Genomic DNA, 114,467 nt, shown 5'->3' on the forward strand with positions numbered 1-114,467 from the left:
TGCGTTTATTTAAACATGACCTGTGATCTAGCAAGTGGTCTATTTTGGAGAATGACCTGTGTGCAGCCAAAAAGAATGTATATTTTGATTTTGTGGAGTAGAACACTCTGTAGACATCTATTAATTCCATTTGTTCAAAAGCTTGGTTCAGTTCTAGAATTTCGTTGTTGATTTTTTTGTCTAGATGATCTGTCTATTTGTGATAGTTGGTTATCGAGGTCCCCCACTACATTTGTATTAGTGCTTATTTGGTTTTTCATGTCCATTAATATTTGTTTTGTATAGCTGGTGGCATTTGTATTTGGTGCATGTATGTTTATGACTGTCATCTCTTCCCTTGGATTGTTCCCTTCACAAGGATGTAGTGACCATCTTTGTCTCTCTTGATTAGTTTTGGTTTGAAATCTGTAATGTCTGCCAATAAGATTGCTACCCCTGCTTTTTTCCAGGTTCCTGTGGCATGGAGAACTGTTTTCTATCCTTTTACTTTCAGGTTATGAATATCTTTTTGAATTAGGTGTGTTCCTTTTTTTTTTTTTTTGGTACCATTTCTTTTATAGAGCATATTGTTGGATTTTGCTTCTTAATCCCTTCTGCCAGTCTATTTGTTTTGATTGGTGAATTGAGGCCATTAACATTGATGGTTATAATTGATAAATATTGACTGATTCTTGTCATGATATTTTACTGTCGTTGGCTCTTTTATTTTTTATTTTTTCCCCTTTCCTTTTAGTTTCTGCCTTGCCTGGTGGCTTCATTCTGTTGGGCCTCATGGAGTTGTGACCTTCATTTTTACTTTTTTGTAGGATATTGTTTAGAATTGTTTGGAGTGGTGGTTTGTTGTTCATTAAATTTCTCAGGTGTTTGTTGTGGAAGTATCTAGTTTCCTCATGGATTTTGAAAGATAATTTTTCAGGATACAACAGTCTAGCTTGCAAGTTATTTTCTTTTAGGCCTTGAAATACTTCACTCCAGGCTCTCCTTGATTTGAGGGTTTGTGTTGAGAAGTCTGCTGTGATTCTGATGGGCTTTCACTTGTAGGTGATTTGTTTCTTTTCTCTAACTGCTTGTAGGATTTTGTTCTTCTATTGTGTTTCTCAGATTTTGACTGTTATATGTCTAGGTGTAGCTTTTTTTGTATCATGGCTAGTTGGAGTTCTATGTGCCTCACTTATCTGTATGTCCAATTCTCTACTTCTGTCTGGGAAGTTTCTACTATTATTTTTGTGAACAGTTTTTTTTTTTATATCATTTGTACTTTCTCCTGTTTTTTTGTGGACTCCTATGAGTCTTATGTTATTCTTCTTTGCATGATCTAGCAGCTGCTGGATTGATTTCTTATGGTCCCTTACTATTTTTAAGAAATCTCTGTTTTCATGGTCACTAACCACAATCCTCTCTTTCATATCTGATATTCTACGTTCAAATTCACTCAATCTGCTGTGAATACTTTCAATGGAGTTTTTAATCTCATGGATATCTGTTTGAATCTGTTTCATGGATTCTTTTTTCTTTCCTATGTTGTGCGATAATGGTTTACATTTCTTTCTTGTGCTGGGCATTTATGGCTTCCAGAATGGTTCTGAGATCATCTATTTTTTAAAAATCTGTTTCTGTTCTAGAGCCTCTAATCATGTCTTTCACTCTGCTCACCATCTCTGAAGTTATCTGGGAAATTATTTCTGTTTTGAATTTTTCTAGGGCCTCATTCATCTGTTTTGTTACTTCCTGTGCTATTAGTTCAGGTTGTCCAGGTGGCTGATTATCATATTTTTCCACTTCATTTCCCCTCGAATTTGCCTTGGTGAGCTGGAAGTCTGTGTTTTTGTCCTGCCAAGGTGCCTTCTCATTTTTAATTCTGTTGTTGGTACTGTTTTTTGCTTTAATTCCTGGGCTGATTCTCTAATATTTCTTATTTTGAGTATCTTTATTATTAGTGTTTAGAACCCCTATGGAGTGATTGCTTCTTAGAGATATCTTCCAGGTATAGCTGGACCTTTTTGGCTTTGAGTCTGTAATAACTCTTGGGAAATCTCATTTTCAGTATACCAGAGAGGACAACTGATTAGATCAATCACAACATCTTAGCTCAATTGACACAATCAGCATCAAACACAGGTTAGAAAATGTGAATGTGGTAGCAGTTAATCTGTCATCTTTATCTGGGCAAGCTAGATCAAAATCTAGGGCCAGCCCAAAATATGTTTGTAGTAAGTGAAACCTTCAGTATAGCAAATTTACCCTTTGGGATAAGGATTTAGCAGGGGTTGGGGAGAAAGTGGCAGAGAGATAGAGGAAGAGGGAAAGGTTAGAGGTCAGGCTAGAGGACATGAGAAGATCATGCAAATTGTGGGGATCTGTTGAAGACCAAAGGAGAAAGCAGGGGGAAAGAACAGAGACAAGTACTGGACAAACTGACAATAATAGGGAGGCTAGATATTGTATTCACCTTCCTATAACAGTGATAGTAGAGGGCCGGGGATTTAGCTCAGTGGTTTCACTGCCTGCTGCACAAGCGCAATGACCCGAGTTCGATGCCCAGTACCAAAAAAAAAAGTGATAGTAGAGAGGACAGAGAGACAGAAAAAATTCAGAGTGGTACAGGAACAGGAACAAAGAGGGAGAGAAATTTAGAGCCAGAAGGGATAGAGAGAGAGAAAAAGAAAAGAAAAGAAAAGAAAACAAACAAACAAAAAAAGATCTCCTCAGGATATGTCTCTGCTGTCCTGGTAGGCAATGTGGGCAGCAGTGTTCAGGTCTAAGTTGATTAGTCTCAGCAAGCCACCTGTAGTCTACTGAGATTCAGGCTGATTTCTGGCTGCAAGGTCCAAGGATTATCCTCTGCAAGGTTCTACTGCAGGTTCCAGCTGTCCTCTACCCTATATGAGTCCAGAATTTTATGGGAGGTGCTGATCCCACCAACTTACCAACCATGATGGTCCAGTGTGCTTTTCTTGAAGAGTTTTTCTTCACTTTCCCAGTGGGCTTCAATTTTCATTGAGGAGTGTCAGAAAGGCCCTTTCTGTTGTTCACTTCTGCTCTATCTTCTGGGGCTCATAACCATGGCCTTTATGTTCCCCCTGGCACCTCTGCTCTGTGGATTCAGATGCTGTGCACGCGGCTTCTGTGCTACATGGTGTCTGGTGGGGGGCGGGCTGCTGGAGTCTGCATGACCAGGTGGTCTCCGGTGGAGATAATCAATTATTAAAGAAGATGGTTTGTTTTGGTTCACAATTTCAGAAGTTTCAGTCCCTGGTCATTTGGCCTTGTTGCTTCGGTCTGTGTATGACATGACAGGAGCATTTAGTGGTAGAGGCCTGTTCATCACATGTTAGCCAGGAAGCAGAGAGAATGTTATGGTTTAGATCTGAAATGTTCCCTCCCAAAGTCTCATGTATTTGGAAGATAATTGGATCATGGGAGCACTGTACTCCTCAGAGGATTCATCCATTGATAAGTTCAGTAGTGGAGTGTACTGTTAGAAAGTTGGGCCTGGCTGGAGGTAGGTCACTAGAAGTCTGACCTGGAAGGGTGTATCTTTGCCTCCAGCTCCTCCCTTCTCTTTCTGCTTTCTGGCTGCCATGTTTGAGCAGTTTTGCTCCAGCATGCCCTCCGACCATGCTGTTTCTGCATTGGAGCCAGTCAGTCAGGCTCTGAACCATGAATAAATCCCTCCTCCATTAAATTTTGGGTGTTGGGTATTGTGTACCAGTGACAATAAAGTGACAAATATAAAAATTGATACCACAGGTAGGGTTGCTGTAGTGACTGTGCCTGATCACATGGTTCATAAACCTTTGGAACTGGTTTTTGAGAAGAGTATGGAAAAGTTTGAAGATGCAGGCTGGAGAAGCCTTAGAATGTTGTAAATAGAGCCTGATGAGTGATTTTGGTTAGAAGTCAGAAGAGCAGAATGCTGATAAGAACATGGAGAGTAAAGACCAGGTTTCAGTTGGGAGTAAGCACTTCATAAGTAGTTTGACTGGAGCCCATGTGTATTACACCCTGGGAGAAAATTTTTCTTCACTTTGCCTATGTCCTGTGACTTTGCAGGAGACCAAGGGTAATTGATTTGGTGGAGGAAATTTCAAGGAAGCCCAATGTTTGGGCTGTGGTATAGGTACTGTGGACTGCTTTTTGCCAGATCTACAGTGAGAATCAGGACCAAAAAGCAGATGTAAAAAGTTTGCTGTTCCACCAGAGAGGAAGCACCTGCAAAGCTGGGGATTTGGAAAATGGATACACTTGGAAAATATAATGTTGAGTAAAACAAAACAGACACACAAGCTTAAATATTGTATGATATCTCTCATTTGAGTGAGGCAAAGTATAAACAAAGAGAATAATGAAGGATGCATAGAAAGGAACAAGGATACGGGTCTCTTGCAGTAGGGAAGTTGTCCAAGGGAACAAGGGCAAGGGGTGAGGAGGAGGGGAAGGGAAGATAAGTAGAACGAAAATATGCCATGTACAGGAAGCTAATAATCCAAATGAATGTAAACATTATATTTCATAACATGAACTAAGATTAATAATACAGTGGCAACAAGAATGAAAATTGGGATAAGGGAATTAGACAGGGGTAAGGGGAAGGGAAGGAAAGGGGGATTTAAAACAAGAAATAAGGTGTAGTATGTACATATGCCCACTCCCCAAGATGATTGATTGTAAACTGCATGTGCTGCAAACATGTACTAATAAAATAAAACAACAACAACAAAAAAGTTGGGGCCATGGAGAAAGTAATTACTGAAAAGATTAGCATTAAAAAGAAGCCAAGTACTTTGTATTAGGACAATAAGAAAGATGCTCAAAAGCATCTCAAGAATCAGCTAGACCCCACCCATCACAGGCTCAAAGGTGTAAACCTTTCATTTGAGAAGAGAGTCCTTGGGACCCCTGACTGAGAAGGGCCACCTAAGGAATTGGTTCCCTGGGGTTTGGTTCACAATGCTCAGCCATCCAGGCACTCTGAGGTCATTGCAACCATGATCCAAGGAGGCCTGGCTACTGCTTGAGCTGGCAGTAGAACCTAGTATCATCCATGTGGCGGTGGTTTTATAGGCATAAAGAATACAAAAGTTGTGGAATTATAGAGGCTTTCACACAGGTTTCAAAAGAATGTCCGGAAGGCCAGGCAATGTGCGCCTGAGAGGGCAGTGCATGAAGCCCTTAGAGTTAAGCTGAAGATGCCATGGAGACCTTGGGAAATTGGATATGCCAAGAATGTGGAATGCATGCTGAGGAAAGCTGCAGGCAATGAGGGGAGCCAGCCCAAGAGACAAGCCAGGTAGACTTCAACTGCCAAGGCACCCAGATGTTGGATTTAACTTTCTGTTTCTTTTTTTAAATGTATAACTTTATTATCATTCACTAAACATACACATATACAAAAATTAAAATTATTCAAAGAAAAGTAATGCAAGGGAAAAAACTATAATAATATTTAAATATAATAGGACTCAACCAAAGCAAAACTGAAAAGTGCGTAAACATTTTTCCATATAATTAAAAGAAAATCTCAAGCATTAAGAAGACATCAAAGGATGTGATTTGTTTTAGAAAGATTTTCAAAACTAATTTTGAACAAATAGTGGTCTGAAAAAAATTCTAATTAACTAGTAGACTCCACATAGGCCAATTTTTTTAAAATTTAAATTTCAATACAGTCATGTGACACGTGATGAAATATAATCTGAGAAATATGGTTTTAGGCAATTTCATCCATGTGTATCACAAAGTACCACACAGAGTGCCAGCTTCTAAGTGCAAACTGAGAAGGTATACGTCAGTCACCTGTGATGGCCCCTTGATGTTATCCAAATGCGCAGTTAAACACGAGATACATGAGGCTACCACTGGCATAGCAGGACACTGTTTTCCAGTAAACTCTTTTATATCAGTAGGATTATGCTCTAAAGGATGAAAACCACAGCATGTTATGATGAGTACCTAAAACAGTAACAGTCATTTATCACACTATCAAGTAATGTGTACCGTACATAGTTGTATGTGCTTCTTCTGGAAACACACACTTCTGTCCTTTGATCTCAGTGACTCTGCCTTCCTAACCCACTGATGAGCTCCAGCCTAGTCTCTATCTACATCTCTTCCTATAGTTTTAAACACAATCTATATATGGATTCTTTCCAGATTCCAGACTGTAACCTGATCTCTCCCCTTCCCCTCCTGCCACCCCTACACCTTTGGACCTTTTTTCCTATTTCAAATTATCAATTATTCATTTTAATCATTTTAATCCTTATTTACATTTTCAGTTTCTCACACTAGAGATACTATTCGGTATTTACATGTATGTGTCCTATTTATTTCACTTAAGAATATGGCCTCAATATGCATCCATTTAGCTATAAATGTCTCTAGTTTCTCATTCTTTACGGCTGAGTAGTACTCCATTTTATAACCTCTCCCCTACATCTTCTTTATACAGTTTCCAGCTGATGGGCACTTGGGCTGTTTCCAAGCTTTAACAATTACAAACTGTGCCACTACAAACATGGGTGCGCATATATCGCTGTGGTATGATTCTTTTAATTCTTTTGGGAAGATACCCAGCAGGGGGATAGCTGGGTCAAATGGGACCTCTAAGCCTAGTTCTTTGAGGTATCTCCGTACTGACTTCCACAGTGGTTGCACCAGTCTGCACTCCCACCAACAATGGAGAAGGTTTCCTTTCTCCCCACAGCCCCGCCAACATTTGTTATTGGATGATTTCTTGATAACAGCCATTCTTTCTGGGGTGAAGTGGAATCTCAGTGTTGTTTTCATCTGCATCTCTTGAATGACAAGTGATGTTGAACATTTTTTCATATATTTATTTGCTGCTTTTACTTCTTCGTCTGAGAAATGTCTGTTCATTTCAGATGCCCATTTTTGAATTGGGTCTTTGAATTTGGGAGGTCTGATTTTTTTCAGTTCTTTATATATTCTAAATAGTAGTCCTTTGTCTAAGGTACAGCTGCTGAAAATTTTTTCCCACATTGTAGGTTGTCTTTTAGCCCTGTTGGTGGTTCTCTTGCAGTGCAGAACTTTCTAATGAGATGAGATCCCAGTTGTTGATTCTTTCTGCTAGTTCCCGTGCTACTGAGGTTTTGTTCATAAAGTCTTTTCCTATGCCAGTGTCTTCAAGAGTTCTACCTAATTTATCTTCTACAAATTTAGTGTTTCTATCTTAATATTTATATCTTTAATCCACTTCAATCTTAGTTTAGTTCATGGTGGTAGGTATGGGTCTAGTTTTAATCTTTGGCAGGTTGAAATCCAGTTTTTCCAACACCATTTATTAAATAGGCTATCTTTCCTCCAGTGAGGGTGGTTGGCTCCTTTGTCAAAGATGAGGTGGCTGTGTATGTCTGGAGTTGTTTCTGCATCTTCTAATCTATTCCCCTGATCCTCGGGTCTGTTTCTTTGCCAGTACCATGCTGTTTTTATCACAGTAGCTTAGTTTCAAGTTGGGGATTGTGATACCCCCAGCCATGTCTCTGTTGCCTAGAATTGCTTTTGCTATTCTAGGTCTCTTCTTGTTCCAAATGAATTTTTGGATTATTTTCCCTAGTTCTGTAAAATATATAGTTGGAATTTCAATCAGCATTAACTTTCTGTTTGATTTGTACAGGGGCTCACAGCTAAGAGTTTGCCTTGAGTCAGAAGAATCTTTGCACTTGGACTTTTCAGCAATGCTGAACTGTTAAGACTTTGAGAACACTTAGAGATGGACTAAATGCATTTTGCCTAATGATATGGACATGAATCTTTTGGGGGCCAGGGACAGAATTTATGGGTTAGATCTAAAGTGTCCCCCCAAAGTCTCATGTGTGTGGAAGGTGATTGGATCATGGGGGTGGTAATACTCATCAGTCAATTCATCCATTCCAGATACTCAAGAGGCTAAGGCAAGAAGATGACAAGTTTCAGTCTAGCTTGGGCTACTTAGCAAGACCTTGTCTCAAAATTAAAATATAAAAGGGCTGTGGATGTAGTTCAGTTGTAGAGTACAATGGTACTTAAATTCACAAACTTAATTCATTCTATGATTCTGGAAAAGATGGCTACTTTCTTGTTCCTGCAAGAAAGATGGCTGTGGTTGTGTTTGTCACCTAATGCAGAGTTTGCAAACAAAACCAAAAATTTTCAAATGCTTTTGTTTGTGAACAAAATTGTTCTCAAATGCATTCATGAACTGAGGCACCACTGTACTTTTTTTTTTAACTTACCACTGTACTTACCTAGCATGCAGGGGACTCTGGGTTTAATCCCCAATACCACATATATACACACCAAAGCAAAAAGAGCAAAATTACAGCAATAGTTGAACTCCCTCCCTCCCAAGTTGTTCATATGTCAGGCTAGTCATAACTCGAGGATCCACTGTAATTAAATTTTCCTCTGAATAATTAAAACAAATATCCTCAGAAGAGCTACAAACATTCAAGGAATAATAATGACAAGACAGAATTTAAAAATTAGCCAGGCAGGTACACTGGAAGCAGCAAAGAGATTCCCAGAGAGATTTTCAGGAATATAGTGGAGTAGAAATATGCAAAGAATTACAATAGATTACTGATGAAATAAGAGCTATTGAAGACAAAGAAGAACAAAATATGAATAATTGACATTCTTGAATAGTCTTAGAGGCTATAATGAAGCTTAACACTAAAAACAAGGGGCAAATATTTTTTCCTAAAATACTGTTAAGGCTGGAAAGGCACATTGGATCCCAAGAGGAATAGATACAAATAATTTAAAAGTTAGAAATATCTTGGTTTATTTACTTCAGAGAAAAAGTCTTTTTGGCATTTAGTCTCCTTTCCTATTACCACCAAAACCCAGAATGAAACCCCACCTATATACACATGGATTTTGTGGAAAAATTACTCTTGTGCATGAACAGAAGAGAAAATATAATCACAATAAATTACTTAAGGTACTGCAGAACCTTTTTTACGAGTCTCTTCCTTTGGACTCAGAGGCACTGCTGTTTTCCCACATGGTGTGGTTGCTCTTCATGTTCCTGAAAGCAGGTGATGCACTTCTCAGTCACAAACTCTCCACCAGCATCTCTGGCAGAGATACCAACATCCATCAGGCAAGTGTGGTACTGATGGTCTATGGAGCATCTGTGGAGGGAGTTCAGACTTCAGTCAGGATTTGTTCTTCCTTAGTTGGTTCTTGATGTCTTTCTGACTGAAGTCTGTTTTCCTGTCTTGTTACCAGGAATATAAATTTGCATGTGAAGAGGTCTATGGCTATGTTCTATATCAGGTTGACTCTTGAAGGGACACAGGGGAATCATGCACCCTTGTGGTGTATCATACCACTTCTATAAAGTATTCACTGTCCTTCCCTGTGACAGGACAATTCATCTGTGGTCACTGACATCACATTGTCATAGGACTTGTTTTGGCCAGTGGAAGTGAAGGGTGTCATTTCCTAGCAGAAGTTTTAAGAGCCACCATGTTGCCTCCAATTTCCTTTTCCCTCTCTAAGACCAGCATGCCCCACACAGGGGCTGCTTCTTTAGCAGGGGTCCTGGAAATGAAGACAACATAAGGATTATGGCCAAAGTCAACTATTACGAATATGTGATATGAGTGAAAGATAAACTTGAAAACAGCTGAGGTTGTTGGGTTGTTTGTTACTGAAACCCTGGCTTAAACTGATGTACACAACTCTCTAAGTTTAAGGGTCTTAGGTGCTGGTTTTGTTTGTCTTTTAATTTTTTGGTACTGGGGATGGAACTCGGGACCTCGCACTCGTTCGGCAGGCGCTGGAAGCACTGAGCTAAATCCCCGGCCTTTAGGTCCTGGTTTTGTTGGGACCTCCATGCTTTTCTGAAGGACTTCTGATTTATGCAGGACTTGGGAAGGGCAGCCAAGGAGTGATTGTTGATTATCCTTCCTTTATGTAAGATTCAAATTCAAGATATTTCAGATAAGCTAGAGTTAATGCAGAGTGACCTTACTTAAGATGTGTTTAAAACAAGTCATTCTGGACTATTTAGAAACTCATTCAGATACTTAGAGTGTATGGCTGAGTTCTAGCCTGGTTGTTGGAAGCCAACATTTATACCTGTGTTCTCAGGAAATGTCTTTCAAATCTAAGGTTAGAAAACCTTAGATTGTTGGGACCGGAGGTAAGGCCTTGGTTTGGGATATTTTAGTAGTTCTCAGTAGGAAAAGGGTGAGCTGGAGGGATGGGTAGGAGAGAGAGATTATAGCTTTGAAAGGTTCACACTTGTTTTCTTTTTTCTTCACAATTCAAGCTGATGGAAGTTATCAATCTATGGATGACAGCTTTTCTTTTCCTGAAAGCAGAAAATTCAGCATCTGCAGACTGCATTTCACTGGAAAAGTGGCTGCACTCAGAATCCACTCGGGATCCAGCTGCAGTTGAGTGTGGGTGGAGCCAGCAGTTTACAGCAGCCCTTCAGGGTGTGTAGGCTGCTATTTCCTCCTGGGATGACCTGGCCAGGCCCTTTGAGCACAGTGCTAGAGGAAAGGTAGAACGAAGCAGTTAGTTGAGCCTTGGACAGCAGACAAAGTAGGTGAGGAGACAATAACACGCTGGGATGGCACAGAGCAGGGAATGGAGTTTCTTCTTCGAATTTGCGTTAGGGTGGGTGAACAACAGAGGCCCCAGGGAATTAGTTCTGGCCCTCAAATTTTAGGTGGCCTCAAAGACTCCCCCCTTCTTCCTCTAGAGTAAACACAGAAGGGATAGAATCAATCTGTATAAAGCACTTGCCCTTTAAGGACAGCAGCTGGGGGGATATTGATTTTTGTGAATGAAATTGCAGCGGGTAGAGGTGACCAGCCTGGGTCACTGGTGGCCTGTTATACACCATGGCCCCTCACCATGTTGTCAGGGAGACCTTGATTGCTTTGAAAGGGAGGCTATGGAAGTAGGAAAGAGGCACAGGAAGGAAGGCAGTAGAAGTCGTGCTTCTAGAAGGAGAGATGGATGCTGTCAAACATGGAAAGAGGTATGCTGGTTATGGGGGATTGGTAACTTAGGGCAGGGATAGGCTTCATGGGAAGATGGGCCTGAAATTTTTCTCTCAGTTGTGCCGGTGCTAATTTTGCTTGAGTGGACACAACCTCCCTAAGCCACTATTATATCAAATACAAAACAAAAAGAAAATGAATGGTGCCCAGCTTTTGCAGAGATTGCAAGGTATAAGGGCATTACTTCATACAAAGTGCTTAATGCATGGTTGCGTGCATACTAAATGCTTAAGCAGTGCTATTGAGTATTTCAGTTCCTAGCCTTATCCAACAGAAGTCAAAGCAAAAGATTGTTACAATTTCTGTGCAAGTTCTTACATTAAAATAAAGTAAGAAAGCTAAAAAGTAGGTGAAAGGGTCTTTAGGTCAGATTTGGTTATTAATAAGTGAGTATAAAGAAGTTATAATCAAGAATACAATACCTGGGCAATAAGCTTTGGCAACAAAATACCACTCTGGTTGTGTTGCTAGGTGAAGTGGAGTTGAAAGCATTTTCTAAAACATGATGGCAGTTAACATCCACAGGAGTGCCGGAGAGTATGCCTAGAAATGGGAAGAGTGTCATTCATTGTATTTTCATAACTAGTAAAGCTATGGAATTCTCCTTCTGTTCTTGGCTTCTCCACCCGCTTCACACATCTAGCTTTGCATATGCTTGACAGCAGTGCCGACTCTCAGCTTTTTACAGCAGCATATGCTGCAGTACATGTTGCAGACCCTGCCTCCCCAAAGCTGCTGTCCTGTGGGCACCAGGACAGCCAGGACAGGATCCCACACCTGCGATGCAGGCTGTCATGAAGCAGGCAGTGGTCCCTGCAATCAGAGCTCTGATGGCTCCGGAGGCAATGTCACGCTTCCTGGAAGGAGCCATGGATGCTGCAAAACATGAAAAGAGGTATTTAAGGTTATTGTTGAGGTTACTGATTAGAAACCCAAATCTGTAGCCTCTGAAAATTGTTCTGGGACTGGAGTTTCAGGTTTGTTGGAAAGAAACAAGTCCTAAGCTCCATCCAAAGGGCTCATGAGCATAGCAAAGCAAATAGGTTGAAGTTGGGCTCCACCAGGGAGATGATGGGCAGCCCAACAGTCCCCATCTGCTTCTGCACATGGCAGACAGCACTGATGAGCACAGCACTTCCCATCAAACTTCCATATGCCCTAGGGATATTTCTTGGGTAGCCGCTATAATCTACAGGCATCAACTTGTAAGGTGTACTTTCTGTGCTGCCTGTGGGGTGGCAAAAGTGTCCATACTTTTGAGCAAATCTTCCCTGAGGTTAACCTGGGTATTTACAGGAAAACTATACTGCAGAACATGGATAAGAAAATACAGCTGAAAACTTTCTGCTGTTACAGGGCCATTTTCCTTCTGACATGAGTAATGTTACAGAGCAAGATGGAGATCCAAAGTATGTTTTTGTCACATCTGTTGGTAAAGAATATTCTTTCACTTACTGAGTCCGCCGATCACTATTCCTAGGGAACCGAAATTGGCGAAACCACAGAGGGCATAAGTGGCAATTATCTCCGAACGAATCTGTAAGCAAGCATAAATACTGCTGTGACATAAACTGCCTCAGCCTAAGAAATTTGATATCCCTGCTGGGCTTCACATTGCGACTACAGAATCAATAGCAATAAACATGCTGTCCAATACCACTGTCCATGGCTTCCTGGACTCTTTTTACCTCCTGCCCTGGAATTTCAAGGGAGAGTGGCAGGCAGCTTGGTGGATTCAGACTCTCTAAAGGGCATATGGAATTGGAAGCATTGGCTTCTAGAAATGCTACTTCCTGCTTGTTAACAACTTCTAACATTCCATATGACCTGGCAACCTGTTATCATGTGCCAGGCATGGTATTAGTTGCTGGAGATACAAAATTGATCCTGGAAAATATTTGCATTATGTTTATTTGACAAAGAACTTATTCAGAATATAAAAAGCTATAACTTCTATAAACTTCTATAACTCAATAAGAAGACAAACACTCAAGGAAAAATGGATCAAGAGGTCAGACACCTCACAAAAGACATATATAGGGCCAATAAACGCATGAAAAGATAGTCAACATCAGGGAAATGCAAATTTAAAAACACAAAGAGATACCATTAAGTTTAGAAAAAGACTGACAATACTAAGCATGGATAGCAACCGGATCTCATATGTTGCTGATAGGAATGTAAAATGGCACAGCCTGTTTTTGAAAGTGTGGCAGATCCTTATCAAGTTATACAAGCACTGCTTGTATGACTCAACAATTTTCCTGTGAGAAATAAAAACACATGCCTGTGAAGAGGCTACGTATGAATATTTATGGCAGCTTTACTCATAATAGCACCACACTTTAAAACAACTTCAATAGGAAAACAATTTGTGGATATCCACAAACTGGAATACTGCTCTATAAGAAAAAGGAAAATAATTTGTACAACAACAGGCATGCTAATGGGTCTGCTGATTGAAACATCATTGACTGCCTGGCACTTGGTCTTGGGGTGGAGGAGTTGTTGACTATGAAGGATCCTGTGGGAAATTAAGGAAACCTGTTAGTAAAAATGCAGTTCTCAGACACTGGAACTCATTTGGCCTTGGTGTATACTTACCTCTTTCCCCAGCTCTGCCTGGCCCTGGGAATGTCAGGATGCCCACCTGGGAGTGAGGGAAGGGAAGTTCTTTGACAAGGCAGTGGGGAGATGGAAAGTGGATCTGGAAACCTGTGCACAGGCCCATGGCTTCTATCTCAACAATCAGGAAGTGCTGCTTGGGTGAGACAATCCTCCCTCAGGCAGAGGGACCGACTCTGGGAGGCTCCGAAGATTCAAGGCTGTTGTTCATCAGAGGCATACCCAATCTGGCAAAAATGCCCCCATGATTGGGGCTATCATTTTCTTTTCTAATATCTCCAAAAATCTATAATTTTTTTCAAAGAACAAACTAAACACTACCTTTATAAGTACTGTTGTACTTTTATTTCCTTGTGCTTACTGGATTTTTGAAAGATCACATTCAACACTCAAGTGATCGTGGTAAGTTTTTTGTTGATTTTAAGGTCCCTCTTCCCTCTCACAGCTTCTGAAAAGTCCTTTGTTAGTATTTTTGTAAGAGGTGCATATAGCAGGCAGGAAAAAAAAATTGAGCATTGGTGCAGTCTGCTCTTCCTGGAAAAGGCCATCAGGCCCCTACTCTATCTAGTGCTTTCCATTTAGTTCAATTGGCTTCAAAAATGGGCACACTTATTATTAGAGACTGTGGGGGCAGAGAGATGGCATATGGAGCCTGTGGTTCCTTTCTTTATCCGGGGATCTGGGTGGGGAATATACACATGTGGCCATGAATGGTTTTAAAAGAAGAAGAGGAGGCTGGGGGCCTTAGTCCACAAATGTGAAAGGTTATGTGATGGAAAGACGCACTGCACTAAGGAAATACTAATGATAGGCTCAGTAGCTTCCTTGTGTGCAACCAAAGATGCTACACATACAAGAACGACCACAGCAGCACCACTTCTAACAGCAAGAAATGGCTAACAGTGTTCCTCAGCAAGGGGCAGCACAGTTAGACAAACTGTGATATGCTATGCAGCAGAGCATTGTGCCATAGGCATGGATGTGGAAAGGTGTTTGGTATGTGCCACTGAATGCAAACAGCAAGGTTAAATATGCTGGGGCAGAGGGGAAAGGTGGCAGAGAAATAGGGAAGAGGGCCTGCTTTTCCTCTATACCTTTTGTAGTTTTTGTTTGCTTGAGATAGGGTCTTGCTATATAGTCCAGGCTGGCCTTGAACTTGTGGTGATCCTCCTGATTCACCTCCTGAGGGCTGGGATTACAGGTGTGCTCTCTTATACCTGGCTTCCTTTTGTACACTTTGACTTCTATATTAGGGCATATATTACCTGTGTTACATAGTATGTAAATGTACAAGGTATTATGTTTAAGAAGGAGAAAATAATGCAGTAACAAAAGGGCTCATTCTCTGTATGTGGGTGCTAATGTACATTCTGATCTCTTACCTTAGATGGACTTAAGCAATGGACATAATTCAAGGATGTCACTGGGATTTTGTCTCTGGGACCAACATGGCGAGCTTCATCCTTGTAGCAGATGTGTCTCAGGATAGTGTTGGGACACATTCTACCACTCATTAGTTGGGAGCAGAGATCCCCATCTTGTTGGTTGGAAATCAGGAACGTGGAGTCACAAAATGCTGTTCTTCTCATGACTCAGCAATAGTGGGAGCTGTTGAGCTTGTGTACATGTATTCTGTGCAACTGCCATTGGCTGGGCTCATCCCCAAACTTAAATCAGCTCCACATTCTGTCTCTACCTTCTTAACAACCCTTCCAGAATACCGCTCAGCTTTGCCAGAGAGATGCAGGTCTCTTGGCTTAATAACAGAATTATTTTCTCTTCTGGCAACTAGTAGTAGGGGATAGAAAATATTTCACTTAACTTAGCCTATTGTTTTCTTTTGGCTGGGAAACAAATCGGTTTGGGTGGGATCCAAACAATGAGGCTACTTGGCTTAGAACCACTGAGGTTACTTGAGGAATGAACATGTGAAAGACAAGAAACCCGAGCCCTGTGCCTAACAGACTTGTGGGTGCAACTACACCCGGCCGCACAACAGAAGTCAGTCCTCTCCTGGAGTTGCCTGCGAGACATGTGAATGGATGGAGGAAATCTGAATGTTTGGTCTTTGGGAAGCTGAGGGGAGGTGCTGGTGTTTAAGGTGAGCAGGCTCAACACTCAGGCAGGATGCTTTTCCTCCACTTCCTTTTTAAAACTTAATACCTGCTTGGGACATTAGCTTCGAAAAGGTTGTTTCAGTGAGTTGTGGTGAGAAATGTTCACAATTCCATTAGAGTTGTCATATGTGACAACCCTGTTCTTCAGGGGGAGAGAAGTTGGAGATTCAGCTGCACAAATGGCCTCAGCTGAATTCCTCATCCCTTCAGAGGCCAGAGGGATGTGAGCATCTCTTTGTAGACTACTGATCTGGTGCTCTGACATGATTATAGGGTGTTTGACTCAGTGTGTTCAGATCACAGACCTGAGCTTGTTCATTCTCCAATCCCTTTGGATGGTAGTGGTAGTGCCTTTGGCACTGAGAGGAGAGGGTGGAAGGTGGCAGCTCTGGGATCTGCCTGGGGTATTTGTGAGCGTATTTCTAAGTGTGTCCAGGTAAGTCACAGAGGTGTGGCTATGGAGTCTGTCTGGTCCCTCACCCCTTCCTCTCTGGCACTGCTCTGCTTCCTGGTTGCCTTGAATGAAGCATCTTTTTCCTGCCAAGCCCTTCTGGTATGATGTTTCTGCCTTGCAGCCAGCCAACTATGGACTAAATCCCCTGAAACTGTGAGCCCCACTATGTTTCTCCTCCTTAAAGTTCTGAGTATCAGGTGTTGTGTTCAGCAATGGGAAAGCTGACTAATAGTGTTTTACTTTCTCTTGAGAATGGCCAGGCACTATATTGCATTTATGCAGATTCTCAGAGCTCATAGCAATCCTGTCAGCTGCAAAGAAAAGACCTTCATGATAATCAGACTACCAGCTCCATGAAGACAGGGCCTGCTATAATGCAGAGCCTGTGTATCCCCAAAGGCCCATGTGTCAAGGCTTGGCCCCAGACCTGTGGTGTTCCTGGGAGGTAGGTTTCGTGGGAGGGTGTCAGGGCCCTAAGGGCACGCCCTTGCAGGGGACAGAACAGACCATGGGCTGAGACCTTTGAAACCATGAACCAAAACAAACTTTTTTCATTTTAAGTTGACTACCTTAGGTATTTTGTCACCTAGTTCAAAGCTGACTAACCTCAGTGCTGTGGCCCTAGTACCTACCACATTGCATGTTGATTCAAATGCACAATGCATTTAAAAAATAGTTGTTGACTTACTGTTTCCAGTTCCAGCTTATGTGACTCTGAGTTTGTATTTATATCCTTGGGAGTAAACCATCACAGTGGATTTGCAGCTCCTCTCCTGTCCTTTCCTCTCCTCCCCTCTCCCTTTCTTTCCTCCATCCCCCTTCTCCCTCTTTTGCTGTCTCTCTCCTTCTCCGCCTGTCTCCCTGGTACATACATATGCATAGAAACACACGTACAACAGAACTGAAAATTATGAGGTGCTATGAACATTATGAGCATCACAATGGGTAGTTGTTTTGCTCTCTGATATAACTCAAGTTATAGTGCCTGACACACAGAAGCATAAGTAACTAGTTGACATATATGTGATGAAGGAGTGCACAGAAAAATTGGGATATTCACTCACTGACATATATTGCTGCACCCCATTCACAAATTTGGGTCCAGCCTCTTTCCTCAAACTGATCCACTTGGAGAGGTGCTCATAAGCCACAAATTCATTGAAGAATGTCTTATAACCAATGAGCTTGGCAACCATAAAGCTATCTTGCCAGTCCACTCCCATCATGAAGGAAAAAGGCATGAAGACGTAGGAGCATATTATCTGCAAAAGACAGAAGTAAATATTTTGTTAGAATAGTGATTTGCTTCTAGTTCTTCTGCATCATCTTCAGTGACAAGGTTGTTCTTATTGCCTCTGTCCTCTTTAGGCAGAAGAAATCGCCTCATGTTCAGTTGCCCAACGTTATCTATCAGGAATTGGCATCGTCTGAATACAGTTTGTCTTCACCAAACTCTTACTGAGGTCTGGTTCCCAGGGTAATGATGCTGAGATTGGATTAGCCCTCTCTGGAATGGATTAGTCCAGAGATACTAGGTGGTTATGAAGAGGTCAGCTCCTCCATCCTGCCCCTCTCTCTCGGTGTGCAATTGCTTGCCTGCTCTGCCTCTCTCCATGTGTTCAGCAGCACGGCCCCTGACAGGAGTCAGGCTGGTGCCATCTGAACTTCAACTTCTTGCCTCCAGAACTGTGAGCTAGATCAACTTCTTTTTAATTTTTTTGGTGTCCAGTCAGATGTTCTGTTATAGTAATAGCAAACTGACTAAGACAGGAGCCAAGGCCAGAATGGTCATTTGAAGCTGCCTGGGTTCTTGGAGAAGGGATCAGGAGATGTCTGGGGGAAGGAGAGAGGAGATAGAGAAGGGGCAGGGTGCTAGGTGAAGCCCAGAAGCTTCTACAATATGCATAGTCGGGAGTTATTGTAAACAGACAGGCAGAAACAACACAGAGGGAGGAGGTGTGAGAGAATTATACCTCAAAACTTAGCTGCGGGAAGTCAAACATGTTTCCAAACCAGGACAGGGCTGAATTCACAAAGGACAACAGGGCCAGGAAGGCGATGAGATTTGCAGCGATGTTCGCCACCAGAGGGATTGACGAGGAGGCTCCCTGTGCTGCAGCTTCTAGGAGATTCCTTGAATCACTTTATTGAAGGACAGCAATTTCAGAATTACCAGGGAGTGGTCAGTGAGTGGACACCAAAAGTATAAAAGGGCAAACCTCAGGCCCACACCTTGGTAAAAATCTTCACCCAAATCTTGGAAAATCTTTGGGGCTTAGAATTGCTGACTACAGGTGTTGGGCAAGGAATATCTAACGGGTTATATTATTATTATTATTATTATTATTATTATTATTATTATTATTATTTCTGGTGGTGCTGGAGATTGAACCCGGGGCCTCACTCATTCCAAACACTCACTCAACCATTGAGCTACCTTTCGGCCCCAATACTACTTTTGAAATTTGGGCACATGATAAAATATTACAGGTATACAAATTATGGGTTAAAAGGAGCTACCAGAGAACATTTATAAATATCCATGGTAAAAACACCATCAGTTCAGTGAAGGCCTGTATTGCTGTCACTTCATTTAAGAAATGAAATGTCACATGACCTTCGAGTCCCCATGGGCTGTTGCCTGATCTCCCCACTTCTCTAGTCTCTGAGGTAACTGCTTCCTGAAAATCTGCTTATTAGTCCCTTTACAATTTTCCTGCATGTCTGTATCCCTAAACAATACATTGTATCATCCTGCATGACTGCTAACTTTATATTGGAATCATACTACAGGCTGGGTATCATTCATCTGAAATGCTTGGGACCAGAAACATTTCAGATTTTGGAATATGGAATATTTACATAATGAGATATCTTGGGGTGAGATGCAAGTCTAAACATATATACCTTATACACATGGTCTTAATGTAACTTTGTACAATATTTCAAATAATTTCAGGCATGAAGTAAAATCTAATAGTGTGGAATTTTCTACTTGCAGCATTGTCAGTGCTCAAAAAGTTTTGGATTTTTAAAAAATTTTATTTTATTGGTACATTTTAGGTATACAATACAATGACATTCACCATTGGAAATTTGCACCTTTACATTATCTCTCTTGGATCTTATTTTTCCCCCTTTCCTTGCCCTCCTTTCAACTCTTCCATCCCTCCCTATTTATAAAGACTTTGTTTCCATTTTTTCATTTTCTCATATTAATTCCATTGCTTTCTTTCTTTTCCCCTACCCCACCCAGGTCCCCTTCCCCTTTGCTCCTTTCCTTCCTATTTCACATTATCTATTATACTTTTCAGTCCTTATTTAGCCTTTCAGTTTCTCACACTAGAGAAACTATTTGGTATTGACATGTGCGTGTAATATATATTTCACTTAAGAGTATTGCTTCAATGTGCATCCATTTAGCTATAAATATCTCTAATTTCTCATTTTTTATGGCTGAGTAGTACTCCATTTTACTGAAAAAACCACATTTTCTTTATCCAGTCTCCAGTTGATGGGCATTTGGGCTGCTTCCAAGTTTTAGCAATTACAAATTGTGCTGCTATGAACATGGGTGCACGTATATCACTGTGGTACGATTCTTTTAATTCTTTGGGGAAGACACCCAGCAGGGGAATAGCTGGATCAAATGAGACTTTCAGTCCTAGTTTTTGAGGTATCTCCATACTGATTTCCACAGAGGTTGCACCAGTCTACACGCCCACCAGTAGTGGAGCAGGGTTCCTTTTTCTGCATAGCCCCACCAGCATTTGTTAGTTGATTTCTTGATAGCAGCCATTCTTACTGGAGTGAGGTGGAATCTCAGCGTTGTTTCTATTTGCGTCTCTCAAATGACCAGTGATGCTGAACATTTTTTCATGTATTTATTTGCTATTTCTACTTCGAGAAATGTCTGTTCATTTCAGATGCCCATTTTCGGATTGGGTCTTCAAATTTGGGAGGTCTGATACTTTAGAGTTCTTTGTAGGTTCTAGATAGTAGACCTCTGTCCGAGGAACAGCATGTGCAAAATTTTTCCCACATTGTAGGTTGTCTCTTTACACTGTTGGTGGTTTCTCTTGCTGTGCAGAAGCTTTTTAATAAGAGATCCCACTTGTTGATGGTTTGTGCTAGTTCATGGGCACCTGAGGTTTTGTTCATAAAATCTTTTCCTACACCAATGTCTTCAAGAGTTCTACCTAACTTCTGTTCCATCTGGTTCAGCATTTCTATTTTAATATTTAGATCTTTAATCCATTTTGATTTTAGTTTAGTGAATGGTGAGAGATATAGTTCTAGTTTTAATCTTTGGCAAGTTGAAACCCAATATTTCCAGCACCATTTATTAAAGAGGCTATTTTTCCTCCAGTGAGGGTGTTTGGCTCCTTTGTCAAAGATGAGGTGGTTGAGTGTGTCTTGAGTTGTTTCTGCATCTTCTAATATGTTCCACTGGTCCTCGGGTCTGTTTCTCTGCCAGTACCATGCTGTTTTTATCACAGTAGCTTTGTAGTATAGTTTCAAGTTGGGGGCTGTGATACCCCCTGCCATGTCTTTGTTACCTAGAATTGCTTGTGCTATTCTGGGTCTCTTTTTGGTCCAAATGAATTTTAGTATTGTTTTCTCAAGGTCCTTGAAGTATGCTGCTGGAATTTCAATTGGGAATGTATTGAATCTATATAGCAGTTTTGTAAGTATGGCCATTTTCACTATGTTGATCCATCCTAAGCAGGAGCAAGGGATTTCCATTTTCTGATATCATCTTCATTCTCTCCTTTCAGTGTGCTACAGTTTTCAGAAAAGAGGTCTTTGATTTCTTTTGTTAGGTTGATTCCTAGGTATTTCAGTTTTTTGGATGCTATTGTGAAAGGAATTGTTTGCCCTATTTCTGTCTTAGTGAGTCTGTTGTTCTTGTACAGGAAAGCTATCAATTTTTGTGTGTTGACCTTGTATCCAGCTTCTCTACTGAATTTGGTTATTAAGTGTAAAAGACTTTTGGTGGAGTTCTGGGGGTCTTCTATATACAGTATTATGTCATCTGCAAATAATGATAATTTAACTTCTTCATTTCCTATCTTTATTCCTTTTATTTCTCTCCCTTGTCTAAGTGCTGTGGCTTGTTTCCAAAACTATACTGAACAGGAGTAGTGATAGTGGGCATCCTCATCTTATTCTTGCTTTTAGTGTGAAGGATTTCAGTGTTTGACCATTTAGTATGATATTGGCTCTTGGTTTTTCATAGATGGTTTTTATCAGATTGAGGTAGAGACCATCTATTCCAATTTTTTGTAGGGTTTTAATCATAAATGAGTGTTGAATTTTGTCAAATGCTTTTTGTGCATCTATTGAGATGATCATATGGTTTTTGTCCTTGGCTTTATTGATATAGTGTACTACACTGATTGATTCGCATATGTTGAACCATCCCTGCATCTCTGGGATGAATCCCACTTGGTCAGGGTGTATGATCTTCTTGATGATCTTCTGCATTCTATTTGCCAGTATCTTTTTAAGGATTTTTACATCTATGTTCATTAGTGAGATTGGCCTATTGGTCTCTTTTTCAGTTGGGTCTTTCTCTACTTTGGGGATCAAGGTGATGCTTGCTTCCAGGAATGAATTTGGGAGTATTGCTTCTCTTTGCATTTTATTGAAGAGTTTAAGCAGTAGTGGCAGTAGTTCCTCTCTAAATGTCTTGTAGAATTCAGCAGTGAAAGCATCAGGATCTGGGCTTTTCTTAGTTGGTAAGTTTTTAATTGTGTTTTCAATTTTATTGATTGATATTGGGTCATTTAGAATTTTTAGGTCTTCTTCGTTCAACTTTGGTAATTCATATGTATCTAGGAATCTGTCCATTTCTTCTGTGTTGTCCATCTTATTGACGTATAGGTTCTGGAAGTAGGTATTGATGATCCTCTGTATTTCTGCTAGGTCTGTTGTAATTTCACCCTTTTCATTCCTAACTGTATGGATTTGGGCCATCTTTCCTTTTTTTGATAAGGTTGGCTTAGGATTTGTCACTTTTGTTTATTCTTTTGAAGAACCAACTCTTGGCCTCATTGATTTTTTGTATCATTCTCTTAGTCTCCATTGAATTGATTTCTCCTCTGATCTTTATAATTTCCTCCCTTGTATGAGCTTTGGGTTTGTCCTGCTCTTCTTTTTCCAGAAGTTTGAAATTCAGCATCAGTTTGTTTAATTGGGCTCACTCTGTTTTACTAATATGTGTATTCACTGCTACGAATTTCCCTTGTAAGACTGCTTTCATTGTGTCCCATAGATTTCAATATGTTGTACTGTCCTTGTCATTTGATTGAAGGAACTGTCTGATTTCTTCTTTAATTTCCTCTGGGACTCATTGGTTATTTAGAAGTGTGTTGTTCAATTTCCATGTGTTTATGAAATTTTTTGAGTTTCTTTTGCTATGGATCTCCAATTTCATCGCACTATGGTCTGATAATATACAGGGGATAACTTCAATTCCTTTGCACTTACTTAAACATGTTCTGTGTGTGAGTATGTGGTCTATTTTGGAGAATGACCCATGTGCAGCTGAGAAGAATGTGTATTCTGATTTTGTGGGGTGGAAGACTCTGTAAACATCTGTTAAGTTCATTTGTTCAAGAGTTTGATTGAGTTCTAGTATTTCATTACTTATTTTTAGTCTAGTTGATCTATCTATTTGTGACAGTGGGGTGCTGAGGTCCCCCACTACAATTGTATTAGTGCATAAATGACTTTTCATGTCTGTTAGTATTTGTTTTATATAGTTGGGTGCATTAGTGTTTGGTGCATAGATATTTATGATTGTCATCTCTTCTTGTTGGATTCTTCCCTTTACAAGGATGTAGTGTCCTTCTTCATCTCTCCTAATCAGTGTTGGTTTGAAATCTACTTGATCTGTAAAGAGGATAGCTACTCCTGCTTTTTTTCAGGTTCCCGTCTCATGCAGTATTGTTTTCCACCCTTTAACTTTCAGTCTATGAGTTTCCTTTTGAATTAAGTCTGTTACTTGTATGCAGCATATTGTTGGATTTTGCTTCTTGACCCATTCTGCCAGTCTATTTCTTTTGATTGGTGAATTGAGACCATCAACATTGATGGTTATAACTGAAACATATTGACTTGTCATTGCCATGACTTTTTCTTTTTGTTGGGTTCTCCCCCTTTACATTTAATTTCTTGTCATGCCAGATGGATTCATTCTGCTTTGCTTCCTGGGGTTGTGATCCCCAATGTCTGTTCCTAGGATATTGTGTAAAATTCTTTGGAGTGCTGGTTTGATATTCACCTAGTTCCTAAGGTGCTCTTTGTCATGAAAGTATCTTATTTCTCTATCCATTTTGAAAGATAGTTTTTCAGGGTACATCAATCTGGGTTGGAGGCTGTTTTCTTTTAGGGCTTGGAATATGTCGCTCCAAACTCTTCTTGCCTTTATGGTTTGTGTTGAGAAGTCTGCTGTGATTCTGATGGGCTTTCCTTTGTATGTGATTTGTTTCTTTTCTCTGACTGCTTGTAGAACTTTGTTCCTCTGTTGTGTTTCTGGAATCTTAACAATTATATGCCTATGTGTAGATTTTTTTTGATCAAGACTATTTGGAGTCCTATATGCCTCCCTTATCTGTATGTCAAGCTCTTTTCCCCTCCTTGGGAAGTTTTCTGCCATTCTTTCTGTGAAGAGATTTTTTATGTCACCTGCACTCTCTCCTGTTTCTTCATTGAGCCCAATCAGTCTTATGCTATTCTTCTTTGCATCATCTAGCAGTTGCTGGATTGATTTCTCATGTTCCCTTTTAATTTTGAAGCAATTTTTCCTTTCCTGGTCACTAATTGCAATCTTATCTTCTATATATGAAATTCTATCCTCACATTGGCTCATTCTGTTGTGTAGACTTTCAATGGAGTTTTTCATCTCCTGGAAATCTATTTGCGTCCGTTTTATGGGTTCCATTTGTTTCTTATGTTGGGATTCCATCATGTTCCTGAGCTCCTCTCTAAATTTATTAATCATGTCTTGCACTAGGGGCACAATTTCTCCTGTTATCTGAGAAATTATTTCTGATTTCATTTTTTCCAGATCCCCTTTTGTTGCCAGTTCAGTGGGTCCAGGTGGTTGAGTATCAGAGTGTTCCATCTCCTTTCCCTTTGGGGTTGCTGTAGGTGATCTGGAAGTCTGGTTTTGAGACTTATTTATGTGTTTTCTCATTTCAACTGGGGCAGGTGGAGCTGTTGGTGCCTGCACAGATTATCTCCTCTGAGCTGGGAGAGGTGGGAAGGGCCCAGGAGCGGAGGTAGGGATGGTGGCCCCAAAACCCTTTCCTGTGGGCTGGGAGCAGTGGGAGGGATGGTGGCTGGGAAGACCTTTCCTCTGGTCAAGGAGCAGTGGAATGGTGGCTCAGAAGCCCCTCCCTCTGGGCTGGGAGCAGTGGGAGGGATGGTGGCCTGGAAGCCCCTTCCTCTGGTCCAGGAGCAGTGGGACAGAAGGTGGCCCAAAAGCCCTTTCCTCTGTGCTGGGAGCAGCGGGAGTGATGGTGATCAGGAAGCCTCTTCATGTGGACCAGGAGCAGTGGGTCCATGGCTCAGAAGCCCCTACCTATGGGCCTGGAGCAGCGGGACTCATTACCGTGTTCTGGTGGTCTGGTTTCCTCCGCGTCTTTGTAGTGTGTAACTAGGTGGCTTTACCGAGGAGTGGGGGAATGTGTCCAGTGGATTGTTGCCAGGGCGTGGACTGATTCGGCGTGTTCTGCACAACTTGGGACCTTGGTAGGTCGTGGGCAAACCTGTCTGTCTGCAGCAGGGTGATTCGGTGTCTTTCGTGTGACTGGGGACCTCGGTAGGGCATGGGCAGACCTGCCTGTCTGCAGCAGGGTGATTTGGCAGCTTCTGCTTGACTGGGGACCTTGGTAGGGCATGCACAGAATATTAATCATGTCTTGCACCATGAGCACAATCTTTGCTGTTATCTGAGTAATTATTTCTGATTTCATTTTTCCCAGATCCTCTTTTGTTGCCAGTTCAGAGAGTCCAGGTGGTTGAGTATCAGATTGTTCCATCTTGTTTCCCTTTGGGGTTGCTGTAGGTGATCTGGAAGTCTGTTTTTGAGGCTTGTTTATGTGTCTTCTCATTTCTCCGGGCGGCGGGGGGGATACTTCTGGAGCCCATGAGGGTCACCTTCTGTGCCCTAGTAGCTTGGGATGGCAATGGGGGAGCTTCCTTCCAGGTGCTGGGACCAGCTGAGCTTCTCTGTGCTAGGAGCCTGGGATGGAGGTGGGGAGCTCCCTTCTGGGTGCTGGGACTGGCTGAGCTTCTCTGCCCTAGGAGCCTGGGATGGTGCCAGGGGAGCTTCCTTCCAGGTGCTGGGACTGGCTGAGCTTCTCTCTGTCCTCACAATTTTAAATGAGCTAGAGGTTGGGGCAACATGTAGCAAAATGTGCAATTAGAAAACCACTACTTCAGGGCTACTTTAAAAATGCAGGTTATTAAAAAGGATGTTGTTTTCTAAGCTGCTAATTTAATGAAATGGTTAACATATATATCAGAGATTGGAAACACCTTTCTTTAGGGTGTTGTACATTATATGTAGCAAATGCCTTCAAATGTTAGCTGACTAGATTGGTGATACCAGTTTTCCCCTTTTGCTATTCCAAGTCCATTTGGTTTATTTTGAAGATAATATTTTAGTACTTCAATTGTAGAAGAAAATTATATAATTTTCTCTATACAGAGAATAACAACCAAATTTACTAATTAAGGAACCATTTCAGGAATTGTTGGAAGGTGATTTATTTTATAGCAACTATGCTTCAGTTGCTGTGCAGTATGCTGAGAAACAATCCACGTCAACTTCTGAACATTCAATTTGGAAGGAACATTTGTTTGATGAATATTCAGTTAAACACTTGGGTACAAACTCTTGCTAGAAGGTCAGATCTCTGCCATTTATCTTGGAATGTTAATGAAGACATTCTACTCCTTCTGTTAACTCCACACACTTCTGTGCTTGGATCTGCAATGCGATGATAGACAAGGCCAACACAGAAGGCTTTCCTTTAGAAAATATGTTCCTGCAGTGACATGCCTTAAGCTGAGCTTTTAGTCTTTCAAATTTTAGGCCATTTTTCCTTTCAAGTTCTCTTGAATGAATGAATACCAGAGTTGAAGAAATTGAAAGGCATTGGTAGTTTTGACTTTCCAACCCACCTTCTTCAATACAATCTTTTCCATTCACATCAAGTCTGAAACCGTGAACCTATACTGACTTACCAGATCAAGTCAGTTGCCAATGGGACACAGTTTTGGTCTTCTTTTGATTTTACAGCCAAATTAAAGCAGCTCAGTCTAACACACCCAAAATGCTTGGGCTGTTCCTTTATTTTAGACAGGAATCTGTCCAGTAAATTCACAGCTGTAGAAAATGTCTCTGTATCAAAGCCAAAGAACTGTGACTAAGAAGATCTTTCACTTCAAAGTCCCTCAGTCTTGCATTCATTCTAAGGCCATTATCATGTACAGATTCAATTAGTCTCAAGCCACAGACCTTTAGCTGACCTCTAGCCTCCTGTTCCAACAGGGTATTCAGCTGGTGTAGCAGTTTCTGGGAGTGAGTTGCTGTCATTACTTTTATCATCTTGGTAGAGACTGCGGCTCCTTGGCATGATCACCCTCCCTGGGGCTGCTCTCATCTTGCCCCACGATATTGGATACAAGAGGCCTAGGAGGCAAGGACACCCAAGGGCAGAAGGGGAGAGGCCCAGGGAGGGAAACTGTCATGAGTGGAGGTCTCCTCAGGGCTATACCACCCTCCTCCCACCTGGACCAAAGTGAAGAGCCCTTTTATTTTCTTTAGGTTTGTTTGTTTCTTGTTTTTTGAGACAGGATCTCACTATGTACCTCAGACTGGCCTTGAACTCACTACACAGCCCAAGCTGGCCTCATGGGAATCCTCTTGCCTCAGCCTCCTGAGTCCTGGGATTGCAGGGGTGTGTCATCACAACTGGTGCCATTTCTTAATATATGAAAGACCTTCAGAAGTGGTTATCCTACAGGTTTTCAACAGTCTTAAACCAAGGCTCAATGAACACTATGCTGTATTTACAATGAAGTATCTTTACACTGAACAGTTAAAACATTTTAACATCCAGGTATTTAGCAAGGTTTTCCTAAGGTGTTGAAACAAGATGTTTTTGGTAAAGTCTAAATAATCACTGGGAATTAAATTTAATTTCACAAGGCACTGTGCTTTCTTCTTAGCAATTTTTTGCTGTGCTTTGAAGTTGGACTCCACCTAGTTATGCACTCAGCCTGCATAGTCAGATAAGCAATGTGTCTGCTTACCCATTTTCCATCTTCATGGCACTCTTAAGAGTTACTTTGGGTTTTTCTGTCTCAGGCCAGAAGAGTTTAGCAACAGCCAGTGATGCAGGAGCTGACATGACTGAAGCTGTTAACAGGTGGGTGGATGACACCTGCGGGTGCAGAAGACAGCAAGCAGCAGGGTTAGATTTGCTCTGCATTCAGAGGAAGACTCCAGAAGTTTCACATGGGGAGATGGGAAGGGTTGATTCTATACCAGAAAGCAGCCTGTCTCGATGAGCCAGACCCTGACATCACCCCGAGAATCAGGAGAATGGGGGAATTCATGTTAATCTGACACATCTCTGGAGAAAAGCACAAAACCAAAATCTGACCCTTTCAGCAAATAGCTAATCCTGCAATGTAACCATTTTCAAAGATTCCTCAACCTCAGTGGTGTAGTTTGAATGCTCAGAGAGTCTCCAGATCCTGCATTTCACTATGTCATCAAGTGAGACTGGCAATGCGGGGTGGAATGACCATGGAAAAAGGACTTCTGATCCCCAGAAGCTGGGATCTCCCTTTCACCTTTTTTTGGTCTCCTGAAATCCTTCCTCCCTTTACACAGATCCATTTGCTTTGATCTGTAAATTGTTTCTGTTTCCTTCATTCCAAGCCCACTTTCTACCTCACATACATTGTTTCTAGATTCTCTTCCCTACAGTTTTACAATTCTTGGGTCCTTGTCTGCCTTGGCTTCCCAGGAATGCCTAGCACATTTTTGAAGGCAGCATTCCTGTGGTAGGGGCAGAGAGAATCATTGGGAAATCCAGTAGTACGGCTTATTCCTATGGCACTCTTTGCTTCTTTCTTCTCTCCATACTAACTGGCTTTTCCAGGCCAGAATGAAATCCTGAGATGAAGCCACCTTATCTTGTAAAAAGTCCTCATTATTGGAGTAGCACGATGTCGACTGTATTATGACATTTCTGTGTTGGGGGCTCCATCAATGTGCGGCTTGTAAGCTTCAAACACGGAGACACCATATATCAGCTTTCCTCTGCCTCACGTCAGATTCCACCAATCCTCAAACGTGGCTCTACAATGGAATCCGAGGTGTTTTTAAAGATAGTGCTGGCCTGAGTCTTAGCCCAATTCTGGTTTAATTACTCATGGGTGTGGGCCTGGGACTTAGGGTCTTTAAAAGCCCCAGGGATTCTAATATGCAGTAAGGGTTGGGAATCACTGGTGTCGATCAGGGATCCCCAAATTCTTTTCTGTAAAGGGCCAGAGACTGAATATTTGTGGTTTGTGGCCCACAACTGCTCAACTCTATTGTACGAAAGCTTCCCACAATAAGTGGATAGGAATGGCTAGTTTCCAATAAAACTTTACAAAAATAAGGGTTGATCTGGATTTGGCCCAGGGCCATGGTCTGCTGACTCCTGGTTTAGTTCATCTTTACAAATGTCAGTAATAGTTGTTTTTCTTTCACAGATTTAATTTTTCAGCCAAAGTAAGCTCATCTTATGATTTCACTTTGCTGTGGTTGGATATAATTCACAATTAGGTGGCAGCAACATGAAAATGAAGCTTCCAAAGTCCTTGGGGTCATTGCATTTAAATGTCAGTGCAGCTGCGATCAATTTTTGGTATACTGCAAAAAGGGTGCCCTCTTGGCCTCCTTTTCCAACAGCAATGGGAAACAAGAAGGAAGGAAAGAAGGAAGGAGAAAGAAATTGAGTTTTGTATAAGTTAATTCCCCAAGATTCTTACCCCAAAAGAAATGTAAGCACCCAAGACACTTCCAGCAATTGTAGCGAAGCCAGCTGTCATAATAGCATGGAGCTCTGACCTGGTGACATGTGGTAAATAGGGTCGGACCAGCAGTGGAGACTCTGTCTGGAGACAGAGAAGGGTGAGTAGAATACATGTTACCTTTTAAATCTACTAAACATTCCATTATCTAAAGCCATATTTCTAAGAGTGAACCTCAGACCAGCTCTATCCTTGTCACTAGGAATTTGTTAGAAATGCACATTCTCTGACTTACTGGATCAGAAGAGGGAAGGGTCAGCAATTTGTATTGAAGAAGGCTTCTAGATGAATCTGATAAATGCTTGGGCTTGAGAGCATGTGCCTTGGACATCTGGGTCACCTGAATTCTAGATGAGTGCGCATATATGGTCATGGGCAAATCTTGCCAATTATGAGGCTAATTCTGCAGTGATTCCACCTGGCCTGGGAAGGGGCCTTGGGAGGTCTTGGTACACTTTTCTAAAGGTTGGCGAAGTAACTAGACTGGTGGACTGGGGGCTTCTAAGCCACCATGACTTTCAGTCTCCCAGCTTCATCTTCACATATGCTCAACCTGTTTTCTGGGACCTCATGGGAATAGAGTCACAAGTATGTAAAAAAAAAATACCTGCAATGATAATGATGAGTACCCACAGGCTTTTTCATAACTGAGAATCAGAGACCCTTCTCAACGGGTGAAAAGAAGCCGCACAGAGTATAGCTGTAGAGGCTTAAATTTCATTAAGGAGGACAGGCAGCCTGCAGCGTGGGGCTCTCCATCAATAATAACTGTACTTGTAGCATATTGAGTGTCAGACTGAGCACCACAGAAGCATGTGTGCAATTTTACAATATTTTTCCTCATTATTTGTAATTGTTCTATGAGGTTGACTGTGTTGAGCTTCAGTTTATAGATTAAATACAAATCCAGTACATGAGCCCCCTTTCCCTGCAGATAGTAGCAGTCTATTCAAGATGGTGCCCTAATTAGTCCTCAGAGACTCTGCGACTATAGCTATAATTTCAGCTCCTAGAAAAGGAAGTATGTTCCCCTTCAAGCTCCCCATTAAGGACAGCTCCAGGCTAGTGAGATGGGCTTACCAAGAAGGCACAGCCTGCTGGAACAGTTATAACCCTGAGGTTATAGCCATGCATTTTTCTGGATGACTTGGTTTTCACTTCAAGCCCCATTTCCTTAGGCAATGGCACTGGCAAGTATTTGCATTTGGCTTCATGAGTGTGCAATTCCAGTTTCCCTGAAGCTGTGAGTCCTGAGTGATGACTAGCTCATTATTGCTTACATGGACTTCAGGCAAAAGAGCATTTATCCATGTGATGGATCAAGATAGTAAAAATTGTAGCCTAAAGGTTCATCTCTGAGGAGAGGAAGAAACATAAAAGCATTTTTCTTTAGGCTCAGCAAAGACAGACTATTGCCCAGTTTAGACAAGTTTCGAATGAGAAGTATCTATACAGGTGCACATTGGAGGGAAGCCTCTCTTAGTGTCCTTCATTGCCATAGACATTACAGTATACTTAAAGCTACCTGTTTCATGTTGGTAGCTTCAAGAAAGTGAAATCCTTTTGAGAGAGAAGAGCTTCTAACTTCTGAAGAGCTGAGCAGTGACTTCAGTAATTCAATAAATTCAGAAAAGATCTGTTGAGCATTTATATATGAGAAACCATGTATCTTAAAAAAATGACTCAATTGTCCTTCTTTGTGTAAACTTTCAAGGACACAATTCCACATTAGAGTACCCAGACTTGAAAAAGATCTCTCTGACTTGTCCTGGAACCTGGACGTTGACTCTTCTAGGGATTCCTTATTTTACACCATTTCTCCACACCAAAAGAAAAGACAGCACCATGATATGCTCTTGGTCTGTGTTTTACAAAGAAAGTATCTCGTTTTAGCAGCTGTTTTGCTTTGCTTTGTTTTTTGCTATTACAACTTACTTGTCCAACAAATATATTGCCAGCAGCAACTACAGACTCAATAGGAGATGACCCCATAGTAACTAGCATTGTCCATCCAACCTAAAGGGAAGAAAGGGACAAAGTCAGTGAGAACTGTATGTATACTACAACAACATTCAAGTAGGGATAAGACTCATGAACTGGAGTGAAATGATGAGGCCTTCAGCAATTGTTGGCAGGTTAGAATGAGATGTATTATATAGGGTGTGATTGTAAGTGGAAAGCCATCCTGTCACCTTATTGCCATGCACATTATAGTATAGAATGTGAGGAGGAGGAGGAGGAGAATGTACACAGCAGGCTAGTCACATCCTCCTATTGGAGCGGGAAGTCTGTCACTGTAAATACTTTTAAAATGTTTAAACCCACAGTCAGAGAATTATGATCCCTGAAGCTCTGACTGTGATTCTGCTGCCATTCTGGTTCTCTCTCCTATCTTTTCTTTCTGCTTAAACATTTTGATTAATTTAAAAGGATCACAGGAGGCCTGTGGCTGACCCCCAAGCTCCACATGCCTGCTCTGCTCTCATGAGCATCCAAACTGCCTTACATATTTCCTAGTTTCTGATCGAATGTGAGGTTAAGATTCAGTTGCTGGGGAAGCAGGAGTGAGGTGCTTAGCAACTTTCCTCCTTCTCCTTCCTCTTCCTCTTCCTCTGCTTCCTCTTTTCCTCCTCCTCCCTGGCCTCATCCTCTTCTTCTCCCTCCCCTTCCTCCCTCCCCTCCTCCTTTGTCTCCTTCTTCTCCTTCTTCACAATGGCATGCCTATGTAACTTCCTCCAGAGTGACACAAGACTTCTCGCTTTGATTGTCTGGAACTACCAGATCAGGAGCATCTGCCTTGGTAACCTCCTGAAGACCAGCATGGCTGTGGTAGGCACAGCATGGATAACCATGAGGAAGGGACAGCACTATCTTCCCCTGGCAGGTGTCTGATCTCAATTCCTTGCCTGAAGAAGTAACTGCTATGATTACATGGGGTTTCCAAGGGGGTGTGAATCAAAGCCCTGCTAGAAGTCCCTGAGATAAAATTCCCTTTATGGATAAAGGGGTTTGAATCTAATACCTTGAGTGGGAACAGATGTGAATCTTTGGAGAAAGAGAAAGCCTCCTTGGAAATGCCTGGATAAAAACTACCTCAGACTTTGTACCTGAAGTAATCAGCTCTACGACACCCGTCACCCAGTCCCTCCCAACCCAGTACCTTTCTGATGATCCACTGCATGAGTCCCAGGTAGTACAGCATGGACATCACTGTGCTGAAGAAAACCACAATGGGCAGGATCTAGGCGTTGGGAGCAGGACACAGGGATCAGGATCAGTGTCGACTCTCCTAGTATCACAGGTTTCCTATTAGGCCTCCTCCCTGCCTCCTTTTCTCTGACCGAGATACCCTAACAGTCCTGAAAATTCTTCTCAAAGAACAACACGCTTACCAGGCAGCTTTCTTCTCTATCACCTCTTATCCTGATTTCTTCTGGATAGGCATCTTGTACTGCGGCCCCCAAAGCTCACATGTATCTCCAATAAATACACTGCAGTGTTTGGAGCAGGGTGTTTGGGAAGTAGTTAGGGTTAGATGAGAGCATTAGGGTGGGAACCTCTGGATTTGAACTGAGGTTTTCAGAAGAGGAAGACAGACCCACATGGGGATTTATCTGCCTCACCACAGGAAGACCCCTGCCAGTTAGGCTCAGCAGGAAGACCCTCACCCATGCCAGCAACTCGATGTCAGACTTCTCGGCCTCAGAGCTGTGAGCTAAATAAACTTCTGTTCTTTATAAATTATCCAGTCCCGGGTATTTTGCTATGGCTACAGAAAACAGACTAACACAAGTGAATTTCACAGGAAACTTGACATTTTGGTTTTTCTCTTCTATGATGAACTCTTCTTACTCAGTGAAAGAATGTGATTTTGAATGGATCTGTAATGCCTGATCATCAAACTGAAGGCCATCAGCAAATATTCTTAATGTTCTAGTATTAAAAAGACACGACTGTCACCACTACCATAATCAGGAGAGTGTCCTGGGTCAGGATTAATTGTGAGCCACCCAGATCCTTGTTTGTAGTAGCTACACAGACAAGTCAAAGCATGATAGGTGCTGGCACATGGTGCCTCCTATAGAGTAAGCATTTACTCTATTACAATCATAATTATGTTACCCATAGACGTTTGAATCACTAAAATCTGATAAGACTAGCTTAGCTCTGTGAAAGAAAAGTTGTACTCTCCAGGTCCTGCTTCTCCAGTGCTCTCTGGGGGTCTTCACCGCAGCCCATTTCTACAGGGAGCAGTTTCTAGCCTCATGGAGCACCTGGAGCTGCAGCCATCCCTGCTCAGCCCCACCCTGCTGCACTCCTTGCCCACTGCTTCCCTGAGGATGGCCACACACAAAGTACTGCCAGGGACATGGCACAACCAAGGACAATTTGTACAAGATCTAATTTAGAAAAATCTATCCATAATATGTACTGAAAGTCATTTTGTTCCAGTATTCAGAGTGCACTCACTGGAAGCCATTTATTAGCTTTAATTGGTAGGCAGAGCTTTTCTGAAAGCTTGATGCAGTTAAGGGGGGTCATCCAGGAGTTCCACACTGGCAGAAAGAACAGAGGCCTCTGTCTGGGGTGGTGGGAGGGGTGACAGGGGCTGAGATGCTGCAGAGCCTGGGCCAAAAGTTATACCTTCTCTGAGACTTTGTGTTTCCCAGTGCTGAATTCAGTTCACGAGATGAGCAGATTTCTGTCTCATTCTATAATCACTTGACCTTTTGGACATGGCTTAATTGTCTCCCCACCAAAGCATCAAGGTTAGAAAAGAATCATATCTTGATCTCATCATGGCACATTTATACACATATTAAAAGGTCACACTTTACCCCACAAACAGGGACAATTGTTATGTGTTAATTAAAAATAAAAATAAGTTAACTCATCTTCTCGGGTCGTTCTTTTCCCTGAAGCCCTAGACACTGTTACCTATAGGATTTTTCTGAAGTATCTCTTGCAATGCTACACCCCCCTCCCCAAATATTTGATGAGTCCTTACATTCTTTAGATAGTTCCCTTAATATTACATAGGAGTAACACAGTGTAATTAATGTGTTCAGTCCACCAATTTCAGATAACATTGTAAATGAAAAATAGTGTCTACAACAAGCCCAGAAAGCATATACCTGGTTTTTGGCGTGTAAGGTTCTGTCTGTATATCTACAAAGACTGAGAAGCTAGTGAAAAGGCAATGACTACATAGAAAAAGGGTTGGGATTTACCTTAAATGCGAAGAAGTGGTCTGTGTATTTCTCACCAAAGACAAAGACAGCACCAGCATCAGTGTACCCCAGGAAAGTCTGAGCTCAAGAAAAGAAATGGGATCATTACAGCCACTGAGGTAGGGGTCACAAGCCATAGGAACACTAGATCTTGCAGAGCACTAGAACCAAGCTTTCTCAGACCGGGAGAATTAGTGTCTTCAGCTTTGCCCCTCCAGTGCCTGGCATGGAAGTGTATTTTTGAATTATAACTGCAGACAGATTCCTGTCATTTCTGACATTCAGTCTGACTCCAGGACACTGAAAGATAGGTTGAGTGTGGGAACAGAGGACATGGAGAGTATTAGTTACCACTGGATGCAAAGAATACTCTGGGTAACTGTCTCAGAAGTGTGGCAGCCTGGAGCAGGATGACAGGCAACAGCCACTGGGGATGATGCGTGGATGACATGGATAACTAATTAGACAGATTAACATATTTGACATAAACAGGTATTTGTCTAATTGATAGTAGAATTAAAATTTGGGTCAAATATTGCAAGCAAATAGTCTTAAGGACTATAACCAAATATGAAGTGCCCTGTAACAGTAAAACATTCTTTTGAACCACTCACCTGAACTTGTCTGCCCAGCCAATCAAAAGCAATGAATCCAGGCTTAGTCCTTAGGATTAGGAGACCAAGAACAAACTGTATCCCAATGCCCCAGCAGACAGGTCTCCAATAAACCTACGTAGAGAGATGAAGAGATCTTAGGGAGCCAACGCTGGCTCCCTGCAGGGGTCGCTGTTTCCTGGAAGCACCCTCAAGATGGCTGGGAAGTCCCCCACCCCCTTCATTAGAGGCCCAGGGAGACATGAACAGAGAATCACCGCCCCCCCCAGCTCTTTTAATTAATTAATTAATTTTAATTTTGAAACAAAGTATTTCTAAGTTGTCCAGGCTGGGCTCGAATTTGTGATCCTCCTGCCTCAGTTTCTCAGAGTGCTAAGATTCCAGGAGTGTGCCATGATGCTTAGTTAAAAGATTCTTTTGACAGAACCATATCTTAAGAATCTTAGGATTGCTTTTCCTGTCTCTGAACCCGAGTGGGAATCCTGTTAGTCCTGCCTTCCCAAACTTTCCTATGTAATCACTATGCCCTGGTAAATACTTTAGACATAAAGAGTAATCTAAGAAGCATCATTAATATTTTAGAATGATAATGGCTCAGATGTCTGTCCTAGTCATGTTGCAAATATTATATACGTATAATTACTTCTCTTGCTTGGAAAATGGAAAAGCAGAATATCATTTCTCTGTGTCCAAAGTTTGTTGATCTGACAACTTGTAGATGAATGAAGTGAAATTCTGACTAATCAAGGGGCTTTTGTTTCATTATAAAAATGAACCAGGACCTGAATGCAGACCCATGGAGAGCAGCAGAAATAAACCATTATCTGTTTTCATCTTTGGTGAGAAAGGAGTGTCCTGAAAGCAACTCTGGGAGCGAAGGCATGGACATGGAGAAATCCACTTGAGCAGGGCAAATACTGTAATGTGAATCACATGAGGTGAACTTGGTCTCTGATTAACATTTTTTCCTTGAGTTGACTTTTAGCCCAAAAAGTCTTCCAGAGCTTGCCATTGGGATTCATTAGTGAGCACCTCTAGGTCTCAGAATTCTTGCCATTTTATAGTTTAAGGCTAACAGAATAAGGATGAAAATGAGTTCAATGGGGGAAAACTGTATTAGGACAAATTTTTGGAGTAAAAAAGCCCACATTGCAAATTGGACTTTGATAAGCTGCATTATCCAATGTAGAGTGTTAGATAATTTACAGTCTGGGAAAATCTGTATCAAAATGAGTACATTCTTCTCTCTGTGTTGATGGAGGCAGGGGTTGTGTGAGAAGAAATTAGACTGACAGGAAAAGGGCGAGTTGCTGGTTGTGTAACTGGAAGATATTGAGAATGAAACATGACACAGTGCTTTGAAAAACCCAGAAGAAGGGTACCCTTTCCACCTTGAGTCACGACAGCAGAGTAAGAAAGACACTGGATAGTATAATTCTTTCACATCATTTTGAGCAATTTGCACCTGGGAAAAAGAAAAGGCAAAAAGTATCCCCAAAAGACCAATTTTATATTTACTCTGGTTGGGTGCTTGGAAAACAGAAATAACAGGACAATGTACATCACGAGCCCACCGAAGGACACCAGATGCTGTTGTCCCAACTTGGCAGTGTCGAGGATCAGCCAGAAAATAATGCCCAGGATCAATAAGCTCCACATGACCCTGAAGAACAGAAGGGGCATTGGCATGACTTACTCTACTAAGTTGAACACTGTAAGGAGGTTTGAACTAACAAACAAAAAACACTAACAAGAGCGGCATGCCCTGGCACGAGAAAGCCGTGCTTTCAGAAATCACAACAGACCATTTTTGGTTGTGGCTATAATGGAAAATAGCCCCCAAATTAAACAATGTGTCCCTACAACTTAGGCACTTCTCCAGTTCAAGGGTATGCAAAAGGTCAGAGAGGGGAAAGGATGTTTGGAGAGGGCAGCCTGGTGATTTCTTTTGGAGAACTACTTTGGGGGGATTCTTCACCCCAGGTTTGAGATTGGTGAGGTGCTACCTTTTTCCTTTTAAGGGAGAACCTGAAATGTGTTCTCTGCAGTTGGGGGACCACAATAGAGCTGAACTTTAATTGGGGTGACTTTCCCAAGGGGGGAGTCCAGTGGACACATGCAGGCTAACTCACTGCTCGCATGGCAGACTAGAAAGGCTACTGGGTGGGGACTGCACCATCCTGGTTTGTTAGGCCAAGGATGTGTAAAGTTCCCTTGTAGATCCCATGTGGGTCTTGACAGAGATAGGCCTGGGACCTACCTACTAGGGCTGTTGGAGGGAGGCAAGGTCCATAGTGCAAGGCTGAGCACAAAGCCCTGAGCAGCCACTGCAGGACGTAAGGTCCTTTGGGAAAGAGTGTCTTTAACAACTCTCAATGCTTCTTCTCAAGGAGATAGGACAGTCCTGAGCCTGATTTTTCTCCTGGCTGTGAGACTGGTAGAGAAACAGGTAACAAGGAGAAAGAAGAAATGCAAGCCAAAGCTGGGGCAGAAAGATGTTTGGTCAAGCTCATAGTTTCCACTGTTATATGGGATGGCGCATCTTAATATTAAAGCTATGTCTGTGGCCGCTGGCCCATTAAGTAGGAGTGAGCAGCACGGTCATGGGATTTTGCAATTTTTATACAAAGTATGGGATAGCTAGCTCCCACTGAATAAAATGGAAAGGATGACAGATGAAAAATTAAGTTGTATTTTGATGATAATCTATGGGGTCATGATTTTAACATAATAATTGCACAAAAAGTAAAGGGCTAGTGGTCCTCAATATCAAGGCAATATTTTAAACCCTAGTTCTTAGGAGCAAAAGGCATAGAAAAAATAGAGAAAATTAAAACCAAAGTTAAAAGTTATTGGGTTCACTAGTCAATAAAGAAATGCCAATAGAGATACGAGTTCACATCAAAATAGATAAAAAAGGTTTATATTCACCACAACACTTAAAATAGCCCAAAAATGTAAGTGACACAAATGATCAACCATAGAGAAACTACACATTAAAAGAGACAAAGATTGAATATATTTTATGATCCCATTTTGTAAATATATTTTAAACAGTATGTATAATTTGTGTAAGAAAAATATATGACACAAAAAAGAAAAGCTATTTGTGGGCATGTTATCAGCAGTCTCTGTCATTTCTACATATAGACCAACTCTTTAAATAGATACTGTGATTAGGTGGCATTCATGCTTCTGTGCCCTCTCCTCTTCCAGGACAGACATTACTGATTGATCATGATGCCACCCACTAACAGAAGGATAAAGAGCTGAAGCTGGGCCTGCGATGACTAGCACCTTGCACTGCCCTCTATCCTTAATGGCTTCTTGACATGTAGGCACAGAGTTGTCTCCAATCAGCATATGAAGGCTATTAGATGCTACCTCTTGGACATTCATTTAGCAGCACTTGAAGTTAGGGTGGTTTGTAGAGATACTGAATGCCTTGCAAATGGGTCATGGCCTCATCTAATCCTAGACTTCCTGTCTATCAAGTGAAGGCATTATAGTGGATTACTCCTGAGCTAGCTTCCAGCTTCAATATCTTACAGATGAGAAAGCCATTTTAGAACACATATTTGAAACAGTGTTGGGAAAGACTAACATCCCTCTCAACTGCAGTAAGAGAACCGGCTGTGTTACCACTTCATCCAGAACCAATGGCTGTCCAGAAGCTGTCTGCCCGGAGATAGGATTTCATCAATTCGATGTTCATATCTGGCCATCAAGTGATCCCAGAGAACAAAAAAGATGGCTGCCACAGTGATTACGAAGAGAGGAAGGGCTCTGTGAAAGTTCAGCACGCAGGCTGCAATCACCATGACTAGATAACCTGTCCAGGAGGCAAAGGAAGACACTGAACACCACCTGGCTCAGGCAAGGGGAGGGCTCATCAAGAACTTACTCCGAGCAGGGCTGCTTTGGTTTGGGCACTGGATTCTCTCTCCCTTTCCCCCACCAGAGCAAGTCCCTAAGACTCTATGCTAAGAGGAAAGGGTGCTGGGTTTTTCCTACAGGACCTTCTGAGTTCTTGAATGCTGATACTTGATCATTGGCTTCTCACTCAGTATGTATGTATGTATGTATGTATGTATGTATGTATTTATTTATTTCCCCAATGATGCAGATTCAGTAGGTGAACTACTATGAGAGAAAGGCCAAGTATTAGAGCAACCACTGGCAAAGAGGCATTGATTTTCCTGGTTTGCAGCTCAGATTTGGCCTAAGCTTGAATAGGAAAACAGACCCACAGTCTCTAAGTGGCACAGACCCTCAGAGGAAGAAGGGTGGGGTAATAACTATGGTGAGTGCTTTTGAAGAACAGACTATAGGATAAGAATAAGATTTACTATTCTTAAAAGTCAGTAAACAAGGGTCTGCACATTAAATCTGGCTAACTTCTTGTTTTGTGGGTAGCAAGTACAATTGCATTTTAAAATTTGTATTTGTATTCTACAAATGAAGTTGTACTGGCACACAGCCATGAATGTCTGTTATATAGTATCTATAGCTGCTTTTTTACTATAGTGGTGGAGTTGCATAGTTTTGAAGGCATACTCAAATACTGCCAAGGCTGAAATACTATCTGACCTGGTATAAGGAAAGATGACCAACTCTGCTCTTTCCTGTTCCAGCTCTCTGAGCACCAGCAATACCTTGAACAGCAGTATTAGAGTAATGTCTGTGGGAGTAGAGTAATGTTGGATGGGAGTATTTACACAGATAGGAGTAGAGCCCTTTGCTTCCCAGGGAGTGAAAACAAGAGACATTCTCTTCCTGCTGTCAGGCAAGATGAATGGCCTACATGGCCCTAGGTTCTTATCATGTATTCACTTGCTGCAATTAGGCGTCTGCCCATTACCCAGTTTTCCAGATTGCATTAACCAGTGTACCTCCTCAAATCCATACCATAAAGACAAAGGTTATGATGAGCCCCAAGAATAGGGGAGGTTCTGTGGCTTGAATGTTTCCCCCCAAAATTCATGTATTGGAAAGTTAATCCCCAAATCATATTAACATTGTGTTTGGTGATGGGGCCCTTGGGAAGCAATTAGAATTAGATGGAGTCATGAGGGTGGGGCCCCTTTATGGCCCTGATGGCTTTATAAAAAGAAGAGAGACTTGGCTAGCACACTTGCTCTAAGCCCTCTGCCATGATATAACACAGGAAAAGGCCTTTAGCAACATTGGCATCTTGATATTGGACTTCCTAGTCTCCAGAACTGTGAGGTAAATAAACCTCTATTCTTTCCCCAATTACCTGGTCTGTGGTATTCAGTTATAGCAATAGAAAATTGTTTGACACAGTAGGTGGCTCACAATTAACTCCTGGCCTCAAAATAGGGGCCAGGAAAAAATATGCACATTTCCCTGCTGAGACCTGAGTCTTAGAGCTTCATGGTTTACTTCCCTGGATGACTGACAGAGGTTCAGGGAAGGGAGAAGGTTTATTTCCTTTCCACAGGAAGCTAATACTTGGGGGGGCCCAACAAGAGAAGAAAAGACAATGGTGTTTCCTTTGATATTTACCGACTAATAATATGCCCCAGATGATGTACCGAAGAGTGGTTTTGTGCTTTCTACAAAAATCACAAATTGTATAGTATTTTCTTTCCAAATATCTGCAACACAAAAGCAAAAAGGCAGGTAGACGTAAACGTTCAAAATGTGAAATAAATGGGCATGCTAAGGCTAGATTCAGCTTTGTAAAACCAGCAAGCAAACAACAAACACATTCAGGAGGCATGTGTCTTACAAAATAGAAAAGGAAAATTCATTTTATTTTAGACTAAAATCGGCTCCAGCTTGGATTAACCTTCACTGAATGAGTGTGCCAAGCCCTGAGGGGTTAGAGAGGTGCAGGAAAGATGCTCCTGGAAGCAGAGCGAGAAGATGAATCACTACCCAAAAGCTGAAATAAACCGCAGGAGAGTGCTTCTGAGTAGGAAATGTTGGAATATATCACACATTTAATTACAGGTATTATTGCCAGAAACTTTCATTGTTATGTATGTGTGTGAATATGTGCACTGAGAATTATAAATATTGCTCTAAAGACACTGGGTGAATAAGAGTGGAGTAAAGACCAAGTTTTTTTGTAGTCTAATTTGGGAAAAGTTAATAATGCATTACCCTTGGATGCAGAAGTGGTAGCAGTGGAGGGTGACATTTAACAGGGTACACCTATCTGGTGTAGGTTGGCCTTATCAGATGTTTTAATTGCAGGGAATGTCACAGTCCATTAGAGCAATCTGACTCCATAAAGTAATGGAGCTGGTGAGACACACTTGGGCCGTTTGGTTATCTGTGCGGAACAGTTCCTAATGCCGTGGTGGTTGTTTCAGCACCACTAACATCAGTGAAACCTGAGTCTGACCACTCAAGAGAATTTCCCAGCCTCCTCCTAGTGAGAGACTATATAGTAAAATGGAGGCTGAGCTCAGGGCAATTTCTGAGGAAGTATATATTCCTGATGATGTATGTGTGACAAGACCTCCTAACCCTAATTCTGACCCACTCCAGGGTAATCTTCTGAAACATAAAAACAAAATTTCTTGGAGATATAGGAAGAAAAAATTTAGAAAATGGACAAATATTGTAGAGTTAATATTACAGACAGCTAAGTTATATAGAAATTAACAGGCAGTCAGTGAGGGATCGGGCATTGGAGGGAGTCAGTGCAGATGAGATGCATCACAATTGCGGCTGGAGGTGAACTGAGGCCTCAAGCTGGAGATGCAATGGCCAGAGATAAACAGCAGCTTGAGATAATACTGTCCCTCAACAGCAGCTTGAGATTGTCCTGCCAGAGAGGCATCAGATACATAGGGGGGTGACCAGAATATCCAGACCCATGTGCCCATCCCTTTCCAGAGATGCCTCTGCTCTTTTTCTACTTTAGAAGTTATAAATAAGCTTAAGTTAAGGATGCTCACCGTATAACCTCCCTATGTGCCTCGCTTCCCTATTGGACCAATATTAGCTAAGTGACTATACTTGGAATCCTACTGGTTGATTGTAGTTTGACCCATAGCTACCCACATTGTGATTTTGCTTATAAAATATCCCTGGACAAAGAGTCTCTGTGGCAACCCCTTTAGGGACCCATCCTGTCTCTCAGGAGCTTTCTCTCAATAAACCTTTCCTACTTTTCACTTCCTTTGTCCTCCAAACTCATCCTTCAACATTTGGGAGACACAAAATTGGCACATCTAACATCTAGCAGGTGTAGAGTTATTTCCCTGAGACATTAAGACAAGAGTACCAATCTTGGACTAGCAAACAGGCTGAAGTTCCAAGCTGTCTTTAGCTGACTGACCTTGGTTATTTCTCTAAGTTTCACTTTCATGGTCTGAAAAATAAAGATAATAATCTTGCTTCCCCTACCTTGTGGGGTTGTAAGGACTTGGAACACCTTCAAGAGAAACAAGGTAAGAGCAACTGTTTGTTGGGATTTCCAGTGGATTGAGTTTAGAGAAATCAGTTGCTATTGATTGAACTGAGAAGATGAATTAACCGCTTTTGTATAGACTGGAGCAACTAGTTGGTAATTTACACCTTTAATTAGAATACTGTTCTGGGTGAATTTAAATCTAGATATCGGTTCCCAAGACATCAGCAGGCTCAACTGGCCATATCAATCATGCTAGCATTTCATTAAATTTTTTGAAAACGGTATTAAGTGGGTGAATGGGAATGGGAGTGGTGAAATTTTCTAATAAATCATAACAAATGTTAAAAATAGATGGAAAAATAAAAGAAATAGGAGGTAGGCATGGTTATCTTCTTGGTCTAAAAAGTCTACCCTTTTGGATGCGTGTCTTGGCCATCCTCCACATCTTCGTCTTTGTTTCTTAGCGAATCCTGATCAATTGTGATATGCTCTTCCCCCTGGAAATCAAATATTGGAGGAAATAATCAGAATCCTGGCAAGTGTGTGCACTGATTGCCTTTGCTCGAGATTGTGACAAAGAATTTTCAGTAGGGCCTTTTAATTATTATGTAATATGGCTCCTATTATCTACAGCTAGTTATCTTAGTTACTTTGCTTTCACTGCTGAGACAAAATACCCAACAATCAAAGCTAAAGGGAGCAATTTATTTAGCTCACAGTTTGTAGAGGTTTCAGTCCATAATCAGCTGGCTCCAAGGCAGGGTGTCACAGCACGCAGGCATTGCAGAGGAGAAACAGCTCATGCTGGACAGAAGGTAGCAAAGCAAGCAAGAGGCGACAACAGCTCTTTTATCCCTTATATCCTATCCAGGATACTTAAGGGCAGGTAGCACTCAAACCCTTAATCCTAGTGCCCTTGAGCCTAGAACTGTACCATGAGTCAATTCCAGGGTCACACACTCTAGATGCAACCACCTCTGAAAAAGCCCCACCTATGACTACATGAGGCTTTTGGGGGAAATCTAAACACAAGCCATAACAACAGGATAGACATTTTTTCCTCTTATAATCACAAGAGATTCAGAATCACACTTATCTCTCCCTTTCTTCCCAGAGGAGCCACTGACTTTTTCCTTTTCTTAAGGGAACAGTCTCATATTTCTGCTTTTTGCTCTTGTCTCTGTCATAATCATTCAACACTAGTTCTATTTCCAGGCAAGTGCTAAATGAATTAATACCAGAGTCTGCACAAATCTCCCTTTATATTATGACAGATCTAGGTTCCCTAGGACTGAGACCAAGGCTGTTTTTATTTTCCTGGTAGCTCAAGGCTTGATTTGCAGATACGAACACCAGCTGGCACCTTCAAGAGCCGAGGAACCAACCTCTCCTCAGAGGATAGCATGTTCCTGTCATTTGGGCTATAGCAGAATGTTTCCTTCACCTAGCTAGCTCTTGCTCTAACTAAATGAGCACGGTATGTAGCTGGACCATATTTCCTAGACAGTGTGAGCTCTCAAACATCCATGACCCATCCTGTTCCCAGCATGGCACAGAGGTTTCCTCCCTGTCTTCATTCTGCAATAACGCCTCACTAAGCATTTGGCTGTTGGAACCAACAGTACTGGGAGCTGGGGTGGAGGTATACAGCTGGGGTGCTGGTTTGAAAGTGTGCTAAGAAGTGTAAGGCCACGGTTCAGCTTTCATTTTCTGTCACACCCTGTGGCCATTCATTCTCTGCACTTTAAATCATGGAGATAAATCATAGCATGCTGGTGAGCTGAAAGGATCCTCAGATATCACGTAGTCCTTCCATGCAAACTCTATTGCACTTCTAATTCAAGATTATTTCTTGTTTTTTGGGATGGAACTAGGAAGGTGAGAAGATAACTGGAAAAGAGACTAGCTGAATGCAAACTGCAGAGGCTGAGGACAGAGGCAGAGATGAGTCTTATTTATTTATTTCCATCTAACATATAGCTTGGCCAATAAAATATGATAAATATTTGATTTAAATGATTCAATTGCTGTTTTCTTGCAGTGAATGCACCCAGATACCTACTGTCTATGGGTTGTCCAGCATTACTGTTGTTTTGCTTTCTTTTCTCAATTCTTTATCTTTTAAAAACAACACAAGACTACTACACTCATAATCATAGGACATGTGTCTCTTCCTCTCACCACTGACCACTGGAGGGGTGGCCTTTGGTGCCCACTTCCTCACTTCCTGTTCACCACCTAGCCCACTGCAGTTTTCTACTGAAGGTTTCTGTCAGGGTCACCCAAGGTCTGCTGTGGCCAGACCAGGTAGCTATTCCTTATTTTTCACATTCCTGTTTACAACTGTAAAATATCTAACCTTTGTGTGTTTTTGTATAAAACAATTAGAAAAGGAGACTTTTTAAGAACAGTGTTAGGTCCCCAGCAAAACTGAGCTGAAAATATGGAGATTTCCCATATACCCTTGAACCTATCCTCCCCACTACAATGTCCTGCACTGGAGCTGTCCATTTGTCACAGCCAACGAGCCAGTTCTGACACATCAGCATCGCCCAGAGTTGGTTTACGTTTAGGTTCACTTTTGGTGTTGTGTGATCTGTGGGATTGGCTTACTACTGTCTAATGACATATGTCCACCATTGTAGTATCATACAAAATAGTTTCATTGCCCCCAAGTCTTATTTATCTCTGCCTCTTCCCTGATTTCTGGAAACCACTGATCTTTTTACTGTCTCCCTAGTTAGGCTTTTTCCAAAATGTCACATATTTGGAATGGTACAGTCAGTAGCCATTTCATATTGACTTCTTACATTCTGTAACATGCATTTAAGGCTTGTGTAGTCCTCTACATGGCTTGCTGGTTTGTTTCTGGATGTACCAGTGTTTATTTATCTGTTCACCTGCACAAAGATATCTGGGCCACTTTTAAGCCTTGGCACTGATGGATAAAGCTGCTATAGACATCTGTGTGCAAGTTTTTATGTAGTTTTCTTTTTAATCATTTGTAGAATATTTAGTTACATGAACACTTCTTACAATATATTGAGTGAAATACACACCTGATAATCTGCATACCAAGTAATATGGGTAGTATAATTCCAATGTAGATCACACATGCTGAATCCCAAGATGCAAGTTACAGATTTTTTTTTCTTGAATTACAGGTCAATTTTTATTTTCCAAAGTTTGCTGGAATAATTTTCCATATTTTCTACTGTAGGCAAGTTACCTTTTTATCATGAAAAAATTTTCCCCAGAGTGGTGCTGTTGTAGGCACTCAGTTACTTTTAAAAGGATGATCTACAAATGAATAATTATTTGCTCATTTAGCAGCAGTAAGTTTTCTTTCAATTAAATTCTATCCAGAATTCGACATATAAATGAAATAAAACAAGCCCTTCAGACTGGTTCAAACTCAGGTGACAAGTACTTCAGGGCATGATGGACACTGCTTTAGAACCATCTCTGAGCTGACTCCTTGTCTGCTTTATTTACCTGAAAATTCAGACACTTTTGTCCCAAGCCACATTTTAGGTGGCAGGGTCTTACCGTGTGGGCCAGGCTGACCTTGAACTCCTGAGCTCAAGGATCCTCCTGAGCTCAGGGATCCTCCTGACTTGGTCTCCTGAGTAGCTGGGACTCCAGGAGAGCAGCACTATGCTTGGCTCTAAACCACTATGGCTTGGCTCTAAACCACTATGGTTTGCCCTGGGTTTGACGTTCCTGGGGGAACTCTGAGGACAGGTGTATGCAAACAAAACCTCTCTGTTTGGCATGTTTTCTTCATGGCTCTGTCTCACACACTCTAATTACCACTTAGTTCCTGCCTCTGAGGGCCTGCTGCTGCCACTTTTTCTGTCCCACAGAGGCAGGTAGGTGCCTGCTGCTGCACAGCGTGACCATGGTGATAGTCCCTCAGCCAGCAACCAATCCTACCTGTCTGGGGCTTCCTTGCTCCCCGCTTGGCACAACTCTATTCCTTATTGAGTTGCTTCCTGATGTATTCTGGTTTTCAAAGTCTCCATCCTAAAAAAACAAAAGTACAGATTGCAAAAATAAAATGTCAGAGCTCAAACACAAACATCCTTTAGTGAATGACACCTAGAAGAATGCTGAAGGATGAGACACACGAAGATTAGATGTTTAGAGAGGCATTAGATTCAAGAAACTGCTATTAAGAAACACAGATGAGCCAGGAATGGTGGTGCATGTCTGTCATCCCAACACTTGGGAAGCTGAGGCAGGAGGATTGCCACAAGTTTGAGGCCGGCCTTCCCTACTTAGTGAGACTGTTTCAGGCACACAAAGAAACACAGACAAGGGAGGCATGGTGGTGCACACTTGTAATTCCAGCCACTAGCAGGCTGAGGCAGAGGGTCACAAGTTCAAGACCAGCATGGGCAATTTATCAGAGACCCTGTCTCAAAATAGAAAAGGGGATTCATCAATACAGTGACTGCCTAGCATGTGTTTTTGAGGTCCTGAGTTTAGTCCCAAGAACCACAAAACAAAACAACCAAAAACTAAACCAAAGCACACCAGCAACAAGAGTGACACAGATGATGTTTGCTTTGCTTTGTTCTGATGGATGAGATGGGTCTGTCTCAGTTGGAGGACCTAGGACAGGTTCCCCTCTAGGTCAGGCAGGTGTGTGCTACCAAGCACAGCTGGGTCCTGGGGGAGGACTCTCTTGTCTACCATATCGCACAGGGTTTCGCCTCACAAGATGAAATGAAGTGAAGCACAGCCTCGGAAATTTTACTCTTAGAGTCTAAGACTTAGATGATGGTCTTATGAGATGTTAATGTGTTTGTTTTCGTTTAAAGCATTGCTGCTACCAATGAACATGTGCAAATATCTCCTTTTGGAAAGTCATCTTGATTTCACTTTCAGGAACTAAAGTCTGTCCTGACCCTTCAGCTGCAGTTTCCAGATGTGACAAACACCTGGGTCTTTGCACTTTGATCTTTTTGCAGTGTCTAGTTCAGTGATGATGAAACTTTTAGAGCTTTCAATGATATAAACAGCCTGCTGTGGCATTTGTGCCATAGGTTCTTTACCACTGGTCTAAACTTTCTTCCACTGTGTCCCAACTTGCCTTTTCTAGGGGAAGGAGACTGATAAATGGTGTCAGGGAATGCCCTCTGCTGGCCTAAAGGTTGTGATCTCAGGGGGATCAAAAGTTTGAGGAGAGCCTGGACAACTAAGTGAGACTTTGTCTCACTTATATATATATAAGAGGCTGAGGGTGTAGCTTAGTAGCAGTGTGCTTGCCTGGAATGCATGAGGTCCTGGGTTTCATCCCTAACACCACAAAGTAAAAAGAGAAACAAAAGCAAAGAAAAAGACAAAAAGAAAAGATATGTATGATTTTTTAACTTTAGAACTCTAGATGGCCCCAAGAATCTAGATAATATCACAATTCCAATTTGTATTACCTTTTCCACTTAACAAAACACAAGAATGTGTCAACATGTATAACACCTTATGGTACACACATGATTTATGCACAAAAGTATTCTCACCATATTTCTTTCCTATGTTATAGCTGTTTATATCTTTCTTTGGCATAGATCTTTGCACATAGCAGACACTAACCATTATTGAACTGATGAGCTGATGAGCTATGGTGATTTTAATGTCATACCACTGTCCCACCAGTGATTTTAATGTCATTGTCCCAAAGCAGTGACTCTGGGCACTTGGCATAAGAACATGGCAGAGAAGGAAAGTGTGTACAGCATGCGAAGGTGACAAAATGTTGCTAATGGCTAAAGTTTACCAACGGAAACTTAGGGATGCATTCTGCTATTCTACTTGGGCGGATGCTTAAAATGTTCCTTAATGTCAAGTTAAAAACAAGGCTGAATCCAAGTTGCTGGGAAAACAGGACCCAAGTAATTGAGGGGCTAGGCTTCCAAGTCCCTCATACATGTGTGTCTTTGCTGCTTCTCTGTGTCTGGGACAAAACACTGGACACCCACAGCTTAAAGGAGGGAAGGCTTATTTTGGTTCACAGTTTCAGTCCATGGCTCCAGGGCAGGAACGGCATGGTGGAAGGGCCTGGCAGAGAACAGCTGCTCAACCCTTGGCAACCTGGAAGCAGAGAGAGAGGGAGCAGCGGGGAAAGAACACACCCTTCTGGGCCACAGTGCCCTGCCATCAGCCTCTTGTAACCCAGTCCAGCCTCCTAAAGGCACATCTAGGTACTGAACTCACTGGTGGATGAATCCACCTACATCCACTCATCTTCCCAACACATGTGACCTGGGGGACACTTAGCTTTAGACCTAGCCACATCTCCCCATCCTCCACCCTCCTACTCACAGCACAGTCTGTAGTTAGGGTTCTAGTTGACAATGTTCCAGCTCTCAGAGGAGCTTCCGCTTTCTTGGTGCAGATGACTCTTGCCACCTGGTGGCAGGACCTGGAACTTTCTTTAAGGAGCCGATGGACCCTGCTCTTTTGAAGCTGATGGTGTGGAAGGGGCCTGTGTACTCCAGGGCACAGAGTGTGCTCCTCTCAGGGCCAGGGAAAGCTCAGGCTGTGTTGCTCCAGTGCCAGCCTTGAGCTTTTCGTGTTTTCAGTAAGGGCAATGTCTCCCATTTGAGGATTTGCAGTAGAATGAGGCGGTTGGTGTGGGTTATTTGTGCCTGGAAAACGAGCCTTAAGAGGACTGCAGGATACAACAGTCTAGGTTGGAAGTTATTTTCTTTTAGGGCTTGAAATACTTCACTCCAGGCTCTCCTTGATTTGAGAGTTTGTGTTGAGAAGTCAGCTGTGATTCTGATGGGCTTTCCTATGTAGGTGATTTGTTTCTTTTCTCTAACTGCTTGTAGGATTTTGTTCTGCTGTTGGGTTTCTGGGATCTTGACTATTATATGTCTAGATGTAGATTTTTTTAAAATCATGGCTAGTTGGAGTTCTATATGCCTTACTTATCTGTATGTCCAATTCTCTACCTCTGTCTGGGAAGTTTTCCACTATTACTTCTGTGAAAGTTTTTTTTTTTATGTCAATTGTGCTTTCTCCTGTTTTTTCATGGATTCCTATCAGTCTTATGTTATTTTTCTTTGCATCACCTAGCAGTTGTTGGATTGATTTCTCGTGGTCCCTTACAATTTTTAAGAAATCTCTATTTTCATGGTCTCTAACGGTGATCCTGTCTTCTATATCTGATATTCTATCTTTAGATTCCCTTAATCTGCTGTGGATACTTTCAGTGGAGTTTTTGATCTCCTGAATATCTGTTTGAATCTAGACCCATACCTATCACCATGCACCAAACTAAGATCGAAGTGGATTAAAGATATAAATATTAAGACAGAAACACTAAACTTGCTGGAAGACAAGTTAGGTAGAACTCTTGAAGACATTGGCATAGGAAAAGACTTCATGAACAAAACCTCAGCATCACGGGAACTAGCAAAAAGAATCAACAACTGGGATCTCATCTCATTAAAAAGCTTCTGCACTGCAAAAGAAACCACCAAGAGAGCTAAGAGACAACCTACAATATGGGAAAAAATTTTTAGCAGCTGTACCTCAGACAAAGGACTACTATCTAGAATATATAAAGAATTGAAAAAAATCAGACTCCCCAAATTCAAAGACCCAATTCAAAAATGGGCATCTGAAATGAACAGACATTTCTCAGACAAAGAAGTAAAAGCAGCAAATAAATATATGAAAAAATGTTCAACATCACTGGTCATTCAAGAGATGCAGATGAAAACAACACTAAAATTCTACCTCACCCCAGAAAGAATGGTTGCTATCAAGAAATCAACCAACAACAAATGCTGGCAGGGTTGTGGGGAGAAAGGAACCCTTCTCCACTGCTGGTGGGAGTGCAGACTGGTGCAACCACTGTGGAAATCAGTATGGAGATACCTCAAAGAACTAGGGCTAGAGGTCCCATTTGACCCAGCTATTCCCCTGCTGGGTATGTTCCCAAAAGAATTAAAAGAATCATACCACAGTGATATATGTGCACCCATGTTCATAGCGGCACAGTTTGTAATAGCTAAAGCTTGCAAACAGCCCAAGTGCCCATCAACTGGAAACCGGATAAAGAAAATGTGATTTTTTAAAAATAGAATGGAGTACTACTCAGCCATAAAGAATGAGAAACTAGAGTCATTTATAGCTAAATGGATGCATATAGAGGCCATACTCTTAAGTGAAATAAATAGGACACACATGTGTAAATACCGAATAGTTTCACTAGTGTGAGAAACTGATAGTGTAAATAAGAATTAAAATGTTTAAAATGAATAATTGATAATTTGAAATAGGAAAAAAGGTCCAAAGACTAAGGAGTGAAGGGAGGGGAAGGGGAAAGGAAAAGAGGGAAAGGAAAAACTATGAGAAAAGAAAAAAACAAATGGAAATGAAATCTATGTAAATAGGGAAGGGTGGAGGAGGTGAAGGGCACACAGGTAATGGGGGAAAAATAAGAACCAAGACACATCATGTACAGGTACAAGCACTCAATGATAAATGTAAACAAATTGTATACCTAAAGTGTACCAATAAAATGTACCAATAAAATTAATTAAAAAAAAAAAAAGAGGACTGCGTTTTTGTTTCTCTGAAATTGGAGTCCTGGGGCATCAGTAAGGGGCTCACAATTGTCTCTTAGCCCATGGATTCTTCCCATGTTTTTAGCAATTCAGAGGATAGCACAAGGCTCTGGTCCTGCCCTACAACCTGTGACCTCTCAGATCAGAGCCATGACTCTCAGGATGGCGAGAAGGGGGTAGTTTTATGAGCATTCTAAGCAGTGAACAGCACACCTGGGTAAATTTCTGCTTTAGTTGCTGGGTGTGTTAAAGGTGACAGCTCTGGCTCAGGACCCTTTCGAGGGCAGGGCCTTGTAGCTAGGAGGACACTGTGCCCGGAATTTGGTTCCCAGCTGTTTCTGACCTTGCATTTCCTTTGCTTCTAGAGCCACAGGGGCTGCTACAGGGAGGTGCAGGGGCCCTTTCTATACTATGTTCTTCCCTTCATTGGGTTTCTAAATCCATCATAACTTCTAGAACACTGAGGTTGCTAAAACCACCTCCCCCCTGGGTAGTGTCCCCTTCTAAAGCATTTTAGCTGACACATGGCCACCCAGGAAAAGCTACATTTCTAAGCTTCTTTGCAAAGTGGGTTAATCAAAGGGGTGCCTCATGAGGCTTGGAGAATGTTCTCTAAGAGGTAGCTGGAAGCTGCTCCTGGTAGCTTCTGTCTTGCTGCCTGGTGTGTAGACAGCTCTGTTCCAGGCCCGGAACATAAGGACTGATTCTGGGGATGCTGAGGGAGGTGCTGGGAGGGCTGGGATCCCGAGAGCCTGGAGTGGCCACTCACATGTTCTGTGTTGCTTTTACCCTGATTTGTATCCAGATGAAACCAGCTTCTCCCACATTACTTTTGTTTTGGACTTTTATTTTGCCTGAATGATACAGTCTTAGTAATACAAGATATTACTTTAGACCTTTCGCAAAGCTTTGTATTTAGTCCTCATACAAGGCCTGTAAGGCAGGATCTGCGCTCTTCAGTTTTACAGATGGAGAGACAGAGGCAAAGATAAGTCAATATTTGGGTTGCAGAGCCAGAAGCAGCTGAGGTGGGATCTGAGCTCAGCCTGCCCATCCCGCCTGTATCGAACCCTGGACTAAGGAGTGTGGGAACACATGGCAGTAGTTTTCCAGAGCAGCTGAACCAGTGCCTCTGCAGCTTTGTGGAACACAAATGGTATGCGCTGCAGTTTGAGCACAGTCTGGCTCCTTCACAATCATGCTGATTGAGTCCCTCTTATGATTCATTAGGAGATGGGATGAGGTGGGTGGAGCTGTAAGAGGTGATAGGTGAGTGAGTTAACCCCTGGTGAGATTAACTGGGTATCTCAAGAGTGGGGCTGCTGTAAAGACCAGTTAGGCGTAGCACCCATGAGCTCCCTGTCTTTCACCACACGATGCCCTGCACTGCCTCCAGACACTGCCAACAGGAAGACATGGCCAGATGTGGCCTTGTGACCTTGGACAAGAACTGAGAGCCCAAATAAGCCTCTTTCTTCATAACTTACCTAGCATATGGTATTGTTATTAACAATAGGAAACAGACTAAGACAACATAGAACTGCTTCCCTTACCTCTCCAAAAAAGTTCCCTAAAGTCAAGCTTTGGGTGATTGAATAAAAGTGTCAGAAACACATCTCTAATTTCTGTTGTTTTTGAGCTTCTTCAAGTGATCTAATTTTTCTGTAATCACTTCCTGGATATGCAGTAAGACTAGAATAGAACAACTGCCTCAAGTGGTAACTTAAAATTCCAAAATGCAGTACAAATTGATTGTGGGAAGTGGGCCTACCTTAACCTTAGGAGCACAGTTTCTCAAATACTGACATAGTGTGTGCACTACTTGGTGCTGTACTGTGAGGAGGAGCTTAGGTCCTGTGGTTATAGCTGGGTGCACATCTAAGTGTCATTTCTCAAGGCCTTGAGCTCTAGTAAATGGGATGGCATTATCATACCCGGATGGGACCGGACAGCTTGTCCAGTTCTGTGCATGATCAGTGCTCACTGGCTTTTGCGTGATTTTATGGTGTAGTCTGCTCCTTGCTTGCTTGCTCTGTACAGTCATGTTGTCCTCTATTGTTAAAATTTGGCTTGTAAAGCCACCATCTGTTTGGTGAATCAGATCTCTGTAAACTGTTTGAGATCACTCCTTCTCATTTTTATTTTTTTTTCTGCACATGTCACATGTTCTAAGGCCATTTCTCTGAATGCATGGGCTTCCTCAGGAATGACTGTATTTTCTCAGTATTCTGGGAGCCTTCAATCTTTATGAAACACTCTTAGCCCTTTTGGGTCACATGACTTCCTGGCTCAGGCCTTGGGTATGTGTGACCCTCCCTGAGATGTTACTGTGGCTCTAGCCATGTTGGTCCAGAAGCTGGGTCAGAAGCACAGCAGTGGTGGGAGGACCCCTGTGGTCACCCTGGGACTCACTGTCACCTTCCTTTGCACAATTCTGTCACCTCCGAATGCCCTGGGAGGGTTGGCTTGAGTGCAAGGAGGGAGGCCTCTGTTCTGCTGCAAATGGCAGCAACGCTGGTCATGTCTATGACTTTAGACACTGCTAACGTTCTACCTTTCCTTGTGGTTTTCAGGAATCAGGGCCAGAGGAAACTCCCAATATAGGGATGTCAGGAAGAGGGAAAAGAGGCAGCATTCTTATTATGGTTTAGATCTTAAATGTCCCTGAAAGGTCTCATGTAGGTTGGATCATGAGGATGCTGTACTCATTGGTGGATTAATCCATTGATGAATTCATAGTCACACATGCTGTTAGGAGAGGGGATTGGGGTGGAAGTGGCTTAGTGGGTGTGTGATCTGGAAGGGTGTATTCTTGTCCCCTGCTGCTCCCTTTTCTCTCTGCTTCCTGGGCACCATGGGGTGAGTGGCATTCCAATGTCATCCCCTTCCACCAGGCTGTTTTGCTTTGCAGACAGTGAACTGTGGATGGAATCCTCTGAAAACCATAAACCCAGATAAACCTCTCCTCCTTTAAGTTGTGGCTGATACTGATGGGTATTGTGCCCAGCAATGAAAGCTGACAAGTACAGTTCTATACCCAAAGGAGAATTAAATGAAGGCTGATAACCAGATTTTTAAAAAGGGTTTGCAGGCAAGTACTCATCACAGGTTTTCCCTGAACTTTCTTGAAGTAACTGCTAGGGAAGAAGCCAAACAAACATGGAGACATTATGATAAAAAGAGTGAGGATACATTTTGAATCTATTTAACAAATTTGAATCTAGAACAACTCCAGCAATTGTGATTCCAGAATGAATTATAATCTCTGACCATATAGAAAAGATCATTAGAATGTTACTAAGGGAGAAAGAAAAGATAGAAGGCAGGCTAAATATGCCAATTTCCTTCCTTTTAGTTTCTGGGAGCTGAAAGAGATTATGAATAGCAATGTAAGACAGAATAGTAAGAATTAAATGTGTGTGTGTGTGTGTGTGTGTTTTAGCAAAAATCAAGTGGTAGAGGAAAAGGACATAAAATAATGAAAAAAGCAAAAGGTAATAATTTTGTAATTGGTCATAGTTTGAAGTTATAAAAGGAACCATTAAACCAAACAAATTTTTTTGGAAGAAATCAAACAAAAATTTGTTTGAAATTTTTTTTCTTGTATGAAAACATAAGAACCATACAGTGAAAAGACCTTTTGAAAGCATACCATGCAATGTGGCGACAGAAACTAAACAAACCTGGAATCAGCCAGCTGCAGACAGGCAGGTCTGCACACGCCCTACCAAGGTCACAAGTTGAGCAGAACACACAGAATCAGCCCACGCCCCAGCAACAATCCACTGGACACCCCCGCCCGCCCCCCCCGCCCCCCCCCCCCCCGCTCTTCTGTACAGCCACCTGGTTCCACACTACAAAGATGCAGAGCACACCGGACCACCAAACCACGGTACTGAGTCCGGCCACTCCCGGCCCAGAGGTAGGGGCTTCTGAGCTGTCGTCCCACTGCTCCTGGTCCAGAGAAGGGGGCTTCCCTGCCACCATCCCTCCCACTGCTCCCAGCCCAGAGGAAAGGGCTTTTGGGCCACCTTCTGTCCCACCGCTCCTGGCCTAGAGGAAGGGGCTTCGGGGCCACCATCCCTCCCGCTGCTCCCGGCCCCTGTCCCACCTCTCCTAGCTCAGAGGAGGTAAACTGTGCAGGCACCAACAGCCCTCCACCCAAGTTGAAATGAGAAAACACATAAATAAGTCTCAAAACCAGACTTCCAGATCACCTACAGCAACCCCAAAGGGAAATGAGATGGAACACTCTGATACTCAACCACCTGGACCCACTGAACTGGCAACAAAAGGGGATCTGGAAAAAATAAAGTCAGAAATAATTTCTCAGATAACAGGAGAAATTGTGCCCCTAGTGCAAGACATGATTAACAAATCTAGAGAGGAGCTGAGGAACATGATGGAATCCCAACATAGGAAACAAATGGAATCCATAAAACAGATGCAAATAGATTTCCAGGACAAGAAAAACTCCATTGAAAGTCTACACAGCAGAATGAGCCAATGTGAGGATAGAATTTCAGATATAGAAGATAAGATTGTAATTAATGACTAGGAAAAGAAAAATTGCTTCAAAATTATAAGGGAACATGAGAAATCAATCCAGCAACTGCTAGATGATGCAAAGAAGAATAACATAAGACTGATTGGAGTCAATGAAGTAACAGGAGAGAGTGGAGATGACATAAAAAATTTTTTTCACAGAAATAATGGCAGAAAAGTTCCCAAGCAGGGGAAAAGAGCTTGATATATAGATAAGTGAGGCATATAGGACTCCAAATAGCCTTGATCAAAAAAAATCTACACATAGGCATATAATTGTTAAGATTCCAGAAACTGAACAGGAGAACACAGTTCTACAAGCAGCTAGAGAAAAGAAAAAAAGCACCTACAAAGGAAAGCCCATCAGAATCACAGCAGATTTCTCAACACAAACCATCAAGGCAAGAAGAACTTGGGGTGACATATTCCAAGCCCTAAAGGAAAACAGCCTCCAACCCAGATTGATGAACCCTGCAAAACTATCTTTCAAAATGGATGGAGAAATAAGATACTTTCATGACAAAGAGCACCTTAGGAACTTTGTGAATACCAAACCAGCACTCCACAGAATTTTACACAATATCCTAGGAACAGACATTGAGGAGCACAATCCCAGGAAGCAAAGCAGAATGAACCCATCTGGCATGACAAGAAATTAAATGGAAAGGGGGAGAACCCAACAAAAAGAAAAAGTCATGGCAATGACAAGTCAATATGTTTCAGTTATAACCATCAATGTTAATGGTCTCAACTCACCAATCAAAAGAAATAGACTGGCAGAATGGATCAAGAAGCAAAATCCAACAATATGCTGCATCCAAGAAACACACTTAATTCAAAAGGAAACTCATAGACTGAAAGTTAAAGGGTGGAAAACAATACTGCATGTGACAGGAACCTGAAAAAAAGCAGGAGTAGCTATCCTCTTTACAGATCAAGTAGATTTCAAACCAACACTGATTAAGAGAGATGAAGAAGGACACTACATCCTTGTAAAGGGAAGAATCCAAGAGGAAGAGATGACAATCATAAATATCTATACACCAAACACTAGTGCACCCAACTATATAAAACAAATACTAACGGACATGAAAAGTCATATGTGCACTAATACAATTGTAGTGGGGGACCTCAGCACCCCACTGTCACAAATAGATAGATCAACTAGACAAAAAATAAGTAATGAAATACTAGAACTCAATCAAACTCTTGAACAAATGAACTTAACAGATGTTTACAGAGTCTTCCACCCCACAAAATCAGAATACACATTCTTCTCAGCTGCACATGGGTCATTCTCCAAAATAGACCACATACTCACTCATAGAATGCGTTCAAGTAAGTGCAAGGGAATTGAAGTTATCCCCTGTATATTATCAGACCATAGTCCAGTGAAATTAGAGATCAATAGCAAAATAAACACATGGAAATTGAGCATAAAATTTCTGAATAACCAATGGGTCACAGAGAAAATTAAAGAAGAAATCAGACAACTCCTTCAATCAAATGACAATGACAATTCAACATATGAGAATCTATGGGTCACTTTGAAAGCAGTCTTATGAGGGAAATTCATAGCAGTGAATATACATATTAGGAAAACAGCAAGCCCAATTAAACAACCTGATGCTGAACCTCAAACTTCTAGAAAAAGAAGAGCAGGACAAACCCAAAGCTCATACAAGGGTGGAAATTACAAAGATCAGAGGAGAAATCAATTCAATGGAGACTAAGAGAATGATACAAAAAATCAACGAAGGCAAGAGTTGGTTCTTCGAAAGAATCAACAAAATTGACAAACTCTCAGCCAGCCTTATTAGACAAAGGAAAGAAAAGGCCAAATCCATGCAATTAGGAATGAAAAGGGTGAAATTACAACAGATCCAGCAGAAATCCAGAGGATCATCAATACCTACTTCCAGAACCTATATGCCAATAAGATGGAAAACACAGAAGAAATGGACAGATTCCTAGATACATATGAAATATCAACGTTGAACGAAGAAGTCCTAAAAATTCTAAACAACCCAATATCAACCAATGAAATTGAAAATGTAATTAAAAACTTATCAACTAAGAAAAGTCCGGGCCCTGATGGCTTCACCGCTGAATTCTACAAGACATTTAGAGAGGAACTGCTGCCACTACTGTTTAAACTCTTCAATGAAATGAAAGGGAAGCAATACTCCCAAATTTATTCCTGGAAGCAAGCATCACCTTAATCCTCAAAGCAGAGAAAGATCCAACCAAAAAGGAGAACTATAGGCCAATCTCACTAATGAACATAGATGCAAAAATCCTTAATAAGATACTGGCAAATAGAATGCAGAAGATCATCAAGAAGATCATACACCCTGATCAAGTGAGATTCATCCCAGGGATGCAGGGATGGCTCAATATATGCAAATCAATCAATGTAGTACACTATATCAATAGAGCCAAGGACAAAAACCATATGATTATCTCCATAGATACAGAAAAAGCATTTGACAAAATCCAACATGCATTTATGATAAAAACCCTACAAAATTTGGAATAGATGGTCTCTACCTGAAACTGATAGAAGCCATCTATGAAAAACCAACAGCCAGTATTTTACTAAATGGTCAAAAACTGAAATCCTTCACACTAAAATGAGGAACAAGACAAGGATGTCCACAATCACCACTCTTGTTCAATATAGTTCTGGAAACATTAGCTACGACAATGAGACAAGAGAAAGAAACAAAAGGAATAGAGATAGGAAATGAAGAAGTCAAACAGTCATTATTTGCAGATGACATGATACTCTATATAGAAGACCCCAAGAACTCCACCAAAAGTCTGCTAGACTTAATAACCAAATTCAGTCAAGTAGCTGGTTACTAGGTCAACACACAAAAATCAATAGCTTTCCTCTACACCAATGACAGCCGCACTGAGAGAGAAATAGGGCAAATAATTCCTTTCACAATAGCATCCAAAAAACTGAAATACCTAGGAATCAACCTAACAAAAGAAATCAAAGACCTCTTCTCTGAAAACTATGGCAGTCTGAAAAGAGAGATTGAAGATGACATCAGAAATGGACAGATATCCCCTGCTCCTGGGCAGGAAGGAACAATATAGTGAAAATGGCCATACTTCCAAAACTGCTATATAGATTTAATGCAATTCCAATTGAGATGCCAGCAGCATACTTCAGAGACCTTGAGAAAACAATCTAAAAATTCATTTGGAACAAGAAGAGACCCAGAAGAGCAAAAGCAATTCTAGATAACAGAGACATGGCAGGGGGTATCACAATCCCCAACCTGCAACTATACTACAAAGCTACTGTGATAAAAACAGCATGGTACTGGCAAAGAAACAGACTTGAGGACCAGTGGAACAGATTAGAAGATGCAGAAACAACGCCAGACCCACTCAGCCAACTCATCTTTGATAAAGGAGCCAAACACCCTCACTGGAGGAAAGATAGCCTCTTTAATAAATGGTGCTGGAAAAATTGGGCTTCAACTTGCCAACGATTAAAACTAGACCTATATCTCTCACCATGCACTAAACTAAAATCAAAATGGATTAAAGATCTAAATATTAAAATAGAAAGTCTGAACCAGTTGGAACACAGGTTAGGTAGAATCCTTGAAGACATCGGTGTAGGAAAAGATTTTATGAACAAAACCTCAGTTGCCCATGAGCTAGCACAATCAACAAGTGGGATCTCTTTGTATTAAAAAGCTTCTGCACAGCAAGAGAAACCACCAGCAGTGTGAAGAGACAACCCACAATCTGGGAAAATATCTTCACCTGCTCTTCCTCAGACAAAGGTCTACTATCTTGAATCTATAAAGAACTTAAAAAGATCAGACCTCCCAAATTTAAAGACCCAATCCAAAAATGGGCATCTGAAATGAACAGACATTTCTCAGACAAAGAAGTAGAAATAGCAAAGAAATACATGAAAAAATGTTCAACATCCCTGGTCATTCGAGAGATGCAAATGAAAACAACACTGAGATTCCACCTCACTCCAGAAAGAATGGCTGCTACCATGAAATCAACCAATAACAAATGCTGGCGGCGCTGTGAAGAAAGAGGAACCCTGCTCCACTGCTGGTGGGAGTGTAGACTGGTGCAACCACTGTGGAAATCAGTATGAAGATACCTCAAAGAACCAGGACTGGAAGTCTCATTTGACCCCGCTATTCCACTGCTGGGGATCTTCCCCAAAGAATTAAAAGAATCATGCCACAGTGATATATGTTCACCCATGTTCATAGCAGCCCAGTTTGTGATAGCTAAAACTTGGAAACAGCCCAAATGCCCATCAACTGGAGACTGGATAAAGAAAATGTGGTTTTTTAATAAAATGGAGTACTACTCAGCCATAAAAAATGAGAAATTAGAGACATTTATAGCTAAGTGGATGCACATTGAGGTGATACTCTTAAGTGAAATAAACAGGACACATATGTGTAAATACTGTAGTTTCTCTAGTGTGAGAAACTGAAAGTGTAAATAAGGACTAATAAGTATAATAGATAAAGTGAAATAGGAAGAAAAGGGGCAAAGGGGAAGGGGAAGTGAGAGGTGTAGGGGAAAGGAAAGAAGGGAATGGGATTAATATGAGAAAATGGAAAAATAGGAACAAAATCTTTGTAAATAGGGAGGACTGGAGGGGTTGAAGGGAGGGCTGGGCAAGGGTGAAAAATGAGAATCAAGAGAGATTATGTAAAGGTGCAAATTTCCAATGATGAGTGTCATTATATTGTATACCTAAAATGTACCAATGATTAGAATGAATAATTGATAATGTAAAACAGGAAGAAAAAGCCCAAAGGGGTAGGGGTAGTGGGAGGGGCAGGGGAAAGGAAAGAAGGGAAAGGAAAAATGATGAGAAATGGAAAAAATGGAAATAAAGTCTTTGTAAATAGGGAAGGGTGGAGGGCGTGAAGGGAGGGCTAGGAATGGGGAAAAAATAAGAACCAAGATGCATTATGTAAAGGTACAGTTCCCAATGAGAAATGTAATTGTGTTGTATACCTACAGTGTACCAATAAAAGAATTTAACAACAACAACAAAAACAACAACTAGAACAACAACAAAAAACTAAATAACCTTTCTGGTAAATCCATCAGTGGACTTGATTGAATCAGATGGAACAACAAACAAAACATAACCACAAATTGAAAATGGCTCTTTGATCTAGACAGGTAAAAACTTCAGTGGTCATGGTCTTACTCCACTAAGGCTGAAATTTTGCAAAAAATAGAATTAATGTGTCTAAACAGAAGCAATGGCCCAGGTACAGTCTCACACTCAGAGAAGCCTGACTATCTTCTTATAAATGGCATTGGAAGACATACAGGAAATATAGCAGAAATATCTGGAAACACACTGAGGAAGAAGTTCTCTAAACTTTTGGGCCTATGACAGATAAACAGACGAAATCAGAATAAGGAAAACCAAAATAACAATATGACTCTGATTGGTATTTACTGGTTTCTATAACTTGAACAGAGAATAAATTATGGCCAAGCTGGTTAGTTGTTCCCAATGTGTATTTATCTCTATTTTCCTTAGAAATAGGACTTTGAATTCTGTGGGCCCTCACACTGTCCTGCATGAAAATATTGGAGGGCAGATGGTGGAGCCAGGGCACCCCTTTCTGAATGTTGAAAAATACATAAAATCAAATGTATATAAGAAAACTAGTCATACTGCAAGTTACTGAAATATTATTTAGTTATTTTTTGTGATGCTGGGGCTCCAATCCAGGGCCTCATGCACACTAGGCAGTTTATGACTGAGCTATGTCCCCAGCTGAAAGTTATTAACTGAGTCTGTGATAGATGAACATGTGTCTCTACAATCCAACAAGGTCCAGTGGCAAGTCCTAAATACTACTCCAATTGCAATGTTGTGGAGGTAAATTACATTTACAACAGATAGGAATTCTTTTTATTACCCTGAGGGCTTTTCATTCCAAATAAGAGTTCCATCTCCTTCTGCCCTTTGGAATGGAGGGTGTCTGCTCCTCCTCAGGACCATCTGGAAAGCTTCCTGACCACCTCATCCAGGCATCTCTTTGTTATCCAGCAACCTTAGTGGCTACATATGGAATATGGGCCCTTTTCCTTTTATTGGTGTGTCATCTTGGTTTTGTTTCTGGGTCAGCCAGTACTGTTGCCCAGTAAATCTACTCATGGAAGAAATCAAGGAATAAAACCCTCAGCATTGTGCTCTTTTGCACTGTGGTTATTTAGGTTCTTTGAAAAGAAAGAAAGAACTAATAAAAAAGAAAATAAATAGTTTAAACATCTTGCTTAACTACTAAAAGCCAATGTCATAATTTTTCTAAAAGTGGTTGTCTTTTCACCCTTTGGAATGAATGAATCCTGGTTATGTTTAGAAGAAATGCATGGCCTCTGATCTCATTCTGGAGGCTCCTGTAGGCCAGTGTGGTTGAGCAAGGAGTGTCCAGGGGGCGCCATGCACCACCGCTGAGGGTCTTGCCCTGCACCCCACGTGCTATTCAGGCAGCTGTTGGCTCTAGGAGCAGGAAAGTGATTAAAAATATTAATCTGCTAACCTATAACCTCAGTTTTATATATATTGCTTCTTATATTGTCCAGCATAGTTATATCTAATAAATTCAATCTTTGTCTAAAAGCACTCAGATATCACCGAGAATTTGGCACAAATTGAAAACAAAAAAAGTAAAAACATGACTAATGCTTGTAACTTATTCGAGTGAAAAAAAGAAAGATGGATTGGTGGCTGACTGGAAGGTAGTATTAGTGAGTAAATAAATGATAATGCAAGTATGGTAAAATATTAATTCCAGAAGTGTAGGTGGTAAGATACATAGGTGTTCACTATGAAATTCTTTCACTTTTCTGTATGTTTGAAAATTTGTATAATGAAATGTTGGAAGAATGAAATAGTGCTGGTAATTGATTATAAAATACTAAAAGAAAGAGAATGTTAGTTCATATTACAAACTAAATGTCCCTCTAAAATGTATATGTTGAAGCTCCAACCCCCATATGATTATTTGGGAATAGGGTCATTATGGAGGTAATTAAGATTAAATGAAGTCAAATAAATGAATAAAATATAAAAAGATGAAAAGATGTCATAAGGGCGAGTCCTCAGCTGAGAGAGTTAGTGGTTTTATAAGAAGAGGCACCTCCCCTACCCACCATGCAAGAATCAGGCAGCAGACAGGGGCAGGAGAGGCCTTGGGAAGCAGCTAACCTTCCCAGTTCCCACTCTCCAGGACTGTGAGAAATAATTTGTTGCTTAGGCCATCCAGTCTACAGTGTTTTGTTTGGACAAAGAGAAAACAGGAAAATCTAATCTTTTCAGAAGAATGTGAGTTAACAAATATTAAAGAAATAAAATCACCTTTGTTAACTCTCAAAGTAAATATTATTTGAGGAAATGGTCACCAGTGGAGGCTACTTTGAGTAAAATGTCTACTGCGTACTAAAACAGCTGAGTGAAATGTGCTGGGGAACTGGATATTCCTATATTCTTGAAAAGTCCTAACATGATGGAATCCCAATATAGGAAACAAATGGAATCCATAAAGCAGATAAAAACAGATTTCTAGGAGATTAAAAATGCCACTGAAAGTCTACACAGCAGAATGAGCCAATGTGAGGATAGAATTTCAGATAAAGACGATAAGATTGCAATTAGTGACCAGGAAAAGAAAAATTGCTTCAAAATTATAAGGGAACATGAGAAATCAATCCAGAAGCTGCTAGATGATGCAAAGAAAAATAACATAAGACTGATTGGGCTCAATGAAGAAACAGGAGAGAGTGGAGATGACATAAAAAAATCTCTTCACAGAAAGAATGGCAGAAAACTTCCCAAGCAGGGGAAAAGAGCTTGACATACAGATAAGTGAGGCATATAGGACTCCAAATAGCCTTGATCAAAAAAAATCTACACATAGGCATATAATTGTTAAGATTCCAGAAACACAACAGAAGAACAAAGTTCTCCAAGCAGTTAGAGAAAAGAAACAAATCACATACAAAGGAAAGCCCATCAGAATCACAGCAGATTTCTCAACACAAACCATCAAGGCAAGAGGAGCTTGGAGTGACATATTCCAAGCCCTAAAAGAAAACAGCCTCCAACCCAGATTGATGAACCCTGAAAAACTATCTTTCAAAATGGATGGAGAAATAAGATACTTTCATGACAAAGAGCACCTTAGGAACTTTGTGAATACCAAACCAGCACTCCACAGAATTTTACACAATATCCTAGGAACAGACATTGAGGAGCACAACCCCAGGAAGCAAAGCAGAATGAATCCATCTGGCATGACAAGAAATTAAATGTAGAGGGGGAGAACCCAACAAAAAGAAAAAGTCATGGCAATGACAAGTCAATATGTTTCAGTTATAACCATCAATGTTGATGGTCTCAATTCACCAATCAAAAGAAATAGACTGGCAGAATGGGTCAAGAAGCAAAATCCAACAATATGCTGCATACAAGTAACAGACTTAATTCAAAAGGAAACTCATAGACTGAAAGTTAAAGGGTGGAAAACAATACTGCATGAGACGGGAACCTGAAAAAAAGCAGGAGTAGCTATCCTCTTTACAGATCAAGTAGATTTCAAACCAACACTGATTAAGAGAGATGAAGAAGGACACTACATCCTTGTAAAGGGAAGAATCCAAGAGGAAGAGATGACAATCATAAATATCTATACACCAAACACTAGTGCACCCAACTATATAAAACAAATACTAACGGACATGAAAAGTCATACATGCATTAATACAATTGTAGTGGGGGACCTCAACACCCCACTGTCACAAATAGATAGATCAACTAGACAAAAAATAAGTAATGAAATACTAGAACTCAATCGAACTCTTGAACAAATGGACAGATGTTTACAGAGTCTTCCACCCCACAAAATCAGAATACACATTCTTCTCAGCTGCACATGAGTCATTCTCCAAAATAGACCACATACTCACTCATAGAATGTGTTTAAGTAAGTGCAAGGGAATTGAAGTTATCCCCTGTATATTATCAGACCATAGTCCAGTGAAATTAGAGATCAATAGCAAAATAAACACATGGAAATTGAGCATAAAATTTCTGAATAACCAATGGGTCACAGAGAAAATTAAAGAAGAAATCAGACAACTCCTTCAATCAAATGACAATGACAATTCAACATATGAGAATCTATGGGTCACTTTGAAAGCAGTCTTATGAGGGAAATTCATAGCAGTGAATATACATATTAGGAAAACAGCAAGCCCAATTAAACAACCTGATGCTGAACCTCAAACTTCTAGAAAAAGAAGAGCAGGACAAACTCAAAGCTCATACAAGGGTGGAAATTACAAAGATCAGAGGAGAAATCAATTCAATGGAGACTAAGAGAATGATACAAAATATCAATGAAGCCAAGAGTTGGTTCTTCGAAAGAATCAACAAAATTGACAAACTCTCAGCCAGCCTTATTAGACAAAGGAAAGAAAAGGCCAAATCCATGCAATTAGGAATGAAAAGGGTGAAATTACAACAGATCCAGCAGAAATCCAGAGGATCATCAATACCTACTTCCAGAACCTATATGCCAATAAGATGGAAAACACAGAAGAAATGGACAGATTCCTAGATACATATGAAATATCAACATTGAACGAAGAAGTCCTAAAAATTCTAAACAACCCAATATCAACCAATGAAATTGAAAATGTAATTAAAAACTTATCAACTAAGAAAAGTCCGGGCCCTGATGGCTTCACCACTGAATTCTACAAGACATTTAGAGAGGAACTGCTGCCACTACTGTTTAAACTCTTCAATGAAATGAAAGGGAAGCAATACTCCCAAATTCATTCCTGGAAGCAAGCATCACCTTAATCCCCAAAGCAGAGAAAGATCCAACCAAAAAGGAGAACTATAGGCCAATCTCACTAATGAACATAGATGCAAAAATCCTTAATAAGATACTGGCAAATAGAATGCAGAAGACCATCAAGAAGATCATGTAACCTGATCAAGTGGAATTCATATCCGTTGCAGGGATGGTTTAACATATGCAAATCAATCAATGTAGTACACTATATCAATAGAGCTAAGGACAAATATCATATGATTATCTCCATAGATGCAGAAAAAGCATTTGAGAAAATCCAACCTGCTTTTATGATAAAAACCCTGCACAAAATTGGAATATACTGTCTGTGCCTCAATCTGATTAAAGCCATCTGTGAAAAACCAAGAGCCAATATCATACTAAACGGTCAAAAACTGAAATCCTTCACACTAAAATCAGGAACAAGACAAGGATGTCCACTATCACCACTCTTGTTCAATATAGTTCTGGAAACATTAGCCACAGCAATTAGACAAGAGAAAGAAATAAAAGGAATAAAGATAGGAAATGAAGAAGTCAAATTGTCATTATTTGCAGATGACATGATACTCTATATAGAAGACCCAAAGGCTCCACCAAAAGTCTTCTAGACTTAATAACCAAATTCAGGAGAGTAGCTGGATACAAGTTCAACACACAAAAATCAATAGCTTTCCTCTACATGAACAATAGACACATTGAGACAGAAATAGGGCAAACAATTCTTTTCACAATAGCATCTAAACAAGTGAAATACCTAGGACTCAACCTAATGAAAGAAATCAAAGACCTCTTCTCTGAAAACTATAGCTCTATGAAAAGAGAGATTGAAGATGATATCAGAAAATGGAAAGACATTCCCTGCTCTTGGGTAGGAAGGATTAGTATAGTGAAAATGGCTATACTTTCAAAACTGCTCTATACATTCAATGCAATCCCAGTTAAAATCCCAGTAGCATACTTCATGGACCTTGAGAAAACAATCTAAAAATTCATTTGGAACAAGAAGGGACCCAGAAGAGCAAAAGCAATTCTAGGTAACAGAGACATAGCAGGGGTTATTACAACCTCCAACTTGAAACTATACTACAAAGCTACTGTGATAAAAACAGCATGGTGCTGGCAAAGAAACAGACCTGAGGACCAGTGGAACAGATTAGAAGATGGCGAAACAACTCCAGACACACTCAGCCACCTCATCTTTGACAAAGGAGCCAAACACCCTCACTGGAGGAAAGATAGCCTCTTTAACAAATGGTGCTGGAAAAATTGGGTTTCAACTTGCCAAAGATTAAAACTAGACCTAGATCTTTCACCATGCACTAAACTAAAATTGAAATGGATTAAAGATCTAAATATTAAAATAGAAATGCTGATTTGGCTGGAACAGAGGTTAGGTAGAACTCTTGAAGACATTGGTGTAGGAAAAGAACAAAACCTCAGTTGCCTGTGAACTAGCACAAACAATCAACAAGTGCGATCTCTTTTTATTAAAAAGCTGCACAGCAAGTGAAACCACCAACAGTGTGAAGAGACAACCCACAATGTGGGAAAAAATCTTCACCTGCTCTTCCTCAGACAAAGGTCTACTATCTCGAATCTATAAAGAACTTAAAAAGATCAGACCTCCCAAATTTAAAGACCCAATCTGAAAATGAGCATCTGAAATGAACAAACAAAGAATAGAAATAGCAAAAGAAACATATGAAAAAATGTTCAACATCACTGGTCCTTCAAGAGCTGCAAATGAAAACAACACCAAGATTCCACCTCACCCCAGAACAAATGGCTGCTATCATGAAATCAACCAATAACAAATGCTGGTGGGGCTGTGGGGAAAGAGGAACCCTTCTCCACTGCTGGTGGGAGTGTAGACTGGTGCAACCACTGTGGAAATCAGTATGGACATACCTCAAAGAACTAGGACTGGAAGTCCCATTTGACCCCGCTATTCCCTTGCTGGGGATCTTCCCCAAAGAATTAAAAGAATCATACCACAGTGATATATGTGTACCCATGTTCATAGCAGCACAATTTGTAATAGCAAAAACTTGGACCCAACCCAAATGCCCATCAACTGGAGACTGGATAAAGAAAATGTGTTTTTTTTTTCTGAAATGGAGTACTACTCAGCCATAAAAAATGAGAAATTGGAGACATTTATAGCTAAATGGGTACACATTGAGGCCATACTTTTAAGTGAAATAAACAGGACACATATGTGTAAATACTGTAGTTTCTCTAGTGTGAGAAACTGAAAGTGTAAATAAGGACTAATAAGTATAATAGATAAAGTGAAATAGGAAGAAAAGGGGCAAAGGGGAAGGGGAAGTGAGAGGTGTAGGGGAAAGGAAAGAAGGGAATGAAATTAATATGAGAAAATGGAATAATGGAAACGAAGTGTAAATAGGGAGGGATGGAGGGGTTGAAGTTAGCACAGGAGAAGGGGGGAAAAGTCAGAAACAAGAGAGATTACGTAAAGGTGCAAATTTCCAATGATGAATGTCATTATACTGTATACCTAAAATGTACCAATAAAATAAAATTAAAAAAAAAGAAAGGTCCCTCCTCAGATTCCATACTGGCAATAGAAAGAGAAGAATGCGCTATTGTGATGGAATGATTTGCCCCATTGCATCCGTCCAGGACTGGGTCTAAGGAGGTCCCTGAAACTGAAATAAGGACTCTGACCCGCCCCCCCCTCTGTAAAATAAGTTTGGAGATTAGCTGACTCCTTTTAAGAAAAAGAATTTTCAAGACTTTTCAGTAAGAGGCATGAGAAGGATTTTACTAGACAGAAATTCAAAGGTCCACTCACAGAAATAGATTGCAGGTCATCACAGAGAGGCAGTACTCTGGGAGAAGGGACATTTGTGCTTCTCTGAATGGGTAGAAACCCTAGGAAAGGCCCCCCAAGCACCCAATGTATAGGCACTGAGGGAAGACAGAATAAAATCCAGGCAGAAAGGAGAGGAGGAAACTGAGATTTTAAGTTGTACTTTTCAGAAAAACTGCAGCTTCAAGATGAAAAGGTTACTGAAGCCTTTTTCCCTTCCAGGAAACACTCACTCAAAAAAAAAAACCCAAAAAATCCCTAATGGTCCTTTTACAACACGATAACAAGATAGCAAATCTGGGCTCCTGGCCTGTCCTTTTCACCTGTAAATTGTGCTTCCTCTACCCTAAGGAAGCAGCAACAATGGTGGGCATTAGACCTCATCTTCAGACACATGCAGATGGCTGGCACTGTAACCTGATGGACAACAGCTGTCCTGAAGATACCCCTTAAATGGGCCCCACTCCGGCCTAAGAGGGCTTCTTGTCTCTCTCTGATTGTCAAACTCTTGAGAGCATCTTAACAGTCCTTCTCCTGTCTTTCTTACTGACCTGTCCTAAAAATTCTCTTTTCTGCCTTGAGAATCAGTGAACTTGCAAACTCATTTAAAAAGGGTGAGACAGGTTCCTTATATTAGCCTCAGGGACCTTTAGGCCCAGCATGGGGACAATATGAGCCCAGTTTTAACCATTCATGCATTCACTTTTATTTTTTTTGAGACAAGATCTCACTATGTAATTCAGGCTGGCCTTGAACTCACTATGTAGCCTGGATCCTGAACTTGAGATGATCTTCCTGCCTCAGCCTTCCAAGTGGGATTATAGGTATGTGCCACCACATCTGGCTTGTTTTTAAAAAATTTTTAATGGGCAATTTAAACATTCTTTGGGTTCTTTCAACTTGTTTCTTTGTTTTAGGATTAGATTCTTGCTCTTTCTTAATTAAGTCAATTTATGGAGTTTTAGCATTCCTGAGGACTTTGGGGATGCCATGTGTCTGGAAGAGAAGGAGCTTAAATTTAAATGCTGATATGGATTGCTTCGGACAACTTCTCTTGGGTGTTAGAATTTGAAGTCTTCTTAAAAGGACAGTTTTTGGTTATGATTTCCTTGTCTCCCTCTACCTGTCTTCTATTTCTTCTATCCGACCACAACCATGTCATTACCAACAGAGGGACCAAGTGACATTACACTGTGACATAGGAATGACACGTACACACCAGCACCCATATGCTGTCGCAGCATGTCTGAATCCAGTCCTAGGAACAGCCAGGCAAAGGCTGACTTACAGGGAGTCTTTTCAATAAAGTCTCTGATCTGAGCTATGCAAGTGCCAAGGGTGCAAAAAACAACAGGAGCAAATATTTGGGATGTCCCAAGCAACCAGAGAGACACCTAGATGGCTCCTTGGCATGTAGAAGATGTCATGGGGCTGAGAAACAGGACTCTGTGCGCTCCTGAGTCAGAGTTGGTTCCTCTGGTGACTCTTTTTCTGGTGGTGGAGGAGGAACTAGGTGTTCGTGAAGCCACAGGAGTCTGAGTGATGGGCTAACAGGGCAGAGGGGAGCGGGGCTCATGGGAGAGCACCGCTGTGTGCATTCTGGGGTCTGCTGTATTTAGAAGGGATTAATGACAAAGACTTCCTCTTGACCAAACTATAGTCAGGCTCTGCTAAGCCTGCTTCTCAATTTAGGCCTCAGCCTTGACCTTAAAAAACTGTGCACTCCAGCTAGGCGTGGTAGTGCATGCTGCAGTCCCAGCACTCTGGGAGGCTGAGACAGGACTGCCAAGTTAGAGCCCAGCTGGGGGAATCTAGTGACTTAGTGAGACTTTGCCTCAAAATTTAAAAAAAGTTTTTTAAAGGATGGGGCTCCATAGGCCCTGATTTCAATCTCTAGTACTGAAAAAACAAAACACAGCAACAACCCACCACACAAAAACAAAGTGAAATGGAAAAACCTGTAGCCTCGCAGCACAAATGGTTTTGCCCAGCCGCCCACAGACTCGGACCTAGTGCCTGCCAGCCAAGGCAGCCCACTTGTGCCCTCCACCTGGAGAGCTTGCTCTTGCACCTGCCCACCCCAGGGGGAGGCAGCTGCATTCCCCAGCCCATAGAGGAGTAAAATAGAAAGCTCACCATTACACATTCTGCCACTGCCCCTGCAAGAGGAGTCTCTTCTCCCACCCAGAACTGTCTTCAAGACTTTGAAATGCAGACATTCGGAGGCAGGGCTCTGTCTTGCCCCAGTCTGCAGTGTGGTGGATCCCTACTTGCTCAAAGCCAGTTAGCAGATCCAGGGGGTGTTACGCTGACCTGCCTCATCCTGCTTGCTACAACTTCCACCCCTCCGACTCTGACATGCACCCCTTCCTATTTCTTCACTCACTGTGGCTGAAGTCAGGCTCAGTCCTGCCAGGCCTCTGCCCGTCTGCAGTACTTAGGACTGTGCCAAGTGAGCCCTCACTGCTTGAACTGGGGTTCAGGTCTGGCCTCAATCTTTGGACATTAACCTAATCTGGGAATAAGATCAAAAGATCCAGAGTGAACTTCCCCAAATGACTGTTTTTTAAGACTCCTATGTGTATAGGGTTTCCCTAGACGGGGCCTGGCCAAAGTCCTATAAATACAGAATAGTCATCTTTGGGCTGGGGATTTAGCTCAGTGGTTCCGCTGCCTGCCTTGCAAGCACAAAGTTCCAAGTTCAATCCCTGGTACCCCCCCGCAAAGGAATTGTCATCTTTTACTCTTACTGTGAGTTGATGTTTGTGCTGTTCATTTGGACTCAATAGTGTGTGATAATGGCAGCCTGGTTCAGCCACTACTGTTTCTTGCATGTCTCTGACTTAGGCTGGTTTGTTTGTCTAGGGGAAGGCTATCCTATGAGAACTCCAGCACAGGATTTGAGAAGAAAAGAACCAGAGAAGTCCAAAGTCACCCATGGAGCAGGTGCCTGCCCTCCTCACCCGGCACCCTGTGCTGTCTACGTGATGCTGCCTGATCTCTTGGCTGTGGTTTTACTGTGTCCCCCAAAGTTCAAGTGACAGCTTTGCGAGGCAAGACCTTTAAGAGGTGAAAGGATTCAAGCCCCGTCACAGGGCTCTTTGTTGAGAGAGGTTTGTTGTAAAAGTGAGTTCAGCTGAGTCCCTCTTGGCCTCTCACCCCCTTCTCCTCCTGGCACCAGGGAGCCACGAGAGGGAGCAGAGCGAAGACTTTGCCAGTTACCAGCGCTGGACCCAGGGCTTCCCAGTTGTCAGACCTGTGATAAATTGTTTTCTGTGCAGGAGTTACTTCATTTCTCATGTTGTGAGGTAGCAGCACAGAATGGGCTACAGTACTCTTCTTCTCTTGACTTAACGATATCAGCATCATTCCTCATTTGTTTGTTTGTTTATTGATTGATGATTGCAGTACTGAAGATTAAATCCAGGCAAATGGATTCATGCATGCTAGTCAAGGCCCTCCACTGAGCTCCATTCCTCCTTAGCCCTTTATTTTTAACTTTTTATTTGGAGACAGGGCCTCACTAAGTTGCCAGGGCTGATCTCAAACTTGCAATCTCCTGCCTCAGCCACTCCAATAGCTGGAATTCTCAGCATGTGTCACTGTGTCTGGCCCTTGTCTAGCTCATTGTCAGTGTTTGATTGTCCTGAATGAACTCCACGATTAACAGGTAGGTACTGTATTCTTTCTGCTCCTGAGATAGGAGACGAGGGGAGGGAAGGGGTGAGACTGGTTAAACAACTGTAACCAGCTGGTCAGTCAGGAGCCCAAGTCTCATGAGCAGAATGCGGAGTCCGGACTGGCTGCGGTCCAGAGGACTGCCATTTTCATTCTTCATTTACATCTAGCATGGAGCCAAGTGAGCCTTGGACAGGACAAAGTGAGTTTCTGCTAGGAAAATGGTCCCAGTGCCTGATCTGCCGAGGGAGAAGCCATCTAGGATTTCTGCTTGTTGCCTGCTCTCACTCTATGGAGTGTACTTCTTTTCCACCTTCAGTAAATGTAAATCCTTGCTGCCTTTTCCATATGTCTTGTCCAGTTCTTTGTTCAAGACACCAAGAACCTGGAAAGAATCTCTTTGTAACCCCAAAGCTGGTGGCATTGCTGTAAATAATCCGTATTCCCTCTGTACTTAACTCCTTCCATTTTCTTACCTTAGATTCACTCTTAACTCACTCCAGTCTGGCTGCCACCTTGGCATTCCACGAACATCATTCATCTCGAAGTCAGTGGCTGCTACGTCCCTAAGTGCAGTGTCCATCATGCACAGAATACCCCTTCTTCCTCTTTGCAATGTTCTTGTCCTCAGTTTCAGTGGTACCACATTTTGCTAGTTTCTCCTACCACCTAGACTGCTTTTCTCCGTTCCAGCCTTATAGCAGCCTTTGCACTCCAACTTGCAGGTAGCAAACAGTTCTGGGGGCTCTGCTGCTCTCATTAATTCCCCCAGCCAACACTTACTGTGGACTTAGTGTAGGATACACCTTGCTGAATGCAGGGGTTTATATATGTGGTCATTGTTCTCAGAGAGTTTAGAAGGACAGCTGTGAACTCTAGACTATAAAACTGAGTATAGTTGTGGTAAGAACTATATTCAAGTGCTACTGCTACAAATTAATTGGAATGAACTTGGCTGTATCTAAAATTCCAAAAATATAACCTGTTTAATCATGAGAAACTGAAAATGCTCTCACCAGCAAATTATCTTCCTATGGGTTAGGAGAAAATAAGCAAAGATATAACATTCTTATCTCTTATTTCCTTGTCTGATTTGTTTTTAGTAGGCAAACCCCAAAGGGAACAAAGTTCAGACTACAAAGTAGTTATAGATTGCTTTGTTTATAAAAATGTTTTCTCCCTGGGTGCACCTGGCAAAGACTGAGAGGCTTAAGTGCTCCTGGTCCTTGGAGTTGGAGATCAAGAAACTTTATACACAGAATAATATTTAAAGCATGCAAGAAATGTGAAGAGTACAACCATGCTTGTCTGTGAAGCAGTTTGGTCAGACCGGTCACAAGATGACTTATTTCTAAAATTAAGCTGGTGGAAGTGTAGACTGGTGCAAACACTGTGGAAATCAGTATGGAGATACTTCAAAGAACTAGGACTGGAAGTCCCATTTGACCCAGTTATTCCCTTGGTGGGTATCTTCACCAAAGAATTAAAAGAATCATACCAGAATAATATATGTGCACCCACGTTCATAGCAGCACAATTTGTAATAGCTAAAACTTGGAAGCAGCCCAAATGCCCATCAACTGGAGATTGGATACAGAAAATGTGGTTTTTTAAATAAAATGGAGTACTACTCAGCCATAAAAAATGAGAAATTGGAGACATTTATAGCTAAATGGATGCACATTGAGGCAATACTCTTAAGTGAAATAAATATGACACACGTGAAAATACCAATAGTTTCTCTGGTGTGAGAAACTGGAAGTTTAAGAACTAAAAGGTATAATAGATAATGTGAAATAGGAAGAAAAGGGGCAAAGAGCAAGGGGAAGTGGGAGGGGTAGGGGAAAGGAAAGAAGGGAATGGGGTTACTATGAGAAAATGGAAAAATGGAAACAAAGTCTTTGTAAATAGGGAGGGATGGAGGGGTTGAAGAGAGGGCAGGGGAAGGGGGAAAATAAGAACCAAGAGAGATTTTGTAAAGGTGCAAATTTCCAATGATGAATGTCATTATATTGTATACCTAAAATGTATCAATAAAATAAAAAATTTTTTAAAAAGACTAAGAAGTTTGGCCTCAGTTCCTTGCTGAAGTCTATTACTAGAAGAAGAGGGAGAAAAAGGAGGAAGAAACAGAGGCAGGGTCAAAGACATTGGTCATCATTCATGAGCCATGAAGCACTTCTTTTAAAATGATGTGGAAATAGTGCAACAAAATTGGAGATCAATAACATAAGAAACCGCAAAACCCTACACACACATGGGAACTGAATAACACCCTCCTGAACAACCAATGGGTCACAGAAGCAAGTAAACAATTTCTACAAATAAATGAAAATGCCACTACAACATACAGGAATCTATGGGACACAATGAAAGCAGTTCTATGTGTGAAATTTATAGCAGTGAACACCCATATTAGGAAAACAGAGAAAACTCGGATAAATAACCTAATGCAGAACCTCAAGCTGCTAGAAAAAGAAGAGCATAACAAATCCAAAGCTCATACAAGAGAGGAAATTATAAAGATCAGAGCACAAATCAATGCAATGAAGACTAAGAGAACAATACAAAAAAATCAATGAATCAAAGAGTTGATTTTTTGAAAGAATAAATAAAATCAATAAACTCTTAGCCAACCTTATCAAAAAAAGGAAAGAAAAGGCACAAATACATGCAATTAAGAATGAAAAAGGGGAAGTCACAAGAGAACCAGCAAAAATCCACAAGATCATCAATACCTACTTTGAGAACCTGTATGCCAATAAACTGGAAAACACAGAAGAAATGGGCAGATTCCTAGATACATACAAATTGCCAAAGTTAAACAAAGAAGATATAGAAATTCTAAACACCCTAATTACAATTAGTGAAATTGAAAATGTAATAAAAATTTACCAACAAAGAAAAGCCCAGGTCCTGATAGCTTCACTGCTGAATTCTACAAGACATTTAAAGAAGAACTATTGCCATTACTCTTTAAACTCATCAAGGAAATTGAAAGGAAAGCAATATTTCTGAATTCATTCCTGGAAGCAAGTGTTACTTTGATTCCAAAACCAGGGAAAGACACAACCCAAAAAGAGAATTACAGGCAAATCTCCCTAAGAAACATAGATGCAAAAATCCTCAACAGCATACTGGAAACCAGAATACAGAAAGTAATCAATTAGATCATACAAAGTCAGATTTATCCCAGGGATGCAAGGATGGTTCAACATTTGTAAATCAATAAATGTAATACACCATATTAACAGAGTCAAGGACAAAAACCATGTGATCATCTCAATAGATGCAGAAAAGGCATTTGACAAAATCCAACACCCATTCATGATAAAAAACCCTGCAGAAAATTGTAATAGAAGGTCTTTATCTTAACATGATTAGGGCTATCTATGAAAAACCAACAGACCTCATCATACTAAATGGTCAAAAACTGAAAACTTTCATATTAAAATCAGGAACAAGACAAGGATGCCCACTATCTCCACTCCTGTTCAATATAGTTCTGGAAACATTAGCCACAGCAATTAGAAAAGAGAAAGAAATAATATCAATAAAAATAGGAAAGGAAGAAGTTAAACTGTCATTATTTGCTGACGATATGATACTTTACATAGAAGACCCAAAAAACTCTGCCAAAAGACTTCTAGACTTAATTGACAGATTCAGTAGAGTAGCTGGATACAAGGTCAACACTCAAAACACAATAGCCTTTTTGCACACAAATAATAGACTCACTGAGAGAGAAATTAGGGAAATAATTCCTTTTACAATAGCATCCAAAAAAATGAAATATCTAGGAATCAACCTAACAAAGGAAGCAAAAGACCTCTACACTGAAAACTACAGCACTCTGAAAAAGGAGATCGAGGAGGATATAAGAAAATGGAAAGACATCCCCTGTTCCTGGGTAGGAAGAATCAATATAGTGAAAATGGCCATACTTCCAAAACTAATATATAGATTCAATGAAATGCCAATTGAAATTCCAACAGTATATTTCCCAGAACTAGAGAAAACAATCCAAAAATTCATTTGGAACCAGAAGAGACCTAGAATAGCAAAAGCAATTCTAAGCAAAAGAGACATGGCAGGGGGTATCACAATCCCCAACTTGAAACTATACTACAAAGCTACTGTGATAAAAACAGCATGGTACTGGCAAAAGGACAGACCTGAGGATCAGTGAAATAGATTAGAAGATACAGAAGAAACTCCAGACATACTCAGCCACATCATCTTTGACAAAGGAGCCAACTACCCTCATTGGAGGAAAGATAGTCTATTTAATAAATGGTGTTGGAAAAACTGGATTTCAACCTGCCAAAGATTAAAACTAGACCCATACCTATCACCATGCACCAAACTAAGATCAAAGTGAATTAAAGATCTAATTATTAAAACAGAAGCACTAAACTTGCTGGAAGATAAGTTAGGTAGAACTCTTGAAGACATTGGCATAGGAAAAGACTTCATGAACAAAATCTCAGTAGCACAGAAACTAGCAGAAAGAATCAACAACTGGGATCTCATCTCATTAAAAAGCTTCTGCACTGCAAAAGAAACCACCAACAGAGCTAAGAGACAACCTACAATATGGGAAAAAATTTTTAGCAGCTGTACCTCAGACAAAGGACTACTATCTAGAATATATAAAGAATTGAAAAAAATCAGACCCCCCAAATTCAAAGACCCAATTCAAAAATGGGCATCTGAAATGAACAAACATTTCTCAGACAACGAAGTAAAAGCAGCAAACAAATATATGAAAAAATGTTCAACATCACTCATTATTCAAGAGATGCAGATGAAAACAACACTGAGATTCCACCTCACCCCAGAAAGAATGGCTGCTATCAAGAAATCAACCAATAACAAATGTTGGCGGGGTTGTGGGGAGAAAGGAACCCTTCTCTACTGCTGGTGGGAGTGTAGACTGGTGTGACCACTGTGGAAATCAGTATGGAGATACCTCAAAGAACTAGGACTAGAGGTACCATTTGACCCAGCTGTCCCCCTGCTAGGTATCTTCCCAAAAGAATTAAAAGAATCATACCACAGAGATATATGTGCACCCATGTTCATAGCGGCACAGTTTATAATAGCTAAAGCTTGGAAACAGCCCAAGTGCCCATCAATTGGAAACTGGATAAAGAAGATGTGGTTTTTTTTTTTATAAAATGGAGTACTACTCAGCCATAAAGAATAAGAAACTAGAGACATTTATAGCTAAATGGATGCATATAGAGGCCATACTCTTAAGGGAAATTAATAGGACACACATGTGTAAATACTGAATAGTTTCACTAGTGTGAGAAACTGATAGTATAAACAAGGATTAAAATGATTAAAACGAATCATTGATAATTTGAAATAGGAGAAAAGGTCCAAAGAGGAAGGGGTGAAGGGAGGGGAAGGGGAAAGGAAAGAAGGGAAATGAAAAACTATGAGAAAAGAAAAAAAAATGGAAATGATGTGTGTGTAAATAGGGAACTGGGGAGCTGGTGAAGGGAGCACAGGTAATGGGGAAAATATAAGAATCTAGTTATGTCATGTACAGGTAAAAACACCCAATGATGAAGTAAACAAACTGTATACCTAAATTGTACAAGTAAAAGAACTTAGAAAAAAAAATTAAAAAAATAAAAGGATGCTGATAAACTCATTTATGCCAAAGGTTGCAATTTTTAAATTTTTTGCATGAAATTTATATATATAATATTATAAAATATTATAAAATATATAAATATATTTATATATTAAAATATAAAAATATGAAATATATATATAAATTTAAGGAATAACAATTTGAAGAGGAAAGTTTTTTATTATGTTCCATTGCTTGTGGCATTCCAAAAATGCAACACTAGGCATAAATGGGTTAAATGAATGCAGATTAATCAGAAGCACATGGAATAAATTCACAGCATATAAAAAGTTTAAGAAATGCATTTGCTAAAATAAGAAATGGATCCAGATAAACCAAAACTTCTAAACAATAATTTTACACTGTTCTCTCATGAGACCTAGATGTAGAGCCACAGTCACCAAGCCTGGCAAGGGCCTAAAGGAACTGAGGCTTTCATTTCTGCTGACATGGCAACCATTCAGATCCGTGACTGGTGTCTTCCATGGGCTCCACATGAGCAGATCCAGTGTTTTTATAAGAAGATGTGGATTTCACTTCTGGATTTCCAATTTGGTTTGGGCTATACCAAACTATACCAAAGGTTTAACTAATAGCTACTGATATTTGAGCATTTGCTAGGTGGAAGTGATTTACATTCCCTTCCAAATAATCCTATGAAGGAGAGCATTAATTTACCTGTTTTCAGACAAGAAGACATGGGGAGAGAAGTTAGGCAACTTGCCTATGTGGTTGGCCTGGCAGACCCAGGCAGTCTGACTCTGGAAATAAATCTTAGCCTGAAGAACCTGCGTTTTGTTCTTCTCATACCCGGTGTATAGGTTTTGGCTTTCCCATCTGGGACACTGTTGTCTCCTCATCTGGCCTTTTCTCAGAAGCTCCTCAGTGTCTTCCCTTTTCCTCCTTCCCCTTGACAAGAGGCCACTGGCTGTCTCTAGTCAAGGTCTCAGCCACACAGTATAGTCAGTACCGGGAACGAAACACGTGGCCTCTTCTGCTCCCACCTAGGTTTTCTCAATCCTTCCTCCCTGTGAGGTCTTTCTTCCTCTTCTCTTACAAAAGCCTTGTGCTCCGCAGGGGAACAAGGAAGTGGCAAAGTGGGCCAACAGGAAGCCGACAGTTGCTGGCTCCCAGGAACGCTCTCCATTGGCATCCTGTCCCTCGGGCTGGATCCAGCTGACCCTGAAACCAGAACTTCCCCAGCTCAGTGTTTTATCTATATAGATCTGGCCTCAGTTAAACACTTTTTCTTTTCAAACCTGCCCAGCTGCCGACATAGACCAGTGTTTGCCAACCAACTTCCTCCTTTTAAATTTTCCTGAACCAATGGATTCTGGTGGATGAGAGACTCAATGCTCAGATACTTCAATTAGAAAAATAAAATTCTTTAAAAGGTAGAAAAGCTGGAAAGCAGTGATGCTGAAAGGGAGGGACATGAAGAGGAAGTAGGCTTATCAGAGGACTGCTGTCCAGCTTCATAGTTTGTGTGGTTTGTATCCTCCCAAAAGTCAGGAGAGTGAGGAACTGGGTGGTCCATAAGAGAGTAGATTTGCCCATCCTGGCCCCTTTTGGGGTACAGTTTAGTTTCTCATGTTGTAAACAGCTTTGCTGAGTGCTAATGGGCTGTTTTTTGTCTATGTTTCATGTAGGGCTTTTTGCCATTACTTCAGTTATAACTCTTTATAATTTGGCTGGCTGGCTTATTCTGGAATGTTCCTGAGTCCACAAAGAACAGAAATTCTGTTTTAAACCTAAACTTATCATTGCTTTTGGATTCTTGGGAGCAGGGTTTTGCAGTCAGAACAGTGCCTTGTGGTAAATCAGGAGAACTGGCTTCTGCACACCACTGGCTGACTCCAGCTCCTGCTCTCCTGCTCTGCAGCATCACGAGTCCTTCACATAAAATGTAATGTGGAATAATTTTTGACAAAGCAGCTCAGTAATTATATCTTCTGTGCCCTACTGAGTATGCTTCTTCTATCTAGCACAGAGAAGTTACCCAATATAATTGGTTGAATGAATGAAGGAATAAAAGCATATATAAAATGTTTATTTGGAACATTTCACATTCTGTGCTGAGCTAGTTTGCCTTTGTTTAATTTAACTAAGGATTAGTTTTTTGTTTTTAGACCTAGCATAATGGCTGGCACAATGTCAGAGTTCAATACATTTCAGGTGAATCAGTAAATGTCATGATTAATGTCAAACAGAGTTGGCCCTCAGAGGAAAAGAAAAACAAAAATCAAAGCTTTGAATTTTCAGAAGCAGGAATTTGAAGAGAAGACTGAGAAGTCTTCAGGTACACTTCCTTGCTTCCTGCCTCAATCATTCTAGCAATTGGACTTTGTTCCTAAACACCCTCAGGAGGACTCTTAATCATGTGACTCAGGTCTTTCATAACAAATATCTACCTTCCTTCAGCTTCAAAAGACATAGGCATGCATACCAACCTCTTTCTCGTTCTTTTCTTCTTCCTTTCCTGTCTCAGGTAAAAGAACAAAGCCTTCGTCATCTCAAAGCTAGAAGTAGCTCCTGGGTCAATCACGTAGCCAATTTGGGAAGGAGGTAGGTAGTACCAAGATCCAGAGTGCTGGCTTTGAGTGTTATGCTGTACTCTGTCTGCCTGTACCTCCAATCTGAAGATTACATACCAAACTTCTAGGGAAGAGCAGAGACTTGGGGTTCATGTTCACAGAACTGTACATATGTATGCATTTCCACTTCTGATTTTTTTTTTTCAAAAACAACACCTCAACGAACAACACCTCAGCTAGTGTCCTGGTCCAGTTTTTCCATTCCACATCAAGAGTGTCTGGGTGAGATGGAGTAGCAGAGCTGACCATTCTCATTCTAAACGAGGGGATTGTGGAGTGGAGGTTTTTTTTATCACAAAGTGCAGAATAAAAGTAGAGCTTGGAACTAGTCTCAGCTCTATGCTAACTGAAATGTGAGTGTTTCGCTAGAACCCCAGAAGCCTATTGTCTGAAGGCAGAGGGTGTGCTTGCAGGACACATTGCCTTGTGAGCCAGGTACGCTTGGTGGCCTCATAGCTGACCAGGGGTTTCTAATTATTACTATCATGATATCGGCATGGCAGTCCATCCAGGCCCAGAGATGAACAACAAACCAGGTCATATCCCATGCAATCCAAGCACAGGTTCCCAAAGAAGCCTTTTGGACTCAGGAGGGCTGTTCATGTTAGGAAAAAATTACAAAGCATTTTAGTCTGTTCTCTTTTTCCTGTGATCTTTAGATGACTAAATTCTTTTTCCAGTTTTGTTAAAAGGCAACAGCAATGGTTGAAAGTCTTAGAACTTCAAATCCTGTTCTGTTCCTAACATTTCATCCAACACATTCCGTTTGAGATGGTACCATTCATCACACTAACTGAATGGTCAAAATTACTTTTTCAGAACTCTAGGGGAAACAACAACAATAAAACAAAGCTTATAGCAATCCATGGATTGTTTGTTCAAGTAAAATGACTGAATCTCTGAAAGGCAAGCTCTGTAGCATCTTGACGTGCCATAATTCTATTCCCTTCTCCCCAGACTCAGGATAGCCTTGGGGTGGGGGTGGGGGAGCTTGCATCCACAATGACAGCTAGTAGTCTGGAGGCCTATGGGGTTGGAGCTTCCCTAGATTCCAGTTCCTGGATAACTGCCATTATTCGACTTGCCATCAGTTCATTAGAAGGACCTTCCACAAACTTGTCTTTATTCCATCTGAGCTCAGCCAGTACTACTTCCCCAAGGGCAACTATTTAACATAGGATGCTGCCCAAGATGACAGTGAGAGATGGAGAAAACAGCGAGCTAAGCAAAAACTTAGAGGCAAATCTAGAAAATTAAACGGCTCTAGGGACTTTGAAAAGCTCACGGAATTGCTGGGAATGTTGCACACAACACATGACAAGGAATACACACCATATAGAATTAATTTAGTCAAGTCACTGAAATGACAGTGGCAGTAACTATAGCAGCAACAAGTGGCAAAAACAATGAACCATGGGGAAGAGGACACAATTTATTTTTCAGAGTTGACACATTATATGTTAAGAAGTTCAATTTTTAACAAAAAACTATGAAATGTGAAGAAATGACAAGGAATAGCCCATACAAAGGGGAAAAAAGTAGTCAATAGACACTGCGCATGAGGAAGTTTAGATGTTGAACTTAGGAGATAATGACATTAAATGGTCTATTTTGTATATTTTATAAATTTGTTCCAAATGCTAAAGGAAACCATGTGCAAAGAACTAAAGGAAAGTATGAGCATGATATCCCAGTTAGAAAATATTAATAAAGACATACAGCGCCCCAGAGAGCTGTGGCCACTACCAAGCCTCAGCAGGCATAGTGGTGGTTCCTGCTGGAGGGAAGGGGAGAAAAGGCCAAAGAAGATCTGAAGAAATGATTGCATCAAACCTCCCACATTGGATGGAAGCTGCAAAGCCACCAGAGAAAAGTGACTCATCACATGTAAGAAATCCTTTATAAAATAAGATTAAGACTGATTTCTCATCAGAACCCATGAAGGCCAGAGAGATTACATTTTCAAACTGCTATGAGAAAAAGATTTCCAATCAAACATTCCATATCTAGCAAAACAATTCTTCAACAATTAGGAGAAGACATTACCAGATAAACAATGTGCAGGAAGCTCACTACTAGCAGACCTTCCCTACAAAAAATACTAAAGGAATCCTTTAGGCTGTGATAAGAGGACATGATCTAGTAAACGCAAATCCAATGAAGAAATAAAAAAAAAACTTTAGGAATGGTAAGTCCCACATAAATGTAATGATTTTGGTTGTAACACTTTCTTCTCCTATATCACTTAAAATACAATCGCATATGGCAATAATTAAATGACTGTGTTGGAGGGTTTACAATATCTGTGTATCTGTGTAATTTGTGTGATAATAGCATAAAGAAAGGGAAAGGATCTGTACAAAGGCTTTGTACTAGTTGTGGTGAAGGGGTTGAAGGGAGGGAAGGGGAATGGGAAAAAATAAGAAAGAACCAAGATATATCATGTACAGGTACAAACTCCTTATGATGAATATGATCATTAGGTATACCTAATGTATCAATAAACTTAATTAATAAAAAGAATTAATGTTCAATTTGAGTGGGAACACCCAGCTGGACTGAGTTCAGCGTGGTTCTGGGCGTGAAAGATTCATGCTGGAGTGGCATAAAAGGAGAGCAGGAGGGAAAGATTGCATGCTGATGATTTCCCAGGAGAAGCTTCCTGTGGCTGGTTTTCCTGACACGAACTCAGCTGTTCTCATAATCATGTTTGCTGTCCCTGGGAATGGCAGCTGCCCTCTTCTGGGAGCTCTGGTCTTCCCTTGAGCATCGCTTCCTGGCTCCAGGGCAACTCCCTCAGCCTTCTGGCACTGATCCTTCTGCCCACTGGAGAAGACTTTCTAACTTCTACCACTGGCCTTTTGGGCCTTCCTGGTGCATATCCTTGATGCAGACTTTCATGAGACATTGCCATGGGCTCCAGGCCTCTGGCTGGATTATTCGGGTCTCTAGCGTGGGGACAGATCTGTACTGTTCTGCATTTGTTTTTTTGAGTAACTATCATAAGTTAATCCTATAAATTTGTGTCCTATATTAAATCGATTGCCTTGCAAACCTGGAGTACTGAAATTAAGCTGGTGTTAATCCCAGTAAGGTATTTACAAATTGTGATGTTAATGATAATGCCCAGCACTGTCTCCTAAAATATATTGAAGAAACATACTAAAAAATTGACAAAGAAATTAAATTGGTACACTATTAAATACAAAAGAAGGAAGTAATGGAGGTGAGGAAAGAAATTTTATATCTTTATATTTACCTCTGTATCTGCAAGTTCAGAATCCATGGATCCAACCAATCCTGAGTTGGAAGTATTTGTGAAGAGCTGGGTGTAGCTCAGTGTTGGAGTGCTTGCTTAGTATGTATGAGGCCCTAGGTTTGAACCCAAGCAGGGGAGTAGGGGGAGGAAAATATCTGAAAAAATATTGGGTCTGTACTGAACATGTACAGACTTTTAAAATTATCATTGTTTCCTAAATGCAGTATAGCAACTATTATATATCACATTTACATTGTGTTAATATTATAGGCAATTTGGAGATGAGTTAAAATATATGAGAGGATACATGTGAGCTACATGCAAATAACACGCCACTTTATGTAAGGAACCTTAGCATTGCAGATTTTGGCATCTATGGGGGTCCTGGACCAATTTGCCACACATACTAAGGAACAACTGCGTGTGTGCGCGTGTGTGTGTGCGTGTGTGTGTTATATGCAAGAAAGCAGGTGTAAGTCTCAGTTTATTAGTAATTACATTAAATACAAATGGAGTGATTCTTCAATTAAAAAGCAGAAACTGTCTAAATGAAGAAGAAAATCTGATTCAGCTACATGTTACCTATATGATGCATTTTGGATTTCAAGACCTAAATAGATAAAAGGATAGGAAAATACATGCTATGCAAATAGTAACTAAAGAAGTGGCTATAATATCAGGTAAAATAGATTTTAAGACAAAAACTGTTAGACCAAAAACATTTTATAATAATAAAGGGTCAATTCACCAAAGAGCTGATAGTTGTAAACATATGTGTAACAGAGCTCTTAGACACATGAATAAAAAATGGGAAGAATTCTTGGGTGCAGGGCCCATGCCAATCAGCCCAGTCACTCAGAAGGCTGAGCATCACAAGTGAGTCCAGCCCAAGCAACTTAGTCTTAAAATAAAACTAAAAAAAAGGGATGCGGATGGAGCTCAGCCACAGAATGCATGCTTAGCATGTACAAGGCCCTGGGTTTAATTCTCAGCATTACAAATACAAATAAAAACAAAATAAAGGAAAAATATAGACAGAATTCAAGGGACAAGCAGACAATTCAACAAGAGCTGGCTATTTCAACCCTCAACAGTGGATTGAACAAATAGAGAGATGATCAGTAAAGAAGTGGAGGAACCAAATGATGCTATAAAACAAACAGATACAGCATACAGATACAGAACACTCCACCAACAGCTGAATACACATTCTTCTCAACTGTGCTTGAGAAGGTCACCCAGGCTAGACCATATATGAAATCAAATAACTCAAATCAAATCTCAATAACTCTAGAAAAACCAAAATAATATAAAATATCTTCTCTGATCATACTAGAATGAAATTAGAAATGAATAACAAAGAAATTTGGGATAACTTTATAAAGTATGTGGAAATTAAACATACTCTTCAATAATACATGGATTAAAGAAGAAATCATAAAGGAAATTAGAAAATAACTTTATAAAAATGAAAATTAAAATATGCCATACCAAAATTTATGAGATGGAGCTAACGTAGTGCTTAGAGGGAAATTCAGAGTTGTCATTGCTTGTATTAAAAAAAAGGAAAGATCTCAAATCAATCTTCTACTATAAGAACCTAGAACAAAAGAAAAACCCCTAGAAAAGTAAACCCAAATATAGCAAATGGAAGGATATAATAGAGTGGAGATAAATAAAATAAGACATGACAAACAAAACACACACACACACACACACACACACATGCACACGTGCACACGTGCAGCTGACCAAATCAATGACACCAAAAATTGATTCTTTGAAAAAGAAAAAAATTGAAAAATTCTTAGTAGGCTCAAAGAAAAAATAGAAATAACTAAAATCAGAAATATAAGTGGGGCATTATTACCAATCTAACAGAAATAAGGAGAATATTAAGAGAATACTATTGAGGTACGTGATTAGGGATGGGGCAAAATGGGGGAGCACGCAGGTGTGACCTGTCAGACATGAAACATAGGACCCAGGATGACAGCAATCCCTGAGTGCTGAAAGTGGCACCACTTAGAAAGGTGTCCCCCTCATTTCTTCATTTACATCTGGAAGTAGACCAGAGGAACCTTGGATACACAGCTTAGATCTGATGCCAGGCCAAGTGAGTTTCTGCTAGGACCACCATCCTAGTGCCTGATATGGAAAAGGGAGAAGTTATATAGGATTCAGTGCCTCTGTCCTTGTGGTAGCTTGGAGTCTGTTCACCACCCACTCTCACTCTGCAGAGTGTAATTCTTTTCCATCTTCAATAAATGTACATCCTCACCACCTTTTCTCTGTATTTTGACAATTCTTTGCTCAGGACATCAAGAACCTGGAAAGAACGTCTTTGGGACCCAAAACCCAGTAACACTATGAACAAGTGTCTTAGTTACTTTTCTCCTTTCTGAGACAAAATACTCTAAAGCGGGGAGGGGGGGAGGTTTATTTAGCTCACAGTTTGTAGACGTTTCAGTCCATAATCAGCTGGGTCCAAGGAAAGGTGGCCTCACAGAGGAGAAACAGTTCATGGTGGGCAGAACATAGCAAAGCAAAAAGGGATGACCACAGCTCTTTCTATTTCTTATATCTTATTCAGACTTTTTAGGGTGGGTAGCACTCACACCCTTAATCCTAGTGCCTTTGATCCTAGCATTGCACCATGAATCAATTTCAGCCTCACACACTCTAGATTCAGCCACCTCTGAAAGGGCCACCTATCCCCTCATGAAGCTTTGGGGGAACATCTGTCATGCCTGGCCTGAAGGAGACCTCCACAGCAAACGTGTCATTCTCTGCAAACAGGATACAATCCAATATCCTGGATCCAGTATCCAACAGGATACAGTCCAGTGATTTTCTGTACATCTGCACTGACTGTCCTTGGACCTTCTGTTATAAACATTTCTTATGATCATAAACCCCATTTTTAATATCTATATAAGCCTAATTCCCTTCCCAGATAGCTGCTAATATCTCCATCTCCATGTTAGCCCATCCACACACAGATGAAATCTCTTCAAGGTAGTAGCTACTATTTCTCTCTCCAAATATCAGCCCAACCACACATGGATGTAATAAACTTGGCTTTCCCAAGCTAGGTGCTAAAATCTATCCCTGATTTTAGTCCATGCTCACTTGAATAAACTTTTCTTTTTCCCTCACAAAGCCTGTCTCTGAGTTAGTGGTTTCATGCACTCCATTTATAACAACATCTATACCCAAACCATAACATTCCAACCCTGGCCCCCCAAAGGCTCATGTACATTCCTTTACACCAAAGGCATGTAGTCCTTCTCTAAGAGTTGCCAAATTCCTAACAGTTTCAGCATTGGTGAAAAGTTCAAGTTCAAAGTCTCCTCTGAGATTTAAGGCAAATTCTTGGCGGCAAACCACTGCATAAATGAAAAGAAAGTTAAACACTTCCAACATTCAATGGCACAAAATAGACATTTCCATCCTAAAGGTTATAAACAGAAGAATGGCAAGGAATGGGAACAAAGCAAGAACAAAATCGAGCAGGGCAAACATTAAGTTCCGCAGTTTTACTTCCAGCATTCCTGGGAATCTGTGGCAAGTTTGAACTCCAAAGTGTTGGGTGGCTCCATCCCTATGGCAGTTCTGATGATTGTAGCCCTCATGGCTTCTCTCTTGGGCCACCTCTGTTCCCTTTTTGCAGTTTTCCTCAGATGATTCATGTTCCTATCTTCTCCAAACTTCTGGAGGCTCCACTGCACCTTTGGGTTCACACTCACAGCTTCACACACTGCCCTCTCAGGGGCAAAATGCCTGGCCTCCCAGGCCTTCTTCTGAAATCTGGGTGGAAGCCTTGCTGACCTTACAACTTTTGCATTCTGCATGAGCCTAAAACCAGCACCACATGGATTCCAAGATCTGCTACCAGCTGGGGTAGTAGCCAGGCTTCCTTCTCTCTTGGCTGTAGAGGTCCGGTGCCCATGAACCAATTTCAGAGGAACAACTTACCTAGGCTGCAGCCATCCTGGAACATGGTACTCTGGGGGTCTCTTCTCAAAGCAAAGTCTTTTACTTTTGCGATTTTGAGGCTGCAAAGGGTGGAGTCCTGCTGCTTCTTATGATGCCCTCAGGCCATCTTCTCTATTCCCCTCTTCCTTCTCGGCAGTCAAGATCTCCTCTGCTCTATCTTTGCAAGCTGCAACTTTGCTAGAGCTTTTGTTCTGGCCAAACTCAAAACATTTTAAATCATTCTGCTGGGCAATTTGTGCTTGGTTCTCAACATAAATCTGGCTAAAAGCTCCCAGCAATAACCATGCCATGGCCTCAACATTAGACTGCTGTGAAATTTCTTCTGCCAGATTAATTAATCTGCCACCCTTAATCTCAGTCCCAGGCAAAGTCTGAACATGAGCAAAATGCAGACAGACGTTCTGTCAAGGTATAGCACACATTGTGAAGAGTCCAATAACCAATGCAGTCCTTCTTTCCACCAGAAACCTCCTCCCAAATCTGGTCTTTACCAGCAGGATTTCTATCAGCCTTCTGATCTTCTGAGCTCTGATCAGAGTCTCCTATCAACTACTGCCTAAGGCATTCCAACTCTACCTTTTCAGCTGGCATTTCTGAACCTTTCCAAACTCTTCCCATAAGCCATTCCCAAAGGCTCCTGAACCACATGGTCAGGTATAGTCACAGCAATGACCTCACTTCTCTGGTACTAACTTCTGTCTTAGTTGCTTTTCTCATTGCTGAGAAAAAGCCCCTCCTCTTGACTGTATGAGGCTTTGGGAGGGACATCTAAACAGAAGCCATAACAACAGATATATGTCAAAAATATGGATAATTCTTTAAAACATACAAATCATCTAAACTATTTCAAGAAAAAATATGTAAATCTCTACAGATCTATAAAGAAGATGTATTTTTCAATGAGTAATCTTGAGCCTCCTAAGAAAGAAAAGTTCAGGGGAAAAAAAAGAGATATGAAAAGAAGAAAAAGAAAAGAAAAAAGAAAACAAAGACAACTAAAATATAGAATAAAAGAGGGAACATCAATACTGATCTTAGATAAACAAGCCTAAGGTTGTTACTTTATTTTTAATTTTGTGACAAAATATTATGGTCAGGTACTTCAAGGGTGAAGAGAATCAGATTTCTTTCTTTTTTCCTAAACTCCAAAACCAAGAGCCATGTCTTTACTTGAGCCATACAATACAACCAGAAGTGGTAGCCAAGTACTAGTGTGACTGAAGATTTGAACTTAATTTTGACTAACTGAAATTTAAATTGAAAAATGAACAAAAGATTCATATTTTAGAAAACATTTAATTTTGTTTGAAACAGCTTTCTCATAAATCTTTTTTCAACTTTAAATTTTTATGAAATTTAAAAACAGAACAAGTATTTCTGATAAAAATTTAGTATTAGAATTGACATGTATGGTAAATATAAAACACACAGTAGATTTCAAAGACAATATAAAGCAAAGGATGCGAAATATCTCATTAATTTTGATATATTAAGTTAAAATGTATTTAAAATCAGTCACACGTGTTGCATTTTACACTTTTGATAGACTTGTAGAAAAAAGTTTAATTACATATGTAGCTTGTGCTGTATTTTTATTAGACATTTCTCCCTTAGTTCTCTGCAAATGATCTGCATATATCCAAGTTACTGATGATTTCCTGCCTTCTTTCCAGTGCTTCAATTATTGATGTATAAGTGGCTGCTCTTGTAAAGGAAACTAGTTTAGCAATGTTTGAATGAGGGAAAAACTAAGTCCCCAAATGCTTTTACCCCACTGTCATAGAAGTGATTTGGAGTTGAGACATCTAAGCTCTTGTCCCCTAGAAATCAGTGTAAGAACAACTAAGGAGATATGAGCAAAGAGGAAAATATGCACTTAAAAAATTCCTACACACACATACACACACACACACACACACACACACAATTCCTTCACAGAAGCAGATTATTATAATGTGGTTTCTGTATTTTAATTCACCCATGGCAAGGCATCCAGCCAGCTCCAGCCAAGTGTGTCCTGAGCTATGGAAACTACTCACTAACTGAAGGGGGATTTGTACTGACCCCCTCGAGCAGTGCGTGAGGCAGTAAAGATCACAATACCTCTTTACTTTGCTTTGCTATTTCCAATCACAGAACTTTCATATTCAGAGTATCTGGGTGAGAAGTACACCAGTGCTCCAGCAGTTTCCATTCCTATGGAATTCACAGTCAGTTTTGATCTCCACTGAACAGACTCTCCAAACCTGCCTTGCTGGCTCACCTGGCAGTGCACTGAGTCATGCAGCCCCTTTCCTGTTGTGCAGTGGAGGCAGGATTCCCCAATTGAGGCCTTTCCCTGGATTTCCCTAAATGGATTCCACCCAAGTGACTTCAGAGCTGCAGGCTCTATGCCTCTGAGGCCACCATGACAAGACTGATGCTTGTTCATGGGGAGGAGAGAACTTGAGCTGGATGCTATGGGATATCTTTTAATAAAAGTGTTCCTTAAAAAACTTGCCTGAATTGTCACTTTTAGAAGTTGTGGGACCTTGCTGCTATCAGGTTCATCTCTCTCTCTTCTCTGGGTCCTGCCTCACTTCCTTTGAGTTTGAAAAAATCTTTTAGTTATCTTATTCCAAAGAATCTTACCCTAATATGGACATGTGACACATATGTATGGAGTGGGGAAATTTTTAAAAAAAGGTGATGATGAAACAACTGGATATCCATATGAAACCAAAAATCTTGACTCTACCTTCCATAATACTTTATATGTAATGTCAGGGGACTTAATTTCAGGGGGGACTAGAGACTTCAAGGTGAAAAGAAGCTTTTAGAATATATGGGAGAAAGCTGGGCATGGTAGTGCAGCACTTGGGAGGATGAGGCAGGAGGATCGCCATAAGTTGGAGGCCAGCCTGGGCTACACAGTGAGTTCAAGGCCAGTCTGAACTACATAATGATACCTTGTCTCAAAACAAAAAACAAAAAAACAAAAAACAAAGCCAAAAATCCTGAAAGATATCTTTAGGAGATAAGATATTTACAAATCAAAACTGACAATTATAACCAGAGCATTTAAAGAACTCTGTCAATTCACTAAGAAGAAAGCAAAATCTTGCAGAGAAAATAAAGAAGAGACTTGAAGAGGTGTTTCACAGTGTTGGAACCAAATTACAAACAACAGGAGGAATCGTGTTGTACAGTGACGTTTTGGTTAACAATGAGGTACATTTGCATTGCTGGTCCCACATAACAGCATACAGCTGAAGAATTCCCATTGCATGGAGATGGTGTAGGTGTTGTGAGGTTGTAGTATGAGGCATTACTAGTGTTTGTGGTGGTGCTGGTGTAAACAAACTTCCTGCACTGCCAGTTATAGGAAAGTACAGTATATAACACTTGATAATGCTGATAAATGATCCCGGTTTATGTATTTACCACACTATACTCTTTACTGTTCTTTTAGAATATAGTTTTTCTACTTACTAAAAAATTAACAGTACAACAGTATGTGATGTTACATTGATGGCAGTGAGGCAGGGAATTAGGCCATGGCAAACTGGCTGGACAAGTGGGCTTAGCCTGTCATCACAATTCCCAAATCCCTGCACCTGGGACCAATCACAGAGCACTGTCTTCAACTCTTCCTGCAAGAACTTGAGCAGATTTTGCATAGGATGGCCTAGATCTGACCTAGCCTGAGGAGTGGGAGATACAAAGGTGGCCACCATCAAGCTGGGAGATACAGTGAACTTTTTCAGTAGCCCACTCTGTGATTGCAGGATGCATTTCTTTTCTTACCTTTCATCGACCCACACTCACTCTGCAGAGCATCTTTCTTGTCTTTTCCTACCTTTAATAAATGTAAAACATTGGTAATTTTAAGATTTACCTTGACTAATTTTTTGCTGAGGAAAGGAAGAATCTAGAAACCACCTCTGGAAGGAGACCCCACCATTCCAAAACCCAATGACAACAGTCTCATGCAAAAGGCCATGTAAGGTAGTTGGTGTATACCATCTAGGTTTGTGTTAGTCTGCTCAATGATATTTATACAACAAGGAAATTTTCCATGGATGTATTTCTCACAACACATTCTGTTATATGCATGACTGTCCCACCACACCAGAATGGTTGAAATTAAAAGCCAGTTGAATATTGGTGATGATATGGAGAAGAAACAGGCGCTCCCACTCTGCTGACAGAGGTGTGAAGTGGCACAATCATTTAAGAAACCAGTCTGGCGTTATTAGTAAAAGTTGAAAGTATCTGTTCCAATGACTTAGCAATTCCCCTCCTGGAATGACTCAGAGTGAATTGTAAATTTTCCCCCAGAGCATGTACAAGGGTGTTCATAGCTGCATTGTAGGAACTCTGAAAATTTCAAATGATACAGATGCTAAAACATGTTGACCATGGAACAATCATGGGACAGAGCACTGTGCATCAAAGAAATTGGATGAATCACAGTTACAGGCAACACCACAAATGACTCTTAGAAACAGAAAACTGAGCAAAGAAGCCAGATATGAAAGAATTCATCCTACTTAATTCCATAAGCATTTAAAAATAAGTGAAGAATATATTTTACATGTTTTTGGTTTGATAAAGTTCAAAACCAGCAAAAGTGATGCCTGAGGAATAAAGATAAGCCAGGAAGTATTTACTCTAAAGCTGGGAGAATGGCGAGCCCTGGGGAGTTCCTCCTGGAGAGAAGGCAATAGTGGCAACATGCAGGTTTGGGGCTGTGGAGGGATGGTGATGCCCCATTTCCTGACCTGGGTGACTGTCAACTTCTTAGGAAGTTGTGTACTTGGTATCCTGTGCTTTCCCCAAACCTTGTGCCACCCTTGCTCCTGAAACCCTGGCCTTCCCTGGGTTTCCCTCTGTGATGGTCTTCTTGCCTATACTTTTGCTTATCTCTGTGCTGGTGGTCTCCTAAAGAAGCTCAGATGAATGTAGGATATGAATTTTTCTACTTTAGGTACACCTTTATCCAGACTGTGGAGTCATCTAAATTTCAACCAACAGGCCTCAGATGGAATGCCTTCTCTTCCTTGTTCTAATCTTATTCCTACATTTCCAGTCTAAACAAAGGGAATCTCTTCCTGCTGACATCCCAACCTAGAATCATTGACTCCTCATTCTTTCATCTGCCCCAGTAGCTAAGGCCATGCCATGCGCCAAGTCCTGGTTTTCACAATGTACATGTCTGTGTTACATGTACTCTTTTGTACGGTAGCTCACCTCAGTCCCTCCATAGTTCTGACCTAGTTACCATTGTCATCCTACCTTATGGAGGAGAATATGAAGGTGCAGACCTGAGCAGCACCTGTGCCTGCACTCTAACCCTTTGGAACAGTCCCGGGTCAGTATTTTTTATTTATTTATTTATATATTAATTGTTACCTTGTAGGTATACAATACGTTTACATTTATCATTGGGTGCTTGCACCTGTACATGATGTATCTTGGTTCTTATATTTTTACCCATTACCTGTGCGCCCTTCACCCCCTCCACCCTTCCCTATTTCCATAGACTTTGTTTCCATTTTTTTTTCTTTCTCATAATTTGTCCTTTCCCTTCTTCCCTTTCCCCTTCCCCTCCCACCATCCCTACATCTTTGGACCTCTTCCTATTTCAAATTATCAATTATTCATTTTAATCATTTTCATCCTTATGTACATTTTCAGTTTCTCACACTAGAGAAACTATTTGGTATTTACATGTGTGTCCTATTTATTTCACTTAAGAGTATGGCCTCAATATGCATCCATTTAGCTATAAATGTCTCTAGTTTCTCATTCTCCATTTTATAAAAACCCCACATCTTCTTTATACAGTTTCCAGTTGATGGGCACTTGGGCTGCTTCCAAGCTTTAGCTATTATGAACTGTGCTGCTATGAACATAGGTGCACATATATCACTGTGGTATGATTCTTTTAATTCTTTGGGGAAGATACCAAGTAGGGGAATAGCTGGGTCAAATGGGAACTGTAGTACCAGTTCTTTGAGGTATCTCCATACTGATTTCCACAGTGCTTGCACCAGTCTGCACTCCCACCAGCAATGGAGAAGGGTTCCTTTCTCCCCACACCCCTGCCAGCATTTGTTATTTGTTGATTTCTTGATAGCAGCCATTCTTTCTGGGGTGAGGTGGAATCTCAGTGTTGTTTTCATCTGCATCTCTTGAATGACCAGTGATGTTGAATATTTTTTCATATATTTATTTGCTGCTTTTACTTCTTTGTCTGAGAAATATCTGTTCACACCAGCACTGTGTCCCCACCTCTGGAATCATGAGGATGGTCCTACTGACCTTATAACTCGTGTTGTATCCGCATACAATCTCACTCCATTTCATCTACCTTCAGCAGGACTACCTGGACATCATAAAAATGGTAATTTTGTCTCATCAATTTCCAACCATTCCCTCTCAAATGTCTTACCACACCTGGAGGCATTGGCTTGCCTCATTTCCCTGAATCCCAGTCCACATCCATCCCGGACACATGCTTGTCTTTTTTAGGTCCTACCCTGTGCACAGTTAGCCCTGTTTGTGTGTGAGCCTCTGTTCACCTCCTCTGTGATGCTCTCATAGGCTCCTGTTGGCCCAGTTCCAATTATGTGTTTATTTATTATGTACTTGGTGCAGACTTACAGAATTTTTTTTTAACATTTCATGATGTTGTAATTGCTCCTTTTGCCCACTCTGTTTCTTTTGTTTTGTTTTGTTTTTTGAGACAAGGTCTTGCTTTGTAGTTCAGTCTGGCCTTGAACTCACTATGTACCACAGCCTGGCCTCGAACTCACTATGATCTTCCAGTCTCAGTCTCCTGAGTGCTGGGATTATAGTCATGCACCATCATACCTGGCCTGCTATGCTTCTTGAGGACAAAAATAGTGTATCACTCTCTCTTGGTGTGCTCTCTTAGTGGTGGGCAAGTTTAGAGGACAGGCAATGACTCTGCTTGAAACAGCACTGCAGAAATTCTTGTTGAGAGGAGCTTAGGAAGGAGGACCCTGGTCACTGGCTACTGGGCATGGGCTGCTGCTGTGATTCCCTGCTAGTGTGAGGCATCTGCAGTCCAGGATGCTCTGTTTTAATACAAGAGAATGAGGGACAGAAAACAGGGCCACTGATATGCCTCCCCTTACTGTCCAGAAACAGCCAGTTGTGGTGATATGGACTCTTGTCCATGGCAACACTTTTCCACTGCCATACTCACTGTAACAATTCTGCTCCACCCGACATCCACGCAGGCCCCAAGCTCAACTCCTTTCCTCCCTAACTTGCTACTTATGAAGGGGATCAGGCCACACCACCTTCGTAATATACCCCTCCTATCAAAATACAGTAAAACCTTGGTTTGTGAGCATAATTTGTTCTGGAAACATGCTTGTAATACAAAATACTTGTACATCAAAGTGAATTTCCCCCTAAGAAATAATTGAAACTCAGATAATTTGTTCCACATCCTAAAATACTCATATAAAATGATTAAATACTGTAGTATAATACACAGTAATAAAGAAAATACAAAATATAAAGAAAAATAAATTAACCTGTAGTTACCTTTGAAAACCGTCGTGGTTGGTTTGAGGGAGACAAGAGAGAGGAGGGCTACTGTGTAGGACGACTTTCACTGTCACTAAAGGAATCACTGCTATCCACTGGGTCAATGGAATCCTTTTCTTTTTGTGCAACTTTAGTAAGGAACTTATCCAATGACACTTGCTTTTGCCTCCTTTTGAGGATTTCTTGGAAATGTGACATTGCACTGTTGCTAAACAGATTCACTGCTTACACTCTACAGCCTTATTTGGGTAGAGCTTTTCTACAGAATTTTACATTGTTTCTCACATTTTACACATTTTTCTAACTCATTTGAAGTGAATTCCTCCAGCTTTTTCTCCTGCTCCTCTGCAGATAAGATCTCCTCCATAAACTCTTGTTGTTGGGAGATGATCACTCACAATCCCAGAGAAAGAGAGAGAGAGAGAGAGAGAGAGAGAGAGAGAGAGAGAGAGAGAGAGAGAGAGAGAGAGAGAGGCCATTGGCTCATGTGACATTCGGCGTCATGTATTACTCATATTGCAAGTATCAAGTTATATTTATTAGCAATGTTTGCTCATCTTGAGGAACATTCACAGAGCAAGTTACTTGCAATCCAAGGTTTTTCTGTCCTCAGGACTGAAGGCAATTGAGCTAAATCAGATACAGAGGGCACTCTGCCCTTTCCCATCTTCCTAAAAGCAGGCACACTCTGTCCCAAACAGAGAGGAGAACAGCCCCTACTCCAGCAAGGCAGGGATATGAAGCCGAGCCAAGTCTGCATAACCACCTTAATATAAGTTACCTGTTCCACCCACTGGCTCCCTCCTTACACTTCCTGGTCACCATCTCACAATGTCATCAGCCCTAAAAGTGTCCAAGGCTCTTTTCCTTCATCTCATCACTTCTCACCATGTGTTTCCCTTGGTTAGAACAGTATATAAATTCTTTGCATTTTTCACTTTTTTGTGAGGCCCCCATACATGTGAAATTTAAAATATTTCTAACACTTGTATATTTTTCTCCTGTTGACTTGTCCTTTATCGCTGATTCACAAGTCTCAGGAACTGGAAGGGTGAAGGAAGGTTTCTCTTCCTCATCCCAAGCTATAAGAAGGGAATCATCCATGACTGTCACTCTGGGGCTCAGGAAGGGCACAGTGACTTATGGGTGGAAAAGTCAGGGCTCGAGTCAGACATCTTTCAACTGTCCCTTTCTCTGTTAGCATCTAAAAGCTCTGTTTTACTCAGCTATGACCATGAGGCCCAAGAGGTCCACTCATGTGGACCTTATCTCTTTTTCAAAGTTCTCAAGTTGAGAGCTGGGTCAGAATGGGAAGCACAACTAGAACATTTCTGAAAATCTCCATTCTGCACCCAGTCACAGTAGCCCAGCTTTTTTTGGTGCTGAGGAACCTGCAGCAAATGTTCTTTCTGACACGTTCCTTCTGAGACTGTGCACCCAGCCCTGGCCAGAGCAGCATTAATCACTCAGTGAGTGTTGGCTGATGACAGACTGGTTTGTGTAACCCAGCCACTCTGGGGCAGGCACCTGGGCCACCAGCGGATGGAAGCTGTGGGACCTGGTTTAAAGAAAGGAATCCAGAGACCTAACTCCATGCAGGGCCTGAATTCCCCTGCTCTTTCTCTTTCACCAGTTCTTTGGGAAGGTGCCTGTAGGTAAATACAGCAACAGTGCAGTGCTGTGAGCCTCAGGGAAAGCAAGGGAGGAGAAGCCAGTTTTGTTTCCGAGTGACAGAGCAAATTAGGATCAAAAGAGACTTTTCAGGTTTGTCAACCCAGAAGAGACCAAGGAAAAAAAATAATTGGCTTAAAGTGTGCTGTTAAAATTCTTGATAATCCCCCTGCTTTAGCTAAGAAATTGCCAAGCAGCAAAGAAAGAGCATTGTTTCCATTTACTTGTTCTCAAACAGAGAAGAGAGCTGCTCACCTGGAAGCTAGCATTGCTGTAGCCCTCACCTCTGACAGCTGCCGTGTGTGTCAGCTCCATGTTGTGTTCTGCCTTCTGGGCTCCGAATGCCTTTCTGATGTCTGAGCAGATGTCCTCTGTAGCTGGGTGAAAAGAAAAACAGCCTCTGCTGGTGTCACAAGGCCACCTGCTGCTGGGGTGACCTGGGCATTGCTTCAGTTTGGAAACTTCTGAATGACTGGGGCTGGAACCGGTTGGGGTGGGGCTGGAGGGGCAGAGGGGTGGGATAGAGGCCTCTAGGTAGGCCCGCCCTCCTCACTCACCTTTCCAAACATTCCTGGGGTTGGCTTTTCCTTTGCTCCTGGAGAGAAAACTTTGGTAGTACACAATAGAAAATGACACTTTCTCTATGGTCTTTGATGAAATAGTCTATTTCTATGTATGGTGTTGGGGACCAGGATGGTGGTGGAGGCAGGGACCACAAAGGTCCGTTCCCACCAAGAGATTTCTTCTCTGGTGCCGAGCATGTTAGGTACAGTATATACAACTCTGCATTCCTTTTGGAGAAACTGAGGCTCAGGCAAGTTCACAACTTGTGCAGAGTCATGTAGGTAATAAACGGACAAAGAGAAGTAAGGTTCAGGTCTGGTCATTTGAAAGCCTTTCACTGTATCTGTACTTCAGACTGGGTGGCTTTCAAAGGTCCAAATTAGGAAAAGTACAGAGAAGTGGAGGATAAATGAAGGATGACCATCTGCTCACTTAGTGAAAAGATTCTTTGTTTTGAGTTAGCTATAGAATTCTTTCAAAATAGGGATTCACCCCTCTGATGTTTAAAATGAACTACTATATATCTAGTAATTGTTATAATTGTGTGGCTTCTGTGAAAATGTGGAAAATGCTCATGATGAGTAAAAAACTGGAGTGATAAAATTTACTAGTGTAAAACAATGGACAAAATAATGGAAGAAAATATCAGCTCTTACCTGTGTTTTTTCTGGGTTGTGGCTTTTGTGGGTGGTTGTTACTTTCTCCTTAATATTTTGTGGAATTTTATATAAAGCATATGACTTCTACTATTATGATATAGACTGTATATCAAGGTGAAGGGCACATAGGAACCTAGTATAGGTTCATAGCCTGGCTCTCCCTCTTAATTATAGGAAATTACAGCTTCGAAGCCAAATGTAGCCCACTACCTCTTTTTAACATGACCCAAGAGGTAAGAATAAGAATGGGTTTTAGATTTCTAGATAATTGAAAAGTAATCAAAAGGAAAAATATTATGTCAAGTGAAAATTATAGGAAATTCAAATTTCAGTGCCTAGAAATAAAGTTCAGTGGGAACAGAAGCACACCTATGCACTCATGCACTGTCTGTGGTAGCTCCTTCCCCAAGGGCAGAGGGACAGAGACGGTAGAGCTCACAATGAAGACATTGTGTTGATCCGGCCCTTTCCAGGATGGTGTGCTGCCCCGGTCACTGGTCGGTGAGTCTGGGCAAGTCGCTGTGCTCCCTGCTCCTGGTCCACCACGCAGTGGTCTGACAGTGCCCGCTCTGAAGGATTGCTGGGTTGATAATTTGAGTCACACTCGGACAGTGCCCAGCACAGTCCGACACTGTCCAGACTTTCCTTGTGCTTGAGCACTTCAGTGGTTCTTCTTGGTGAATAAGACTTGGGGAGATTTTTTAGTTCCCATGCAGTCCTATGACTGCGGTGTGACAGGATTAGTAGTAACTATGTTAGCAAAGGCAAAAAAAAAAAAAAAAAAAAGGCTAACTAGAAGTGATCAAGACAGGGACGAATAAATGGAAAGCAAATGTGTGAAACTGACCCTGAGATGGTTGGAAGAAATAAATTGCTGCCACCTGTTATAACCTCTGTGAACTCAAGACTCAACCTAGGTTAAGGCTGTAGATAACCCTTACTTTTTGGCAGAAAAGAACAATCTTCATTCTGCCATTTGTGGTTATAATTGCAAAAACTTGACTCGAATTCTTGACAGTTCCGCAGATACCTCTAAATGTACAACTCCATGTGTTTTATAACACTTGGTGATAGAACGAAGGTTGAGCCCAGGTGGCGGAACATGTCTGTAATCCCAGCACTCTGGAGGATCACTGCGAGTTTGAGGCCAGCCTGGGCTACACGGTGAATTCAAAACTGGGCTGAACTACACAGTGAGACCCTGTCTCAAAAAGAAAAAATTCAAAATTTTGAAAAGAATTCAGGGATCTTTGAGTGTACCATGCAGTACTGAGAAAAAGCCAGAGCAACTCCCCAGCCCTTCTCTGACTACTGCAGCCATAAGCAAATGGAAACCCAAGGAGAGTAAATTGCACATACAATCACGAACCTAAAACACCAAGATGATGGTCATATCAAGAGAGAGTCCAAGTTAAACTGCTGTGTATCTGAAACCTGGGTGAAAACTCAGACTTTCTTGTAGCACCACAATTAATTTGATTTATGGGGCTATCACTTAAAAGGGAAGAACCAGGTGGCAAGCTGTGGCTCATTTTCCTAATTTGGAAATAGACACTGTGATTGGAAAATAAAGTAAAACGCCCTTTCCACTTCACATGCCCGCATCTGAAATCGTTCTCCAGTTGTGCAGGCATTACTCAGAAGGATGAGCTTGTGCCAAGTTCTGCACAGCTGTCTCTTCACACCTCTGAACCATTTTCTTTGTGCGTTCCTCAAACCCAGCCTTAAACTTGGAAACCATTGTGTAGCAACCAAGTAACTGGGCTTTTGGTAAGATAATTCCTGTACACTCTTCCATTCTCCAAGTGTTGGATTATAAGGACTAAAATAGAATCCATCCATCCTGTGTGCACAGCTTGTTACTTATATTTGGGTTTTTTGAGATAGGATCTCACTGTGTAGTTCAGGCTGGCTTTGAACTTACTATGTAGTCCAGGCTGGCCTTGAGCTCATGGTGATCCTCCTGCCTCAGCCTCCTGAGTGCTGGGATACAGACGTGCACAACCACGCCTGGCTAAAATCTCAATTTACTGAAAAAAGAAAAAAAAAAGTATGTGGTAAAAGATTGCTTTTCTTGTTTTATGCCTGAAGTTCTATAGTGAGATCATCTTTGTGGCAATATTTCCAAAAGGAGTAAAATGAAATTTTCAAATTTGCATATAACATCGGTCCTATGTTGAGTGTGAGGTATCATCTTCCTTTCTGAAGACCATTTTGTGTATTACACATTACCATTCATCTGTACGGCTTGAAACAGTTTAATACATAAATCAAATCATATTAATACCAATAATATTGATATTAAAAAGAAGAATAAAAATGTAACCCTGTGTGGCTTACAAGTTGGTTTAATTTTTCAGATTACCCAGAAAAAAGAAAGCAATATGCAAATGTATCCTCTGGGGTTAGGGTGGCAGAGAACAAGCATAGCATGCATGAGGCCTCAGGTTCAATCTCCAGCACCAAATAAATAAATAATTTAAAAAGCCCCCAAAATGTGTATTCAAAACTGGAGCTACTTTGGGATTTGATTTTTCAACAAATTTTCACTGCGGTCAGGTTTTACTTTCCAGCACTCCTGCTATCCTGGGAAAGGCCAGCTCCGGCATTACAGCAGACCCTGGATGTGGGACTCACCCCTGGCTTATGTCCACTGTCAGCGCACTTTAGTTAGAATTCGGAGAATGGTGGTCTTGGTTGCCACAGAGACCAATAGAGAGAACTAGCCTGTGGAGCAGCCATCATGTGCCCGAGGACACTTACAGTGTGTTCATTGCACCCTCTCTACTGCTATCCCAATGGAGTATTAATACTCCCATTCCAAGGAGACAGAGGGGCTTCCCAGACACCCAACGAGTTAGTGGCAATGTCATAATCTGATCCCAACCCTCTGAAATGTAGTTCCCTAAAAGCCACCTTCTGGAAAGAAGAAAGCCTAGGAGTTGGTATCCAAAAGTGCTCACTCTGCATACAGGGAAAGCCAGTTACAGCAAAGTAAAGGCAAAACGTTAATGAAATAGAAAAATAATGGGATTGGTGGGGAAGCAGAGTTTAATCCACCTGTACACTTTGAAATCCTGGGGAAAAACTCGAAACAACCAAGAAACAGAAACAAAAAACTTTCTTCTGCCTAGTTGAATGTTCTTAAGAAGGCCAAGTATTTGGCCACCAGCCAGATTCCCCTCTGCTTGAAGGCCAGCCCTATGAGTCTCTGCTCTCTCCTCTGTGCCTGGAACAAGTCAGCTGAAGGCTGAACACCTCTTCCACTGACCAAAGGGAAACAGGAAGAGAACTGGAACACTGGGGGTGGGAACGTGGACCCATGGTATGGCTCTGCTTGCCATGTTTTAAAACCTTGGGTTCTCCAGCACTGCACACCAAACAAAAAGCTTCGAAATCTCTACATTCCTGTATGGCCTGGGGATTATGTGTGAATTCCCAAATAAGTTGCTAGGGAGCCTACATTTGCACTGGCCAGCTTGCCCCAAGAACCAGGGCTGGGATTAAGGCAAAGCAAGCAGAGAATAGAGTGCAGGTTTGAGGGAGGGCTTGACCCTGGAGCAAGAGCAGGGGCAGGGGCAGAACCTGAATGTAAGAAGACCTGTGTAGACCTGGCCAGCTCACCCTACTTCTGCTCTGTTGGAGAGCAACCTATGGGTGTTTTTAGATGAGTGGAGCAGGCTTTACTTATACACTAACTAGCTGCAACATCAGTATAGTACTCACTAGTAATCTCTTTAAGCATCTATTGTTACCAGCAAAGCCATGTTAATAGTTGTACCTAACTTGAGAGCTTACTGTGAAGATTAAATGGAGTCCTACAGGGAGAGTGTTTAGCACTGCGTATTAAGTACTGAGGATTGAGCCACCTTTGCAGTACATCCCCAGCCCTTTTATGTTTTTATTTTTTATTTTGAGACAGGGTCTTGCTAGGTTGCCTAGGTGGAACTTGAACTTGTGATCCTCCTGACTCAGCCTCCCTAAGTTCTGGGATTACTGGTGTGTGCCACAGAGCCCAGCATGCATCTGCTTTTTTAGATTGGTCCTTTACAACTACCATCCTCCTGGAGCTTGGTCAGGGTCTAGTTAGGTAAGCACGCCAACCTTACACATGGTCAGACAAAGGTAACAAAGGCAGTGGAAGGCAAACATTGACTTGGCCTCTTGTTCATTGGCTTCATGGCCAATGAAGCTTTTGTAGATGGACAAAGATCTTCTAGGAAGGACATTCTAAGAAAATACAATTTCCAGAGATAAAAGTCCTTGCTTTTAATAGTATTAGTAACTGTCTGTGAATTTCAGAGAAAAAGACTGCTGTGAATGGTCACCAGAAACAATTTTGCATGGTCTTTGTATCCACTTTCCCTGACTTTATAAGAAAAGGTAGAGATGGTGCCAACTTTGGTCCTCTGCTATGGTCAGGCAGAATGTCTTGAGGATGGATGTAAAGCTCCACAGACTCAGCCCAAGACCTGAACACTTCAGGGTCTGTGTTTTCAGCACCACCCTGTGGGTTGTTTTATTGAAAGAAACATTTTGTCCTTTTTCAAAGTGGTCTTATTCATTTACATTTAGTATTAGTGCATGCTTGCAATTAATAATAGTTGAATTCATCTTGGGGCACTGGTACATCCCAGTCATTTGTAACCATCTCCTGGCCTCCCTCACACTCTTTTTCCAGACCTCCTTCCCATCTCCACGAAGCCTACTTTTTTTTCCCCATTAAGTTTATTGGTCCATTTTAGGTATAAAATACAGTTACATTCATCACTGGGATCTTGTACCATTACATAAGTCTCTTGGTTCTTATTTTTTTCCTTCACCTCCTCCACCCTTCCTTATTTGCAAAGACTTTGTTTCCATTTTTTTCCTTTTCTCATATTTTTTCTTTTCCCTTCTTTCCTTTCCCCTACCCCTCCCACTTCCCCTTCTCCTTTAGACCTTTTCTTCCTGTTACACAATATCAATTATACATTTTTAAAATTAAAATATCAAGACCTAGGAGAATTACTACAGATTTTACAGAATTTAAAAGGATATAGAAAGCATATTTCAAAAATCTTTTTTGAAATAAATTAGACAACTTCTAAGAAGTCCCTTGGGAGACAAATTAATGAAACTAACTCTGGAGGAAATATAAAATGTGAATAGCACCTATTAAAGAAAGTATATTCCTAGCTTGCAAATCTACCTATATGACAACAACAGGCTCATACACATTTTAATGGATAAATTATATCAAACATTTAAAGCAGAAAAAAGAAGGAACACTTCTCCCGTCATTTTAGAAATCAACATTGTGCTAATCCTAAAACTGGATAAAGATAATAGAAGAAGAAAGTATGAACATAGGAATTTGTTTAACAAAACAAACTATTAGAAGTCAGATCTGGCAGGATGTAGAAAGTGGTTTTATTATAGGGATGGCAGTGTTGGTTCAGCATTGGAAGATCCACCCCCAAAAGTCATCATTTTAACAGAGAAAAGGAAAAAGCCATATGATTCTGTCACTAGTTGGAGAAAAAGTATTGGACTAAATTCTACAGCTGTTTATGGTAAAAGTTATCAGGAGACTAGAAGTAGAACAGAACCTTCTCAACAGATCAAAGACATGTACTCCATACTTCCTGTGAGAATGCCTTATATGAATGGAGAAGATACAATGCTTTCTCCTTAAGGTGGGGAACAAGGGCAGATATGCTTACTCTTCATCTATCCATTAAACTTTGAAACATAGGCCTAAACCAAAATATTCTGGCAATGAAATGACACTATTAGGATAGGATTGGCAAGGTAGAAGCAAAATCTTTATGTGTAGATGAAATGATCATCTACAGAGAAAATACTAAGAAATCTCTAGGAGCCCCTAGAACTTGTACTTGAATTTATCAGGATTAGAAAACACAAGGTATATATAAAAATTCAGGTCTATGTATACTTGCTATAAATGAAGAATTGGACATTGAAATTTAAAAGTTATGTAGGAGTACGAAGGACCTAGAAAAGTAAAAAGAAAAAGAAAAAAATACAGTGTTGGAAGACATTTATTACCTAATTTTAAGACTTCCTTTAAAGCTAGAGTAATCAAGGCAGTGTTCGTGTAAAGAAAGACATATAGATTATTGGAATAAAACAGAGAATCTAGAAATAGAACCACACACATATGGTCCACTGAGTTTTGAAAGATTATTTAACATTAATATTTTATAGAATCTAAACTCAATTCAAGAGCAAAGGAAAAGATAGTGTTTTCAGCAAATGGCACTTCAACACCTGATATCCGTATATAAAAAAATTACATGAAACCCTTTATTGCCATACATAAAAATAGCTTGACAGGATCTATGAACCTAAATATGAAAGCTGAAAAGTATAAAACTTTAAGAAGAAATTATAAGGGAAAGTATTTATGAATTTAGGCTAAGCAAGAACTTCCTAGGATACAAAAGCATGATGTCTACAAGAAAAAATATTGATAAATGAGATTCTATCGGAATTTAGAACTTTAAATGACATCATTAAAATGAAAAGTAGTCCGTAACACACCCTAATTACAGTGCATATAACCTATGACCAGAATATATAAAGAACTCTTACAGCTCATTATTAAAAAACCAATTAAAAAGTAGATGCAAGAAGATGATATATAGCCAGTACAGCACAAAGAAATGTGTGCAACAATAGAATCAGAAAAAGACTAATCAGTACAATAATAAGATTGAATTAGACACTCATTAGGGAGATGAAGTTAAAAGTTTTAAAAGCCTTGTCATGACTTTTTTTGTTGTTGTTGGGATTCTCCCCCTTTGTGTTTAATTTGTCATGCCCAATGGATTCATTCTGCTGGGCTTCCTGGGTTTGTGATCCTCACTGTCTTTTCCGAGGATATTGTCTAAAATTTTTTGGAGTGTTGGTTTGGTATTCATGAAGTTCCAAAGGTGCCCTTTATCATGAAAGTATCTTATTTTTCATCAATTTTGAAAGATAGTTTTGCAGGGTACATCAATCTGGGTTGGAGGATGTTTTCCTTTAGGGCTTGAAATACATCACTCCAAGCTCTTCTTGCCTTGAGGATCTGCATTGAGAAGTCTGCTGTGATTCTGATGGGCTTTCCTTTGTATGTGATTTCTTTCTTTTCTCTCACTGCTTGTAGAACTTTGTTCTTCTGTTGGGTTTCTGGAATCCTAACTATTATATGCCTATGTGTAGATTTTTTTTTTGATCAAGGCTAGTTGGAGTCCTGTATGTCTCATTTATCTGTATGTCAAGTTCTTTTCCCCTGCTTGGGAAGTTTTCTGCCATCACTTCTGTGGACAGTTTTTTTGTGTCATCTTCACTCTCTCCTGTTCCTTCTTTGACTCTAATCAGTCTTATGTTATTCTTCTTTGCATTGTCTAGCAGCTACTGGATTAATATCTCATAGTCCCTTTCAATTTTGAATTAATTTTTTTCCTGGTCACTAATTGCAATCTTATTTTCTATATCTAAAATTTTGTCCTCACATTGGTTCATTCTGCTGCATAGACTTTCAATGGAGTTTTTAATCTCCTGGAAATCTGTATCTGTTTTATGGATTCCATTCGTTTCCTATGTTGAGATTCCATCATGTTCCTCAGCTTCTCTACTTTATTATCTGTGTCCTCTCTAGATTTCAGATCCTCTTTTGTTGCCAGTTCAGGGAGTCTAGGTGTTTGAATATCAGGGTGTTCCATCTTGTTTCCCTTTGGGGTTGCTGTAGGTGATCTGGAAGTCTGTTTTTGAGGCTTGTTTATGTGTTTTCTCATTTCCATGGGGGGGTGCTGTTGTCACCCATGCGGCTCACCTCATCTGTCCTGGGAGCAGTGGAATGGTGGCCAGGGAGCCTCCTCCTGGGTGCTGGGATTGGGTCACCTCCTCTGCCCTAGGAGCAGTGGGATGGTGGCTGGGGAGCCTCCTCCTGGGTGCTGGGATTGGCTCACCCCACAAAATCTACTTCTCTGTTTTCTGCAGTCTCTTTTATTTTGGTCTTTAAATTCTTTACATTTTGAGTTTTTATGATACTGGGAAAAGTATTGTCATCTTTGGAAAGAAGAACACTCAATATGTATTTTCTTTACCATTTTGTAACCATCATTGCAAGAATTATGAAAGGATGCTAAAACAAGGATGTTTGCATCAACTCTAAATGTCTTCCACAAACTACACAGTATTAATCAAGGGAAAAAATAACAAACTTTCTAATGGGGAACCTACAAGGCAGACTTTAACCAAATAACAAAACAAGACAAGGTAAAACCATGTGCCTCCTGACAGTGTGCTGAGGATTCATCACTTTGTCAGTCCTTCCGAAAAGCCATAGCCTGAATCCTATCTGAGATGCTGGGGGAATCCCCCTGAGGGATAATTGACAATACTTGTGTTCCTCAAGGATAAGGTCATGGAAGACAAAATGAGCAGAAAGCCTTCCAGATTACAGGACACTAAAGGGATATGACAAATAACTGCACACATCCTCTGTAGGAGGTCCTAGAATAGATGTGATGTTTGTTATATAAGACAATGTCGGGACACCTGACCAAACTGAAGTAAGGTATCAATATCAAATTTCCTAATTTTAGTAATTGTAATGTGGTTATGAAAGAAAATGTCCTTAAGGAATACACATTGGAGTACTTAGGAGTAAAGGGTATGATGTCTATTGTTTACTCCCTAATGGTCCAGAAAAGCAACAAAACAGACAAAAAACCACACCTTGCAGATGCAGATGAGTGTGAGGCAATCAATAAAGCAGCAAGGTGTTATGTCAGTGGTGAATCTATGAGAGTAGTTCTGTATTGGACTTGAAACTTCTCTATACTGTACATTTAAAGTTGTATCAAAATTAAAAATGAACAAAGATACTTTGAATTATTCATATGTACAAAGGTATACATTTAGAATTTTATCAGTTATACATGTGGCTCAAGCTACATGTATCAGAAAAAATGCTGGGAATTAATGACATCAAAATTTTAAAAACAGAGATTTACTCCAAATGTAAGTTATGCTTAAAATTTGCTATACCTAAAAGAAAATGTTTCACATCAGATTTTGAACTAATATAGTTTCAGTCTTTCTCGTGTCTACCTAATTATTTCATATACTGGCAGAACTATGAGATTTTAATGCCTTCGCCCTTACATCAGGTGGCCGAACATTCAGAAGTTTCAGAATTATTTGGAAACATTGGAAATGTGGATTCAACTAATTCTAACCAATCTGCTGACTGGAAATAATTTAGGAACGTAAAAGGAGAGTGCCCTTTATAGTCAATGCATCAATCACAATCTAAGACAAGAAAAGATGTAACTGAAGCAAAGCAACTTGTCTGAGGTTTCCTGTTGTTTGCTTCACTGGCATTTCTTTATTTTCATTTTTTAATTTTATGAAAAAATAAGACAAATTTTTATAGCCAAATAATAAGAGGATAACAAAAGCCATTACACTATGTATCCTTATCTTCAAATTAGTTACTCAGTACAAAACATAACCCCAAAAGATTCTTACAAAGAATAAACAGATAACACAAACTTTCTTTTCTTTTCTTTTTTTGTTTTTGGTACTGGGGATCAAACTTGGGACCTTGTGCTTGCGAGGTAGGTGCTGGAACCACTGAGCTGAATCCCCGGCCCACAAACTTTCTTTTCAATAAACTAAGATAAAGTAGCAGCATCAATGAAACAAATTAGCATATATATTGCAATATTTTAAAAACAATGACATATGTAATTTGGGAAGTATTTGAACTTCTCTCTACTTCCTATTTATCTCTCTTCTATTTTGTTCATTATTTGTATATATATAGTATTTCATATATATAGTGTTTCTCATATAAGAGAAACCATGTGATATTTGAGCTCGTGTGTCCAATGCATTTCACTTAACATTATGGTCTCAAGTTGCATCCATTTACCTACAAATGTCTACTAGCTTATCTTTCTTTATGGCAGTGTAATACTCCATTGTGTATAAAGACCATAATATTCTTTTTTTTTTGCTTAAATTCTTTTGTTGGTACATTTTAACTATACAATACGTTTACATTGGTCATTGGGTGCTTGTACCTGTCCATGATGTATCTTGGTTCTTATTTTTTCCCCATTACCTGCGTGCCCTTCACCCCTCTACCCTTCCCTATTTACATACAGTTCATTTCCATTGTTTTTCTTTTCTCATAATTTTTCCTTTCCCCATCTCCCCCCACCACCCCTACTCCTTTGGACCTTTTCCTATTTCAAGGTATCAATTATTAGTTATTAATCCTTTTAATCCTTATTTACACTCTCTTTATCCATTCATTTATTGATAGTCATATATGCTGTTTCCAAGATTTTGCTATTATGCATTGCATTGCATTAGATATGCATGTATCCCTAGTCATTTTAACTCTTTTGGGAAGATACCTTTAAGGAGGATAGTGGGATCAAATGGAATTTCTACTTTTGGCTTTTGAGAAGTCTCCACACTGGCTTCCATAGTGGTTGTACCAGTGAATATTGCCACCAACAATGTAGCAGAGTTCCTCCTGCGCCCCTGCAGCCTCACCAACATTTATTATTTGATTTTTTGATGATAGTTATTCTTTCTGGAGTAAGATTGTATCTCAATGTGTGTGTGTGTGTGTGTGTGTGTTTTAAGAGGGTCTCGCTATGTAGTTCAGGCTGGCCTTGAACTCACTATGCAGCCCAAGCTGATCTTCCTGCCTCAGCCTGCCAAGTGCTGGGATTACAGACATGCTGTCCCGTGCCTGGCTTAGTGTTGTTTTAATTTGCATTTCCTTGATGGTTGCTGGCATTTCTTAGCATGATTCAAAAGCAGTCGTTGTAGGTGACTTCCCTTTATTTATTCAATGCATGTTGTGATTACTCAGGAAGAAAAATCCTGTGTCCCAGTTTCATCCTGTGCTGTGGCAGGTGCTGAGGCACTGGCGTCATTTTTTTCTGTTGGTGGAAGGGCCTGGCACCATGCTCAGCTCACACCTCTCATCCTGCTGTTTCTACCTTCTCCTCCGTCTTCCTTGCTGGTGTCTTCCTTGCTTCCTTCCTTCCAGGCTCTCTGGACTCTGTCCTATCTTCTGGGCATTGTCATTTGAACTTGGATGTGGACTGGCCTCTGGCCTAGCTGCTCGTCATCAGCGGGGTCTTCGTTGCTCAGCAGGACAATCCTAGACCACTCACCCCCTTCCACCTCAGCTCTACCTGGGAGCTCTTTCGTGTACCAGAGGTGGCAAGGCCCAGGGGCTGCACAGAGGGTAGGCAGGTAGGAACTCTCCTCCTGAGCATCACCTCCACCCAAGACACTGCAAAGGGTGCACCTAGGACCTTTTTCCAGAAACAAGGATATCTTTAAAGCTGCCTAGCATTGTATCTAATAAGAGTGACAGGAGCGACCTGGGAGGACAATCTTTAAAGTGGATTGAAACACATGAAATCTATGGAAATTCCCGAGGTCATGATGATTCTTTAAAAAATCTAGGAAAAATTTCAAAGGGGAAAATAAGCATATGTGTTGTTTATGAGGAACAATCACTGGTCTCCATCCAAGTTGAGTCAGAGAAATGTCCAAACTGCTGCAAGCTTGGGTCAGGAAGGAGTCAGTGTGTGGGATGTGTGTCACTTACCCAGCAAGACTGGGTTTCCCGTACCTCCACCTCTGCTTGTAATCCTGATCCTGCCCTGCCTCTTTGTTGACTCTACCTGGGCCTGGCTGATCACAGAGGAGCTGGCCTCGGTGGCCAAGAAACCCAAGTCTTCCAGAGCAGGGGAGGGAAGTGGCCAGGAAGGAGTGACGATGCTTAGCACAGCTCTGGCCATAGAAGGGGAACATGCCCCAGGCAGCACTGCCTACTACTAGAAGAGTGTATACTCGGAGGGAGGAGTCCACTTGGTGGACACTGCAGGAGCAATTCTTGGTTGCTGGGACCCAACCTCCCCACCTTTTCCTGTCATTCCTCCTCTCTCTGCCCACTCCTTTTTAGCTGTTTTCTTGGGTTCTACCTCCACCCACCTTGCAGTGTTAATGTCCCCAGGTTGTCCTCTTACACTACCAGAGATTAGTGACTTGAGTTTCTCAGATATGGTCGATGAATGGGAGCTGGGAATGGCGGCATTCACTTGTAATCCTAGCTACTGGGGAGGCTGAGGCAGGAGGAGTGCAAGTTTGAGACCAGCCTGGGCAACTTAGTGAAACTGTATGAAAATAAAATAAAACATGCTGGGTGAGTAGCTCAGTGATAGAGCTACTCTGGTTCAATCCTCTGAAATTAACCAAATGTTTTGCCTCTGGTCCCTGTTTTTCTGGAGATGAGGTTAAACTTCCATGACTGCAGGAGACCAGTGGTGCATGGGTAGGAGGAAACAAGACAAGACGCAAATAAAGTCAAGTATGTAGGTGGCTGGTGCTGCACTGCAGCATTGGAGCAGGCACACTGGACATTTTCCAGAGAGCCCACAGGAACCCCAGGTCAGTGCGGGCAAGGCTGGGATCATGCCCTGCCCCAGACAGTGCTCACTCCTGTCTTTCCTCTGCACACAACCACTTCCCCTGCTGCCCTCAGAACACTCCAGAGTCATGTTTGTTCATTTATCCTCTCTGACATCCAACCTTGAAGCAGCTTTCACCTCTCCATCCTTCACTGCCTCCTCCCACCTACACCATGGCCACAGTGTCCCTGCCAACTTCATGCCTCTAGCTCTCACTCTTCCAGTTCCTCTCCCTGTGACTGTTGAAGGGCCACTTCATATATGCACATCTGATTATCTATGTCACCCCTCACTCTGTATTCTTCTATGGCTCCCATTGCTCCTAGAAAAGAGCCCACTACTTTATTTTCATTCCCTGACATGATCTGCTCAGTAACACAGAACTCCTTGTGGCCTCAAGATCACACCAAGCTTTCCCACCATGCTTGCCTGTATCATTTCTCTGCACAGAACACAGCCCCCACAACTCCTGTCTCCCTCACTCTCCACCCCAGTCCACCACACACTGTCTCCTCCTCCACACCCCGGATTGGCTCCTCTGTGAGAGTTCCTGGCTTCCCCAGGTGACAAAGGCTATGGCTCTGCCTGCTTCCCTGGAGCACTCAGCAGGGCACACACGTCCAAGTTGACAGTCATTATGCTGGAGTGGGCCTCTGACCCTGGCGCCATGTCCAAGGTAACATGCTTCCTTGGTGTGCAGACAGCCAAAGCCAGAGTAATGGAAGGAACAAAAGGAAAATTCTCTGCAGAGAACTGAGCTTCCAAATCTTTCCAGGCCAAAGGTGAGAGAATGTAGGTGCAGACAATTCTAAAACTCACAGTGGGGCTCACTGATTTTAATTTCATCTGTATCATCTCCTTCCCTATTGCAGCCTGGCATTTATCTGTGGCTCTGAGGGTCACACAAGAGAGCAGAGTGGTACTGTACCCAGAGCTAAGTGCTATTTATAGTGATTATCCACCTTCCCTGCTCATAGTGCGTAGCCAGCCTGACAGCTGGTGAGCTCACTGGTCCTTGTGACAGCCCAAGTCTAGTCTAGGCAAGTGAGATGGAGGCCAGCCCTCGCCACACCTGGCTTCTCCACCCTCGTGGCCTTTCATTCTGTAGAGAACATTTTCTGTTCCAAATTCACTACCCACACGACTCGTTTATCCTCACAACCATGGGGAGGCAGGGACTGTTACTGACCGCTTTTGGACAAGAAAACCGAGGCCCAAGGTGAAGTCCAGATGCTGACCCAGCCTGGGCTGCTGCTTGGCTCCTGGACTCACACACATAGCAGCACAGATGTCTATGTGCCATGGGTTTACGTCCCGATAAGCTTATCAGCAATCAAGCACATAGCAAGTTGAAAACACATTTAGGATGTTTCCTGAACATGCAGCCTGGCTTAGTGGGCAGCGTTACAGGATGGGTATTTCCCCTGGGGCCAGGCCTGGTGGGACTGTAGCTCCATATCACCCAGGATCATGACAGCATTGGATCCAGGAAATGATCCAGTTCCACTGGATGCACAGTGCTTTCTGACCTTTGTAAATCCAGATGATCAGGAGAAATCCCGGTAAGGAGAGCGTGGTCTGTATAACCACAGAAACTAACACCCAAGTCCACAGCAAATGAGGGAAACAGGCAAGGGGCTCTTGGGGACCCCAGCTGTCAGGGCTGCTTGGAGGAGCCCCCTTGGCCCTGGGAGGGTGGCCCAGGGTGGTGTTGCTGGGGTGTGATATGGAAAGGTCAGGAAGCTCTGGACACCCTGTCAGCCCTTCATAGTGAGGTAGGAGATTAGGGGCAAGCTGGACAAACATCTGAGCAGAATGTGCCAAAGGTCCTGCAAACCCAGAGGACACACACAGAAGGCAGGACTTAAAATGACTCGGCGGCCCCCGAGCACCCTACACTGAACCAGTGAGGTTGCAATATTCTCAGTCCCTCACTGAATCTGGCACTGTTCCCAGGACCAATTGGAAAAATGCTATTTTCAAGCCTTCATTTAAATCTGGCAGGAAGCCAAGTGAGTCTTCTGATAGCAAAGTTTAAGTCTGGAGCGACATCAAGCGAGTTTTTGATAGGACAACTGTACCAATGCCTTATTTGCACAAAGAGAAAGCCAACCCAGGAATTTCGGATACAAATGACCCCGTCCGCTCATCATCAGGCTGCTGTCCACTGTTCACCAGCCTGCGCTCACTGGGTAGACCCTACCTCTTTTCTGTCTTCAGTAGTTGTACACTTTTGCTGCCTTTTCTTTGTGTCTCATCAAATTCTTTGTTCAGGACACCAAGAACCTGGGAAGACTGTCCAGTGGAGCCTCCATCCAGTAGCATGGGGGAGAGGACTGGCCAGCTGCACACCACTGGGCTCAGGTCTTGTGGACCAGTTCCGGGTGAGCAGCGCATGCGCTCCCCTGTGTGGGGCAGGAACATGTGTGGAGAGAGCTGCTGCAAGTGTGTCTCACACAAGGGCAGAGCCCTCTACGCCTCCGAGTGGCCGGAAGAATTTCATGAGTAAATAGTTATTGTAGACTTTTGCATTGAGAATCTCAACTATCTCCTGATTGGAATTTACTAGGAATTCAGAGATTACTGTGTCACCAAATAACACAGTGAGGAGCTGGCCACACCTGGATCCTTTATGTCTTTGACAAAAGATTGCAAACAAGACATGTGGGCCGTCATGTATAGACAGAGGTTACTGCAAATGGTACTCCTTTTCGAGGAGGGGCAGGTTGAGAGAGAGAGAGAGACAGAGAGACAGAGAGACAGAGACGGGGGGGCAGGCTGCACCAAGGTGACATTTGGGCTGGTGGGACCTCAGGTTACATTTGCATGATTAACTGGGTCTTTGAAGAATATTCTTTCTTTTCTCCGAGGTTCTTGTTCCTTTACAAGGAAAACGCCCTGTGTTGACCTAGTAGGTTCTCCCTAGGGAGATATTTTCTGTTTAGTTTGTTTGGAGACCTTGAAGTTTTTCTAAACCCTCACCCATGGCCTGGACTTTGTACGGACCCTGGTCCTTACCAGCATGTTCAGAAGATGGTATTTTTCTCTTGAGCTAAAGTTTGAAACTATGGCTTGGTGTGGATGTAATCAATAGCTAGTAATTAAGAAAGGAAAGGAAAAAGAAAAATGCATCACAACTTTCCTTTTCAAGTGGTCCCAGTGGTCCGTCTCCAGGTCTGCTAATGTCTAACTTTCTACCTAAAAACTACACTAAAAATTCCACTCACCACCGAATGCACCCATCTTCCCCAGGATTCAGTCTCCACTTCTCACAACCCTGGCTCTGCTGATGTTGCTTCTCAGTGCTGGGCACTCTGGCTGCCCGTTCTGATTCTCTCAGGTACCCCTCTCCTCCTTTCCAGCCATTTCAACTGACCCTGGATCTAGTTGTTCTTAGAAGATTTTCAGTCCACCCAGAGGGAGTTAGTTCCAAATCAGCATCTCCAGCCACATCCTCTCCTCTTAGTGCTGTTCTGGTCTCCGGTTGCCAATCCGAGCAAGGTGGATCCAAGCTATCCTGTTCTGTTACAAAGCACCTCAGGCCATGCGCCCTCTACTCTCTATACCAGCTCTAGAATTTGTTTCAGGGCACCCAGACCTGAGAAACCCACAATCATTTCAAATGCACAACTCACATAACTCAATGTTTCATTTCTAGGAATCTATAGGAATATGCAAATCTTAAATGTAAATGTACAGAGATATTTGTTATAAAAGAATAATTAAAAAATTAGAGCACCTAATGGGGAAATGGCAAATTACCGTTCATTCACACCGTTGAGACAGTTATAGAATAGTAAGACATGTAAGTAATAACTGGTATGAAAGGGTTTTACAAAGTATGTATGAAAAAGAGACACAGAATAACATTTGTACCATTAATTCTATTTGTGTGTGTATCTG

At 41.2% G+C, this 114,467-nt stretch overlaps 1 protein-coding gene across 5 annotated transcripts; it reads right to left on the reverse strand.

Moving 5' to 3' along the window:
• Nucleotides 1–5,447: 5,447 nt before the first annotated feature.
• Nucleotides 5,448–112,938, reverse strand: Slc28a3 (solute carrier family 28 member 3). 5 transcript variants are annotated; one of them, XR_002388685.2, is made up of 19 exons: nucleotides 97,097–97,318; nucleotides 46,502–46,591; nucleotides 42,977–43,062; nucleotides 40,702–40,793; nucleotides 38,815–39,004; nucleotides 36,691–36,835; nucleotides 35,173–35,286; nucleotides 34,559–34,636; nucleotides 32,488–32,568; nucleotides 31,263–31,343; nucleotides 29,286–29,411; nucleotides 27,552–27,682; nucleotides 18,194–18,362; nucleotides 17,285–17,482; nucleotides 12,480–12,561; nucleotides 11,802–11,900; nucleotides 11,447–11,567; nucleotides 10,255–10,508; nucleotides 5,448–9,137 (listed from the first exon to the last, which is right to left on the reverse strand). XR_002388685.2 is itself a non-coding variant. In XM_087204790.1 (19 exons), the coding sequence occupies exons 2-19, from the start codon at nucleotides 97,154–97,156 to the stop codon at nucleotides 10,382–10,384; spliced, it is 2,070 nt and encodes a 689-aa protein (XP_087060916.1). In that variant the 5' UTR covers nucleotides 97,157–97,218; nucleotides 112,768–112,938; the 3' UTR covers nucleotides 5,449–10,381. The 5 variants fall into 5 exon arrangements, 4 of the variants coding, with proteins under 4 accessions (XP_087060918.1, XP_087060916.1, XP_004862498.1 ...); XM_087204790.1 differs by adding an exon at nucleotides 112,768–112,938 and having other exon boundaries at nucleotides 5,449–10,508; nucleotides 97,097–97,218; XM_087204792.1 differs by having other exon boundaries at nucleotides 5,448–10,508; nucleotides 97,126–97,318.
• Nucleotides 112,939–114,467: the final 1,529 nt, after the last annotated feature.

Source organism: Heterocephalus glaber, unplaced genomic scaffold, assembly GCF_053883595.1.
Source record: "Heterocephalus glaber isolate CG9 unplaced genomic scaffold, H.glaber_assembly_v1.0 deba00000546, whole genome shotgun sequence".
NCBI classification, from domain to species: domain Eukaryota; kingdom Metazoa; phylum Chordata; class Mammalia; order Rodentia; family Bathyergidae; genus Heterocephalus; species Heterocephalus glaber.

Coding starts and splice junctions, on each gene's coding strand:
- Slc28a3 (XM_087204790.1), bottom strand. CDS start 97,156: ATGGAGCTGACACACACGGCAGCTGTCAGAGGTGAGGGCTACAGCAAT. Junction 18,363..27,551: donor GCCATGAAGATGGAAAATGG/GTAAGCAGACAC, acceptor CCTTCAATAAAG/TGATTCAAGGAATCTCCTAG. Junction 11,568..11,801: donor CATGACAGCCTGCATCGCAG/GTGTGGGATCCT, acceptor TCCCATTTCTAG/GCATACTCTCCGGCACTCCT.